A 125954-nucleotide genomic window follows, 5' to 3' on the forward strand; every position below is an offset into this window, starting at 1 on the left:
ATGTACTTTAGGAAGAGGTGATTCCAGGAAGAAGGTCAGGGTGGAAAGAAAATACAAAGAACAACAGGATTATGGTGGCTCACACCTGTAATGCCTGCATTTTGGGAGGCCGAGGTGGGTGGATCACTTGAGTTCAGGAGTTCAAGACCAGTCAGGCTAACATGGTGAAACCCCATCTCTACTGAACATACAGAAAAAAATTAGCTAGTCACGGTGGCAGGCACCTGATATTCTAGCTACCTGGGAGGCGGAGACAAGAGAATCTCGAACCCAGGAGGCAGAGGTTGCAGTGAGCCACTGCACTCCAGCCTGGGCAACAGAGTGAGACCCCATCTTAAAAAAAAGTAAATGGAATGGAAAATACATGGATAGATCTAAGCAAGCATTGGGAATAGAAAATTTAAATAATAATATATGATGAATAAAATTATTAAGTTATATATAATTTGTTTGGGTGCAGTAGATCATGCCTGTAATCCCAGCACTTTGGGAGGCTGAGGCAGGTGGATTGCATAATCTCAGGAGTTTGAGACCAGCCTGGGTAACATGGTGAAACCCTGTCTCTACAAAAAATACAAATATTAGCCAGGCATGGTGGCATGCATCTGTAGTACCAGCTACTCGGGAGGCTGAGGTGGAAGGATGACTTGAGCCTGGGAGAGGGACGTTGCAGTGACATGAGATCACGTCATTGCACTCCAGTCTGGGTGACAAAGTCAGACCCTGTCTCAAAATACACACACACACACACACACACACACACACACACACCCCTTTCACAATATAGTTCATAATAAAGTTTACACATTAGGTATTCCAATGGTACAATCACTTAGCTTCAATCTTTGTACCACAGACAAGCATTGAAGATGTTAGATGGCATATAGAGGCATTAACAAATTACACCCCAAAAGCCCTAAATGATAGCTGCATGATCTCTCTTTGCTAAATAATGAAGTCATGCTTATGAGGAAAGCTGTGCTGCCAAATCTTATGGCTTTAAGTATACTCAAGACAGCCCAAGGGGGAACCTGCACCACCATAAAAATTGAATGCTGTGTTTATATTCCAGATGAATCTAAGAACATAACCTGACTTACGACTAATATGAAAACCCAGATAACCAACCTGTCAGATCCAAAACCCTCACTAATCAATTGGTTAAATGGTTGGTTTAAATCCTTGGGAACTTGGTGGCAGAAGCTAAGTGATCATACCATCGGAATACTGAATGTGTCCAAAAAGATTGTAAATAAAGAAGATTTGCTGATTTTTGCAAGGTTTGAATTACTTATCCTGGTGCCCAAGCATAACTTGAAAAACATTGTCCTAACCACCCTGGAAGTAACCACAGCCATAAGTTAGTGCCACATAGCCAATATGTCCCATCTGGAGCTAGTCAATAAATACCTAGTCACTGCATACCATCAGTGGCAGGCTAGTCAGTGTCTTGTAATACGATAATGTGGTCACAGCATTCTCCAGGTATCCACCCCATATCTCTTGTACTTTTTGGCCATAGGTTCTTGGTGTGGTTTCTTTGCTCCCAGTATAAAGAAGCATTTTGACTGAGTTGGCCAAATGAAGGGGTGAGCCAGATAAATCCATCCCAAATTTGCATTATCCCATTTTGAAAATGGGCTGTTGTTTGGGGTGTGGTTACCACTTCCTGTTTTTGTTGGGGGGATGCTAAAGTGAGAGCTAATGAGCTGATCCTTTCCCTTGAAATACTTTTCCTATGTCCCTTGTTCTTAAACATGTTTTTAATGGGCCAATTCTATATATTGTCGTTTGTTATGCCATTACTAAGGATACCAGGCCATTTCTGTGATGTAATAAATTTTTGGTATTCTATCCAGTCCTGACCTCGGAAGGGGGATACCCACCATGGCAGACCAGAGCCACTGGAAAGAGGCATGAGTCCACATATCCAGTAGGTATCCTTTTATAATCTGTCTGCATAATCCTGAGCCCATTGTAGAAACAGGTTCATTTCATTGGCATCTGTGATTGGCAGTGGCAAGAAGGTGTATGGACCTAAGATCAATGAATCAATGATAGCAAGGTTGGGAAATTCACTTTAGTTACTAAAGGGTGTTAAATCAGACAGTTTAAATGCCCTGTTCTTTATAAGACAGGAGTTGCTGTTATATCTAGGACAAAAATTGTAATGGTTATTGTACAGTAAACATAGGCATTCCTTTGTATACATGCCTGGTCCTGTGTCTTGGGGTTAAACAGTCCACAACAGCTGTCATCTGCTTTTAATCCTGGGTCGAAGATTGATGTTTAGTAAACTAGAGGTAAAGGTCTTTGTTGGGAGTTACAGTCCACTCAGGAGGTTGTGCCTTTCTAAGATAAGAGATGTGAATCCATGAGTCTATACCCTCTAATTTTGCGGTGCGTGGATTTGTCAATGGTATCTGGTATGGGACCTTCCATCGTGGTTGAAGGGAATCCTTTATTAGATGTCTTTTCCAATAGACAAAATCTCTGGGTTACAGATCATGACCAGGCATCTCATCTTCAGGGAGCACACTGTAAAAGGAATTCTTTAATGAATCTTGGCTTTTTGAAGAGATGATAAAGGAGTCCCTCACAATATTGCAATATATCTTCCTTGGGAAAAGTTGGATTGGTTATCTTCATTTCCATATACATGGCCTTCCTGTTTTAATTTCATAAGGGGACAGTTAATGTTTACCAAAAGGGGTGGATTGGGGTGTAAGCAGCACTAGGAGGAGTGCTTTGGGCCGGGGAGGTGAAATGCCTTTGTGAACTTAGATAGATATGTTTTAATTATTCCACTGAGCCTCTCCACCAGGCCTGAGGACCAGGGATAGTAGACACATGGAAATGTTAAAATATGGGCCGAATTTTACAGATATTTTGAATAATCTGGCCAGTAAAGGGAGTTCCCCTGTCATTGTGAAGTACGCAGGGGACTCTCCACGGTGGCATAATTTTTTTTCTAGTAGATTTTTTCCAGCTGCCATAGCTGTTACTTGCCTGCAGGGAAAAGTTTCAACCCAAAGGGAAAATATGCAGACCATTACTAAAACATACTTGTAATTTTGAGATGATGGCAGCTGGATAAAATCAATCAATACCTCAAAAGGTCCAGCTGGAACAGGAAAATGACCCTTGGCCCCATGGAGAGACTTTCCTGGGTTATATTTGGACAAATATCACATGAAGAGTAAACCATTTGCTACCATGAAGGATGGTTTCCAGTAATATTTTTTTACATCAGGGTTTCATTTTATCTGGAATCCAATGGGTCAGATTATGAGTATATTCCATAAGGGCATCTGATATCCCATTGGAATAATGGATTTATTATTAGGTCCACACCATATTTTAGTTTCGAAAGTCAAGGATCCCCCTGCTTGTTTCCAAGTGGATTTCTCTTTTGTTGGAGCTATGCTCTCGGTTTCTTTCAACATGTTCTTTAAGTGTTTCAGATTTTATGGCCATTTCTTGGATTGGGGCTGGTGGCTCGAATGCTGCTTTTTCAGCTGTGGCATCAGCCAATTGATTGCCCTGACTTTCTGTGGAGTCTAGTTTTGAGTGACCTGGGATTTTTATAATTGTCAAACGTTTTGGTTTTAGTATAACTCCTAACAGCTCTGATATTTATTGTACATTTTATTATTATTATTATTTTGAGATGCAGTCTTGCTCTGTCGCCCAGGCTGGAGTGCAGTGGTGTGATCTCGGCTCACTGCAAGCTCTGCCTCCCGGGTTCATGCCATTATCCTGCCTCAGCCTCCCGAGTAGCTGGGACTACAGGCTCCCACCACCACACCTGGCTAAATTTTTTGTATTTTTAGTAGAGACAGGGTTTCACCGTGTTAGCCAGGGTGGTCTCGATCTCCTGACCTCGTGATCTGCCTGCCTTGGCCTCCCAGAGTGCCGGGATGACAGGTGTGAGCCACCGTGCCCGGCCTATTGTACATTTTTTATGGGTTGCTTTGAGGAGGTTAAATATTCTCTCTCTTTCCATAGCATCCCAAAGTCATGAGCAACCCCAAAAGCTGTCAGTGTAAATGTTTGCAGCCTTCTCTTTTGCCAATTGACAAGCTCAGGTCAGTTAGGGCAATCAATTTGGCAACTCCACTTGAGCTGATCTGGCTTAGGGAAGAGGACCGGCTTCAATTACCTCTCATAAGGAAACCACAGAATATCCTGCTCTAAAATTTCCATCCTCTCCTCTTAAATAAGATCCATCTGTATACTATTCTATCTTAGCATTATCCAGTGCCATCTATTGTAGGTCTGCCCTGGGGGTAACAAGTCGGTCAGTCATTACAACACAGTCATGAGGGGTTTTGTTGGAAGGGCCCAGCAAGACAGTGGCTGCATTAAGATCACTATAGTGGGAAATAGTTATATTGGGAGATAATAAAAGCAAAAATTTATAAGAGGCTAACCAGTTGACAGACAGATCTTGAGTGTGATGACAGTTTAGAAGGGTCTCCAGAGAATGTAGCACAAAAATGATAAGGGGGTAACCCATAATAATTTCTTCAGCAGACTTGTACAGAAGGGCCATAGCTGTGATTGCTCTCATACAAGGAGGCAGCCCTTGAGCCACAGGGTCCAGCTGTTGGCTACAATAGCCAATAGGTCTCTGATGATCACCATGTTTATGGGTCAGTACTCCAAATGCAGCATGTACAATTTTGTGTGCAAAAAGGGAGAAAGGAAATTTGTAGTTTGGGTTTTCTAAGGCAGAGGCATTACTTAGAATTTCCTTTATTTGTTGTACTGCTGATTGTCCCTCTGGAGTCCACATGATGGGATCAGATTGTTCATTTTTTTAGGTATGCATACAGAGGTTAAGCCATAGGGAAAAAAGTTGGTATCCAGTTTCTATAATAGCCTGCTAGGCCCCAAAATCCTCTAAGTTGTTTCTTAGTGCCAGGCATGGGGATAGCTGAAATTCCTCTTACACTGTCAGGGTTCATACTCAGTCCTTTGACAGAGATAATATGCCCCTGATACTTAAGTCTCAGTAAACATAGCTGAAGTTTGTCTTTGGACACTTTGAGTTCTTTGGTGGCTGTTTGAGTAAATATAGTCTATCTTCTTAAGAGGAAGAGAGTGTGTCTGAACAAAGGAGAAGGTCATCCACATACTGGATGAGTGTTGAGCCCTGGGTAAAAATTAAATCCTCTGGTTTGGTGCTGTGGTTCGTGCCTGTAATCCAGCACTTTGGGAGGCCAAGGTCAGGAGTTTCAGACCAGTCTGGCCAACATGGTGAAACCGTGCCTCTACTAAAAATACAAAAGTTAGCCAGGCATGATGGTGGGCCCCTGTAATCCCAGCTACTCTGGAGGCTGAGGCAGGAGAATCACTTGAACCTGGGAGGCAGAGGTTGCAGTGAGCCGAGATCTGCCATTGCACTCCAGCTTGGGTGACAGAGTAAGATTCCATCTCAAAAAAAAAAAAAAAAATCAAATCCTCTAAATCAGCTTTTAATATTTGGGAAAAGTAAGTGAGACTTTCTGTATACTCTTGGGGCATTTCTGTCCATGGTATTGTTATTCTTTCCAAGTAAAGGCAAATATCCAAATATTGGCAGTCCAGACCTACAGGAATACTAAAGAAGGCCCTGCAGAGACCCCCAACTGAGAAATACTGGCTGTAGTGAGTATAGCTGATAGAAGCGTATGTGGGTTGGGGACTACTGGGTGTCTGGGTATTATGACATTGTTTATTGCCCTCAAGTCCCGCACATGTCTCCATCTTCTCCTGCTTGGTTTCTTTACAGGAAATATAGGGCCATTGCAGGGGATTGTGCAGGAAATAATGAGCCCCTTTTTCAGATAATCTTGTGTGATAGGGACAATTTCATCTATGGCTCCCTGTCATTGAGGATATTAAGATTGAGTAGGGATTTCTTTGGGTTTTTCTCTACCTTTATTGGAGTAGTTGAGAATATATTCCCTATATCTGTATTTGACTGAGACCATAAGTGGGATGGGACATCCTTTAGCAAGTGCTCTGCTTCTGTTGTTAACAGGAAGATTGGGAAAGTTAAAAGGAGTTTTGCTGCTTTCTGCTTTTTATTCCAATGTTCTTTCTTCTCCCCTAATATTTCTTTCTCTGTCTCCACTTCACTTTCCTGGTCACAAGATGATGTTTTAACATTACTGGTACTAAATTGTGGTACATTGTCCGGACCTTTTTTAATTTGGTATTTTTGGTCCCCTGACTCTAATTCTTAAAAAAGTTCAACTTTTGGTGAAAAAGAGATATGGGTATTATGGATGTTGAGGAGATCACAGACCAAAAGATTGACAGGAGCCCCTGTCTAACAGGGCATATTAGAAACACATGGGACCTACTAAGCGTGTCACACTTAGAGCCTGCGTCAAGGGGGCTGATTCCGATGAAATGGTAAGGTATAAGTTTTGACTTAAAACATGAGATTGTTTTATTAGACACACTCAACATGTTAATTATTTTATTACGCTGAAGAATGAGGTTTCTAAATAAGGTGGGATTTATCAGAGATATAGTCATGCCTGTGTCAGTTAAGGCAGTTGTAAGCTCATGGTTTATTATTATATGAATCTCTCCCAATTTGTCAGGGTACAATATTTGGAGAAGTGAAACCCCTGCACTTTCTCAGAGCATCCCTAGTCTTCCTGAGTTGCATTCTCCTGCCTTTTCTTTTGTTTCAGCCTAAGGCAGTCTCTCTTAAGGTGTCCTGGTCTTTTACAGTAGTAACAGACTGGGAGGTAAGAGTCTTCAGATGGAGGGAGCTTAAAATCTTTCTGGGGCTGAGAAATTTGAGAGGTTAATTGCTTTAGCTGTAAATGCATAACCCGGGCAATCTGCTGTTTCTCCTTTTTTTCATCATAGTGCAGGATATTTGATTAGCTAAGTTAACTAGTTCATTAGTCCAATCATGGCCCAATTTGTCATGTGGCATTTTATAAGGGTGGCTAAATCATCATCCAGTCTGTTTAAGAAATTTGCATTTTATAATGTATCATTTTTTATTGTTTTCAAAGCAATGAGCTGACATCCTGCAATACTGTCTTAACGTTTTATTGAAATGTGTTAAATAATTTAAAACTGATTCATTTGGGTTCTGGCAGGCAGCATTGTCGAATTTTATTCCAATTCACAACCCTTTGGAACACTGAAGGAAAAATATTTAACAGAGCGGTCACTCATTCCCATGCCTCTTTATGCCTGTCTTCTGGATTTTGGGGGGTTGGTTGGTTGTGGCTCTATTGGGCCCTCAGGGGTTAAATCTGCTATAGGGTCTGACCATTGGGCTTTTTCCAGCCATTCCTTAGCTTTAGCTTCTGAGACCAACATGTGGACTAGCTGATAAAGGTCTGAATGACTTGGGTCATAGCTTCTGATAATGATCTCATATTTTTGGGCAAACCCAATTGGATCTTCATGGAGGTCAGGAAATTCTTTAACTATGCCTCGTAATTCAGCCTTTGACCAGGGTTGGTAAACAATTGGCAGGGATCTCCTACCTGTTACAGGTTGTTCCTGAAATGGGGCAATCATGAGAGATGTCCCTGCCGGCTCCCTCTTTTTCACCCAGATGAGATGCTACCACTGGGGCTGTCAGGGAATCATCAGGGAGTGGGGTCTTTGAAGTCAGTTTGAGTGGTAGACATGGAGGACAAGGGAGGAACAGATCTGATCAGGGAAGTTCAGAGAGGTCAAGGTAGAGTGAAGGTGGAGATGGAGGTAGAAGAGGTGCCAATAGCTCTTTAAGAGAGAGAAAAGATTAGAGAGTTCTTGATGAGCATTTCTAAGTTTTTCGTTGGCCTCCTGTAGGGAGATGAAGCAGTCTTCCTCCCTTTTGTGACTCTCCAGATACCATTGAAAGTAGCTCCCCCATTCTGGTTACTTAGTTTTTGTGCCTGAGTTTTCCACCCTGGTTCACAGGTACACTAATTTGGGCATATCGAAAGATCCCCATTTAGGTCATGGTAACTTAGAATCTGCTTTAGTTATTGTGGTCCACTTGGTTAAATATTTGCATGACTAGTTGCCACAATACCCATCCGGAGTTTCTGAAGGGAGAACTTTATGTTCTTCTAGGGTCTTAGAGACCTCATTCTCCATAATTTAGAGTTCCTTTTTGGATTTCACCAAGTTGGGATGTATGTTGGACCCCAAATGTGCTGCTTGTAGACCTAGCTTTTCAGGGCCATCACACCCTGAACTGGTTTAGTCCACCCATATCACGGCTACCTGGCCTATGTGTCAGGGGCCCAAGGTGTGGGAGGGATCAACTCCTTATATGCACCTCTCAGTTGAGATTAGACCCTAAGTATGTTCTCCTGAGGGGGAAACCTATTCAGAGGCACTGAACATCTTAGAGGGTGTTTCTCTCCGTCACCCTCACATGATTCTCAGTCACCTGAGAATGCCCCAAAAGGCTGAGAGGAGCAAGGTGCTCTTATTTCTTTTTCAGAGTGGAAAATTCTACCCTCATGAGCTAGAGGGTTTGGAGTTGGTCAAATCTGATAGGGGAAAGAACCAACACACACACACACACACACACACACACACACACACACACACACACAACAAACAAAACTGGCAACAAACAACAAAATCATTAACCAAACTAACAATAATGACACAAATTATATGATTTCTGAGTGCTCTGTTAGCGGGAAATTAACACCAGCTGATTGTTGATGCTAATTTTAGTCATTTAAAAGAATTTGCAAGGCAGAATCCCAAACCTGTTCTTTACCTAGTGATGGAGATCCAAGCTGAAGTCTGCTTTCTGCTGATACAAAAGCAGACAGGCTCACCTTCCTTGATGGAAATGAGTGGAAACTCCCACAAAAAAAAAGGAGTTTTTTTTTTTTTTTAACAGCAAATAATTAATCTCAGACCCCTAGATCCCTGAAAGACTTTGGAAGATCAGGGATCCCTGGAGGAAAGAGGTCCTGAACTTCAGAAAATTGTCCTATTGGTTTGGGCTATGAGGTGCCCAAGCTGGTACCAAACACCGAGAGATGAGAGACTGCAGGCTGGGTCACTTTCACTGAGGATCCCTCCATGGTTACTAGATGTCAATAGAGAAGAATGATGAGACAATACTCAATCATTTTAGGAGATTTATTTGCCAAAGTTAAGGACGCACACCAGGAGATAGGTCTTTGCCTTTCTCCAAAGATGATTTTGAGGGTTCTAAATGTAAAAGGGAGATGGTAGGATATTGAGAAGTACACAATTTTCATGTAAGGGGTGGGTAGGGAAAAATAGTCATTCATACCTTTGTCTGGCTCAGTGAATCGGAGTCCCGCTCTATCACCAGGCTTGAGTGCAGTGGCGCGATCTTGGCTCACTGCAGCCTCTGCCTCCTGGGTTCCAGCAATTCTCCTGCCTCAGCCTCCGGAGTAGCTGGGGTTATAGGCACGTGCCACCATGCCCAGCTAATTTTGGTATTTTTAGTAGAGACGGGGTTTCACCATGTTGGCCAGGATGGTCTCAATCTCCTGACCTTGTGATCCACCCACCTCGGCCTCCCAAAGTGCTGGGATTACAGGCATGAGCCACTGTGCCAGCCAATCTGCATTTTTTTATATAAGATGACATAAAACAAATGGAGCAGAGAAAAACATGCAGGGAATCTGCATTTTTACATAAGATAACATAGACAAAATGGGGCAGCTATGCGTTTATGTCTGGTGGACTGGGGGTGACTGCACGTGTAAAAATAAGCTATCAGTTTGCATTGCCACCACAAAATTTTGAGCTCATTAGGAATTTCCTTGTGGGCAACATATGGGGGCGGTGTGTAGCTTTCCATCTTGTAGCCATCTCATTTAGGAACCAAAAGGGAGAGGCAGGTTTGTGCGACCCAGTTCCAAGCTTGACCTTTCCCTTTGGTCAAATGAGTTTGGGGTCCCCAAATTTAATTTCCTTTCATAATAACATAAAATTCTTCTCCAAAGCAACAGTAACTACTTAATATCATCAAGTATTGTGCTCATTTTTCTCTCATACTCCATTAATTTTTTAGAGTTGGTTTAAATCATACTATTTAATATGTTAACACTTCTAATACTTGACCTTTCATATCTCTTTCCTTGTTTGTTTTCTCTTGGTAGCATTTCCCAAGAATATATTATGTATTTCATTTCTTATTGTGTTTAGCATCTGTCTGACAAGCAAACAATAACTGGTATAATAATTAGCTGTCAAAATAATTGCTGAATAAATGAAGAGCTTGGAGCTTGATAGCAAGTCCTTTATTTTGCTAATGCATTATAAAAGGTATAAGAATAGATGGACTGGAGTCTTGTGATGACCGGTAAACCTTCCCTCGCCACACTTCTCTTTCCCCTTCTCCCTTTCCCTTCCCCTAGCCTGTGTGTGTGTGTAAGTGTGTGTGTGGGGGTGTGTATGTTTGTGCATGTGTCTGTCTGACTCTCTCTCTTTCTCATTTCCTCCCTCTCCACAATGGACATGTCTAGGTGAGGGATGCACAAATGTAATGCTTTAAATAAAATGTAATGCTTTAAATTCAGATTAAAAATATAATACTTGTAAACTGAAGGCAGGAATAGGACAAGCAGAATTCAAGGGCCCATTGCAGCCGGTAGATATAACCCATGGAAGGATTTCTCTGCCTATCTAGAATTGCTCTGAAAGCCTTTCCTAAGTAAGTCTTGGTTTGAGGATAGAGAGTACAAAGGTGACCATATCTGGTATAGTGATCCCTGTCCTTCCCAGGGTTGACCTTTCAAGGGTGTGGAATTACAAGCTATTCTCAGTTTGTGCTTTGGGGAGATTATCAAAATATCACCAGGTCTATTTCATGATACACATTCAGAATCATAGTCTCTGTGTTTGAATTTCAATCTCCAGGTACAGACTCAGAGTGACTTCCAGAATTAGAACACTAGTAGCTCCTCTTCATGAACGTTATCTTCTAAAGAGGCCCTCAGAAAGGGTAGATCAGTTTCCCTTAAGGATTTGCTCTCAGGGACATCTTGAGCTTGGGACACTAGCTAGAGATTTTCAGCAGGTTTCTGGGGAAAATGGGGGCATGGAGATGGCACTATGAGGTAATAGAGGCAGCTGGAAGGGAAGTAGAGTACCATAAGTTCAGACAGCTCCACTAAAGACAGGCAGTTTCCTTGGGGATAGAGCCTTCATTAACGTGGTTTACTGAGGCTCCTGTCATTCCTGGCTCTTAGTAAGGATTTTCCAGATAGGACAGCTGTGATTACACAGGCAGAGAAAGATTACAGATCAGGTTACCAACCCCCTCCTACTGACTTCAGGTAGTTTGATAGGGTGAGGGCAGATTAACGCATGGAGCATGCACCCAGGGAGGAGGGGCAGAGGGAAAGAGAACGAACAGAAGGGCAAGAGAATTGGCAGAATCCTGTCTCCTACGTCTTCCTAGGCCCACAGCCGGTGCCTTTGGCGCACTGAGGTGCACAGAGTCCCTTAGCCAGGCGCAGGGCGCGCAGCACAGGCTGAGATCCGCGGCTTCCGTAGAAGTGAGCATGGCTGGGCAGCGGGTGCTGCTTCTAGTGGGCTTCCTTCTCTCTGGGGTCCTGCTCTCAGAGACTGCCAAAATCCTGACAATATCTACACTGGGTGAGTGCTTGGCCGGAGAATTCCCAGACAGGCGCGTCCCGGATACCCGGACTGCCAGGGCTCCAGCGAACCGCGCTTGATCAGAGTCATCCAGGCGATTTTCCAGGCTCGGCTTGCGGACCCGGCTGGAGGAGGGGGAAGCCCATCCAGCTGTGGGGCAGAGAGGGGCCTCTATTGCTGAGGTGGGGAAGATAGTTTTGGAGAAAAGAGACTCTCCTTTCCTCTCTCTTCTTGTTCAGGACGCGCTCCCCATCCCGCAGGGTTGGGGCCAGAAATTTGAGACCAGGACCAGAGCTTGAGTTCCTGCGCTGCCTTCTCCAGAGCGCAGTGGGACTTTCAGAGGCTCACCCAAGCTCCATGGGGCGGGGGTGCGCAGTAGCTTCCAGTAGAAACGGTGGTGAGCGTTTTCAGGCTCTTGGAGAACAGGGAAAGGCGCTCCTGAGGGCAGCACCGCAAATGTTGTGAAGCTGCGTCCGGAGCCAGGGTGGCGCAGGCAGGTATTTCATGGCTGCAAGGCCAGTGGAGTGTTTTCCTCCACGGGAAACCTGGAGAACTGCCCAGGGCTGAGGAGAGGACCCAAGTCATTCGGATCTTTTGGAGCCTCATTCCTTTTACCTGTGCCGCTGACCGTTTTTGAGGGATTCATGGAACTGTTAATTCAGCATTTTGGGCGTCAGTTTTATTTCACTTTTATTTCAAAGGAAGTAGAAGATGAAAGAGAATTATATATGAGCTCGATCCGAGGATCGAGCCTCCCCAAGACTTTATTTCAATCCGTAGTGGGCTCTAATGGAGTCCTTTTAGATCACGGAGAATCAGGGCTTGTAGAGCTGGAAGGAACCACGGATCGTCTAATTTAGTGTCCACTTTGGTTTTCTGAGAGGGCAACTGAGGGACAGGAAGTGAGATGCCTTTCTTAAGAGCCCACGAGGCCTCCCTAATGTCCCATGAAGAATTGTTTAGGGTTTCTTACCCCAAGACCACGCTCACCACAACTTCTGCTCTGAAGCCCTTTTCACTAAGGATTTTCAAAAATCACTAAGAAACCGTGTTAGTCCATTGCAACAGAGCTTCTTGACTTCTTGAAAGTACACCGTCCTCCTTCCTCAGACTCCAAAAGGAAGCTGGTATCATTTCTGAATCCAGGGGCTGGAATCCTGGTCTTTGCCCCAGAAAGCCATTTGACCTCTTAAGACTCACTATGAATGGCTGTTTCTGTGAGGACCCCTTCTTCCCGATTCCCTGTTCTTACATGGATTAAAATTTGAGCAAGACCTGTTGCAGATTTGTACTTTATACATCCCTCGTTGCTTTAGACTATTCACGTCTGGGTATAAGTAAACCGAGTCATTCAGAGAGCTGCACAGTACTTCTCCACTCCCCTTCCACCTCCATCCTCAAACTCTTGGCATTTTTCCATTAATTTCTCTTCTGATCTTCCTTTTTTTTTGCTGCTGAGACCCTTAGATTCTAGTGAAGGATCTTCTAAGAGAAGATATTAACGTGATAAAAGTTTTACCTCTTTTGAGGACCAAGCTTCTCTTTCCTTAGCGTGGTAGGGTTTTCCTAGAATCAGTGATTCCTTAGTTTTTGATGCAACCAGGATCTTGTAGGTCCACCCCAAGGGCTCCACAGTTGTCCTCAGATATCTTAATTATAAGTTGAATACTGGCCAAATTGAGTAATTTCCTGCCAAATACATTTGAATCACAAAGATTTGGGCTCTAAGTAGTAGCTTCTGTCCAATGGCAGTTTCTTAGACTCACCTTGTAACTTCTATATTTCTGTCTGCTACAGTAGCATACTTTTCCAGAACAGAATGACAGATAGCTCTGACTGATTGCTCATTAGGAACTCTTCATACTAATGTTGACACTACTGTGCTGTATTTTCTATCATTGCAGTTATATTTTGGAGACACTGTCTCTCTAAGGCCCCAATTAACATGCAGTATGTACCTTAAGATGAGCAACTTTTACAGGCGTAATCACAGAGAAGCTCATTATACTGACACAGAGACTTTGAGCCACAAATGGAAATCTTTGATGGAGGATTGCCACAGATCCTGCACATAGGACAGGAAGGCTTTTGGTGCATGTGCCGGGCATTACCCAAAGTGAGATTGAGGAACAGGAAGCACTTGTGTCCATCTGCTCACTGTTCACCTTTCCTCTTCCCTAAACTTTTTCTGCTGAATTTCCATTCTCTCCTGCCAACTCCCATATTGTCATCGGAAACTCTATTTTCATCTGTACAGAATGACATTGTGCATTGTTTCTAGGTGGAAGCCATTACCTACTGTTGAACCGGGTGTCTCAGATTCTTCAAGAGCATGGTCATAATGTGACTATGCTTCCTCAGAGTGGAAACCTTTTAATCCCAGGTATCTTTTTTAAAAACTAATTTTTATATTCTTTTACTCTAAGAAAAAAGTGATAATATCTTTTTTATAGAGCTGCATAGTGAAATCTTTTTTGAATGTAGTCTTATTTTGGGATGAATAAATGTGTGTGTGGGTGCGTGTTCATGTTAAGTATTGGAATTCTTATTGGGGTCTGTAGACTAAGACTTCACATGCCATACTTCTGTGTTTTACCACTTACCTGAGTGTCATCCTATTCTAGACAACTTTCCACACATTATTATTAATAATTTTGAGGAACACTACACAATAGTATGGCTTAAATTTTTTTTGAGCAGAAATATTTTGCCATATTTCAAGCTTTTATTATATAAGTATAGAAGTTCTTCCTATCCCACAGGTTACTTTCTATTCTTGAGAGACTTGAAATTTATGAAAGATTTCCCAGGGAGCCTCTTAATTATGAACTGAGATGGGAATATATGATTAACGTGACCTCATATGCTTGAAAAATTTGTAGCTATACATAAATTGTGCATAATGATGTCAAAAGTTCTTAATTGATTCATTGCCTCCAAAGAATGGTAACTAAAATGAAACTCATCAAATTCTGTTGACAGACAAGGAGAAGGAGGACCAGAGAACTTAAATAATTTGTTTAATGTCAAATGAGAAATTAATAACAGAGTTGGGTGAATCTGGGTCTTCAGGTTCTGGGTTTCTCATTCTGAGGGTTTCTGAAACTTTGAACAACATCAAAAATTAACCATCTTGGGAGAAAAAGTCTGAGTCATTATAAAATTCTGAAGGTAAACTTCAGGCCTTGTTAATGTTCAGATAGTTTTAATGCACTCTTGATCACCCTCTAGATTGAGTTTCAGAATGTTCACCGAATATCCTTTTTATACATTTCCCTTTGTATCTGCCTTATAGTCAATCTGATTTCTCAGCAGTAATATATGGTCATCTTATTTTGGTGGTTCCAATAGCCTTTGAGAAACTGCTGAAAGCTATAGACCCACTACTTTAGCAGACCATGCACACCAAAATCTACAAATGATTCTGTGGATCCATGGATCTGTTCAGTTTTATCTTTGGGTTCAAGTGTTGGGGTTCAGTTGTTCTGGAGTTTCTTTCAGTATTCCTCAATCTTTGGACAGTTCTGAGGCTGAGATGAAATATTCTTTCTTCTATTTTGCAGTAGTATTTGGGTAGAGCTCTGAAAATAGGAAAAACACTTGATTGGGTTGTTTTTGATAGTCTGATAGCCAAATCAGTGTATTGAAATATTTCAACATTTGTTAACTACATGTTTCCATCACTTCCTTATTTAAAACTTTAATAACTAAATGACTTCAGGGACACTGAAGAAGTGTAGGTTTCTTGTGCTCACATGTAATATTTTTCCAATTCATAACTGAAATATCAAGTATAGGATAGCAGCCTAAAGGAGAACATAATTATTTGAGGTTCTGACTCTTTTTCCTTTTAAAAAAGATTTATACCTTTTTATTGCTGCATAATAGATGTACATATTTTCAGGGTACATGTGATAACTTAATACATTTATATAATTTGTAAGGATCAAATCAGTGTAATTGGGATATGCATGACCTTGAATATTTGTTCTTTCTTTATTGTAGAAACATTCAAATTATTCTCTTCTAGCTACTTTGAAATATACAATAAATTATTGTAAACTATAGTCACCCTACTTATCTTTCAAACACAAGATCTTATTTCTTCTGTAAAGCTATAGCTGTGTACTCATTAATCAACCTCTATCCATCTCCCCTCTACACTACCATTTCTGGTCTCTAGTAATCACCGGTCTACTCTTTACTTTCATAAGATCCACTTTTGTAAGCTGCTACATATGGATGAGAACTTGGGATATTTCTCTTTCTATGCTTGGCTTATTTCACTTAATATAATGGCCTCTAATTCAATCCATGTTGCTGTAAATTACAGGATTTCATTATTTTCTATAGCTGAATAATATTTCATTGTGGATTTAAATCACGTTTTCTTTATCCATTAGTCCACTGATGTGCACTTAGGTTGATTGCCTTATTTTGGTTATTGTAAACAGTGCTGCAATAAACCTGAGAATGCAGCTATCTCTTCGATATACTGACTTTTTTCTTTTGGATTGTATATCCAGTAGTGGAATTGCTGCATCATATGGTAGTTCTGTCTTTAGTTTTTTGAAGATTCTTAGTAGAGTTTTCCATAGCGGCTGTACTAATTTACAGTGTATGAGGGTTCCCTTTTCTTGACTTTCTTGTCAGCATTCATTATTCCCTGTCTTTCAGATAAAAGCCATTTAACTGTGATGAGATTATATCACATTGTGATTTTGATATGCATTTTTCTGATGATAAATAATGCCGAACATTTTCTTATATACCTGTTGGTTATTTTGAGAAATGTCTATTCAGATTTTTTCCTATGTTTAACTAAATTATTTGCTATTAAGTTGTTTGAGCTGCTTATATATTCTGGTTATTAATCCATTGTGAAATGAATAGTTTGCAAATATTTTCTCCATTCTTTGGTTTTTCTTTTCATTTTGTTGACTGTTTCCTTTGCTGTGCAGAAGCTTTTTGACTCAATGTAATCCCATTTGTCTATTTTTGCTTTGGTTGCCTGTACTTTTGACGTCTAACTAAAAACAGTCTTTGCTGAGACCAATATCTTGGAATAGTTTCTCAATGTCTTCTTCTAGTATTTTCATAGTTTTAAATCTTAGAATTAAGTTTTAAATCCACTTTGACCTTATTTTTTTGTATGGTGAGAGATAGTGGTTTGGTTTTGTTGTTTGTATCTATCCAGTTTTACAGTTTCTCCAGCATCATTTATTGTAAAGACTGTCCTTTCCTCATTGTATGTTCTTGGTATCTTTGTTGAAGATAAGGTCACTATACATGTGTGGGTCTTTATCTGGGCTCTTCTGTTCCGTTGGTCTATGTGTTTGTTTTCATGCCAGGACCATGCTGATTTGGTTACTATATATTTGCAGTATAGTTTGAAGTCATGTAGTTTGATGCCTCTGGCTTAAATCTTTTTGCTGAGGATTGCTTTGGTTACTTAGGATCTTTTATGGTTCCATATACATTTTATAATTTTTTTCTATTTCTGTAAATAATGTCATTGATATTTTGATAATAATTGCATTGAATTTGTAAGTTTGCTTTGAATAGTTTTGGCATTTTAACAACATTTATTCTTCTAGTCCATGAACAAAGAATAGCTTTCAATTTCTTGTGTCCTCTTCATTTTCTTTCACTGGAGTTTTACAGTTTTCCATATATATCTTTTACATCTTTTGTTAAATTGATTTCTAGGTATTTTATATTTTTTTGTAGCTATTATAAATGGAATTTCTTTATTGCTCTCTTTTTCAGGTTGTTTGCTGTTGGCACATGGAAATGCTACTGATTTTTGTATGTTGATTTTTTTTATCCTGCAACTTTACTGAATTTGCTTATGAATTCTAATAGTTTTTTGCTGGGGTCTCTAGGTTTTTTAAGTATAAAATCATGTTTTCTGTGAACAAGGCTAATTTGACTACTTCCTTTCCAATTTGGATGTCTTTATTTATTTCTCTTGCATAACTTCTCTGTCCAGAACTTCCACTATGATGTTGAATAAAAGTAATGGAAGTGGGCATCCTTGTCTTATTTCAGATCTTAGCTATTTTCAATTTTTTGCTATTTGATATGATGTTAGCTGTGGTGTCTCATATATAGCCTTTATGATTTTGAGGTATGTTCCTTCTATACCTAGTTTGTTGAGGGTTTTTTTTTAAATCATAAAAAGGTGTTGGATTTCGCTGAATACTTTTATGCATCTATTGAAATGATCATATGGTTTTTGTTCTTGGTTCTGTTAATGTGATGTATCATGTTTGTTGATTTGCATACATTGAACTACCCTTGCATCCCTGGGATGAATCTCACTTGTTCATGGTGAATGATCTTTTTAATGTGTTGTTGAATTTGATTTACTAGTATTTTGTTGAGGATTTTGCATCTATCTTCATCTGTTATATTGGCCTATAGTGTTTTTTTTTTTCTTATTATGCCCCGGTCTGATTTTGGTATCAGAGTATGGCTGCTCCTATAGAATGAGTTTGAAAATAGTCCCTGATCTTTAATTGTTTTGAAGTCTTTGAGTAGAATTGGAATTAGTTATTTGGATGTTTGATGAATTCATCAGTGAATTCATCAGGTCATGGGCTTTTCTTTAATGAGAGACTCTTTATTATGGCTTTGATCTCATTCTTCATCATAAGTTTGTTGAGGTTTTCTATTTCTTCATAGCTCAGTCTTGGTAGGTTTTGTGTGCCTTGGAATTTATCCTTTTCTTCTAGGTTTTCCAATTTGTTGGCATATTGTTGTTTGTAATAATATAGAGACTTTTAGTGATTCTTTGTATTTCTGTGGTCTCAGTTGTTATATCTTTTTTTCTGTTTCTGATTTTATTTTTTTGATCTTCTTTTTATTTTTTAGTCTGGTGTATTAGTCTGTTTTCACACTGCTGTAAAGAACTACTTGAGACTGGGTAATTTATGAAGAAAAGAGGTGCAATTCACTCACAGGCTGGGAGGCCTCAGGAAACTTACAATTGTGGCAGAAGGTGAAGGGAAAGCAAGCACATCTTACCATGGTGGAGCAGGAGAGAGAGAAAGCAAGGGAGGAAGTGCTACACACTTTCAAACATCCAAATCTCATGAGAACTCAGTCACTGTCACGAGAACAGCAAGGGGAAATCTGCACACATGATCCAATCACCTCCCACCAGGCTTCTTCTCCTACACTAAGGATCACAATGTGAGGCGAGGTTGGGTGGGGACACAAAGCCAAGCTGTGTCATTCCACCCCTGGCCCATTCCAAATCTCATGTCCTTCTTATAATTCAAAACAAAACCATGCCTTTTCAACAGTCCCTCAAAATCTTAACCCATTCCAGCCTTAAATCAAAAGTCCAAGTGCAAAGTTTCATCTGAAGCAAGACAAGTCCCTTCTGCCTGTGAGCCTTTTAAATCTAAAACAAGTCAGTTACTTCCAAGATACCATGAGAGTGTAGTCATTGGGTAAATACTCCCATTCCAAATGGGAGAAATTGTCCTCAACAAAGGGAGTATAGGCCCCATGCAAGTCTGAAACCCAGCAAGGAAGCCATTAAATCTTAAAGTGCCAAAATAATTTCCTTTGATTCCATATCTCACATCCAGGGCACGCTGATGCAAAGGATGGCCTTCTAAGACCTTGGGCAGCTCTGCCCCTGTGGCTCTGCAAGGTATAGCCCCTATGACTGCTTTAGTGATCTGGTGTTGAGTGCCTGAAGCTTTTCCAGGAGGATGGTGCAAGCTGTTGGTGGTTCTACCATTCTGGGGTCTGGAGGACAGCTCCACTAGGCAATGCCTCAGTGGGGACTTTGTTTGAGGGCTTCAGCCCCACATTTCCCCTCTGCATTGCCCTGGTAGACGTTCTCCATGAGTGCTCCACCTCTGCAGCAGACATGAAGGCATTTTCATATGTCCTCTGAAAACTAGATGGAGGCTTCCAAGTCTCAACTCTTGCCTTCTGCACACCTGCAGGCCTAACTCCACATGGAAACCACCAAGTCTTGGTGCTTGCACACTCTGAAGCAATGACCTTAGCTGTACCTGGGCCTCTTTTAGCCATGACTGGAGCTGGAGCAGCTGGAGGGCCATGTCTCAAGGCTGAACAGAGTAGTGGGGTCCTGGGCCTAGCCCACAAAACCATTTTCCCCTCCTAGGCCTCTGGGCCTGTGATTGTAGGGGCTGCCATGAAGGTCTCTGACATGCCTTAGAGATATTTTCCCCATTGTCTTGGTTATTAACATTTGGCTCCTCTTTACTTATACAAGCTTCTGCAGGTAGCTGCTTGAATTTCTCCCCAGAAAATGGGTTTTTCTTTTCTACCACATGGTCAGGCTGCAAATTTTTCAAAAGTTTATACTCTATTTCCCTTTGAAATATAAGTTCTCTTTGCTTATGCAAATGAACATGGGCTTTTAGAAGTAGCCAGACCATGTTTTGAATGCTTTGCTGCTTAGAAATTTCTTCAGCCAGATACCCTAATTATCTCTCTCAAGTTCAAAGTTTCACAAATCTCTAGAGCAAGGTCACAACGCCACCAGTTTCTTTGCTAAAGCATAGCAAGAGTGACCTTTGCTTCATTTCCCAGTAAGTTCCTCATTTCCATCTGAGATCACCTCAGCCTGGACTTCATTGTCCATATCACTGTCAGCATTTTGGTCAAAATCATTCAACAAGTCTCCAGAAAGTTCCAAACTTTTCCACATCTTCCTGTCTCCTTCTGAGCCCTCCAAACTGTTCCAACCTCTGCCTGTTACCCAGTTGCAAAGTCATTTCCACATTTTCAGGTATCTTTATAGCAATGCCTCACTTCTCTGGTACCAATTATCTGTATTAGTCTATTTCCACACTGCTATGAAGAACTACCTGAGATGGGTAATTTATGAAGAAAAGAGGTATAATTGACTCACAATTCCACAGACTTCACAGGAAGCATGGCTGGGAGGCCTCAGGGAACTTACTATTACACACAGCAGAAGGCAAAGGGGAAGCAAGAATGTCTTACCATGGTAGAGCAGGAGAGGAAAACGAGCAAAGGAGGAAGTGCTGTACACACTTTCAAACAACAAGATATTGTGAGAACTCACTCACTATCATGAGAACAACCAGAGGGAAATCTTCCCTCATGATCCAATCATCTCTCACCAGGTCCCTTTTCCAATACTAAGGATCACAACTTGAGATAAGATTTGGATGGGAACACAGCCACACCGTATCATCTGGCTAAAGATTTGTTGATTTTGTTTATTCTTTTAAAAAGTCAACTTTTTGCTTCATTGATCTTGTGTCTTTGTTTTAGTCTCTATTTCACTTATTTCTGCTCTGATGTTTTTACTTTTTTCTTTCTACTAATTTTGGGGTTTTTTTTGTTCTTGTTTTTAGAGTTCCTTGAAGTGTATCATTAGATTGTTTATATGAAGCCTTTCGAACTTTTTAGTATAGGCATTTATTACTATCAACTTAACTCCAGTGTTTCTTTGTTGACTTTCTGTCTAGATAATCTGTCCGTTACTGAAAGTGGGATGTTGAAGTTCCCTACTATTATAGTATTGCACCCTGTCTCTTTCTTTAGATCTATTTATGTTTGCTTTGTATACTTGGGAGCTCTGGTATGAAGTGCACAGATATGTAAAATTGTTATATCTTTTTGCTGAACTGACCCTTTAATCATTCTATAGAGACCTTCTTTGTCTCTTTTTACAGTCTTTTATTTGTATTCTTTTTTTTTTTTTTTTTTTTTTTTTTTGACAGAGTCTTGCTCTGTCAGCTAGGCTGGAGTGCAATGGCACAATCTTAGCTCACTGCAACCTCTGTCTCCTGGCCTGAAGCTATTCTTCTGCCTCAGCCTCCCAAGTAGCTGGGATTACAGACATGTGCCACCACACCCAGCTAATTTTTGTATTTTTGGTAGAAACGAGGTTTCTCCATGTTGGCCAGGCTGGTCTCGTACTCCTGACCTCAGGTAATCTGCCTGCCTCTGCCTCCCAAAGTGCTGGGATTACTGTCGTGAGCCACCACGCCCGGCCATATTCTATCTAATCTGATATGTAAGTATAGTATTCCTGCTCATTTTTGGTTTCCAGTTGCATGGCATATCTTTTCCCATCCCTTCACTTTTACTCTACTGTGTCTTTATGGGTATTGTGGGGTTTTTTTTTAATGTAGCATATAGTTGAGTCTTGTTTCTTTCTCCATTCAGCTATATGCCTTTTAATTGGATAATTGAGTCCATTTACATTCAGTGCTTTTTTTTTTTTATATGTAATTACTTTTTGTTGCTTGTTTTCTGGTTGTTTTGTAACTCCTTTCTTTCTTTCTTCCTTTCTGTCTTCATTTGTGGGTAAGTTGTTTCCTCTGGCAGCATGTTTAATTCATTGCTTTTTATTTTTAATGAATCCTATTATAAATTTTTGTATTGTGGTTGCCATGAGGCTTCTAAAATATCTTATAGACATAACAAATTATTTTAAATAAATGACAACTTAGGTCAAAAAGAACAGAATACAAACAACAATCAAAAAGAGAAAAATGACCTCTGCACTTTAACTTCATCCCTCCCTCATTTTGACTTTATGCTATCTCAATGTGTATACTTTTGTATTGCCTATGTATTAATAGGTTGCTGTGGCTATTATTTTGTTTTCAATAGATTTGTCTTTTGGGCTTCATACTAGAGTAATGAGTGGGTTTCACACCACAAGTACAGTATAGACTATTCTGGGTGCATCCATGCACTTAATTTTACCAGTAGATTTTATACCTTCATGTATTTTATTTTTGCATGTTAGTGTTTTTTTCCCCCAGATTGGAGAGCTCTCTTTAGCCTTTCTTATAAGACAGATCTGGTAATCTAGTAGTTGTGAATTCTCATAGCTTTTATTTGGGAGATACTCTGTCTCTCTTTCGTATTGGAAGGATAGCTTTACTGGATACAATATTCTTGGGTAACAGTTGTTCTTCTTTCAGCACTTTGAAAATGTCATTTTACTCTCCCTGGCATGTATGGTTTCCATTGTGAAGTCTATTTTCAGATGAATTATACCTCTTTTTTATGTTACTTGGCACTTTTCTCTTGGTGCTTTTAGGATCCACTCTTTGTCCGTGATCTTTGAGAATTTATTATATACCTTGGGGTAGTTTTATGTGGGTCTGTTTGGTGTTCCCTGACCTTCCTTTTCTTGGATATTTATCGCCTTTTCAAGTTTTGGAAAGTTTTCTGTTACTATTTATTCGAAGATTTCTATCCCTTGCTCTTGCCCAACTCCCTCTTGAACACCAATACTTTTTAGATTTGGTCTTTTGAGGTAATTTTATATACCTTGTAAGTAATCTTTGTTCCATTTCATCCTTTTTTTCTGTCTTTTCTCCTCTGGCTTTATATTTTCAAATAGGCTGTTTTTGAGCTTACTGATTCTTTCCTCTACTTGATCCATCTTGCTGTTGAACATCTCTAATGAATTATTCAGTTCAGCAAATGTGTTTCTTGGTGCCAAGATTTGTTTGATTTTTTCCTATTATTTCATTTAAAACATTTTTTAGAGATAAGTCTTGCTCTGTCACCCAGGCTAGAGTACAGTGGTGCTGCAATCATAGCTCATTGCAGCCCTGAACTTCTGAGTTCAAGAGATCCTCTGCCTTAGCTTCCTGAGTAGCTGGGACTATAGGCCTGTGCCAACTAATTTATTTTTTGATTTTTTTTTTTTTTTTTTGAGATGGAGTCTCGCTCTGTTGCCCAAGCTAGAGTGCAGTGGTGCAATCTTGGCTCACTGCAACCTCCACCTCCCAGGTTCAAGCAGTTCCCCTGTCTCAGCCCCCCAAGTAGCTGGGACTACAGGCACACGCCACCATGTCCGGCTAAATTTTTTTGTATTTTTAGTAGAGACGGGGTTTCACCATGTTGGCCAGACTGGTCTTGAACTCCTGACCTCAGGAGATCCACCCACCTTGGCCTCCCAAAGTGCTGGGATTACAGGCATGAGCCTCCATGCCCAGCTGATTTCATTTTTTTAAAGATGGTGTCTCTCTATGTTGCCCAGGCTGGTCTTGAACTCCTGACCTCAAGCAATCCTCCCACCTCAGCTTCTGAGTAGCTGACGTTATATGCGTGAGCCACTGTGACTGAACTAATTCAGGTTTTAAAATTATATTTCTCTGATAAATTTCTGGATTACTTTTCTGTGTTATCTTGGAGATTGATGAATTTCTTTTAAACTACTCTTTTGAATTCTTGGTCAGAGAGTTTACATATTGCCATCTTATTAGGGTCAGTCACTGATTTCTTGTGTCTGTCTGGGGAGGTCATGATTCTCCATTTCATGTTGTTTCTTGTGGATATAGGTCTGTGTCTTTGCATTGAAGGATTAGTTATTTTTTCCAGTTTTCTTTGTCTGTCTTGTCTTGGTTTCAATTGGATATGTTTGGTTAGAGATTCTTTGCACTTTGCCTGTTGATGTTTTTTTTTTTCTCTTGCTTTTTATTTTCCACTAGGCTGCTGCCTCCTCTTCAGCTCTAGATGACACCTTAATCCCAGGTTTGCCTTGATTCTAGCACAGTCAGAGTGCCACTCATCCTGAATCAAGAAAGTCCCAAAAGGGATATATTGGTAGTGTAGGAAGGCTGGTTAGGGATTTGTGTCGAGAAGACCTGTGGAATGGACCTTTTACAGCATGGTGTTACTGAACATCCATTCTGATTTGGCATCTCCTTTGACTGAGTTACAGAGCAGAGTATCCAGAGTTGGGAATGGTAGTCCTGCCTCCTCCCTTTGTTTCTGGGCTCCCTTTGTCTCTGTCCTCAAGGCTATTTCTCCTTTCAGACACTGTCATGCTTCTTGTGGGTTAAGGCAGGGACAGGTCTTCTATCAGAGGACCCAAGATGGTGGGGAAGTTGGTTGTCCACCTTAACTTCACTTTTTTCAGTGTAAAAGTGAGAGGGGAAAATTTTTGACATGCTTGGTGATGGGCATATATGGGGGAGGGGCATCATAGATATGGAATTTCAGTTCTCTTACTGCCTATTTGGAGTTTTTTCACTCTTCTGTGGCCCTTGGAACTGTCTCCTTCTCATATTTGAGTTCTGGGGTATTGCAGGTGATAATCTCAGCACTGTATATTTATTTTTGGTTTTCTGTAATTGGGGAGAGAAGCTAGCTTGATTCTCTGACACCATTTTGGAAGCAGAAGGCCTCTTTTTCTTTCTTTAAGACAGTTTTCTGTGCCTCACCGTCTACCTGGTATATTTTTCTCCAAGTGACAGGTCCTCATTGTTTTTGGGTGACTGCCCAAGTTATATCAGTGATCTTCATGGGCTGACTCCAAACACTCAGGGCAGTGATTTTCTTCTCCTGACCAGAAAATTCCCATCCTGACCGGCAGGTCAGTTTTGACTTTTTTAGTAACTAGGTAGGAGAGCAGATCAATAGCTAATATGAGGAAATCCATAATTGCAATTCAGGTTTCTAATTTGGCCACTGGGCTTTTCTCTTTCTCTATAAGTGTTGTTTACCGTAGCCCTGAGGAGTGAAATGTACAGCATCTTCATCTATCATAAAACATAAAGTAAATTTCATGTTGTTAAGATTTATGGAACTTAATAAAGTAAAATTGCCTTTTTTCTGAATATCAGAACCCATGGATAGATAATGACAGGAGTTAGATAATGATCAAAATGCCATACTTTTTCCAACTGCTTGGAAAACTTATCTTTAGATCTTTACTAAATATCAAGAGTTGAATCCAAGATGAGTAGGGGTTTGGAGAGAGGCCTTGTATGATGTCTGGGTATTATGCTACCTGATTATTTCTGGTAGTCATTCCTGACCTTGGTAGTGTCCGTGAAAATGGACTAATAAAGAGTGGTTCATGCTTGTAATCCCAGCACTTTGAGAGGCCGAGGTGGGTGGATCACTTGAGGTCAGGAGTTCAAGTCCAGCCTGGCCAATATAGTGAAAGCCCATCTGTACTAAAAATACAAAAATTAGCCAGGCCTGGAGGTGTGCACCTGTAATCCCAGCTACTCAAGAGGCAGAGGCAGGAGAACTTCTTGAATCCAGGAGGTGGAGGTTGCAGTGAGCCAAATCACACCACCGCACTGCAGCCTGGGTGACAAAGTGAGACTCTGTCCAAAATAGAAAAAAAGTAAAAATTAAAACATATATACAATTTGATGTTTGAACAAGTGTATATACTTGTGAATCCATCAACATAATTAGGATATGAATATTTCCATCATTCCAAGAAAATTTCTCTTGTCCCTTTACAATCCCCACTATGTGTCATCCCACCTTCCAGCTCCCATTGCTAGTTAGTCACTAACATATCACTATGTGTTAGTTTGTATCTTTTAAATTTTATGTAAATGGGATTATAAGATATGTATTCTTTTATTTTGCCTTGTTTTAATTAACATTATTGTATTAGTCCATTTCACATTGCTATAACATATCTATTGCCTGAGGCAGCATAATTTATGAAGAAAAGAGGTTTACTTGACTCACAGTTCTGCAGGCTGTACAAGCATGGCACCAGTATCTGCTCAGCTTATGGTGAGGCCTCAGGAAGTTTACAATCATAGCAGAAGACAAAGGGGGAGCCAGCTAGTCACATGATGAGAGAGGGAGCTAGAAAGAGTGGGTGGAGGTGCTAAACTCTTTTGAATAACCAGCTGTTGTGTGAATTCACTACCATGGTGACAGTACCAAGCCATCCATGAGGTATCTGATCCCAAGACTCAAACACCTCTCACTAGGCCCACCTCAATCTTTGGAGGTCACATTTCAATGAGATTTGGAGGGGGCAAACATCCCAAGAATATAAATTATTATTTATAGATTCATTCATATTGTGTTTATGAGTTATTTATTCATTTTTATTGTTCTATTGTATCAATAGTGTTCTATTGTATCCATTACTGAAATGTGTTTATTTAGTTTTCTGTTGATAGACACTTGGTTATTTTCAGTTTGGGAATATTACAAATAAACCTGCTATGACCATTTTGTGTACAAGTCTGTTATAACTTTCTTTCTTTCTTTCTTTCTTTCTTTCTTTCTTTCTTTCTTTCTTTCTTTCTTTCTTTCTTTCTTTCTTTCTCTTTCTCTCTTTCTTCCTTCCTTCCTTCCTTGCTTTTCTTTCTTTCTTTCTTTCTTTCTTTCTTTCTTTCTTTCTTTCTTTCTTTCTTTCTTTCTTTCTTTCTTTCTTTCTTTCTTTCTTTCTTTTTCTTTCTCTCTTTCTTCCTTCCTTCCTTCCTTGCTTTTCTTTCTTTCTTTCTTTCTTTCTTTCTTTCTTTCTTTCTTTCTTTCTTTCTTTCTTTCTTTCTTTCTTTTTCTTTCTTTCTTCCTTCCTTCCTTCCTTGCTTTTCTTTCTTTCTTTCTTTCTTTCTTTCTTTCTTTCTTTCTTTCTTTCTTTCTTTCTTTCTTTCTTTCTCTCTCTCTCTCTCTCTCTCTTTCTTTCTTTCTTTCTCTTTCTTTCTTTTCTTTTTCTTTTCCTTCCTTCCTTCCCTCCCTCCCTCCCTCCCTCCCTCCTTCCTTCCTTCCTTCCTTCCTTCCTTCCTTCCTTCCTCCTCTCTCCTTCCTTCCTTCCTTCCTTCCTTCCTGCCTGCCTGCCTGCCTGCCTTCCCTGCCTCCCTCCCTCCCTCCCTCCCTTCCTTCCTTCTTTTTTCTTTCATTATTTTTTTGAGGCAAGCTCTTGTTCTGTTGCCCAGGCTAGAGTGCACTGGCACAATCATGGCTCACTGCAGCCTCAGACTTGGGCTAAAGCAATCCTCCTACCTCAGCCTCTTGAGTAGCTGGAACTACAGATGTGCACCTCCAATCCCAGCTAATTTATTTTTTGTAGAGTCGGTATCTCACTATGTTGCCCAGGCTAATCTCAAACTTCTGGCCTCAGGTGATCCTCCCACCTTGGCCTTTCAAAGTGTTGGGATTACAGACATGAGCTACTATGCCTGACCTACATTCTTTTCTCTGGGTTAGCAACTAAAAGCGCAGTGGCTGAATCGTATTGTTTAACTTTTTAAAAAATGGACATACTTTTCCCAAAGTGGCTGTACCATTTTAAATTCTTACCAGAAGAAGAAAGTGGGGAATGAACCATTAGTTATCCTTCTTAAATTGGGTTGTTGCAGTTTTTCACTAATTTTAATCACAGGGCATATTAATACTTAGAGATGCCCTAAGAGATCTTCTATAATGCAAACTTACCCTTTTTTACCTCCAATGTGTAGGGGCAACACAATTTCAACTTGATAATCAGGATCACCAATTTCAAACAGTACAGTAACTTCTTTCTTTGCCATTTGATTCAGAAGCATGGGGAGCCAAAAATGGCTGGATTGCATTCTTACTTTTCTGTTTCATAGAATTATTTTTGTGTCTCTTGGTGGAAACATTCCTTCATTTGGAACTAAAATCCCTAGTCTGAAAGAGCATAAGGCTGCAGGAACAGGAAGCAAAAACACTGATAGTGGATCACTAGGGGAAACAGTGAGTGGTGATGCTGCCATTTCTACCCCTTGATACCTGAACCCATGAATCCTGGCTATAGGAGAAGCAACATCATATATTACATGTGATTAAGCACATATATAGTCTCCTGGAGAACACTACCCCAGGCTTGTAATGTATTTCCACCACCTGTAGCTGTAACTTTGTCTTTTAAAAATCCTTCACTGTTTCATTAAGTCAGCCACTTTAGGATGGTGGTGAACATGGTAAGACAATAAATTCCATAATTATGTACTCATGCTGCAGTTCATTTGCAGTGAAGTGAGTTTCTTTGTCAGAGTCAATGCTGTGTAGAATTCCACATCAGTAGATAAGGCATTTTGTAAGTGCATGGATGGTAGCTTTGGCGGAAGCACTGCATGAAGGGAAAGCAAGTCAAATCCATAGTAAGTGGCTTTTTGAGTAAGAATAAAGTTCTATCTCTTTCATAATGGAATTGGTCCAGTGTAATCAATCTGCTACCCAGATAGCTGACGGGGTTACCCTGAAGAATGATGACAATCAGGCAATCAGTGCTGTTCTCTGTTGCTGGCTGACTGGGTACTCTGCAGTGGCAGTATCCAGGTCAGCTTGGTGTGTGGAAGTCCAGTTTGATATGCCCATACATAAACTCCATCCCTGCCACCATAGCCACTATGTTTATGAAACCATTAGGCAAATAACAGGGTTGGCTGAGGAAGGAACCTAGATGTTATCCACAGAACAGGCCAAATTCTCCACTTGATTCTTAACGTTCTTGTCTGCTGAGGTCACCCTTAAGTGAGCATTTACATAGGATACAAATATATTTATGTTTTGCCCATTCAGTTAGGTCTTACAACACACCTCTTCCCCAGAACTTCTTGCCACCAATTTTTAAGTTATGTTCCTTGCAGGTCCATGATGATCTAGCCGAACCATTGGCCACAGACAATGCAATGGACAAGTGTGATTTGTTGTGGAAGAGAAATGTTAATAAGTTTCATGCAGACTAAATGATGTCACAGGGCTGGAACATTGATATATCCTTGAGGTTAGAGAGTGAGGGTGTATTGCTGGCTTTGTTAGATAAAAGCAAACTGCCTTTGATGGCCTTGACTAATGGGTGTCAAGACAAATTTACCAGATCAATAGTTGCATATCAGGTATCAGGGACTGTGCTAATTTGCTCAAGCAATGAAACTATTATCTGGAAGAGCAGCTGCAATTAGAGTTTCCTGTGTGGTTATGTTTATGACATCTATCATTCTCCAAGACCCATTTGTTTTCTGTACAAGTCAAAAATGCAAGTTGAATAAGGATGTGATGGGAATCACCAACCTTGTAATCTTTAAGTCCATAATGGTGCCATTAGTCTTTGAAATCTCTGTAGAGTGCAACATTTCTTTGGTTTTCTGTTTTTCCAGATACAGGTCATTCTAGTGACTTCCACCTGGACTTTCCAACCATGATAGTTACACTCCACACTTCAGGGGAGCAGCATGATTATTCTGCCACTGCTGAGTATATCTATTCCAATTACACATTTCAAATCTGGGGAAATAATCACAATCAGTTTGGGGAATTAGACCCTTGGAATTAGGGTCTGATTTCAAGATCTAATGTTCAGTAGTCTCTTGAAAAATATAATTATTGTATTTCCCCAATGCATAGCCACACTGGTAAAAAGCTGTAGGTTCCTTTGGAGAAGGCTGGAGAGAGAGTAACAGTATGTATTTCTGGTAGTGTAGTGGGATCTTTTCCCAAGGGACCTTGCCTCCTCTTTGTTCCAGGGCTTTTGTGTCTATACATTGTCTGAGGTCTGTGTGTTTGAACTGAAATTATACTTTTGTTTAATCTATTTAGGACTCCTTTGCTTGTACCAATCAAGTAACAATTTTGTAAACTTCTCATTTTCTTTTCTTTTTGGGATGCCATGATGAAGTAGCTAATGTTCTAGGTCTCCATGAATCAGATTATTCTAATTATTGCTTTGACTCTACTATTCCTCATGGTAACCATGCCTACCTTGATTTTAGTGCTTAAGTGCTACCACTTGACCCCAGCCACCCCAAGATGCAATTAACTCCGTTATATTTAGGGATCCCACTTCAATGGCATCATAATTTCCGACCATGAAGAAGAACAAACATAGAGCTCTCTAGCGGTGCTGGGGCACCCCTTGCAAACTCACACTCATGGTGAAAAAAAATATGTCCTCTTGTTCTGTTTCCTTTCTGCACTGGGTTAGCAGGCCTTACATCTTCATTTCCCTAAGCTGTTTGATACTTTTCAGGGTACCAAGGCAGATCTGGCATTTTATTTTTATTTAGTGTAGGCCACCCTTTCATCCATGTTTAATTTAATTAACCAAACAGATCCCCTTTTAACCTATTGAGCTACCATGATGAATCAAGAGTCTCTGTCTAGTGCCTCATATCAATAAATTCAATCTAATCAAACTTTACATGCCTTTCACCGTTACCTCACATACTCTCCTACACATGTACCCCAGATTTTTGTCATGCATATTGTTCTTTTGGTGTATGGTGAAACTTCTTATGGGTAACCTTTGACACTTTCTTGAGCTTGAGTCTATTTTTGAATCTAAAAGTAAAGAGGGATACTAAAACAGTATCTTTCAGCAAAATAACTGAAAGAGACTGTACAGTTTCTCATGCAAATGAGATTAACTTCTCCAGATGGGTGTAGGAAAGTTGCTTCTACTGATAAAGAAGATTCAACAGAAGTTAGGGGTTCAATAGCCCCAGATTCATAGGATCTGCCCATATGTCCCCATCTCAGTTTTTAGGATCTCATTTCCCAATCATTGCCTGGACTTCAACAGAAAATACCTTGCAAGGTGGGGAATGAAATTTCATTGTAATTCAGTCTCAGGAGGAGACTGGGTTTGATTTTCAGAAACATTCAACCCAGTGGCTGTAGATTTTTTTTTTTAGGGCAGACAAAGAAGCTTTCAGGTCATTAATGTCGAGATGGAGCTTGGAATTTAAAGCCTTGACTTCATTCTTTTCTTCCTGTGCTTTCTCTATCAAATTAGGAGAAACCAGCTATCCTCATTATACTTATGAGTTTGATTTAAATATCCCAGAACATTTCCTTTTAGAAACATTTGCTTAGGAGTATCCAGTGATGATATTTTGCCACATATCTATTGCCACCTAATGCCACAGGATGAGTGCCCTCTTTAACACTGAAAAGAGTTATTGACTTCAAACATAATCAATATTTGAATCACTTGGTTCTTATAATAGAGAACCAATCCTAGGATATCAGAATCTTAGGAAATCAGAAAAACAGTATCAATTGGAGACACACACACACACCCACACGCACACGTATTTCAAGGACTTGGTTTACATAATTTGAGGTGTTAGCAAGTCCAAAATCTATAGGTCAGGTAGGCAGGCTGGAAAGTCTCAAGCAAGATCTGATGTTGCAGTCTTGAAGCAGAATTTATTTTTCCTCTGGGAAACCTCAGGGTTTTTTGTTTGTTTGTTTTTAAAACCTCTCAACTGATTGGTTAAGACCCACTACATTATTGAGGATAATCTATCTTATGTAAAGTCAACTGATTGTAGATAATAAGCATGCTATAAAATATTTTCATATCAACACCTAGATTAGTGTTTGATTAAATAACCATGTACTCTATCCTAGCCAAGCTTACAAATAAAACTAACCATCAGAGAAGAAAATTTGGAGTGCTCTGATTTACGGCTTCCTTCTCTACTTGTGAAAAAATCTTTGAAGTACAGCTCTGGACTTGAGGGTGGTGCTCTTCTTTCTGAGTCACATCTCTACTTTGGTATCTGAGTGCTATGTGGAGGGGTGGGCAGCAGGCATAGGTCTCCTTGCTTTCCTCCCCCAGCAGGAAACCTCACACTTACAAGGTGGGTCATGGTTAAGTGGCACCCCAGTATTCGCAACACTGCTGTGCCTAAGGTAGAGCTCATGCTTCACAAGTGGGGGCGGGTTGGTAGAAGGGAGCCCCCACCTCCTGGACACATTTGGCCAGAACTTAGCTGCAGCAACAGGTAGAAGAGGGCAGGATGAGAAATGTTTACATCCTGCCCCTGCCAGAAAAATAACTCTCTGTCTGAGAGCTGGGGTAGGGGCAAGAGGGAGGGAGCCTGCATTGTTGGCTGCAGTTTGGGAGTTGGTGGGAGCAGTCAGAGGAAGTCGGCCTCTCAGAGTTGGTTGAGTAAAGGGAGACAGTGGGTGTTCATTCAAATACCACAGACCCTAGGCTCAGTTTTCAGTGAATTTTTGTAGATTTTCTTGAATAAATATTTCTTCTTTTTCTGTATGCCCTAGAACAATGTCCAGCATTTGTGTGTGTGTGAGTGTGTGTGTGTGTGGTTTTCACCAGTTTTGGTATGAACAGTGTCTGAAGAGTTACTCATGCTCTTATGCTGGGAATGGAATGCTGGTAATGATGGAGCATTGTTAAACTTACCAAGCAATTCTTTTCAGGAATGTAACTGAAGCACCATGCCTTCTACTTTGTGTGTGGCAATGGCACATCCCTTTTTGTGAGTTCTTTTGTATATATAGTATGTCTTGAATAAGTGCACCCTGTGTATGTCTTGAATGATTGTGCTTGATGAATCTCCTCCAAGGAGGACATCCTCATTGTAATGTCATAACTGCTCCTGGATATGGTTGGATATGGTGATGGTCTTCCTGGCAGTGATTGTGGGCCAGGATATTAAGGTTCCCCACAGTGAGCCAGTTACAGGTGATTTATGGCCTTTTAAAGATAAAGATAAAGGGAAACTGACTGAGATCCTGTTGAAATAGGCCTTGAATGGAGCATATTTGCAAATCTATGGTTGCAAAGTATTAGTTAGTTAGTATTCAAATGTAGTAAGCAATTTTTAATAACCATGGGTATGAGGTTCTAAATATGATGGATCCTGGCATTAAGGCTATAGTAAAATGTTGTGAGGCATCATTAATTCTTGCTAGGTTTAAAAATAGTCCAATGTGGGCTTTTAAAGGGAGAAAGAATGGAGACAATCAACCCTTTTCTAAATAGATCTTTCATAATGGAGTTTAATCCTTAAAGGCCCTGTTTTAATCTATTTTGGACAGTGTTAATAATTTTAATATGTTGAAGCAGATCCACAGCATCCCTTTTTGTTAAGCCAATTCTAAGTGCCAAAGAAATAATTTTATGTTAGTTTTTTAATTGTTAGATAGGAGTAGCCATGCCCAGAATGGAATGGAGTATTTTAGGAAATGAGTCTTAAGACTATGGAGTGCTGATATGGTTTGGCTGTGTCCCCACCCAAATCTTATCTTGAATTCCCACGTGTTGTGGGATGGACCTGGTGGGAGGTAACTGAATCATGGAGACAGTTCCTATGCTGTTCTTGTGCTAGGGAATAAGTCTCATGAGATTTGATGGCTTTTTTCTTTTTCTTTTTTTTTTTTTTTGAGATGGAGTCTCGCTCTCTCACCAGGCTGGAGTGCAGTGGCGCTATCTCAGATCACTGCAACCTCCGCCTCTCAGGTTCAAGTAATTCTCCTGCCTCAGCCTCCCGAGTAGCTGGGACTACAGGTGCGTGCCACCATGCCTGGCTAATTTTTTTGTATTTTTAGTAGAGGCAGGGTTTCACCATATTAGCCAGGATGGTCTTGATCTCCTGACCTCATTATCCACCTGCCTCAGCCTCCCAAAGTGCTGGGATTACAGGTATGAGCCTCCACGCCCAGCTGAGATATGATGGTTTTATAAGGGAGAGTTTCCCTGCGTAAGTTCTCTCTCTCTTTGCCTGCTGCTACCCATGTAAGACATGACTTGCTCCTCCTTGCCTTCTGCCATGATTGTGAGGTCTGCTCAGTTGTGTGGAACTGTAAGTCTATTAAATCCTTTTTCCTGTATAAATTACCCAGTTTCAAGTAGGTCTATTGGGAGAACCCACTTCCGATGTTTAACATGGGTTCTTTTCTATTTCCCAAGTGTCTCGGCTGGGTTGAGAAATAAAGGGAAAGAGCACAAGAGAGAGAAATTTAAAGCTGGGTGTCCGGGGGAGACATCATATGTCGGCAAGATCCGTGATGTTCCCCGAGCCATAAAACCAGGAAGTTTTTATTAGCGATTTTCAAAAGGGGAGGGAGTGCATGATTAGGGTGTGGGTCACAGAGATCACATACTTCACAAGGTAATAAAATGTCACAAAGCAAATGGAGGCAGGGCGAGATAACAGGACCACTGGATGAGGTAAAATTAAAATTGCTAATGAAGTTTTGAGCACACATTGTCTTTGATAACCTCTTATCAAGAAACAGGGTTTGAGAGCAGATAACCTGTCTGACTAAAATTTATTAGGTGCGAATTTTTGTCCACCTGATAAGCCTGGGAGCACTACAGGAGACTGGGGCTTACTTCATCCCATCGGCTTCGACCATAAAAGACGGGACGCCTTATATAGGCTTACCTATATAAGGCCGTCTATAGGCTTACCTTCAGGGTGTATTCTCTTTCTCAGGGATGTTCCTTGCTGAGAAAAAGAATTCAGCGATATTTCTCCTATTTGCTTATGAAAGAGGAGGAATATAGCTCTGTTTTCGTCCAGCTCACCAGCGGCCAGTTCAAAGTTACCTCTCTTGTTCCCTGAATATTGCTGTTATCCTGTTCTTTTTAAAAGATGCCCAAACTTCATATTGAAACACACATGCTCTACAAACAATTTGTGCAGCTGACACAGTCACAGGGTCCTGAGGCGACATTCATCCTCCTCAGCTTACAAAGAAGATGACGGGATTAAGAGATTAAAGTAAAGACAGGCATAGGAAATCACAAGGATATTCATTGGGGAAGTGATAAGTGTCCATGAAATCTTCACAATTTATGTTCAGAGATTACAGTAAAGACAGGGGTAAGAAATTATAAAAGTATTAATTTGGGGAACTAATAAATGTCCATGAAATCTTCACAATTTATGTTCTTCTGCTGCGGCTTCAGCTGGTCCCTCTGTTCGGGGTCCCTGACTTCCCGCAACATAGGTCTTTATCAGTAGCATGAAAACAGACTAATACAGGTATTTGGTACCAACGCTTAAGATGGGGCATATATATTTGCCCTCTATATTATATTGGATAACTCCTTAAGAGTACAGAAGTGATATTACTTAAATTTAGTGAAACATTCTGATACACCTGTAACTTTTGCCCCATTGTTGATTAAGGTTATTATGGTTTGCATGGGTGTATTCGATCTGATGTTAATCTAGAACTTATAATGTAGAGAGAAAACAGCCAATCAGTGTCCTTTAATTTTTCTGTAAAAATAAATGTTAGATTTCCAAAAGGTTAAGTTGTAGACCTTTGTTTTAGTTTTTGTTCTTGCATCCCACCTGTCCCCCTCCCCACCCCTTCTGGCTAACCTAATTCTCTCTTTCTCTTTTTGGTTGTTATCAGGTGTACTTTTGTGGTGGTGGATGGGTGTCGTTTCTAACATGCTCATCTTTGTAAGTTTCTTTCTGAGAGAGTTCCAGTGAGTATCAGCAAGGTTAGAGACCTTCTGTCTGGTAATTTTGAGAGACCGAAGGCTTAAATTGGGTTTGAAAGAACTCTTTGGCTGTACAGTGTTGTCATGGGTGCTTTTCCTGATAACTCTGTTCATCTGGAACATTTTTAGCTATAGAGAGATAATCAGCAATACAAGCAAATACATTTTCTGAGGTCCCAGTGGACCATCTACTTTTAGGATTGTGGATGTGAGCATGCCATGCAATGACTGCCATTCTTCACACCATTTGGTGGGCTCATATATTGCACTGATGTCAGTCTTAACCCTGAGTGCTCTTTACAATGATGTGTGTGTGGGAGGTAATATCTGATTGGGACACATAACCAGTGCTCATAGGGTAAGAGTTATTCAACTGATCTAGTGTCAGCCACAGCTCGTGCTCTAATTGAGAAACACAATTCCATCTGAGTCATACAGATAGCTTTGGTTTGAGACACATGACCCAGAGCTACTGAAAAGAGGGTCCCAATTTGTCATTCCTGTCTCACAATGCAAATTATTGAAACTTCTGATTGAAACTTGAATTGAGGTGAGGATTTTCCCACTTTGGCCTGGCTTGCTTGGTTTGAAGTTCTCATTAGTAACAAGGGAGAATGAGTTGAAGTTTTCTTCTTAATTTGCCCAGATGAGGCACGGAAAGTGAAGTAGGAGCTGGGGCTGGAAAGGAGTCAGCAGTCAAACTCCAAGAATGGAGTCAGACTTCTTATTACACATGGGTGATGGGGGAGGGGTGGGATTGGTAAGTAGAGTGAAGGGAACTACCATTTTTTAATTTTGCCCTTTAGAACTTTTTGACTTAATAAAAACCTATTTGTAGGTATTATTTTAAATAATGAAAATGAATTTTTCTGAAAGAGAAAAGAGTATGGGCTCTGAAATCAATCTGACCTATATTTAAAAACAAGTCCTACAGCTCATTATGTGTGCAAAGGAGACAAACTACTTCACACTGCTTTACTCTCTATTGTCTCATCTCTAAGTGTAATAGCTATTCCTTTAAATGAAAACTTTAAGTGGAAACTTTTATAACTTTAAATTGAATAAAAGTGCCTGGATAATGATAAAGTCTTAACATTATCAGGTTGTGCAATAGAATGAATGAAAAAGAAAAACAAAACCAAATCAACATAAAACTTTAAAAGTAAACATTTCTATAAATGTAAAATTAATAGAATAAAACTTTAATATCATCATGCTAATGTTAATCCATGTTGTATGGTATATTTACCTTTTTAACCAATTGGTGTTTTCTTAGATATTAAAGAGGTGGAAAAATCATACCAAGTTATCAAGTGGTTTTTACCTGAAGATTATCAAAAAAGAATTACGAAGCATTTCAATAGCTACATAGAAACAGCATTGGATGGCAGGTAACTTCTTTTTATTCTATGAAGCAAAGAGTCACTATTTTAGTAATACAAATGAATAGAGAGACACATGATATTTGGAGTGAGTTTTAGAGAAATGGATGGGTGGGTGATGGATAGATGGAGGAATAGATGATATGTGAGTGGATGAATGGATAGATGGATGAATGGTTGGATAAATGAGGGGATGGAGAAATAGAGGACAGGTGGGTGGTTGGGTGGATAGAGTAGACAAGGTTTGCATTCCCAACAATTGAGTCTATATTGTCCTTCTTCTACCATAAAGGTTCTATAGAAAGCAGGAGATTGCTCCTCTGAGCCTTCCTTACAACACTTCACGTATAATCTTTGTATGCATTCTCCCCAATAAAGAAGCTAGGATCTTCAACTCTTTTGTTTGTCAAGAAAAAAGAAACACCTATTCTCACTTATTTTCCCTCCTTTGTCCTTTCATAAATTCACCAGTGGAGAAAACTCTTATGAATATTGATTTTTCACACCTTGAACTTTCACCTTTTAAACTCCTTAAAGATAATCAAATACCTGGATCGTACACAATGAGAGATGAGCCTGAGACTTTTTGACCTCACCTGGAATACAAGGAATCTCCTTCATCTGCCACATAAAAGAGGAGAAACACAGATCCATGCCATTCTTAGTTAATTATAGTGGCTTCATCCTCTTTGCTTTCCTTGAAAATTCTACTCAGTAGTCAAGGTGGTGCTCAAATCTAATTATTCCATAAAGCTTGCTTCCTCACTCAACCTGGAAGACCACATGCTCTCCTCCATAGATCTGGTATATAGCACTCATTTGATATTTAGTCTATGGCATCTTGTGTTGTTATATATTTTTAAAGTATATGTCTTGTCTCTTTTCTTCCAGCTTGATTTCTTTGAAGACAGGTTCCAGATACATGTTAAATATTGTCTAAGTTACTGGGATCAGTGCCTACCTGTGATTTTTTTCAATTTATTTACTTGAAATATGATTAACATTATACTTTTGAGAAGTTTATACTGTATACATTGAATTTATCCACAATATTTAAAAATCATTCTTTATGTAAAATCTTTTAAAAAATGAAATAGTGGATAATTTCAGAGAATCATCATTGCTGTAATTTAAAGTTGATTCTTAAGAACAGGCAGAGATCTGCATATCACTCATGAGTTCTAAACCTGTAGGCCTTCTTTATGTGAAGTGACAGGCTTGCTGGGCTATTGCTGCTTCTTTTCTTTATGTGATTAGGAGGTCTGTGGTCTCCAGAGCACCTGTACCTATTACCACTGCTCAGGAACTTCTTCATCTATTCTTCTGGATTCTATACAAACAGGATCATTTTCTATGCAAGCAATGATGGGAAGACATTGAAGGGCAGTAGCTTCTGAAATAGTGACATAGGCAAGAGTCTTAACTAGGTGTCAGTAAAACTTTAGCATTATTTTATATGAATGTTCCAGCCAGCATGAAGGGAAAAGACTGATAATAAACTTCAAACCAGGCTTTCATTTTTATTTGTCTTTTACTACTTAACTCCTAGGCTAGGAAGACGAATCTCATTTCAGCTGAGATTTTGGATTCTAATATTGTGATAAAAAAGTTCACTGCACGAGACAATCTGTCAAATGCAAGATACACAGTATTTTATAAAAAGACTACATCATCAATAGTTAAGGAGTCTGTCAAATTACTTACATAGAATTCTGGAGAAAAGATAGTCACTCACAAAAAGTCAGTATATAAATGAGGATTAACAGAGCATCACAGGATTTATAAAGGAAACATAGAACTCTGAGACCTGCTATAGTCAGAGTTGGCTCCCAGAGTAGAAGGACGTTGAATTGGCATTGATGGTCGGTGGGAATTGGGTCAGGGGAGGAAATAGGATGGGAGCAAGTGGGGACATTTTAGAGAGCCAAATTATCTAGACCAGAGTGACCAGAGCTGAGAGTATTTGTTGAAACATTGTAGAATGGGTGGATGGATACGGGTTATATTCTTACATACCTGAAATATTTTTTTGAGTCCAACATTCTCCCAAATACTGTAAAATTATACTTTCCCAAATATTTACTATTTATTTTCTTTATTACAGAGACGAATTTGAAGGCCTTCTAAAGTTAATGGAAATATTTGGGAATCAATGTAGTTATTTGCTAAGCAGAAAGGATATAATGGATTCCTTAAAGAATGAGAACTTTGATCTGGTATTTGTTGAAGCATTTGATTTCTGTTCTTTCCTGATTGCTGAGAAGCTTGTGAAACCATTTGTGGCCATTCTTCCCACCAGATTCGGCTCTTTGGAATTTGGGCTACCAAGCCCCTTGTCTTATGTTCCAGTATTCCATTCCTTGTTGACTGATCACATGGACTTCTGGGGCCGAGTGAAGAATTTTCTGATGTTCCTTAGTTTCTCCAGAAGCCAATGGGACTTGCTGTCTACATTTGACAACACCATCAAGGAACATTTCCCAGAAGGCTCTAGGCCAGTTTTGTCTCATCTTCTACTGAAAGCAGAGTTGTGGTTTGTTAACTCTGATTTTGCCTTTGATTTTGCCCGGCCCCTGCTTCCCAACACTGTTTATGTTGGAGGCTTGATGGAAAAACCTATTAAACCAGTACCACAAGTAAGTAAACCCTCAGCATTCAGTTTGGGATTCACATAGAGTCCTTGGGTGCATAGTTGGTGGCTGCCACCTGCCAGTGCATTCCTGAAGTTGAAGTAGGGATTGGCAAGGGAGGCACCTAGCATATGTTCTTAAAGGAAGTGCTGACTTTCAGAGTTTGGCAAGTACAGTGTCAGGCCTTGCAGGATCCTGAGATAGAAGATTTCCTTAAATTGGCTCTTCTCTTGCCATGCCCTGGACTTAGAATCAGTGAGATGAACCCTTCAATTAAAGTTGCCATTTTAATTTTTATTTTGTGTGATTACGTGTAAAATAAATATGTAGTTAGTGCCCATTACATGCAATAATTGTTAAGGAGATGAGCTACTCACAGTGAAACAGACAACACTGTGGATTCAGAGTAAGCAGGGTGGGACTGCATGGGACTGACAGCAAGAACTGACAGTGGTATCTCCAGTGTTCCCTGCCTGTAGAGCCCTGGCTCCTGGCTCCACCTAGACTTTCTGACTTGATTTGTCTGGAGTGGGCCCCTGCTATTGTAATTTGTAAATGCTGCCGGGTGATTCAAATGCACAGTGCAGACTCAGAACCACTGCTATAGAAGGTTTTCAAAGGGAGGAGAACTCAAATGAGTTGGCTGCCTGTTGCCTCTGAGCACTGGGTTCCCATTTTACAGAAATCATCATATTTAGTATCTTGCCCTCTATAGGGAGGTGTGGTCATCTTCATTTTTATTAATGGAGGAGGACAGAAGCACAGGTGATGTAGGTAACCTTCCCACCACTGTGTAGTGCAGAGGCCCCCGAGACCCTGGATTGGGCCTGGACTGCCCCCGAGACCCTGGATTGGGCCTGGACTTTCCAGGTACCAAAGTGACTATTCTTCCTCTCCTGATCTTATATTGAGTAAGCAGGAAGAGTTGGGGAATGATCTATGGATGAGATAGACTTTGCATTAGTGGTAGGTGTATTTAGGAATGGAGCTGGGAGGGAAAGCACCCCAGGTCAGAGAGCAGGGGACCTAACGTGTGGAGGTGCAAGTGAGATGGCCATAACACTGGGTTCTCTGGGTGACACTGGCTAGATTAGTGTAGTAGAAGATTCGTTTGCATGAATAAAACCATGGGGATTTAGCCGAGGTCTTAGCTACCGGGAGGGTGGGTCAGGTCTTGGCATTGGGGCAGTTGTGGAAATTGTTAAGAAGAGAATAAAGGGAGTTGAGATTATGAGATAACAGATGCTTATTTTCAAATATTTTTTCTCTTTTTGATTATTTTAATTGCAGTCAAATATGTATAATATAAAATATACCACTTTAACCGTTTTTAAGGGTATGCTTCAGTGGCATTGAGTACACTTATATTGTTGTGTAACTATCATTACCATCTGTCTCCAGACCTTTTTTTTTATCTTCCCAAATTGAAACTTCCTGTGGATTAAACAATATGTTAAATAGAATGAGCATTTGACTCAGCCGTCAAAGATGCGATTCAGAATAAAGTGGTTTCCATTTTTTCTTAGAGGTGCCATACCCACCCCACATTCCGACAACTACAGGCATGAGCAGTGCACAGCACCTCCCCTCTTATCCCCTACCTTCCCACCTCGGTACCTGGCTGTGTCCACAGCATGAACAAGCTATTCCCAACAGCCACAAGGGGTGGGAAAAAAGTGGGACTGCCATTGTGGCCCCATGAACCAGCTGGGCAGCGCCTCCCAGTGGGACTTTTTCTCCCCTGGCCAAGGAGTTCAGCCTGGCCTGAACTGGGGGAAGGCTATAGTGATTAAAGGAACCTATTTGCACAGAGCAAGAGGTTCTTTTCCCAGGACCTCCCCCTTTTGCCCTTTCAGCTGTGTTTTTCTTTCTTTTATTTTTTTTTCGTTTTCTAAGTGAGAGGGTTCCTTTTCCCAGCATGCTGCTTCTGATAGAGAAAATAATGGAGGAGCGACCCCTGCTGGCTGATAACTGCAAATTCGGCAGGGCCCATTTGAGACAATCTGAACAGACACATGCAACCCCTGAAATCTGTTTTTGTCCCAAACTCAATTCTAGGTTTCAGGCTGAGGCCCTAAAAAGGAAAACTTGATTTGAGGGATCAAAAGTCAGGCAACAGGCACAATGTAAATGGGCAGGACCAATTCCTGCTGACTAAACCCCCACTTCATGGAGGGAGGCTATGCTCCATGGCATAAATGAGGCCCAGGGAACTCAAAGGTTTTCAACAGCAGGGGAAATAGAGGCATAGGTGAGGGGAGATAATTCGTATTCTCTAGTCCCACCTTGCTTCATGGGTGCAGACCACAATGGCACCTGTGGGTGGCATCCATGAGGTTGCCAGGACTCAGGGACAGCAGATGGAAGAGAAAGTCCCTTGCTTTCTCTCTCCCTCACACCCTGAGTTTTCGTTGAAAGAAGGAAGGGAAATGAGGGACACCTCTATTTCCCTGTCTTTCCGAATGGGCAACCAGCTCTCTTCACCACCCCCAGCTTATTCTCCTCTGGAGTGTATCTTGAACCACTGAGACTGCTTTGACCCTCAGAATCTGGAGGAAAAACACCTCATAGCCCTCAAAACAAAGGTTTGGCCAAATTATGAAGGACTGGCTTGGTCTCCGGAAGGAACCATTCATTTTGATACCATCTGGCAGCTGGACCTTTTCTGTAGATGTGAGAACAAATATTCTGAGGCCCCATATGTGCAGGTTTTCTATACCTTGCAGGGAAATGTAGACCCTTGCTGACAGTGTAGGATTGATCCAGCCCTCCTGCTTGTCATTTCAGGAGATGCTGCAAAGGGCAATTCCAGGGAACTAAAGAAACAAATCCCAGAGGCACTCCCAACAGGGGAGCCAGCTCCCTCCAGCTCTGCTCCTCTGGGTCCACCTCAGCCTCCCTGTCCAGCTTCAATCTCTCGCTTGCCTAATCCTAGAAATTCTCACCCTAGACAAGCCCCAGTCTCACTCCTGCCCTTCCAATGGATGCCTGGTGAATTTGGTCCCAGTAAGGTCCAGGTCCCCTTCCCCCTACAGGACTTAAAGTAAATTAAGGGGGATTTTGGGAAGTTTTCGCATGACCCTGACAGATATATAGAGGCTTTCCAGAATTTAACCCAAGTATTTGAACTCTCTTGGAGAGATGTTGTGTTACTTTTGAATCAGATCCTGAAGGAACACTGAGAAACGGTCTGTTCTGCAAGTAGCTGGGAGATTTGGGGATGAACTTTGTTTCACATATAGTATCAGAAAAGGGGGCAAACTTTATCCAACTGGAAGAGAAGCAGTACCAGTAAATGACCCTGGATGGGATCCCAGTGATGAGATGGGAGACTGGAAGAGAAGACACTTTCAGGTGTGCATCATGGAGGGATTAGGTGGGACTAGGACCAAGCCTCTTGATTATAGCAAGCTATCTATGATAGAACAAGGATTTAATGAAAATCCCACTGCCTTCTTGGAGAGGCTAAGAGGGGCCTTGGTAAAGCACACCTCTCTATCTTCTGGTTCAGTCAAGTGATGACTAATTCTGAAGAATAAATTTATTACTCAGGCAGCCCCTGATATGAGGAGGAAGTTTCAGAAATGGGCCTGGGACCAGATAGTACTTTAGAGGACTAACTGAAAGTGGCCACCTTGGCCTTTTACAATAGAGATAGGGGGACACAAGAAAGAGGCAAAAGCCTTAATGGCCACCGTGCAAGCCCAGAAACCCCAGAATTCCCAGGGTACACTTGTTAACTGCTACAGATGTGGCAAGAACAGTTGTTTCTCTTCTAAAGTTGGACTGCTTCTATACAAGGTTTAATTTCTTCCACCAGGGTGAAACAGCTCAAAGCACAATGTTATCAATATTTTGACTTGTTATTTCTGTGATCTTTGGCACTAGATTATTTTCTTGTATAATACACATGTTTAACTCATGCATACTTAACCTTATAAAACTTGGTTTTTCCTCTCACCTAGAGACCATCAAACTGCAAATGGTCAGGCAACCGGAGCCTCAGGGACAATGGCTCCCTTTTGCAAGGACCCTTAGATAAACCTCTGGGAGGAATCTGACTGCTGTTTTCTCCAAAACAATGCCCCCTGTCAGCAAAAATTAGCTAAGATTGGCCATCATTCATATTCTAACGGCAGTTAGATGTGCCTCTTCAGAGAGGGGAGTTGATACTGCTAGGAGACAGGGAAATACTGGGTAGAAGAGGGCAGTTCCTTGGCAAAGGTCCCACCTTCAAGCCTGGAAACCTCTGGCCCTAACTAAGAACATGCATTCCTGTTTTCACACAAAAAAGTTGCCTTTTGGCTCTCCACATGCCCCTGTCCTGTACCCATATAAACCTCAGACCTCAGGTTCCAGAAGCAGATGAAAAGTAGATGAACAGGAGAGCAGAAGAATGGCATAATGGTGTGGCAGAGAGAAGAGAAGGAGAATCTGAACACCAAGAGAAGTTCAGCTGGGGGCAATTGGAGAGGAAATTGGCCACTGGATGGCTGAATTCCAGGAAGACAATCTTCCCATTCCATCTCCTTTCCAGCTCCCCATCCATCCCACCTTCACCACTCAATAAAACCCCCACATTCACTACCCTCAAGTCCATGTGTGACCTGGTTCTTCCTGGATGCCTGAGAAGAACCTGGATACCAAGAGGGCATTGAGCTGGTTAACACTTAAGCTGTCTGAGGATAGCAAAGCTAAAAGAGTGCACTGTAACACACACCATGCTCACTTGGGCTTTAGGAGTTGCAGGCACCCACCCTTATGCACCACTGTGGGGCTGGAGCCCCAAAGCACTCACCCAGGCTCCTGCACCTGCCCATCTGCATGCTCCCCCTACCATAAGGAGTTTGAGCAGCAGCGGAGGCTGCGGCCAAACTGATAAGCTACACCCTTGTCACATATCCTGCGAGGGAACTTTCCCATTTCGCTGTCATCAAAATTTATTTGACCATAATGCAAAAGTCTATTTCTGGGCTCTCTCTTCTATTCCACCGGTCCATGTGTCTATCTTTATGGCAGTACTACACTACTCGGATTACTGTAACTTTGTAATATGTTTTGAAATCAACAAGTGTGAGAACTGCTTCTCTGCTCTTTTTCAATATTGTTTTGACTATTCAGGGTTCTTGATAGTTCTTATACATTTTAGAATGATTTTTCTGTTGCAAAAGAAGTTATTGGGATTTTGATAGGATTTGTATAGAATATGTACATCCCTTTGGATTGTACATATTTGACATCTTAATAAGTGTCCCAATTCATGAAGCCAGAATGCCTTTCCATTTTTTGTGTATGTCTTTAATTTCTTTCAGCAAAATTTTGATGTTTTCAATGTACAATCTTTCACCTCCTTGGTTAAGTTTATTTTATTCTTTCTGATGTTATTGTTGATGAAATTGCTTTCCTAATTTCTTTGTTGAATTGTTCATTGTTAATGTATAGAAATGCGGCTGACTTCAGAGACTTGATTTTTTTCCCTTCGATTTTGCTGAATTTGTTTATTAGTTCTAACAGATTTTTAATTTTTAGTATGTGTGTATATTATCTTTAAGGTTTTCAATATATGGAATCATGTTATCTGCCATTATTTCTTCAAATAGCCTTTCTTTCCCTTTCCATTTTCTCTCATAGTGCATATATTGATCCACGTGATGATGTCCTATTGTCCCTTACATTTTGTTCATTATTTTTTTCTTTTTCTTTCTCAGAGTTGACAATTTCAAATAATTTGTTTTCAAGTTCGCTGATTATTTCTTTTGCCCGTTTGAGTTACCTATTGAAAATCTCCAGAAAAAAAATCAATTTGATTATTTCATATTTCAGCTCCAAAAATTTCCCCTTTTTAAATTTCTCTTTGTTGATATTCTAAATGTGTTTAAGTATTGATTTTCTTCTTTACTTTAGTTTTTTCCATGTTTTCCATGAGCTCCTTGGGCATATTTAAGACAGTTTCTTTAAAAGTATTTGTGTAGTAAGTCCAATGCCTGTGTTTCTTCAGGGAGGGTTTCTGGAGATGTATTTTGTTTTTTAAAATTATGCGTTTTGACTATTTCTTTGCATGCCTTGTGATCTTTTGTTGAAAATTAGACATTTGAACAATTAGTTACTTCTGTCAGTCTTTGCAGTCTGACATGGAAGAGCATGTTTTGAGTGTTTTTATCAAGATTAAGGTCTTCTCAGGTGTTTTTTTGGTTATGTGTCTCATCTGGACCTTTGTGTGTGTTTTTCTTCCCCCAGTTCCCTCTGTATGCTCAACTGTTTTTGAATGCTTTAATTTCCCAATGAACCTCGCCCCGACTCTTCTTGGACTTTAGATGTTCTATTATATTCTTCTGCCCATAGCCTCTTGACCCAAACCTTCATAGGTCTGCAGTATCCCTGAAGCTTTCATACGTCTTGGTACCTACCACTGCTTTCTATGGCTTCTGTCAGCTTGAAATCTGAGCTATGTCACCATTCCCAATGTGAACTCTGAATCAGGTGAGACAAACCAGTCACTAAGTAGCCAACAGACAGGTTAGAATGTTGTAAATAGTTTCCATTCTGTTGCTTCCAGCTGAGGGAGGGAATGCACAATTGAGCTTTTGCTTCTAGACTGTGGTCTGCCACTCCAGAGCAAAGGTAAATAAAATGGATTAGAAATTTATACTGTTTGAAAGTGGCTTTTTCTTGATTGGGCATTCAGTTGCTTGCTATGTATGTTTGACTGGTTTTCAAAACTCTACGGAGTTATTTGTGTCAGTCTCCAGTTGATTTTCAAATGTTTCCCTGAAAGAACAAGGGCATGCGGCTTCTGATGAACATTATTGCTCTGCTTCTTTTGATTTTATATTATGATTTTATAATTACAAGAACAACAAAGCTGTTTCCAGTTTGTTAATTGGAATGGTAGTTCAGGCAGTGTTATGCTGGATGGAATCAAGTTATCCCACAGAATGACTCAGTAGAATGAGGGGCTCAGAACTAGAGACAGTCACAAAAATGCTGAGAGAGGAAGAGTCTGAAGAAATGTTTGGAAGTAATAAATGATGAAACAGTGCTAAAGCTAAGTTTTAGGGCATTAGATCGTAATCTTTCTTAAGAATTACCTGAGGACCAAAATAGGCTGGGTAGCTATGCAAATATCAGACAAAATAGAGTGTATGTCAAAAATATTTACAAGAGACAAAGACATTACATAATATAAAATTTTATGTTTGCAATAACATAATTATAAGTATCATTTAAAAATATATGAAATATCATCAACAATATATAAGAGCTATAAATATATATGCACCACACAACAGGGCACCAAAATATGTGAAACAATAATTGATGGAATTGAGGAAGAAATAGACATTACTACAGCAATAGCTTGGGACTTCAATACCCCATTTTTAGTAATGGAAAGATTATCTACACAAATGATCAATAAATAAATAGTTGTCTTGAACACCATCATAAACCAACTGGACCTAATAAAAATTTAGAGAATACTCCACCCAACAACAGCAGACTATACCTTCTTCTCAAATGCACACAGAATATTCCCAAGATAGTCCATATATTAGGCTACAATATAAATCTCAATACATTTCAGAAGATTGAACTCATCAAAGCATTTTCTGTGATCACAATAGGATGAGCTAGACATCAATAACAGGAAGAAAACTTTAAAAAATCACAAATTTATAATTTCTATGCAAAATGTGTCCTCAGGTATCAGAAAAATGACTTCTAGGTCATCCAGACAGAATATGAGCACAGTGCAGAGGACACTGAGCTCTGCCAGGAGCCATAATAATAGCTTCAGGAGAGTGAAGACAAGGCACTGATGGGAGGGTGTGTTTAGTAAATAGACTGGGTTTCATTTCATGGCCACTTAGGCTTTCTCAAACAATTTTGTCACCTCCTTTCTTTTGTCATCTCTCTCTAGGACTTGGAGAACTTCATTGCCAACTTTGGGGATGCTGGGTTTGTCCTTGTGGCCTTTGGCTCTACATTGAACACCCAGCAGTCCCAGGAAGTCCTCAAGAAGATGCACAGTGCCTTTTCCAACCTCCCTCAAGGGGTGATATGGAAATGTCAGAGTTCTCATTGGCCCAAAGATGTTCGTTTAGCCACAAATGTGAAAATCGTGGACTGGCTTCCTCAGAGTGACCTCCTGGGTAAGGACTGCTGAGATCTGCTCTTCTCTTTCCATTGACCTGTCTTTGGGGCTCATTGGTGTTCTGACCTCTAGCTGGGCATTTGTACCAGCCTAGGAAGTAGCTAGTCATAGGTAAAGGTAACACTCAGAGGGCAGGAAAAGAACAGCTAGCTGGAATTCTTTGGGAATCAGGCTGTACTTCAAAAGTGGTGAAAACCGTCATTTTCTCTTTTTCTTTCTAACCCAAGAGAGGCCTGAAGTTTCCAACCAGAGGTGATATGTGGTCAAGTTCCCTTGACCCTACTACATTTGACACTGAAGAGTCATCCCAACACAATCTAAGACAATATATAAACTCCAAGAGCACATATCTGGGGGTATGTTGCCCCTGTTCTGTGGCCTCCTGACCACCTGTTTAGCAATGAATGTGCCATTACACAAACACACATGTATCTGTATAAATACATCTTCTTTACCTACTAAGGAATTGAAGGACTCATACATTCACAACATTGATTCCAACATTGTTTGAAGGATGTACCACGATATTAGTGCCAAGGTGAGTAATCACGTAGTCAGGTATTGAGTCATTTGGTAACAGAGTTCCTTACACTTCAATAGGTTTTATTGTCCTTGTAATAGTTTTTGGAGATCTCTCACTGACATCCTCAGTGACTGGATCAGAGGTTCATAACTAAGTTTATGGCTCAAAGTCAGCTTGGTAATTTAAGGTACAGGTTTCTGTATATTTAATTTATAAGACATGGGGCAAGGAAAAATATTTTCATTTTCAAAGGAACACAAGTAGAATAGAATCCACGTTTCTGTTGAGAAACACAGATTTAACTCTACATTATCAAAAGTCACTAGCTTGCTCTAAATAAGGGTGGGGCAGGCAGACAGGAACTAGAAATACGGAAGTAGAAGTGTATGGTTTGTTATTCCTTACTTTCACAGCACTCTTCAAATGGAGAAAATAGCACATACAGTGTAGGTACTATGAAGGAACAGAGAGCAGGAAGTAAAGGGAGAGATGAGGTGAAGAGAGAAGGATGGCTGCGTGGATGGAGAAATATGCCTTGTTTATCATTCATCTCTGCAGCTTTCCCTGCATTCAGAGCCTTAAATGGGTTGGGGCTGAGGTGAGGAATCTCTACAGAAAGGCTGGAATTTTGTTTCCTGGAATGTGCACACTTAAGTGCACATTTCCCAAGCAAAATGAGTGAATTCATTTTCTCAGCAGACCTTGATTTCATTGGTGTTTCCTCTGACTTTTCTGCTTTACCTGGTATTCCAAAATTTTTCATCCTGAAGTGTTCCACTCTCTTTCTTATTTGCCACAGCTCACCCCAGCATCCGTCTTTTTGTCACTCATGGCGGGCAGAACAGCGTAATGGAGGCTATCCGGCATGGTGTGCCCATGGTGGGATTGCCAGTCAATGGAGACCAGCATGGAAACATGGTCCAAGTAGTAGCCAAAAATTATGGTGTCTCTATCCAGTTGAATCAGGTCACAGCTGACACACTGACACTTACGTTGAAACAAGTCATAGAAGACAAGAGGTATGTGGCTCTCTGAGCATGTGGTCCCTAAGGCTGAATGAAGATAGAAAACACAAAGGATACTCTGTATTTTTCACAATAATAGCTGAAACTTCTGTGACATGGAATAATATGTGTGTGATGCTAACACTCCACCTGTTTTCTCTGGTAAGTCTCTAGGAAGACTAATTTAGGTTAGATGCTGGGAGTTTATCTGGGAGTCCCTCTAGTGGAATTCCAGCTGAAGCAGGGTGTTTCTTTGTGTGTTTCCCCAGTGTGCCTGCTCTTCTCACCTCTGGCTTCTTTGTCTGTGCTGCTCCCTAGAACACCCTTCCCTTCTCTTCACAGGACTGGCTCCTTCATGACATTCGGGTCTCTTCTCCAATGTTTCCTCCACAGAGAGCGTTGTGTCTTTGACAATCCTAACTAGCCTCCTCTCTCACTCAGCCCAATCATAATATAGTATTTCCTTCATAACACTTTTCAAGATTTGTTATGACTCCATTTATTTATGTTTTTATTAATTGTCTGGCCCCCAACACAAGAGAGTAGAGAGTCAGCTTCATAAGTACAGCAGTGTGTCTCTCTTTTTTTTCAACTATGTTCCCAGTGCTTACGGCAGAGCCTGCCACAAAGTAAGTTTCCGTGAATTTCAGTTAAGTGAGGAAATAAAAGTGGCATAGTGACCTTCTTGGTTACTGCCCATCCAGCCAATGATCTTATAATCAAGAAGGACTGAATATCTTATTATGGCTTCAGGAACACAAACCCTGAATCAGGTATATATTCTCTCATATATGGTCATATATATGGTATTTTTTCCTTTAGTATACCATAAGCATCCTAGGGATATGGACTAGTTCTTTGAGATTTAATCACTTTCCTACAGCTTAACACTTTTAGAATTAATCATTGATCTTTGTATGTGGGTGTTTCTATTGAACTTTTCAAGAGGATTCAGCGAGACAGTGGCAAGGCCATGACAACAAATTTTCTTTGCAGCCCAGCCTTGGTGCATGTGTTAGAAAAGTGTTTGTATGCTTGTGTGTGTGCTCACGCAACACAAAGTCTCTAAGACTTGTGAGGCTATGTCAGTAACACACCCTCTCTGTCTCTACCAACAGGTACAAGTCAGCAGTGGTGGCAGCTAGTGTCATCCTGCGCTCTCAGCCCCTGAGCCCTGCACAGCGGCTGGTGGGCTGGATTGACCACATCCTCCAGACTCGGGGGGCAGCGCACCTCAAGCCCTATGCCTTCCAGCAGCCTTGGCATGAGCAGTACCTCATCGATGTCTTTGTGTTTTTGCTGGGGCTCACTCTGGGCACTGTGTGGCTTTGTGGGAAGCTGCTGGGTGTCGTGGTCAGGTGGCTGCGTGCGGCCAGGAAAGTGAAGAAGACATGAGGCTAGGTGTAGCCTTGGGTGAGGGGAGGGCATCCCTGCTTCTTTGAAGGTTCTCCCCACCCCAGCACAGGCCACCCTGTGTTCTCTCTTCAGCTCCACCTGCCAATGATCCTGCAACTTGCTTCTTTCAATTATCTGCCTCTGTTTAGAAATCTTCATGCACTACTAAGGTTTCTTGACTTGCCCCTTGTGACCTGGAGCCCCCAGCTCAGATACGAACTTTCACCTGCCAGCCCTGCCTCCTCCTTTCTCCCTTTTCCTAGACACAGGACTCTGACAACTTCACCTTTCTTGTTTAGATGACTTCCCAATCTCCAGTCCCCATTTCTCCTTCTATCACTTTTCATAAAAAAACACAGGAAATATTTGACATATCTTCCATTTCAAATTCTTCCATTTTATGCATATATCTTGCCCTTCCTATAAGCTCTCCTCAAAGCTCAGGAAACCTGGTCCGCTCTCCTGCATTTAGGAAAGGAGAACCTCGGCCAAGACCTTTGCTCACTGCCTGAGACCCCTTCCTTAGAGAGCATTTCCTTTGCTGGTCAGACATGGAGCCTGCACTTGGTCCCAGATGATACTGCTTTATTTCAGTTTTTACAGTTTCCTTCTTAAGATTCCCATCTTATAAATGGAGTACAGGAAACCTCAAGTAGTGAAGTGGAAGCCCATGTGTAAGGCTTTGTGGCTTCAGGTACCAGTGGCTAAGGCAGTTTTAAAGACTTCGTTGATTTTAGAAAAATTCCATCTTCCATCCCCTACATGGTAGTTAATACCGTTATATATGGTAAAAGCTTAGAGATGACATTAATCTGCTAGGAACAGAAGCAAGAAAAACCATGGCATAAACAACCCCAGAGTTTTTGTTCATTCGTTTAATCTTTCTTGATAAAGCCCGAAGGTAGCCCGTTCAGGGCTTGTGTGGTTGGTTGCTCCATCGTGTCATCAATAACCCATATGTTTTCTTTTTGATCTTCCTTAGTGTAACACCAGACTACCTTTCTGATAGCTGGTGTTCATGAAATATTTTACGTTCAAATGATTGTACCTACTTTTGGCTTTAGAGTTCTGAAATAAAATGAAATTCCACTGTAATAAAACTGTCAAATGTGTGGTATCTGATGACTTAAAAACATAGAGTAGAAAACAGGCATATGGAGTGGCCCTGGATGAACCATAGTTTTAGATTGTTTAATTCTAGAATTGTGAAACAGATCTTGAAACAATTCAGATCAAAAGATGAAACTGTTACAAATGCTCCTGCAGAAATAGAGAATGCCCCCCATCAAAACCTTTGCCGGTTCCATGAAAGGATTTGCTTGGAAGTCTGCAGAGCTGAGTGCTGGATGTCTATGCATTTTGCGAGGTCTCATGACACAAGAGCCAGAAGCATGAAGCATGCAGAAGTACATTAGAGTGTGTGTATCTGTGTGTGTATAATATAAGGTTTTATTGTTATATTGCTGTAATTTTTATGAAACCACATGAATTGATCAATGACAGTACTCCAATGAAGGGCAGACATGGAGCCTTCTCTATGTTTTCTTTTGAATCAACAGCCACAATTTCATTCCCCTCATGAACAACACAAGGTCTTAGGGATAAGCCTCCCTGGCCAGTAACTCCTCTCCCACCTCAGCACATAGCCTTTTTCTAACACTTGGTAATTCATCGAGGTCAACTTTGTGCCAGTTGTACAAACTTGCATCCCTAAAATCTGATCATAAGCAGCCAATCAGCCAGACTGATGCTTCTAATCTTGTTATTTCCAAGCACCCTCCACAGGACTGTGAGCATGACCCTGACAACCTAGAAATCTGGTGTTACCCTTCACTGTTTAAAATCTTTGTTCCCATTGTGTGGAATGTAATGGTCCTGGCTGCCAATCTAGGCACACCTGGAGCAGTTCTCCACCTACTCTTTTCCAAATGTTCACTACACCCCCTCAGAACACATTTTGCTGTTTTTAACCTCTGGGCTTTGTCTATGCCCTTCCCTCTCTCAGAAATATCATCCTACTCTTGCTGGACTAAGAAACTTCTGCTTATCTCTCAATATCCAGTGTAATCGTGTTCACATTGGTAAGCCTGTGCCTGACCACTACACCCGAAATGGAGCTCACTGCGTTCTCTTTTGAAGCATTTTTCTTACTACTATATGGCAATTATTTATTACAATATCTGTTTCCTATTTAGAAACCGTAAGGTCTTTGTCATAAAGACATGGACTGGTTCCTGTTTATCTTGTTATTACAGAACCTGACATAGTACCTGGAACAAATACTGCTGGGACAACTGGATAATATTTAGAAAAAAGGCAATATTTGATCCAGACTTCACACTATATCAAAAATTGAAATCCAATGCACCAGATATCTAAGTACAAAAAATGATACCATGCTGAGTCTAAGAGAAAAAGTGAATTTTTCCATAGCCTACTTATAGGGAAAGACTTTCTAAATAGGAATCAAAACTCCTGATACAACAAGAGAAATGTAAATTAATTTGACATAAAAACTTTGGTATGACAAAAATCATGGTAAGAAGATTAACAATCCAAATTAAAAAGTCAGAGAAACGTAGCTGCAACATATATCTCACATATAGACCTAATATTTATGATAAACTAAAAACTATTAACATTGAGGAAAGAATCTATGATACATATACATACTGAAATAATATTTAGCTTTAAACTACAATAAAGAAGAGCAGAATAAGCTATGGAGTAAATTCCAATACAGTTAAGTAAAAAGAGCAAAGAGTAAGAGTAACTATAAGATGTATCCTTTTTTTTTCATAAGAAAAGGGAAAGTATGTATATGGCGGATAATGAAAAATGTATATCTATGTGCATTGCTTTGCAAAAACAGTGCAGAGGGAACAAACCAGAGTGTGATAGATTATCTATGAGGGTGGTATTTGAATAGGGTGGAAGGATCCATGGGTTTATGTTTTTACATAGTTTGGATTTTGGAAACATTGATACTTTGCATACCAAATATATGTTTAAATTAAAAAGGAGAGAAAAACCAAGTACTGAAATACAGATGGAAACAAATGAAATCAATTTTTTTCCAAATGAAAATGTAACTATACTGTAGAAAAAAAATTAACATCATTACCTTTTAAACACAGTACTTTTACTATATACTGTATACAATCAATCAAAAGACAAAAAAGAACTCCAAATGAATCTTGTAGTCTATTGAGTAATTGTATTCTCAGTTGGCAAATTAGTATATCTGAACCTAATTTCTGTGCATATTAGGCTTGAATAAATGCATCAATGACAGTGAGAGTCAGGTTTCTTATTTTGGAAAAAAGAATTAGAAATGTGGGAATGGGGAAGATTAGAATAACCTGTAGTGTTGTATTGGAATTAGAGTTATCAGTATAAATTTATAATTTTCTGTAATATAAATATAGATATAGGGAGAGATATAGGTATGTGTTCTTTATACTCACATTTATATATGTATATTTCTTAGCTCTGTCCATGGAAGAGGAATTACAAACAATGGTGCTTCATTAACAATGAACACACCTAGCAACATACCTTGTTTCTGAATATCACCCCTCACTAAAAGGTTTCCTTGAGAAATTGTAGGTTCTAAAATTGGGACAGGGAAAGTGCAAGATAACCCTAGAGCATCATGTGCAAGAAAGAAATAAAAAGTTAAAAAATAATAGAGTTTTCACAGGAGCAAAACAATGAACAATGATAGTAATAGGTTATATCTTACTGAATAAATAAGAATTTAAGAGACAATACTGATAATAAATAAATAGATTACATAGATAGATAGGATCGAAGATAAATGTTAAACAAAATGTGATATAAAACATAGAAGGGATTTTAGAGATTAAAAAGCATGAATTTGCCACCATCATTATGATAATTGATTCAGACAAGAATCCTAAAGGATGATAAAATGTGAGTGGAAGTTTGATAAGAAGTAGGATGCTTATACAGTTTCAAAATAGCTCCACACAAATTAATTACTAATTATATGGGGAAATAGTAACTTTACAGTTGAGAATGTTGGTGGACATGACCTTAGCCAAATGATCAAAGTCAGTATCACGAATACTGGGACCAACTCAGGTCATGTGGCTCCTACTGTGATTCACTGAGATAGAGATGATGTACCTTTGTAGTATTTTAAGCAAAACTCCACAACACAAAGTATAATGAAAAATCATCAGATAAATCCAAACTGATAACCATTCTACAAAACAAATGGCCTGTATACTTCAAAATGTCAGTGACATGAAATATGAAGAAAGGCTCAGAAATCAGTCTTTATTGAAGCGGGTGAAATATTCAGGATAATCAAATGCCCTGCATAATCCTGGATTAAGTTTTGCACTATAAAAATAATATTACCACATGCCACATTTGATGTTAGTGGGACAATTGGCCAAATTTGACTAAGGTCTAAAGATTATGTTATTATATCCATGTTAAATGGTACCTTCGTAATGAAGATTGTTTACTGGGAGGCTACAATATCTGAAATATAGTAATTGTCAACATGTATGCATGTAATGCCATGGTTTCAAAGAGTATAGCACAAGAATGCATAGAACTACAAGAAAAAATTGAATAATGTGAAGAGACTTTTAAAAGCTTTCCAATGAAAATTTCTAACATTTATAAATGCAGTACTTAGTGTCTCCCATCCAGCCTCAATGATTACTAACTCCTGGCTGATACAGTTTGTCTCTGTGTCCCCACTCAAATCTCATGTTGCATTGTAATCCCCAGTTTTGGAGAAGGGACCTGGTGGGAGGGTGATTGAATCATGCGGGCTGATTTTCCCCTTGCTATTCTCATGACAGTGAATGACTTCTCACAAGATCTGGTTGTTTGAAAGTGTGTAGCACTTCCCACTTCTCTCTCTCTCTCTCTCTCTCTCTGTCTCTGTCTCTCTCTCTCGATGCTCTAGCCCTGTGAGACGTGCCAGCTTCCCCTTCCCCTTCCGCCTTGATTGTAAGTTTCCTGAGCACCCCCAGCCATGCTTCCTGTAATAGCCGTGGAACCTTGAGCCAATTAAACCTCTTTTCTTTCTAAATTACCCAGTTGCAAGTAGTTCTTTATAGCAGTGTGAGAATGGACTACTACGTTGGCCAACTTTCTTTATACTTTCGGTGCCCCCACTCATTTTCCGTTCCTTGTCACCCAAATAATTTTGAAGCAAATTCCAGATATCATAGCATTTCATCCGTAAATGTTTCAGAATGTATCTCTCAGAGTCTCCCTTTTTCCATACCACAATAACATTATAACACATCCCCAAATCAACAGTAACCTCTTAATATCAAATACTCATTGTTCAGAACTCTCTGATAGGGATATGAGATTTGTAAGAGTTCAGTTGGATCACCCTGATACCCCACCCTTCATGTGTCCTTCCCTGTTATTTATTACTAACACACCACATATTTGATTTATTTGTTTTGTTATCACTTGACTCCCCAACAAGGATGTAAGTTCTGGGAGGCAGGTGTTTTTGTTTCTGTTGTTCAATGCACTCTGTGCAGCAGCAGAACAGTGCCTCACAGATACTTACCTATTAGTATGATTGTTGAGTTAATAAATAAATTTAGGATGAAAAAACAAATTCTCTGTTTGCTAATGCATTATTGGAGGTCCAAAAATAATAAATGGGCTGGAGCCTTGTGATGCCTGGTAAAGACCTGTCCCTGCCCTTTGCACCAGCTCCTCAGTTACCAATGGACATGGCTATGTTGCAGAAATGTCTAAGGATGCAGTACTTTAAATTCAGATTTTTTTTTTTTAAAGGCGTATGGACAGAAAACATGTAATAGTGCAAAGCAGAATTCAAGGATCCACTTCATCTTGTAGGCATTGAAGGACTTTCTCTGTCAGTTTGTTGTTTGTTTGTTTGCTTTTTAGATAGAGGATCTCAATACATTGCTTAGGCTGGTCTCAAACTCCTGGGCTACAGCCATCCTTGTGCCTAAACTTCCTGAATAGCTGGGATGACAGTTGCATGCCACTGTGCCTGGCTCTGCCTGTTTGAGAATTGCACTGAAATCCTTTATTAAAGGCAGCATTATATTGAGGATAGGGAATGCAAAGATGATATTTGGGAGTAGTGTGCCCACCCCTTGCCAGGGCTGACATTTCAAGGGAGTAAAATTGTAAGCTGTCTTCAAATTGTCCCTGAGAAGACTGTGGAAAAAGCCCCGATTCTATTTTATGATACTTATTCAGGATTATAATCTAAACTTTAGAGATTCATGCTTTCAATGAAGAAGTGAAATTACAGGGGGGCTTAACCTGTGTGGACACTAGAATCATTTTATGGATATGGTATCTTCTAAGGAGACTGCCTGAATAATAATCACAGGCCATTCCCCCTTTATAGATCATTATCTCTTGGGGGATTGGCTTCCAGAGTTCTTGAGCTTGGGACACTAGCTAGAAATTTTATGCAGGTATCTGGGGAAATGAAGCACAGGGATGTCAGTATAAGATTATGAAAGTTGTCAGAATCAAAAGGTAGTCACCTGTGTTAAAACTGTGACCAATGGAGCCAGGGAAGGCAGTGAAGGGAGGTTCTCACACAGTATCCCTGATAACAAGAACTATCACAAAAAATTGCAAAAACCACAACCTTGGTTAGGCCACTGCATCCTTACACACAAAAAAATACTTCTGTGAGGATATCTGTCCAGCAACTGCCTATCCTACCTTGGACTGATGTTACTCTTGTTATTGACCCTTCTAGCCAAGGATAACTGTCTAAAAATGACCTGTGTAACTCTCCTCATTTTTCATTTAAAAAGCCTCATTGTCTTCCTTTATCTCCCTGAATATGCCCATGTGTATTCCCACTGGGATGCCCGTTTCTTTCTTTTCTTTCTTTTTTTTTTTTTGAGACAGAGTCTCGCTCTGTCGCCCAGGCTGGAGTGCAGTGGCCGGATCTCAGCTCACTGCAAACTCCGCCTCCCAGGTTTACACCATTCTCCTGCCTCAGCCTCCCGAGTAGCTGGGACCACAGGTGCCCGCCACCTCGCCCAGCTAGTTTTTTGTATTTTTTAGTAGAGACGGGTTTTCACCGTGTTAGCCAGGATGGTCTGGATCTCCTGACCTCGTGATCCGCCCGTCTTGGGCTCCCAAAGTGCTGGGATTACAGGCTTAAGCCACCGCGCCCGGCCGCCCATTTCTTTTAAAGAGGGTCTCCAAAAGGTTTCTTTTAGAGAGCCTCTCTCAATGTAAGTTATTTGGATTTGACAAGGTCATCAGAGTAAGAAAGGAAGTGTGACACCATAAGATCAGGGAAGGATCCTTAAAAGGGAGACAGGTTCTCATCACCTCAAGCTGCAGCTGTCATCCATGTGATTTCTTAGGGTCCCTAGTGTTCTTGGTTCATACTAATTTCCAGGAAGGGAGAATGGTGCTTACATGATCAGGGCAGGATTAAAGGTTCAGTTCACCAATCTGCCCTTTCCACTGTCCCTGGTTTGCCAGAGTGAGAATAGGGTAGCTAATGGATCATGAACTGAGTAAGAAGGGGCAGAGGGTGAGAGGGGACAGGCAGAAGAGAAGATAGACAGGTTCTCTTCTCCTACCCCTTCTCAAGCCTATAGCCAGTGTATTCCCACTGGAATGCCCATTTCTTTTAAAGAGGGTCTCCAAAAGGTTTCTTTTAGAGAGCCTCTCTCAATGTAAGTTATTTGGGTTTGACAAGGTCATCAGTGTAAGAAAGCAAGTGTGGCACCATAAGATCAGGGAAGTATCCACAAAACAGGGATGGGTTCCTTTGGTGCACAGGGTCCCTTAGGCAGGTGCAGGGCACACAGCCTAAGGGCTGGGTTCTGGGGCTTCTGCAAGAGTGTGCATGGATGGGCATCTGGGCTCTGCTTCTAGTGGGCTTCCTTCTCTTTGGGATCCTGCTTTCAGAGGCCTCCAAAATCCTGGCGACTACCACACTGGGTGAGTGCTTGGCGGGGAAATCCAGAGACAAGTATGTTCCAGGTACCAGGCATGGGCACTGGCAGTTCTGTCACAGGGTCATCCAGGTAGGTTTCCACGCTGGGCTGGGGTGTCTCGGGCTGGAAAAGGAAGAGACTAGTAGGGGCCGTGGAGCCAAGAAGAGTCTCTAACCTGGGGTGAAAAAGACAGTTCTGGAGAAAACGGAAGTTTCCTTTTCCCTCTCCAGCTCTGGACGTGCGCTGCATCGCACAAGGCTGGAGCCAGCATTTAATTTTCCCAGTCCAATACATTCGCCCTGGGCCGTCTTCCTCAGAGCTGGAGAGACGTTCCGTTGCTCATTCAGTTCTTCTAAAGGGGTGCTCGGTAGTTGCCAATAGAAATTGTAGCGAGCATTTTCAGGCTCTTAAAGACGGAGGAAAGTGCTACTGGACGTGCCACAGCAAATTGGGGTTGTTTTTGTCCCTAGGAATCCCGGAGAACTGGCTGGGGCTGGTGAGAGGACCCCTGGACAATCGGGTGTTTGGAAGCCCTTTTATCTTTCTTTCAAGCTACTGGAAAGGTTTTGAAGGATAAGTGGGGCAGTTAGTTTTGCATTTTGTGCCCCTATTTTTATTTCTTTTACTTTTATCCCCAAAGGAATAGAAGATAAAAGAGAAAATATATCATGGGAAAGGAGGGCGCTCCCCAAGACCCTTCCTAAGCCCACCCCTGAAAGGATGGTGGGCTCTCTCTTAGATCAATTTAAGATCGTGGAGAATCTGGGATTCCTGGAGCTGGATGAAACCAAGGAGTCCATTTAATTCGGCCTTTCCCTTTTATTTTCCTAAGGGGGATACCAAGGATTAAGGAAATCGAGGCACCGTTTTCAACAGTGCACCCAGCCTTCCTAATGGCCCTTGAGGTGTTGACTCCTGATGCCTTACTCAGAGTCGGGCGTGGTGGCTCACGCCTGTAATTCCAGCACTTTGGGAGGCTGAGGTGGCTGCATCGCCTATCAGAAGTTGGAGACCAGACTGACCAATATGGTGAAGCCCTGTCTCTACTAAAAATACGAAAATTAACCGGACGTGGTGGTGCATGACTGTAGTCCCAGCCATTCGGGAGGCTGAGGCAGGAGAATCGATAGAACTCGGGAGGTGGAGGATGCAGTGAGCCGAGATGGTGCCTCTGCACTCCAGCCTGGGTGACAGAGCGACCCTCCATCTCAAAACAACTACAACAAAAACAGTTGTAGAAAGCTGTGACTCCGTGTTAATCCTTTTTTGCCTGTTTGTTTTTCCTGATCTTTAGGAGAAATTAAAAGCGGATCTCTTCAATTACACTGTTTCCCTGCCTCAGACTTCAAGAGGGAGTTGATGTGGTTTGTGAGGTGCTAAAATCCCGGGCTTTGTTCTAGAAAACATTCTGGCTCATCAAGACCCACCATGAATGGATGCATATGTGGTCACCCCTTGTCTCTGCTTCTTACATGGATAAAATGTGAGTAAGAGCAGGCAGTCTGAGGGGTAGGAGATTTTCACTTTATGTATTCCTTATTACCTCAGACCATATAAGTGTGGATGTTAAAAATAGTCACTCCCACAGATACATACTGTGTATGTATATTTCTCTATTTCTCTAGCACCACAGCCTCCACTTCGAATCCAGTCGCTATGGGACTTCAGCTCCCAAATAATACTTGCTTCTAATTTTTAGCCATTGCTATACCTTCTTTCCTGATCTGGCTTTCTCTGCTGCCAAGACTCTTAGACTCAAGAAAACACCCATATTGAAGCATGGTTTAGGAGAAGACATATGTAGAATTAAATGATTCAGACTTAGAGCTGTTGGAATTTTAACTTACTCTGAGGCTTGAGAGGAATGTGAGTTACATAACATGCAGTCAAGTAGCATGCAGCTGCAATTTATGCTTCTCTGATTATAGATTAACCTCCTTCCTTATTCTTCTCTGGTAGATAATTAGGAAGACCAAGAGGTGCCAGAGACAGGACCCCCTCAGGTCCTAGCCCTTTTAAGGAGTAACAAAGTAATCTTCCTGGGGATGCAGCAATCTGTAACCAATCAAATCACTGTAATGTGTGCACTGATTTTGTATGGCAAATGTTGTAATACTGCTAAAACTTCTCTGTTTTTACCTTTTAAGTGAAGTTTTCACTTCTCCATTTCAGAATACTGACCCCATTTGTTTGGAGTCAGTGTTTTCTGGGTGGTCATCCTCAAGCTTTGCACTTGAATAAACTCTATACCTAATCATGTTTTCTAAATGTCATTATGTAAGGTCGACACATTAGTGTGATGGAACTTGTACCTCTCCTGAGAATCAAACTTTTCTTTCCTTAGTATCCCAAGATTGTTCTAGAATGGGCTGACATCCTAGTCTCTCTTGCAACTGGATTCCATGGGAATGTTGCATGGGCGACTAGGATGTCGCCCATTCTAGAACAATCCCACAGTTTTCCTGAATGTCTTAATTTGACTTTGCACAAAATTCAGGCCCCAAATAAGAAATATCCTGCCAAATATTGAAAGTAATGGCAAAACTGCAAGTACTTTTCCACCATCCTAATACATTTCAATCTCAAGAATTTTGGCTGTAAGTGTTGACTACATATTTCTCCCTCCAATGGAAGTTTCTTGGACTCACCCTTTAGCTCCTATATTTCTATCTCCTACAGTAACATAAAATTCCAAAGTGAAGGATCCCAGAAATAGCTCTGATTGGTTGTCCATCAATAATTCTTCAACTCACATTCACAACTCTGTGCCATATTTTCCACCAATGCAGTTATTTCTTTTGGACACAGTACTTCCACAAAATCTCTGGTTAGAATGCAACATGTATCTTGGAATAAGAAATGCCTAAGGTCTGAGCACAGAGAAGAAGCTCATCACACTGACATGGAGACCACGAGTCATAGAAGAAATCTTTGGTGGAAGATTGCCACAGATCAGGGATTTGGGCAGTTGGAATATAGGTGTCTGGGCTGGGGCTTACCCAAAGTGAAATGGAAGAACTGGTGAAGCTTGTCTTCACATGTTCACTATTCCACTTCTTGTTTCCTAGACTTTTTTCTCCTGGCTTTCCCCCATACCTCCACAAACCCCTATCATGTGAGCTGCACCCGGCAAAATCATAGAGGTGGAATTGCCTGAGGCCTTGAGGGCCCAATCCTAGCCCAGTGTGTCCAGGAGGTGGCACATGGAGTCAAAAGAGATTATTCTCCAGCTCTAAAATTTAATGTCTACCTGCCTTGCTGAGTTTTTATCTTACTTGAAGCCTGTTACTTTTGTTGGGAGAGGGAGCGTGGAAGGGTGCTCTTTCTCACTTTTAGAATGGGACTGTCTGTCTTACGCCTGTATCACCATTGTATCTTAGAAGGTGTCACCTTATTTTGATTTTACAGGTTCACAGATGAGACTCTGGATTTTGGACCACTGAGTTGATACTGAAACCAGTTAAGACTTTGGAATTAGAGAGTTGGAATGGATGTATTTGTATGTGATAAGGACATGAGTTTTTGGAGGGCAGTGACAGAATGTTCCTGATATTCCAGTCTTGAGGCACAATATCTTCAAATAAGCTGATTGCAGATATTAATCACATCTAAAAAATAACATCAGAGCAACACACAGATTAGAGTTTGATTTAATAACTAGGTACAATGGCATATGTCAAGTTGACATTTTAAAAACACAGTTTAATACAACTCTTCTATAGCATACTGGGAATATATTAACTCTTCCCCAGAGTGGAGATCCTTGGGTGATGTTCACTCTTAACCCTGATATTCTGTAACATAAATACTGTGAAGTAATATATTAGATTTTAAGGTGATAGAGTGAGAAGAACACAATAGTATTCTACACACTCATATATTCATAACAAAATAAAAGGTGAATACTCATAACATTTACAATCCTTTTGCAACTGGTTATACAGCGATAGCTAGCATTTGTATATCATATGGCCTTTGCCCTTGACAAGTACTGCAATTGATTTTTTCCTGACTGGGAAGGGGTTCCAAATATTCATTTTTGAAGAGTTGGAGTTATTAGTTTTCCTTCCTGAATTGGGTTATTGTAGATTTTTTCTTGACTTTAATAAAAAGGCATGGGCATACTTAGTGATGTGCTAACAGAGTTCCTATATCCCAGGCTTACTCTTCTTTTTAATGACCTATAACAGTAAACCAAAGAAATGATTGCAGTTGTGACAAGTGCTACAAAGAAAATGAAAACATAGTATTTGCTTCTTTTTTTTTTTTTTCCAACTTTTATTTTACGTTCGGGGGTATATGTGCAGGTTTGTTACACATGTAAATGTGTGCCATGGTGGTTTGCTGCACAGATCCTCCCATCACCTAGATATTGAGCCCAGCAACTATTAGTTATTCTTCCTGATCCCCTCCCTCCTCTCCCCACATCCTCTGACAGGCCCCAGTGTGTGTTGCTCCCCTCCGTGTGTTCATGTGGTCTCATTATTTAGCTCCTATTTATAAGAGAACATGCAGTATTTGGTTTTCAGTTCCTGCATTAGTTTGCTGAGGATGGCTTCCAGCTCCATCCATGTCCCTGCAAAGGACATGATTTTGTTCCTTTTCAGACTTACTCTTTACATCAGTGTATAGTAGCAACCCAATTTCCCTTGGTAATCAGGTCTTGCATGATAAAGCCAGTCCAACATTTTAATCTCTCTACACCTTTACATACCTTCCTCTTCAGTGTCCCAAGGCAATTCTGGTATTTCAGCTTCATTTAGTGCAGGCTACCCTTCGTTTCATTTTTAACTCAACCAGACAAACACAGAACTGTATATAACCCATTGAGCTGCAACTCTATATTGAGAATTTGTGCTTTGTGGGCCTGTATCAATGAATTCATCTCGAGTGAACTTTATGTTCCTTCAACCATTATTTCACACTATTAACTTACATTCTCACATGTATTCACCAGATTTCTGTCTGTATAAATTGAAAAAATATGCACTACTTTTGGTATGTAGTATGTCTCCCATTGGTTCACAATTTTAATTTCTCTTTCAAGCCTGTTGGGACTATGGGACTAGAGTCTAGATAGAGTTCTATAAGTCAAGAGGTTTGGTGGAAGTAGATTCTGAGGATAATCAGCAGTGTCTTCCAATTAAAATACCTCAGAGGTGCTAGTATACTTTCCTTTGAAAAATCAGGATGAACCTTCTCAGACATGAATAGCAGGGTTGCTCCTACTGGCAAAGAAGATGTAGGAGAATTTAGAGGTTAAGTATCCTCAGCTTCATCAGGATCTACCCTACATGTTTCATTCCAATTTTCAGAATCTCATTCCTTCCCATTCAATTCCCTCAGTTTAGCAGAAGATACTTTGCCTGATTGGGAATTCAATTTGCACTGTAATTCTGCCACTCTCAGGATGAAACTCTAGATTTGATTTTCTGAAACCTCAGGCTGATGACAATGGGAGATAAACACATTCCTCTGGGAAGACATAGAAGGTTTCAGATCATTTATGTGGAACTTGAACTTGGAATTTCAAGCCCTGAGTTCATCCTTTTTCTTTACTTCATCTACCATAGTTAGGAGCAGTCATCCTCATTAAATTTATTAGTTTGACTAAAATATTTTAAGGTATCACAGTTACCCAGAGATTTGCCTTTTATGAATATTTGATTAAGAATCCAGTAGTAATATTTTACAAATCTTTTTACCACATTGCACCATAGACTATCGTCATCTTCTTTACCACTGGAAAGAATACTTATGCCTTAAAATATAATCAATCATGTCAGAAACCCAATACCACAAACCCAGATCTAGTTTTTTGAACTGGATCTGGTAGATACTATCTCTACACATGGCAAAACCCTTGGAATTACACCAGTTGCTAGGAGTAGAAACAAGCAAAAGCGTTGCTTAAGTACTCCAGAGATTTTGTTCTTTTTATTTGACAGCCTGAAGGCAGACTATTGAGGGCTTGCACGATAGCTCCATCATACTGTCCGTTGTCCCCATTTTCCTGTTTCTTTTTTATCTTTTCTTAAACTATTGCACCAAACTTGCTCTCTGGTAGGTGGCTTTCAGAAAAACTTCATATTTAAATGTTTGTACCCTCATATTTGCTTTTGCATTCGCAGATGGAATTAAGTTTCTTCTTAAAAGTTTAAAACGCATGTTATCTTGTGGGTTAAACCACTGAAAAGAAAACATTAGATATCTGAGGTCGCCCTGGAAGAACCATAGTTCTAATTGCTTGATTCTGGGACAATTTTTCAGACAATTCAGATAAAAGGATGAAATAGCTACTACGCATACTCCCTGCAGATACAGGAAAGGACCCAGACCCTTGTCAAATCCGTGAAAGAACTTGCCTGGTAGTTTGTAGAGCTGGGTGCCTGGCATCTACTCAGTTCTGTGAGTTCTCATAGTGCAAGGATGCTGCACACAGCCAGGATTATGTTATATACAGAGATGTGTGTGTGTGTGTGTGTGTGTGTGTGTGTGACAGAGAGAGAGAAAGAGAGAGAGAAAGAGAGAAGTGTAAGGTCTGAATCACCAGTAATTATACCTCCCTGCTCCTGAGAGCAGGACGTGCAGGAGTGGGAATGGCAAGGGTAGGGTGGATGTCATAGACATACAATGAAAGAGAGCATAATGTAGATATTTTCCTCTAACTAAGCCACAAGATTTCTTCTTATCTGGCAAAGTAACTGCTAGGGAACATGTGAAAAACAGAAGTAAAAAGAGACAAAAAGAGAAAAGAAGAGAAGAAATCAAGGATGAAAACAGCAGAAATGACATCCTCTGCAAATGCAGAGAAGGAGGGAGAACCTTGAATCACCTATAATTACTCCTGCCTCTCCCAAGAGTTGTGGTTTTAAGTTTCACCTAGTAATGAGGCACCCTAGCAGTAAGGTTTCTGGGGACAACAGAAGGACAGGAAGGTGCTGCCTAGAAGAAAGAAGACCATGTGCTGAATACTACCTTACAAAACATGGGAGACAAGTTTTGATGCTGTTCTAGAAACCAAACCATTGCCAGTAAAACTTCCTGCTTGCTTCTCTCCCAGTGCAAATGGCTTGAGCTTTCACAGTCACTGAGATTTCCTAGGCAACAGGAGTGTAAACTTGAGAAAAGGCAGAACCAGAGTAGAGATTGACAGTGAGCTGAGCCAATCAGGCTGTGAGTCTGCAGCAGTGATCCCAGGCCGTCCAATTAATACTAAGAGAGTGGACCAGGGCCTCTGAGGAAGACAGGTAAGGGGGAGGAGGCTAAGGTGGCTTGGGAGGAACCAGTTTTCCTAGATGCAGGAGAGAGCGTCCATAGTTTCAGTTCCAAGCAACTGGTGGCAAAAGGTTAGCATTTAAGGTAAATCAATGTTTTTTTTAATCTATTCTATGATTTGATGTTTGTTTTTTTCTTCTTGGTGTGTCTTAGCCAAGAAAAGAAGACAGTAGATGTTACTCTCTAAAAAGAAAACCTAAAAGTCTTTGAGAGTTCTTGGACTAGCGAAGCCATCACTAGGCTGTCAGTGAAAAGAGGAAAGAGCTTGGTACTGGGAAAGATTTTTGTAATCTTTGCAAAAAAATGCTTAGATAAACATGTACAAAAATCAATTTCATTCAGTAAAGGGGAAGGAAGTAAACATTATTGAGCAGTCATTAAGTACTAGGTATTTGAGCTTGAAGGGTTTGGGTGAATTGCTCTTAACGATCCTGATGACCACTGATAAAACTGAGTTTCAGGGAGGTTCAGCAATTCCAAGACAGAGAGCAATAAAACATTTCATCTTTCATTCAGACCTTGCTTTGTCTGATACTTAAACTTATGCTATTTCTGCTATACACTGATAACTGAGAATCAGAATAAAAATTAGAATGCTTATTAAAGTGTACTTACATGGCTTGTTCAAAATTATATCAAATATTTGATTTGATTCATCAGAGACTTGAGTGGGTCCTTCTTTACGTTCTCAGTAAAGGACACCACCAATGACACAGGCAGCCATCTCTATTGCCTTCAGTCTGAGGAGTGTTTAAGCCATATTAAGTAGATGAAATTCTTTCCTTTTTTTTTTTTTTTAACTTATTTTTTTCTCAAACCCTACAACCACACAAATCTATTTTGTTATTGAAAGTTTTAAATATTGAGATTTGAATTTCAGGCATACATTTGTATTTATATTCTGATAGCAATTACCCAATAGTAATGGCGATGATAAATTCTGATAGCAATATAATAGCATCCTGCTAAGCCCTGATGATATGATGATAGGAAACACAAAGGATACAGCCCTTGCTTGTAAGGACCTTATAGTCTGTCTAGCAAGGCAAGTAATTCTGAAAACAAATTACATTGTCGTGCAATGTGAATGCTATTTGGACTTTACCACATGATTATGGAAGGATAGGTGGGACTTCTCTGGGCCAACAGGAAAAAGAAGGTGTACCTGAAAGTATGACTACATATACAAAGGCACAGAGATATGGAATGCTATGGTGTGTTTGGGGAAAGTGAGTGAGTAGAGATGCAGGATAGATTTTGAATGGATGGAGAATTACTAGAAATGGCTAGAGACATAGGAAGGGTCAATGCATGAATTCAATGCTAAGAACTTTCATTTTACCTGTATACAATGTGGAACCATCAAAAGGTCTTAAATTAGATCGTGAAGTTCATGTTTTCATTTTCTAAAGATTGCTCAGTCTTCTGAAAGACAAAGCAGAGAGGGCAAAGCTAGGGGCAGGAAACCAGCTAGGAGACAGCTGCAATGGTGGAAATGAGAGGTTACCATGTCCTGGGCTGAGTCAGTATCCGTGGCAATGGAGATGAGGGAATGGAAATGCAGGATGTGTCAAGGTAGTGAAACTCTATAGGACTTAGCTGCCAATTGGATGTAAAGGGAGAGGAAGAGTCTAGGATGATAGTCAGTTAGTGATCCGGGTAAATGGTATTGCTGTTTCCTGAAGCAAGGAGTAAGGAAGATAGGTAATGAATTTGGCTCTGGAACATTAAGCTGAAAGTGTCTGTAGGTCACCCAAGTGCACATGTTTTGTGAGAAATCTGGCTCCAGAGAGTGCCTACATTGGAATAAAAGATTGGTAGTCATCATTGTATCAGGGGATATGACTGAGATTGCCATAGGATAGTGAAATAGTGAGAAGAGAATAGATAACTGAAGCCTGAGAAACAGCACTTAAGAAGCAGGTGAAGACAAGGAAGAAACAAAAATAGGACAGATCCAAGAGGGAGGAGGAGAGACAGGAAATTAGAGTCATAGCCATTGAGAGAAAGGGTGTTAAAAAGGAAGAATGACCAATAGTCAACTCTTGGGAGACGTGAACTAAGGGTTAATGACTGTTGAAGTTGGCAAACAGTTTAGCAATGACTTATTGGAGAGTCTTGATTTATTGGACTGACTTATTGGAGCAATGACTTATTGGAGGGTTGGAATGACAGAGTGAATACCATACTGAAATGGACCGAAGAATGAATGAGACATGAGAAAGTGGAAAGTCTGGACATTCTTTCAAATAGTTTGACTTTGAGGGGTGATAGCTAGAGGGAGTCCAGGACTGAGGGACCACAGCGGATTCATGAACTAAAGGAAGGAGCTGGTGGAGAGGAGGAAAAGGGCATAACTGATGGCTGAGAGTCTTAGAGGGTTAGGCCTCTGTGTTGCAGGTAGAGAGGGCATCCTTAGATGGGAGGAAGTTCAGAACTCTCTTGGGGGAGGGAGGATGAAGTCAGGATGCCCTAATAGCTCTATATTTTTATAGATTTGGAGGAGGGTGATGTGAATTTGTTCATAACTTATGGCTCCATTTTTTTTCTGGGTCTTTCAAGGCAAGGTCTGGAGTGGCAAAGATTTGGATTAGCCTTTGAGGAGACTGGAATAAGAACCTGACCAACATCATATAAAAGTAGAGTTGTGTGTTGCAGAAGGCCTAGCTGTGGTTAAGGAATAAATGCAGTGACACCTGTCCCTGCTGGCATGTGGGTTTATTCAGCTGCAGTTCAGTCTGCCTTTAAGTACATGGAGCATGGGCAAATTGAACCAAGTTAGCTATTATTTTGAGAGGGTGGGAGATTGACAAATGAGAGTCAAGAAGGAAGGCACTGGTACCAGATGGTCAGAAAGATGCACAGAGTATGTAAAATGGATAAGAAAGGAAGTGAATCCATAAGGGAGAATGAGGTAGGTAATGTCTGGGGTGAAAATGTAGGGCCAAAAGACTGGAGGTCCCATAAGGTCAGAAGCAAGTTGGAATAATGGAACTGAACAGTGCAGAGAAAGTCAATCTTGAATTTTGAACTTTCAGTCTGGGCACAGTGGCTCACATCTGTAATCTCAGCATTTTGGAAGGCCAAGCGGGAGGATTGCTTGAGCTTAGGAATTCAAGACCAGCCTGGGCAACATAGCAAGATCCTGTCTCTACTAAAAAGAAGAAAAAATTAGTTGGGTGTTGTGGTGCGCCCCTGTAGTCCTAGCTACTTGGGAGGCTTCGGTGGGAGGATCACTTGTGCCCAGGAGATTGAGGCTGCAGTGAGCTACGATGGCACCACTGTGCTCCAGCCTGGGCTACAGAGTGAGATCCTGTCTCAAAAAAAAAAAAAAAAAAAAAAAAAAAAAAAGGATTTTGGACTTTCAGAGGAGACCAGATTTGATTGGGAGAGGATGCTGAGACAACAAATAGATAGAGTTGAGTTGGTAGAAAGCAAGGAGCTCCAGGAACTTCATAGCTGCCTGTTGGATGGATTGTCTAGATGAGCTCTGGGTTTTCCCAGATTGATGACACTATTTGAAATGGAGAGGACATCTCTGAGGCAACATTCAGAGTCTCAGTGATTTATAAACTGACAGAACCGAAGAGGAATATAGGAAGTCTGTCCAGCTAGGCTGTGCTTCAAAGAAGGATGTGGGTATAGGTCATGACGTGGAGGTGACAGGCTACATCTTAAAATCTGTGAGGTTCCTTAATACTTAGAATTTGGGGTAAGAGGTGCTTTCATCTGAGAAGACTGCAAGAGGGGTAGGGTTCCTTAGGCAAAATCAGATACCATCCAGGATAAAGACATTGTACCAATCAGTGTCTTGGCAGGAAATTGATGGCACATTCAAAAGTAGTAACAGAAAAGAGTTTAATGAAGGACAATTCACAGAAGTGTGGGTAGGGCTAAGCAATATAGAGAAAGCATAATGAGACACCAAGCAATGCCACAGTCAGAAGGGGCAAGAAAGGTGTTATCCATAGCCTTAAAGGAGCAAAAGGAGGAGTGATTTTCATATCTCAATCAAAGCATTTCTGTAGGGAGGGCTGCCTTTGGTGAAGGATATGGTCACTGAAAAACTGTGGCTTGGCAGAGTGGAAGCTGGGGAAATAAATACTCCAACCTCTATCTCCTCCTCTCCTCTGATCTTCTGCTGATGCCTCCAAATGGTGGAACCTAGCTGGAAGCCAGCGAGCAAGGAAGTGTGGTTAACACAGTTTATGGAGGTCAACCTCTTGTAGCACAGATGTGGGTGGAGAATGGATCAGGAGAAGCACACGGACAAACAATATTCATCTCGTCAGTAACGACTGCTGTTCAGAGGTTGATCAAGATGAGGAGGCTTATAATTGAATAAGGAATAGAGGAAAATCTGGGTGTCTCTGGATGGAAGGTGCGCTTGGTGCTAAGAGGGCCAACCTCTGCTTGTAACTTGTGGAGATGGTGGTGAGGTGCTCCAGAGCAAGGAGTGGGAGTGTTTAGCTCGTGGAATAACACTTTTGGCTTCAACTGTTGCTTTAATCTCTTGGTGAATGAAATAAGAATTTTCCTTGTGGCCGGGCGCGGTGGCTCAAGCCTGTAATCCCAGCACTTTGGGAGGCCGAGACGGGCGGATCACGAGGTCAGGAGATCGAGACCATCCTGGCTAATATGGTGAAACCCCGTCTCTACTAAAAAATACAAAAAACTAGCCAGGCGAGGTGGCGGGCGCCTGTAGTCCCAGCTACTCGGGAGGCTGAGGCAGGAGAATGGTGTAAACCCAGGAAGCAGAGCTTGCAGTGAGCTGAGATCTGGCCACTGCACTCCAGCCTGGGCGACAAAGCGAGACTCTGTCTCAAAAAAAAAAAAAAAAAAAAAAAGAAAAAAAGAAAAAAAAAAGAATTTTCTGTGTAAAATGTTGCTCTTTATTCTGATATCAGACAACTTTGTATAAAGAAAACATATCAAGGTTCAAAAGAGCAGTTTTCTGTATTTCAGAAGTCAACAGATTGGCATTTGGGAGAAGATGGCATTACAAGACACTGAAATGTAGAAATGGCCACGTGTTGGCTTCTCATAGGGTTCCAAATGCCCATGAACATTTGTTCAATTAATGATATTCTTTGGAGCAGATTGTCTCCCACATTTTTAGCCATAATTCCATTGCCACTCAACATCTTGCTTTTCCTGCAGTCTGAGAATAATTTTAAAGTTCTTGTATATTTTCTTGTAAACTGAAGTCAAATAGAATTAAAATTTCCCAAACTAAAAAGTATAGTTTGAGACAGCAGGACAGTCTTTGGTTGAGAGGTGGATGACAGCTCTTCTTACTTTCTTTGGAAACTCTGCTTAGTGTGTGTCCCCTCTGCAGTTACCCCTCTAGCCTAGACAGGAGTTCTTCACGCCTAGGGAGGAGCAGGCAAACACTCTTCAGTAACAAACAGCATCAGTCCTTCTTACTTAGTGTACTTTGGACTCGATATTGCTAATAAGCCTGACCCAGTTTTATAAATGAGTGCCCTGTGAGAAATGCAAATCAAAACCACAATGAAATACCATCTCACACCAGTTAGAATGGCGATCATGAAAAAGTCAGGAAACAACAGGTGTTGGAGAGGATGTGGAGAAATAGGAACACTTTTACACTGTTGGTGGGACTGTAAACTAGTTCAACCATTGTGGAGGACGGTGTGGCGATTCCTCAAGGATCTAAAACTAGAAATACCATTTGACCCACCCATCCCATTACTGGGTATATACGCAGAGGATTATAAATCATGCTGCCATAAAGACACATGCGCACGTATGTTTACTGTGGCACTATTCACAATAGCAAAGACTTGGAACCAACCCAAATGTCCATCAATTATGGGCTGGATTAAGAAAATGTGGCACATATACACCATGGAATACTATGCAGCCATAAAAAAGGATGAGCTCATGTCCTTTGTAGGGACATGGATGCAGCTGGAAACTATTGTTCTCAGCAAACTATCGCAAGGGCAGAAAACCAAACACTGCATGTTCTCACTCATAGGTGGGAATTGAACAATGAGATCACTTGGACACAGGGTGGGGAACATCACACACCAGAGCCTGTCATGGGGTGGGGGTAGGGATAGCATTAGGAGATATACCTAATGTAAATGACGAGTTAATGGGTGCAGCACACCAACATGGCACATGTATACATATGTAACAAACCTGCACATTGTGCACATGTACCCTAGAACTTAAAGTATCATTTAAAAAAATGAGTGTCCTGTGGTGACTATAGGGGTTTCCTGTTTTAAAAAATGAACATTTTCTGAGATAAACCAGGTCAGGGGCCAAATTTGGCCCATGGGGTGTGGTCTGATGTCCCGGGCCTAGATTATTTTAGATTATGTTTGCCTGCACTGACGATATCCTTCCTAACTGCCCATGGAAAAGTGAGTCTTATTTGCTTTGGGTGAATGGAGGTGAAAAGGGAGAAGTCATCAATGTGTTGACATCTGCCCTTAGGGCTTTCCTTAGTCTTCTGCATCAGAGTGACCCGGCTGCTCCATGTTTAGAAAGCTTCATGCTCCACATGGTTTTGTGACATAAATTATCCACAGATAATTTACAAAAGGCTGCTGGGGGACTGGCAGATGCAAAAGGCCCTGCTCAGAATCTTGGTTTTGCTACTGATGTATGAACTGAGACAACCTCCAAATCTCTCTGTAGCTCAGTTTCCTTATTTTGTGAAAAGTGGATATAGCTATGTCTGTAACCTATACGAATTGTTATCAAGACTTACTTTATACCAGACAAATTTTCTGTTCTAAACAAACTGTGAAAAACTTGGAAGACACAGGCCACCCTTTTAGCAGAGAACATGGGACAGAGTAAGTATGCAGAAAATGTTTCCTATTACTATTGTTCTTATCTTTTGCATAGTCCTGGAGGTCAGCAAAGTATTTCTATATAAGGCCAGAGAGTAGGAAATTTAGGCTTCATGGGCCAGAAGGTCTATGATGCAGCTATTCAACTTTTGAGTTGTAATGTGAAAGCTGCCACAAACCATATATAAATACAAGTATGTGGCTATTTTCCAAAAAAAATGTTATTTACAAAACCAGGTGGAGGGCCAAATTTGGCCCATGGGGTGTGGTCTGATGTCCCAGGTCTGGATTATTTTAGGTTATGTTTGCCTGCACTGAGGGCGTCCTTCCTAACTGCCCATGGAAAAGTGAGCCTTATTTGCTTTGGGTGAACGGAGGTGAAAGGGGAGAAGTCATCAATGTGTTGACGTCTGCCCTTAGGGCTTTCCTTAGTCTTCTGCATCAGAGTGACCTGGTTGCTCCACATGTTTAGAAAGCTTCGTGCTCCACACTGTTTTGTGAAATAAGCTGATTTAGACAGGCTCGGCTCTTACTTTTTGGAATAACAATATTTCTTCTGGCAACTGAGGCAGAAACTGTAAGTTGCCTACTCAATAGCCACTGTCTTCTTTTTTATAAACAGAACCTTGTGGGTGGCAAAGTATCCAGTCAAAAATCAGGTTTCCCAGACTCCTTTGGAGTGGCTGATGAGATTTACATAGAAGGAACTGGGCGAATCTTCTGGGAACCAGTTCAGAAAGGGCTGATTTCGCTGAGAAGAGCATCCTTCTTGCCTTTTTCCCTTTTTCTTTTCTTTTGCTTGGAGTGTGGAGGTAATAGCTGGAGCTGCTATGGCTATTATGTATGAATATTATATACCTTTAGGCAACTTTGAGTATAAAAACTATACTAGGGTAGAAAGATAGGAGAGTCTGGAAACATTGATGACGACTTGAAGCACTTCCAGACTTCTTTTACATGAAAGTAAAGTAAATCTCTATCATTTTCAGAGACAGGACCTACTTCTATTATGAGTTACTGGACACAATTCATAACTCATATGCTGGTCTACACTGATGTTGGCACTATGACATTGGATTTCTTTTTTTTTTTTTTTCTTTTTGGGACAGAGTTTCGCTCTTGTTTCCCAGGCTGGAGTGCAATGTTGCGATCTCAGCTCACAGCAACCTCTGCCTCCCGGTTCAAGCCATTCTCCTGCCTCAGCCTCTGGAGTAGATGGGATTACTGGCATGCGCCACCATGCCCTGCTAATTTTGTATTTTTAGTAGAGATGAGTTTCTCCATGTTGGTCAGGCTGGTCTCAAACTCCGGACCTCAGGTGATCCACCCGCCTCAGCCTCCCAAAGGGCTGGGATTACAGGTGTGAGCCACCGCGCCTGACCTGACATTGGATTTTTATCCCTTAACACTTTTTGGTTTTCTAGAAGTATCAGTTAAGAACAACTAGGATACAAATGATTGACTAGATTTCTAAGTGGTCATAAAATAAACATTGAAATAGACAAATGACTCCAAAAGAAGCATTCATTCTAACGGACTGCAAGATAGTTACTAAGTGATTTTGGTGACTAATGGCTGCAAAAGGGCAAATGTCCACCAGATCTGTGGCTTTACCTGCATCTAAAAGGGTGATAGAAGATGTACCAGTTGGGCTTTGTCCTTGCAGTGGGTTTGAAATAATTTTCTGAGGTCACGATTTCATAGCAAAAATGAAATATTTGAAAGTTACCTGGTTGATCTTAAGAGCATAACCATTGAAATCAACAGAAGTTTTATTTTTCTTTTGTCTTGGTTTTATTTATTTGTTTATTTATTTCTCTATTTTGCAATTCAGCTAAATCTTTGCTTACCTTCGCATAGTTTAGGTAGCTTCTTACTCTGTTTCTTTAAGATGTTGCATCGAGCAGGTTGACCTAACTCAGAATAGACTGTAAGCTATTTCTTGGTAAAAACCCTAGAGACTCAAGGCACAGCAAAGGGAAAAGCAAGATGGAGAAGACAGCAAGGAGAGAGCTATTAGGAGAGTGCATGCCCCTGACATTCCCAGTGGTTGCTTATTATGACAAGGACCCTCTAACCTTGGGGCCTCTGTATTTTATTAAACCTGGGTTTTGTTTTTTTTTTTTACCACATTGTATCAGTTACATGGGTTCTTGAATATTATGCTAAGCGGTTTATTTTGTTCTCTTTCATAGTCAAAAGTGCTGGAGAGGCTGCTACTTGACAAAATTCTGCTGAGAGAAGTGGTTATAATGGAGTGACTTTCTCTCTCGTCGTGATTCTCAGGGGTGAATCTCTTCTCACACTGGATTGCTAGTTATTTTACCCAGCTAAAGGTCACTATTTACGGTCAGTCCAAACATAGCAGGAATAAGCTTTTTGCCGTCTGTATCAGTTAGGAATAATTTGACTGCAAGTGACTGAAGACCTGACCAACAGCCTATTAAACAGATAATGCAAAGAGATTTCTGTTTCTTACAAGACAGGAGTGTGAAGTCAAGAAATTGCCAACATTGGTGCAGCAGCTCGATGATGTCAGGGCTCTAAATTGGTATGGATATGATTCCCTTGGCCCTTCCCTCATGATTGCGTAGAGGCTGCTACAGTTCCAGACATTACATCCTCACTCAAGGCATGAGGAAAGCAAAAGAGATGAGAGAGATAGTCCAGAGCTCTCAGCACTTTCCTTTGGGTCCCTTTGGCCAGAACTGGTTCCTATGCCTACCCAGTAGAAAGTGGAATACAGCAGAGAAAAAGGGGAATAGAATGACTTTGTCTCAGCCAGGTGGCAGTGTCTAAAAAACTAGCTGTAATTCAAATTTAATCAAGTTAAAACTACTTCTAGGAATGTACACTTCCAAGGGTTGGAACCTTGGCTGTCTCATCCATTCCTCTTGTATGGCACATGATAGGTGTTTAACAACATGTGTTAATGCAGAACCAAGACTACAGTGAGGCAAGGTAGGTGTTTAGGGTGCACTATTTAAGGAGACACTCATTCTCAGGCTTGGGCAAGTGTATGGTTGACATTTGCATGATTCTGAGACTGTGTGCCTCTTTAAACATTATGCCTTTTTCTTACTTAGCCCTACCCCCAACCCTGGTTCAGTGAATAAAATGAAATACGAATATGTATGAAGTAAACACTTTATCACAATGATATTTATAAAATATTATTTTTAAAATGTACCATATCACAAACATTAAAATAAGGACTGAATTCACATCTCGAAGATCAATAGAAAGAAGTAAAGACTGTGGTTTAGCATAAATGGGCTCTACACAAACCTGCCTATTGAGAGTGGCTGCAACATGCATTGTAAGCATTTTGAGAAAATGTATTTTGATGCACAGAAAAACTGGTAAGATGCCAGACCTCAGTGACATCTTATTTCCACAGTATGCTATTTCACTTAAGTGTGGATGAAATGCCGTCATACTTTATGTGGTATGTGGAAGTTGGCAATCCAAACAAAAACCAGATGTTTCATATATTCATACATTTTAGAAAAAATTTTAAAAATAAATTGTGGGAAAATAGTAAATGATATGGAGGTAATCAGTGTAGAAGTTTTGAGTTTGATTTAAAAATCCTCACGCATCTTTTTTTTTTTCTTTTTTATTGTACTTTAAGTTCTAGGGTACATGTGCACAACATGCAGGTTTGTTACATATGTATACATGCGCCATGTTGGTGTCCTGCACCCATTAACTCATGATTTACATTAGGTATATCTCCTAATGCTATCCCTCCCCCCTCCCCCCACCCCACAACAGGCCCCGGTGTGTGATGTTCCCCACCCTGTGTCCAGGTGTTCTCATTGTTCAATTCCCACCTATGAGTGAGAACATGTGGTGTTTGGTTTTCTGCCCTTGCGATAGTTTGCTGAGAATGATGGTTTCCAGCTGCATCCATGTCCCTACAAAGGGCATGAACTTATCTTTTTTATGGCTGCATAATATTCCATGGTGTATATATGCCGCATTTTCTTAATCCAGTCTGTCATTGATGAACATTTGGATTGGTTCCAAGTCTTTGCTATTGTGAATAGTGCTGCAATAAACATACGTGTGCATGTGTCTTTATAGCAGCATGATTTATAATCCTTTGCGTATACACCCAGTAATGGGATGGCTGGGTCAAATGGTATTCCTAGTTCTAGATCCTTGAGGAATTGCCACACTGTCTTCCACAATGGTTGAACTAGTTTACGGTTCCACCAATAGTGTAAAAGTGTTTCTATTTCTCCACATCCTCTCCAGCACCTGCTGTTTCCTGACTTTTTCATGATCGCCATTCTAACTGGTGTGAGAGGGTATTTCATTGTGGTTTTGATTTGCATTTCTCTGATGGCTAGTGATGATGAGCATTTTTTCATGTGTCTGTTGGCTGCATAAACGTCTTTTTTTGAGAAGTGCCTGTTCATATCCTTTGCTCACTTTTTGATGGGGTTGCTTGTTTTTTTCTTGTAAATTTTTTTGAGTCCTTTCTAGGTTCTGGATATTAGCCCTTTGTCAGAAGAGTAGATTGCAAAAATTTTCTCCCATTCTGTAGGTTGCCTGTTCACTCTGATGGTAGTTTCTTTTGCTGTGCAGAAGCTCTTTAGTTTAATTAGATCCCATTTGTCAATTTTGGCTTTTGTTGCCGTTGCTTTTGGTGTTTTAGACATGAAATCTTTGCCCATGCCTATGTCCTGGATGGTATTCCCTAGGTTTTCTTCTAGGGTTTTTATGGTTTTAGGTCTAACATTTAAGTATCTAATCCATCTTGAATTAATTTTTATGTAAAGTGTAAGGAAGGGATCCAGTTTCAACTTTCTACTTATGGCTAGCCAGTTTTCCCAGCACCATTTATTAAGTAGGGAATCCTTTCCCCATTTCTTGTTTTTGTCAGGTTTGTCAAAGATCAGATGGTTGTAGATGTGTGGTATTATTTCTGAGGGCTCTGTTCTGTTCCATTGGTCTATATTTCTGTTTTGGTACCAGTACCATGCTGTTTTGGTTAGCATAGCCTTGTAGTACAGTTTGAAGTCAGGTAGTGTGATGCCTCAAGCTTTGTTTGGCTTAGGACTGTCTTGGCAATGCAGGCCCTTTTTTGGTTCCATATGAACTTTAAATTCGTTTTTTCCAATTCTGTGAAGAAAGTCATTGGTAGCTTAATGGGGATGACATTGAATCTATAAATTACCTTGGGCAGTATGGCCATTTTCATGATATTGATTCTTCCTATCCATAAGCATGGAATGTTCTTCCATTTATTTGTGTCCTCTTTTATTTCACTGATCAGTGGTTTGTAGTTCTCCTTGAAGACGTCCTTCATATCCCTTGTAAGGGATTCATTGATTTTTTGGAGGGTTTTCTGTGTCTCTATCTCCTTCAGTTCTGCTCTGATCTTAGTTATTTCTCACCTTCTGTTAGCTTTTGAATGTGTTTGCTCTTGCTTCTCTAGTTCTTTTAATTGTGATGTTAGGGTGTGAATTTTAGATCTTTCCTGCTTTCTCTTGTGGGCATTTAGTGCTATAAATTTCTCTCTACACACTGCTTTAAATGTGTCCCAGAGATTCTGGTATGTTGTATCTTTGTTCTCATTGGTTTCAAAGAACATCTTTATTTCTGCCTTCATTTCGTTATGTACCCAGTAGTCAGGTTGTTCAGTTTCCATGTAGTTGAGCAGTTTTGATTGAGTTTCTTAATCCTGAGTTCTAGTTTGATTACACTGTGGTCTGAGAGACAGTTTGTTATAATTTCTGTTCTTTTGCATTTGCTGAGGAGTGCTTTACTTCCGACTATGTGGTCAATTTTGGAATAAGTGTGATGTGGTGCTGAGAAAAATGTATATTCTGTTGATTTGGGGTGGAAAGTTCTGTAGATGTCTATTAGATCTGCTTTGTGCAGAGTTGAGTTCAATTCTTGCATATCCTTGTTAACTTTCTGTCTTGTTGATCTGTCTAATGTTGACTGTGGGGTGTTAAAGTCTCCCATTATTATTGTGTGGGAGTCTAAGTCTCTTTGTCAGTCTCTAAGTACTTGCTTTATGAATCTAGGTGCTCCTGTATTGGGTGCATATATATTTAGGATAGTTAGCTCTTCTTGTTGAATTGATCCCTTTACCATTATATAATGGCCTTCTTTATCTCTTTTGATCTTTGTTCGTTTAAACTCTGTTTTATCAGAGACTAGGGATTGCAACACCTGCCTTTTTTTGTTTTCCATTTGTTTGGTAGATCTTCCTCCATCCCTTTATTTTGAGCCTATGTGTGTCTCTGCATGTGAGATGGGTCTCCTGGATACAGCAAATTGATGGGTCTTGACTCTTTATTCAATTTTGCCAGCCTGTGTCTTTTAATTGGGGCATTTAGTCCATTTACATTTAAGGTTAATATTGTTATGTGTGAACTTGATCCTGTCATTATGATGTTAGCTGGTTATTTTACTCGTTAGTTGATGCAGTTTCTTCTTAGCATTGATGGTCTTTACAATTTGGCATGTTTTTGCAGTGGCTGGTTCCTGTTATTCCTTTCCATGTGTACTTCCTTCAGGAGCTCTTGTAGGGCAGACCTGGTGGTGACAAAATCTCACAGCATTTGCTTGTCTGTAAAGGATTTTATTTGTCCTTCACTTATGAAACTTAGTTTGGCTGGATATGAAATTTTGGGTTGAAAATTCTTTTCTTTATGAATGTTGAATATTGGCCCCCACTCTCTTCTGGCTTGTAGAGTTTCTGCTGAGAGATCTGCTGTTAGTCTGATGGGCTTCCCTTTGTGGGTAACCCGACCTTTCTCTCTGGCTGCCCTTAAGACTTTTTCCTTCATTTCAACTTTGGTGAATCTGACAATTTTGTGTCTTAGAGCTGCTCTTCTCAAGGAATGTCTTTGTGGCGTTCTCTGTGTTTCCTGAATTTGAATGTTGGCCTGCCTTGCTAGGTTGGGGAAGTTCTCCTGGATGATATCCTGCAGAGTGTTTTCCAACTTGGTTCCATTTTCCCCATCACTTTCAGGTACACCAATCAGACGTAGATTTGTTTTTTTCACATAGTCCCTTATTTCTTGGAGGCTTTGTTCATTTCATTTTACTCTTTTTTCTCTAAACTTCTCTTCTCATTTCATTTCATTCATTTGATCTTCAATCACTGATACCCTTTCTTCCAGTTGATCGAGTCAGTTACTGAATCTTGTACATTTGTCATGTAGTTCTTGTGTCATGGTTTTCATCTCTATCAGTTCGTTTAAGGACTTCTCTACATTGGTTTTTCTAGTTAGCCATTCATTAAATTTTTTTCCAAGGTTTTTAGTTTCTTTGCGCTGGGTTCGTAATTCCTCCTTTAGCTTCGAGAAGTTTGATTGTCTGAAGTCTTCTCTCAACTCGTCAAAGTCATTCTCCATCCAGTTTTGTTCTGTTGCTGGCAAGGACCTGCATTCCTTTGGAGGGTGAGAGTCTCTCTGATTTTTAGAATTTCCGGCTTTTCCATACTATTTTTTCCCCATCTTTGTGGTTTTATCTACCTTTGGTCTTTGATGATGCTGACGTACAGATGGGGTTTTGATGTGGATGTCCTTTCTCTTTGTTATTTTTCCTTCTAACAGTCAGGACCTTCAGCTGCAGGTCTGTTGGAGTTTGCTTGAGGTCCACTCCAGACCCTGTTTGCCTGGGTATTCGCAGCAGAGGCTGCAGAAGAGAGAATATTGCTGAACAGAAAATGTTGCTGTCTGATCGTTCCTCTGGAAGCTTTGTCTCAGAGGTGTACCTGGCCGTGTGAGGTGTGAGGTGTCAGTCTGCCTCTAGTGGGGGATGTCTCCCAGTTAGGCTACTCGGGGGTCAGGGACCCACTTGAGCAGACAGTCTGTCCATTCTCAGATCTCCAACGGCATGCTGGGAAAACCACTACTCTCTTCAAAGCTACATCTGCAGAGGTTTCTGCTGTCTTTTGTTTGGCTATGCCCTGTCCCCAGAGGTCGAGTCTACAGAGGCAGGCAGGTCTCCTTGAGTTGCGGTGGGTTCTACCCAGTTTGAGCTCTACCCAGTTCGGCTACTTTGTTTACCTACTTAAACCTCAGCAATGGCGGGCGACCCTCCCCGAGCCTCGCTGCCACCTTGCAGTTAGATCTCAGACTGCTGTGCTAGCAATGAGGGAGGCTCCATGGGTGTGGGACCCTCCGAGCCAGGCACGGGATATAATCTCCTGGTGTTCCATTTGCTAAGACTCTTGGTAAAGCACAATATTAGGGTGGGAGTGACCCAATTTTCCAGGTGTTGTGTGTCATGGTTTCCGTTGGCTAGGAAAGGGAATTCCTTTCCCCCTTGCGCTTCCTGGGTGAGGTGATGCTTCGCCCTGCTTCGGCTCTTGCTTGTTGGGCTGCACCCACTGTCCTGCACCCACTGTCCGACATGCCCCAGTGAGATGAACCCGGTACCTCAGTTGGAAACGCAGAAATCACCTGTCTTCTGTGTCGCTCACGCTGTTAGCTGGAGGCTAGAGCTGTTCCTATTCGTCTATGTTGGAGCCTAATCCCATACATCATTTTAATTAAAACAAACAGAGAAAAAAAATAGCTGCTGCAACAGGAAGAGGCTAAGTAAAACTTTGCATCTTAACCAGAAGGTATTTACGCTGAGCCTTAAGGACTTGAAAACCCAAGCAAGGACTTGAGATGGGAGAAGGGGTCATGTTTAGGGACTGTGAGTGGCCCAGCTTTGCTCTGCACTGCCATCCTTACTCTCTGCTGGTATGAAATCCAGCAGCACTCCGAGGCATTCTTTTCCCTGAAGTTTTTCTTTTCCTGCATCTCTTATTTCAGGGACCTTCTCTGAGTCCCCAAAGCAATTAATCAGTTTTAAGCAACATCATGGTGTAGCTGTTGCATGAAGTGACTTAGAACTGTTTTCAAGGCCGGGCATGGTGGCTCACGCCCATAATCCCAGCACTGGGGAGCCAAGGTGGCTGGATCACAAGGTCAGGAGTTCGAGACCAGCCTGGCCAACATGGTGAAACCCTGTCTCTTCTAAAAATACAAAAATTAGCTGGGCGTGGTGGCAGGCGCCTATAATCCCAGCTACTTGGGGGGCTGAGGCAAGAGAATCACTTGAACCCAGGAGGTGGAGGTTGCAGTGAGCTGAGAACACACCACTGCACTCCAGCCTGGGGGACAGAGCAAGACTCTGTCTCAGGAAAAAAAAAAAAAAAAACACCAAAACCAAAACAACTGTTTTCAGCCCTGGCTCTGCTACTCCCTAGTGACACATTCTCAGACAAGTGACCTGGGTTCTTCAGGTCTCTGCTGACTTCCTGTAATAGGGCAGCAGTATTTGATAGAATCCACCACATGAGGCAATATGTGGATGTATGTAAAGTCCTTAGCCAAGGGCTTGGCCCCCAGCATAGTTACAACTGTATTACTACATGTTCTCTTCATGCCTTTATCTTGCCCTGTGTTGTGTTATAATAAGGCCTTACTCCTCTTACTAGAGGGTGACCTTGTAATTCCTATAGCTTATGTTCTCAAATTTAGGGATACATAAAAACCAACTAAAAACAATAAAATGCCCAGTCACAGCATCTACACCAAGAGAGTCTAATTTACTGCAGTTGGTGAGCGCTGTGGGCATCTTTGTTTTTCAACAGCACCCACAGTGGTCCCAGGTCTTTCCCTATTGCAGGACTTCTCAACATCAGTACTGCGGACATCTCTGACTGGTAATTCTTTGTTGCCAGGGGCCGTCTTGTATATCTTGTGTAGGATGTGTAGCAGCATCCCTGGCCTCCACCCATTAGATGCCAATACACTCTACCCTACTTCCATTGCAACAACCAAAAATGTCTTGCAGAAGGCATTATCAAATGTCTCCTGGGATTGGGGAGGGATCGTACCCAGTTGAGAAGCACTTCTCTATAATTATCGCCTGAAGAGTTAGCACAGGGTCTTGCAAAGCTAGTGGTGCTAAGGGTATGTTCAGTTGATTCAAACTCAAATGGGCTCCGTGAAGTAACTCTCACGATGTCAACAACACTGACAAACATTCTTGTCTGAGGCTTCTGTGTACTGCAAAAGCCACGTATTCAAACTATCAGAGTCTTCAATTTCAGTCTCTTTGGGAGGACATCACTATTTATTCATTTCCTAGCCACCTACTAGGCTATACTCAACATCTAGTGCTATGATTTGAATGTTTGAAATTCATGTTGAAACTGAATCCCCAATACAATAGTATTAAGTGGTGTGGTCTTTAGGAGTTGGTTAGGTCACAAGGACCCCTCCCTCATGAATGAGATTAAGGTGTTTATAAAAGTGACTTTGCAAATTGTTCAGCCCTTTTTTGCCCTTCCATCTCTTCTGCCATGTGAAGACACAGCATTTGTCCCCTCTGGAGGACCCTGAGTTCAAGGCACCATCTTAAAGGCAGAGAGAATAGTCCTTGCCAGGCACCAAATTTGCTGATACCTTGATCTTGAACTTTCCAGCCTCCAAAACTATGAGAAAGAAATTTCTCTTGTTTATAAATTACCCAGTCTACGGTATTTTGTTCTAGCAGCACAACTGTACTAAGACATCTGAAATGCAATATATATTTCAGAAGGGCATTTTCTAAGGGGAAACTTATTGAGGAACTATGGGTTTTTGCCATCTACCACGTAGTAATATCTAGTTTGTTGAATGGACTAAAGTCAGTGCAGATGGTTTAATTTTTTTCCGTTAATTGCCTTCAGACATGGTCTGTTGTATCTCTCTTCTCATACTGAGATGACGTTTCAAGTATTGAAAGGTCCACTGAGTCCTAATCAAAATTTCACCCTTATACTCAGTTTCCAAGTACAGAGAGAAAGAGCAAAAACCATATCAAGTTCCCCATCTCTGTGGGGGACTAGTCTCAGTGCTCAGGATCAAGCCTCAGCTAGCAGAAATAGGAAATGTTTTGTCTTGGATGAGAATTTAAAAGAAGGCAAATGTTTCCCACCTTCTCGGAACTAGCTTGATGCCCTACAAGCCTCATCAGTAGCTGCTTACTGTATACATTTCTCCTTTCTTCTCTTCTCATCGTAGAATGTTTTAAAAGCACATGGAACCATTGTAGCAACCCCAGGTTCCTTGCTATTGAAAATAGCTAATGTACTTGCACAGGTATCTAACCATTACAGAAATGCCTACAAATGTTCATAAGGCAAAAATAATGACATGGCCTGGCTGTGGGGAAAATGGGCTCAACAGCATCAAGAGGTGGGACAGGTGCTCGGAACAATTGGACTGCAGATGGCTGCTGTTGTCACAGGGTTGGACCTGCAGGACTTCCTCAACAGGACAGCTTCCTCGCAGTACCTGCTATTCCAAGCAGTGGGGTGCAAAAGAAGACTGTCCGGGAAACATATGGTCCAGCCATCACAACTGCACGTCCCTGTCAGCGGGGAAGCCTCCTTTTCCTCCTCAAACACATCTCGCCTCTGTCCCCTACACCACATTTACTGTCCCTTTCTATTTATCTAATTCTGTCCTCCCCTCTCCACTTTAACACAGGTTAACCCTGCTCTTCTCTAAAGTTCATCCGAGCTGACTAAACCTGCTTCAGTTCCCTTTCAAGGAACTATATTTCCCTGAAAAAGGAAAACCAGGAATGTACTGTCAGAGAAGTCAAAGGAGGGAGGGTTTCTTGAGGGTGAGGTGAGAATTTTCCATTGGATTTTGCAACAAAGAGGATGTAAAAGCCTTGGTGCCTTATGGTGTCTGGACCAATGATCTCTAGGGTTGCCTCTTTAGCAGTAAGATCCCCTTCTGTGTTTGCAGGTGGAGAGGAACAGAGAAAGAGGAAGAGAGAGAGATGTAATTCAGCTTACTGCCACCAGGGAGCACCAAAGACAAGTCAATAGATGCGGGCTAGGGCTAGAGCGGTTCCCTCTTCTAAGGGTCCACTTAAATCTGCCTCCGAACCTTAAAGAGGGAACCGTGAAGATATAGATCCAACGCATTTTCCGCTTTCCACATCCTTCCTACAATAATTCGCAAAATCCAGGCCGACAGAGAGTTTGGCGTGGCAGTCGGTTGTGCACCGGGACAGCGGAATGAGACAGCCTTAATGGGACCACTGCTACTGTGGCTCCACTCTGCCTCTGCCCCAAATCTCCAGGCTTCTGTGAATTTCCTCCCTTGCCGCCAGCCACTGGAGGGTGGGGGTGGAGAGTGCAAGCAACAGCTCTGGATGCCAGCCCCGAGTCCGCCCTCTCCCTCAAACTGCACGTTCTGCCACTGGCCATCTTGTATGTCTTCCTCTCTCTCCATCCACACCGTCCAGGCAGCATAACTGGGAACAACAGTCTCCCACTGGCTAGCCTGTCCCACCTTCCTATCCATTCTTTTCACTGTACAATGCAAACGGCCTTTCCCTTTTTAAGAAGACTTTGTGGTCTCCTGTTGCTCTCAGGACAAAATCCAAACCTCACCCTGGCACCCCAGGCTCTTTGGGATCTGATGGCTGCCAGCCTGCTCAGTGACATCTTTACCCCAAATTCCTCCGAATCTCCACGACTGTTCATCTCCCCCTGCCACCCATACATCTATTCTCCAACCATACTGAAATACTTGTACTTTCCTAATTATACTGGTTTCTCTCTTACCTTGGTCTAACAGTTGGTACACCTGCTATCTAAAATATCCTTCTATCCCCACGTCCCCAGCCTCGATAACTACACCTTCCATTAGGATGAAAGCTCAGACATCACCTCCTCTGAGAGGTCCTCAAAAAGCCCCACTCCCAGGCCAGGTAAGCAGCCCTCCCTCTTGTGATTGCATTCTCCACTCAACCCCCAGGCTGTAAGCGTTGTCTTGGTCCCGCTTTCATACTACCCCTGGCACATTGCGTGGAGCTTCCTGAGCTCTTAGCAGACCTGCGTGGAAGGCAGACTGAACCGCACGCCTGGCCGGGGGACTGCGCAGACGCCTGAGAACACGTGGTGGCGCTGCGGCCAAGTGGGTCGGGAGTGCAACCTCTTCACCTTGCACAGGGATGCGCTCCGTTGTCACCACGCCGGATCTTTAAGGTTCAGACAGAGTCTTCTGCAGGCAGGGACACTTTGTGTACTGCTGTGAAGTCGGTGACATATGTTTGGGTACTGACTCTTGGCCTGGTGCCTGGCGCCTTTATTGAAACTTCAACGCTGAGGAGCTCCCTTCTTCACTTGAGATCCTGTGCAATCCTGCCTTCCTTAAAAGCCCCGGTGCTTAATAAACTTTATGTTTTCCGTTCTGCTTAAATATAGGAGATCAGGATTCAAACTAATGAAGACTCTAGGCTATTCAAGGGCTTGGTTCTCTGAATAATTCCTCACACTCCCGCACTCTGTTCCTGCATAGTGCCTTGAAAAGAGTACACAATACAATTAGCTAGTGGTTGGTGAACTGGGTGATTCAATGATTGAAAGAGATGGTTACTATAGGCATTTCAAGCTTCATGGTAGGGTAGCAGGAGAGAATGGCCTTTTTTTCCCCCTTGAACTTATTAAAGACTCCAGATAAAAACTGCCCACATCATCGCTGGGTAGGGTCAGCCACAAGAGGTGGGACAGCCTGGAGTACTGGGCTGGCTGTTTCTTGCCTTCCTGGACTTGATCCCACTTTCCTATGAGAAAGCACCATCAAACTGTGCTTTGAGATTCTTATATTTTATTTCATAAACCACAAACATGATGAAGCAGGAAGAGCCCTGCTTGGGAATCAGAAGCCCTCTGTTTTGGTCTTGGCCAGGACTTTTGAGCAAGTCACTTTGCCAACCCAAGCCTTCGTTTCCAAGTTTGCAAAATGAGGTTGCATCAGAGGATCTTCAAGGGTCATACAATTCTAACAGCGTGTGGATTACTGTGAGCCGCGTTTCCGTGTGACTTGGGCAAGTTACCTGATTTCTCTACATCCTAATTTCTTTATCTGTGAAATACCAATAATAGTAGTAACTAGCTCATGGGCTTGTTTTACTTTTTTAACTTTTGCTAATTTACCAAGATGACTACATGCCCAGCACACTTTAAAATTTATTTTTTAAATTGACAGATAAAGTTGTATTTGCCTTGTATAACATGATGTTTTGAAGTATGTATAATTGTGAAATGACTAAATCAAACTAGTAACATCTGTGCATGGGTTTTATTTTATTGAGATGAATACACATAACATAAATTAGCAATTTTAAAGTGTATATTACGTTCACAATGTTGACAGACCACCATCTATATCAAGTTCCAAAACATTTTTATTACCCCTGAAGGAAACTTCCCACTCATTAAGCAGTCACTCCCCACTGGCCCTCTCACCCCAGCCCCTTGCAAACACTAATTTGCTTTCTGTCTCTATGAATTTGCCTATTCTGAATATTTCACATAAATTAAATCGTACAGTGTGTGACATTTTGGGTCTGGCTTCTTGCACTTAGCATAATGTGGCCAAGGTTTATCCACATTGTGGCATCTGTCGGTACTGTGTTCCTTTTTATGGCTGAGGAGTGTTTCATTGTATGGCTACACCACAATTTGTTTATCCACTTATCCATGGATGGACATTTGGTTTGTTTCTACCTTTTGGCTGTTGTGAATAATGCTGCTATAAACATGGGTATATGTGCATTGGTTTGAGTTCCTGTTTTCAGTTCAGCTCACGGGGTTGTTGTGGGAACCGGACACATGCTTACTACCTAGCTGGGGCATGGGGGCACCACTGATGCCTTTAATATTATTCTGAAGGTGTGCAAAGAGGGTCCTACTGGGGATCTGTCCCAGATCCAGGAGCCAGATCTCACTTTCTCTCCATGACTGGTTTTTAGTCTCTGTTTCTCTTCATTCTCACTTACTGTCATGGATGGCAGGGAAAAACCAGAGCAAAATGAATAAGGTGGACAAGGCAGGGAAGATGTCACGGGAAATGAGAATGGGAGGTGTATGGCTGGGGACAGCCATTGGGCAAGTATCATGAAGCAAGGTCGAGGGTCAGGAAAGATGGTGGTGGTCCTGGGCAGGATCAAGACTGTGAGGTGGGTTTGGAGAATGAGAAGTGCATGTTGTCGACACCTGTTCCTGCTTCCATAGGGGTTGGGGTGGGGATGGGGCACATGCCACTGGCAGAATATGGTCAGGGCAAGGGAATGGCTCAGGCAAGGATGAGTAAGGCAGCAGGAGATGGCTAGATGAGTGAATTGGTGGTTTTGTCCGTGACTCAGGATTCTGGCTGTTAATGAGGGGAGAGTTAGTGCTGAAGCTGGGAATGAGCTCTGGGAATTGTCAGCTTGAGGTCGGGTGACAAAATAGTAATAAGTAAACACCAGTTATTAGAAAGCTAAAGCTGCCAGGAAGGGCATGGTCTTGGCTGCAGGTGTCCCTGTTGGATGAGAATTGGAACATGCTCCTTGTGTGTGCCTGGCAAGAAGAGAAGTCTCTAAGAGCAGGGTGTGCCACCGTCTTGAGTTCCAGGGAACCTCTGTTTAGGTGCCAGAGGAAGCAGAGGAAGGCTGTGTAGCTTTAGACAAAGCAAGCTTTTCCTAACGTGGCATAAAGCAGCTGAGACCTAGACAGGTTTCCTTCTTGACCCGAGGTTCAAGAGAACTGAAAGGAATTGCTCCCTTCTTCACCCACATACTGGGAATCTGGATACAGGGCAAGAAGGTAGGATCCTGTACTTTGGCTCGGTTGAGGCTGCAAGAAAGTGGCCATGTCAAGTGTGTGCATCCCTGAATTGTCTATTCGGGCCTCAGTTATTGGCTTGATGAGATTCCCTTTCCCAAAAGTCAAATAAGGAGTACCCTGTGTGGGAGACCTTTCAGGGTGTATAGGAGAACAACAGTCCTGACATAGATGAGGTTGTGAATCTGCAGGTTGCTCTCCTTGATGAAAATAATTCCGTCCTAATGTAGCACTTAGGGAAAGTGCCAGAATTTGACTAGGGAGGGAGCCTTGAAGCCAGGGCAGAACCACATTCTAATACTATTTTTTTTTCTGCACATTGCATGCTGTCCTTTGCACATCCTTCAAGACTCTTGCCTCTCATTCTTTTTATTTCACAACTCACAAGTAACTTCTAGAGCCTCCTGAGAGCAGCCATGAGAATTAGTGTTTTTTGAAGCTGGAATGGCATTTAAAGACCATCTTATCCAATCCTCCCATTTAACAGAGGAGGAAACACAGGCTGTGAGATTCACTCATAGGGAGGTTACCAGGCAGATGGGGGTGAGGAGTGGGGGGAGCTGTGGGGTGGGGATTGAAGAGTCAGGACTATAGCTCAGGTCTCCAGGCTCCCAGCCCAGTGCTCTTCCCACTGTTGTGCAAGCTTTGAGAGCTCATGTGTGGTTACAGGAGTTTGTACATCCCTTGGGGACCATTCAGGAGACAGCACTTCACTGCACCCATCCTAAGATCCTTGTTAGGTGTTAGTGGACTCTAACCTGTGAATCAAGGAGACCATACCCATTACTAGTAAGAATCATTAAGGATCAAGTGCTGAAAATCTCATTCAAGACAGAAGCAACAAAATCAGAGGAGAACATTAAATGTGAGGGTCAAGGGAATATGGAAAATTCTACATAAAATAATATGGTATATAAGGTTGGTTCAAAAAAGAGAGTATAGAGAAACTGGACTTCTTTTATAGATGGACGAGGGCCTCAGAAAGATCACAGCATCTTTGGAAATGGTGATATATTTAAGATTATTGTCTGGGCTGGAGAAACCAGATGTCCTCAGGACTAGATAAGTAAGTTATAAATATGCCAGGCACACAGTTGGCATAGAGAAAAATGGGAAATTCTGAGAGGTTTCCTGACAGAGAAGGCTGTAGATTTCCTTCTCAGTGGGGCTGCTGTCACCCTGCCCAGCCAGAGGCAGTGGCAAGGCCTGGACTCTGCTAACATGCTATGGCTTCCCCTCAGATGGCAGGGACAGCGCGCCATGACCGAGAGATGGCAATCCAGGCCAAGAAAAAGCTCACCACGGCCACCGACCCCATTGAAAGACTCCGACTGCAGTGCCTGGCCAGGGGCTCTGCTGGGATCAAAGGACTTGGCAGGTAGGACTCAGCTACAGGTAGCAGGGAATGGAGTGGGAAGGAACGACTCGGCCAGGTGAAGCTAATGTTGGCCACGTGGTCTTGGGCAAGTCATTTCCTCCTAGGGCTCAGTTCCTTATTTGTAAAATGTGGAGTGTAGAAGAGTTGATCTACGAAGTCCCTCATAGTTTTTGGATCTTAGTCCCAGATTCAGCAAGACTCATATCTGCTACAAGACAGTGCAGCTCTGGGAAAATATGAGGTAAAGGGAGAAGCAGCATGTGCCCTGGCATGGAGATGCCTACCAGGACAATGAAAGGAACTCTCTCTGCAGCTGTGATAATAAAGTGCAGGGTGGAAGAGGGAGGAAGGAACAGCCATTTAGCCCTAATTGCAGAATTTGGAGTTTTGCTCTCAGGCAATCATTTCTCCGTCACTTCGAGGGACACTGGTATTGCTTGTCAGATAACTGACAGCTCACTGCCAGTGAGGTTCTATCAGCTGGGTAGCTCCTGTTCTCCTACCCTCTGTCTTCTGAGTGTGAATAGTTTTAAGGACTGAGAAACCCAAGGGGAAAGAAGATTGTGAGCCTCCTGAGGGCAGGTCCTGTGCATCATAACAAACTCCATCAAGAGCCTGCCATGGGCCAGGCATTGGACACATCTCAGGGACCCTTGGGTGAACAAGGCTTCTTAAGCCCCCATCGAGGACTAAGACTATGGAGTACATGAGTGATCTAAATGTATCTCAGTGGTGTGAGAAGTTGTATATTAGAGAGTACAGGATGCCAATGGGAGGGAAATCCAGCCTTGCACCCAGATGATGTGAAAGGCTTCACTTCCAGCAAGGTACTGAGTGCCTGGGAGACAACTCTGAACAATCCCAAGTCTCAGACTAAGCCCAGATCTGTCAGAAGGCCAGGCAGTGGGGATATGGACCCTGGTGGCCAGGCTGCCCCAGTCCAATGGGAAGACCAGTCCCCATGCCCTCAATATTGTGTCACTTCAACCTCTACCCTGTTCATAATGGGTCCACATCGTTGTTCTTAGTGCAAACCCTTGAGGAATCCTCTCTTCCACTCTCTGGTTCACTCAGTGGAATCCCTCCTGCTGCCTGTGCTGTCTTCATCCCATACCCACACTGCACACTGTGTCTCTACAAGCCTTTCTACTGGGAACCAGTCTACGGTGAACAGACACCATTCCATCCTAGGCCTTTTGCAGAATGTGCCGTCTGCCTGCCTTACTGACTTTGGCCTTCTCTAAGTACCTCCTAACTCAAGTGGAAGCTGCCCCTTCTCCTCCACTCCTACCTTAGGATCAGTTGAAGACTAAATACTCTCCTTCAGTCTAACTCCAAATCCCAGGTCAGATTCACCCCTTTGTTCATTTATTTCTTTCCCATAAATCCTGTCTTAGAAGGGCATCTCTTCAGGTTAGACTCTGCCATCTTCCCACCTGCACAACATTTAGCATTCTGTGAAGTGTTGGCTCCTGGCACCATCTTTCCACCCTGTCTGAGTCTTTACCCTGACCAAGATCAAGATGACTTTATCATTTATAACCTTGACACCTTCATTTTTTGACAAGAAATTCTCGTGGTTTTCAACAGTATATGTTCTTTCTTAGTAATTTCCGATTGCCTTGTAAATGTAGATACTTCTCTAGTATCTAAATTTTCAAGATTCTTTTGCCAGTATCCTTAATTTATCAGACACCTTGGCTACTCCTGAGTTAGCACATCTCTACTCTGGCCCCTTGCCACATTCTTGGAATGATATCCATTCCTGAGATACAAACTACTTTCACCATATATATATACACATATACGTGTGTGTGTGTATATATATATAAAATCAGGAAAGATATAGCAAATTAGCCAACTAACCAGTGAATATCTCTGTGTGGTTGCCTTACAGAGTATCTAATCCAAACAAAACAAAAGTCATTTTTTTTTTTTTTTTTTTTTTTTTGCAAATACAGCTTCTTCTGCAGCCCCTGCTGTCTTCGTGGTATTACTACTCTTCCAGGTACTTGGGTTGAAAACTTTAGAATTACCTTCATTAGCCCACCATATTGACTCCTTTATTTTTATAGTATCTTGAAAGCTTTCTTTTTTAATTTTCATTCCAATTGCTCAAGTATAGACACTCAACATTTTTTCACTGGACTCTTACGATAGTATTCTTACTGGTTCCTTTGCTTCTAAGTTTTCAGTCCTCCAATTCATTCAATCCACTGTTGCTAGAGTTCTCTTAGTTCTCCTATTGCTAAAGTTCTCATTATTTTGATAATGTCACTTCAAGTCAACCATTTAATGACTTTAAAAATGACTTGCTAATAAAGTTCAAACTTTTTAGCATGTAAGGACATTTAAAAGTCTTTAGATTCTGATTACTTCAACTTTCCATCTTTTAAAAAGATTATTCTTTAATTGCTGGGATACATGGGCAGAATGTGCAGGTTTGTTACATAGGTATACACGTGCCATGGTGGTTTGCCACACCCATCAACCTGTCATCTACATTAGGTATTTCTCCTAATGCTATCCCTCCCCTAGTCCCCACCCCTGACGTTCGTGTTCCCATGTGTGATGTTCCCCTCCCTGTGTCCATGTGATCTCATTGTTCAACTCCTACTTACAAGTGAGATCATGTGATGTTTGGTTTTCTGTTCCTGTATTACTTTGCTGAGAATGATGGTCTTTTAATTGGGGCATTTAGCCCATTTACATTTAAGGTTAATATGATTACGTGTGAATTTGATCCTGTCATTATTCTGCTAGCTGGTTATTTTGGCCGTTAGTTGATGCAGTTTCTTCACAGTTTTGATGGTCTTTACAATTTGGTATGTTTTTGCAGTGGCTGGTACCAGTTTTTCCTATCCACGTTTAGTGCTTCCTTCAGAAGTTCTTGTAAGGCAGGCCTGGTGGTGACAAAATCTCTCAGTGTTTGCTTGTCTGTAAAGGATTTTATTTCTCCTTCGCTTATGAAGCTTAGTTTGGCTGGATATGAAATTCCGGGTTGAAAATTCTTTTCTTTAAGAATATTGAATATTGGCCCTCATTCTCTTCTGCCTTGTAGGGTTTCTGCAGAGAGATCCACTGTTAATCTCATGGACTTCCCATGGTGGGTAACTCAAACTTTCCCTCTGGCTGCCCTTAACATTTTTTCCTTCATATGAACCTTGGTGAATCTGATGATTATGTGTCTTGGGGTTGCTTTTCTTGAGGAGTTTCATTGTGGTGTTCTCTGTATTTCCTGATTTTGAATGTTGGCCTGTCTTGCTACATTGGGGAAGTTCTCCTGGATAATATCCTGAAGAGTGTTTTCCAGCTTGGTTCCATTCTCCCTGTCATTTTCAGGTACACCTATCAAATGTAGGTTTGGTCTTTTCACATAGTTCTATATTTTTTGGAGGTTTTGTTCGTGATTTTCTATTCTTTTTTCTCTAATCTTATCTTCACGCTTTATTTCATTAAGTTGATCTTCAATCTCCTATATCCTTTCTTCCACTTGATCGAATCAGCTATTGATAGTTGTGTATGCTTCACGAAGTTCTGATGCTGTGTTTCTCAGCTCCATCAGGTCATTTATGTTCTTCTCTAAACTGGTTATTCTAGTTAGTAATTCCTCTAACCTTTTTCAAGGTTCTTAGCTTCCTTGCGTTAGGTTAGTACATACTCCGTTAGCTCAGAGGAGTTTGTTATTATCCACCTTCTGAAGCCTACTTCTGTCAATTTGTCAAACTCATTCTCCATCCAGTTTTGTTCCCTTGCTGGCAAGGATTTGTGATCCTTTGGAAGAGAAGAGACATTCTGGTTTTTGGAATTTTCAGCCTTTTTGTGCTGGTTTTTCCTTATCTTTGTGGATTTATCTACCTTTGGTCTTTGATGTTAGTGACCTTTGGATGGGGTTTTTGTGTAGATGTCATTTTTGTTGATGTTGGTGCTATTCCTTTCTGTTTGTTAGTTTTCCTTCTAACTCTCTGCTGCAGGTCTGCTGGAGTTTGCTGGAGGTCCACTCCAGACCCTGTTTGCCTGGGTATCCCCAGTGGAGGGTGCAGAACAGCAAATATTGCTCCCTGTTCCTTCCTCTGGAAGCTTCATCCCAGAAGGGCACCCACCAGATGCCAGCTAGAGCTCTCCTGTATGAGTTGTCTGTTTACCCCTGCTGGGAGGTGTCTCTCAGTCAGTATGCATGGGGGTCAGGGACCCACTTGAGGAGACAGTCTTTCCCTTAGCAGAGCTTGAGCACTGTGCTGGGAGATCTGCTGCTCTCTTCAGAGCCAGCAGGCAGGAACATTTAAGTCTACTGAAGCTGTGCCCACAGCCACCCCTTCCCCAGGTGCTCTGTCCCAGGGAGATGGGAGTTTTATCTATAAGCCCCTGACCGGGGCTGCTGCCTTTCTTTCAGAGATGCCCTGCCCAGAGAGGAGGAATCAAGAGGGGCAGTCTGGCTACAGTGGCTTTGCTGAGCTGTACTGGGCTCCACACAGTTCAAACTTCCTGGTGGCTTTGTTTACACTATGGGGGAAAACTGTCTGCTCAAACCTCAGTAATGGTGGCCCCCCTCCAAGCTCGAGCATCCCAGATCAATTTCAGACTGCTGTGCTGGCAGCAAGCATTTCAAGCCAGTGGATCTTAGATTGCTGGGCTCTGTGGGAGTGGGATCCACTGAGCTAGACCACTTGGCTCCCTGGCTTTAGCACCCTTTCCAGGGGAGTGAAGTGTTCTGTCTCGCTGGCCTTCCAGGTGCCACTGGGGTATGAAAAAAAACTCCTATAGCTTTTTTTTGGTGTCTCCCCAAGTGGCCGCCCAGTTTTGTGCTTGAAACCCAGGTCTCTGGGCATGTAGGCACCTGAGGGGATCTCTTGGTCTGTGGGTTGCAAAGACTATGGGAAAAGCATAGTATCTGGGCCAGAATGCACCATTCCTCATGGCACAGTCCCTCACAGCTTCCCTTGGCTAGGGCAGGGAGTTCCCCAATCCTCTGTGCTTCCCGGGTGAGGTGATGCCCCACCCTGCTTCTGGTCACCGTCCATGGGCTGCACCCACTGTCTAACCAGTTTCAGTGAGATGAGCCTTGTACCTCAGTTGCAGATGAAGAAATCACCCACCTTCTGCATTGATCTTGCTGGGAGCTGCAGACCGGAGCTGTTCCTATTGGCCATCTTGCTCAGATCACCCAACTTTCTATCTTAACTTCGTTATTTCTTCCTTCAGAGCTATCCTCTAGCTTTCTGAGATACCCCAAGAATACTCTAGAAACAGCCATTGCTCTGAAATGCATCCTTTCTCCCTTCACTTAAAACCACTAATTATCCTTTTTAGTGTTTCTCTTTCAATAACTTCTTAAGACCAGAGACTGCATCTCGTTCACCTTTTTATTCCTCTTTACAGGGCTTAGTGCAAAGTTTCATGCATTATAAATTCCTAAGCAGTGAATTTTATTGAATAACACATGGTGGCTTAATAATACATAATTAATTTCAGATTTATTTATGTTTTACAAAGAAACTGATAAGTTCACTTTCTGTAGCACTGCTGTCTGTTCATTAATTAGTTATATGTGCTTATTGTTACTGGAACATTATTATTTCTAGGTCTTCTTGGCTGACAAAACAAAGAAATATGTGTGTGTATAGTAATCTGCATCTAAACATTTTTTGTTTATTTGTTTATTTTTAAAAGACAGAGTCTTGCTCTGTCACCCAGGCTGGAGTGCAGTGGTGTGATCTTGGCTCACTGCAACCTCTGCCTCCCAGGTTCTAGCGATTCTCCTGCCTCAGCCTCCTGACTAGCTGGGATTATAGGAGCATGCCCATGCCTAGCTGATTTATTGTATTTTAGAAGAGATGGAGTTTCACTGTGTTGCCCAGGCTGGCCTTGAACTCCTAAGCTCAGGCATTCTATCTGCCTCAGCCTCCCAAAGTGCTAGGATTACAGGCATGAGCCACCACACTTGGCCTAAATATTTTCATATGTAATGATTTATGTCTATATTAAGCTAAACATGAGTTCACACTGATATCTCCAACTCTAATCCATGCCTCTTTTCCTATCTTATCTCTAAATTCTCACTTTCACTTTGAGAAACCTAGCTTCCATCTTTATTATCCATTTACTTGATGGTTCAACTTCAGTATACATGTACATCAGTGTCAGAATTGTTAACCTGTATCCCTGTGGGAAACAACTTTATCAACTAGAGTACAGTAAATTGTGTGCAGTTCCTGTGTTCTTACAGACTCTACTCATTTTCAAAATACTTAAATCAGCACCTTTCTCTCTTATCCCTTTACCCCTTTTGGGGATGTTTTGTTCTTTCATAATACAGTGAGATTTTCTTGTCACAGTTTGCATTCCTTCCTGTGATTTTCTGACTTCCTAAATCATTTTTTTAAAAATTCATATGCATTAAGGTTTATGCCTTGTTTTGTAAAGTTCTATGGGTTTTAACAAATGCATAATGTCATGTATCCACCATCATAGTATTATAAAGGATATTTTCATTGACCTAAAAATCCCATGTTTCACCAATTCAATTATTTCCTCTCCCTTTCATCTTTTTACTGTCTCCACAGTTTTGTCTTTTTCAGAATGTCATGTAATTAGAATTATACTTTGTGTATGTGCATGTGTGTGTGTCTGTGTGTGTGTGTGTGTGTGTGTGGTGGGAAGAGGCTCTTTAGTTTTGGAAGGGGGGTGCAGAGAAGAATTTAAGACTTTGGTATTTTTATTTGACGAAACCCTGAGTGTGGATTTTTTTTTTAAAAAATCTTTACACTTATACCTGTTCTTTGTAAAATTCTTCTTAATTTTTGTGTGTGTTTTCTTCAGAGTGTTTAGAATTATGGATGACGATAATAATCGAACCCTTGATTTTAAAGAATTTATGAAAGGGTTAAATGATTATGCTGTGGTAATGGAAAGGGAAGAGGTAGAAGAGCTTTTCCGGAGGTTTGATAAAGATGGAAATGGAACAATAGACTTCAATGAATTTCTTCTCACATTAAGAGTAAGTGGCCCCATTAATCAGTATATCTGGTGAGTTTGGCTTTCACGTGGTTTGGGTTGGCTACCTTGAGGTTTTGTTTTCACAAGTTGTTAGTACACTGTGGGGAGGGGGATGAGCAGAAGACTGTGAACAGACTTAAGAACTTTTTGGAGCAATCATAGTGCTGCTTATTATATAATAGCACACAAATACTATTTCACATCATTGAGGGGAATAAGATATTTTGTCACATAGGATACCAAAAAATCTCATTTGCTTATGTATGTCTCTGCATGTATTCTTCTATTTTTGTAGCCTCCAATGTCCAGAGCCAGAAAAGAGGTAATCATGCAAGCTTTTAGAAAGTTAGACAAGACTGGAGATGGCGTTATAACAATCGAAGACCTTCGTGAGGTGTATAATGCAAAACACCATCCAAAGTACCAGAATGGGGAATGGAGTGAGGAACAAGTATTTAGGAAATTTCTGGATAACTTTGATTCACCCTATGACAAAGATGGATTGGTAAGTAAAACAGTCTAATCCAGGGGAAATTTCTTCAATTTGAAATTGTAAGTGGGAAATAGGTTCAAACCCTTAAAAATTTTAACACGTGGATATATATTTGTAGTAAATAGAAGTAAACTATTTCCCTAGGAACCATCTAGAAACTTCCCCATTGCCAGGGGAAACTTTCATGTTACTTCAGTTGAAAACTAATATATGTATGTGCACGCACACACTCATAGACATATATTGACATATATTGGTAAGGGATCCACATAAGTGATGACCTGTCATCTGGGGAATGTGATGTTTTGATTAAACATGCCATTTTATGGTTATTATATTTACCATACTCAGCTAGTTGCATTCCAGTGAACTATAATAAAACATTTAACTTTGAAATGAGATCGTAATTTAATTTTGGGAAACAGATTTATAAGGCTTTTCAGGATGTTTTAGTGCCTTCACACTCATCCTTATGAGCCTCATTTGTCATCACACTTTGTTATGTGGAAATGCCATTTGAAGGTAGTTTTTGGTAAAGGGGATGCCAAATCACTCTTCAAGTTACAAATGCATAGCTTGGTAGGGTAAGGAGTTATATAGCTCCATGACTGTGTCTAGGCTGAAATGAAAATGTCATCTGTCCTTTATCAACAGCCATAAATAGACTTTTTAGAAAAAAAAAACAACAACAACCAGAGCCAGTTCTGTTCTTAGGTGACCTAAGGATTTTGGTGATAAGGAAAGGGGGTTATCCCCTGGATAACAGTCAGCAGCAGCACAACCCCAGGGTTCATTGTCTCTTAAGCCCTTTACAGCACAGGAAAAGATTAGTGGCCCAGTGGACAAGAAGACGGTGGTTAAGGGAAGAAGAAATAAACCTTCCTCTTCTGAAGGGAATGTCCTCCAACTTTTTAAATGAAACTTTATGATGAGTCTCATTAGCAAGGGGTGGGGGATAGGAAGGTGACCTTTCTGTCCTTCCTGCTGCCATTTCCCAGTCAGGGATGGAGATATACCCTCTATTTCAGGCTGAGGATTGTGGAGGCAGGTTTACAAAAGGGCCGAACTTCAATAGGGCTGCCAAAATCTTAGGGACAGAAATAAAAACTATATGTTTTCTTCCAGTATTGCTGGCCTTGATCAGTGAGATGTCAGTGGAAAAATAGCCAACTGCCATTTCCCCAAATTAGCCCACCCCTTTGTGGATCCCAGAGTGTGTCTGCTTCCTCTCTGCAGGTGGTTCCTTCTCATTGCCAGGGGAAACCTCAGCTACTCTTTTCTCAACAAAAGTCAAAATCGCCAGTTGTGATTCGGCTGATTCAAGTCTGCACACAACCCTTTTTGATATTTATCTTAAGAAGCCACATTAAGCTCTCAAAAGCTCATAAAGGTTATTGAGGTTTTTTAGCAGTTATAGCACTTGATGTCATCTGAATGCTACAGACCCTGTATTGATACCCAACTCTGGCTGTTCATAATCATCACCAGGAGGGTTTATTAATAATGTAGATTGCTAGCTGTACTGCAGAACCACAGAATCTGATTTTTTGGAGGGTGGAGTCCAAGGCTTCACATTTTAATGTGTATCAGATGACTCTTACACTCATGCGTATTTGTGATCCTTAGCTCTAAAAGGTTCAGAAATGACTGTTTTAAAATTACTAAATATAATATGCACATGATACCATTTAGCATAATAATGAATCTGGGCAACATTTTTGAGCACATATCAACTGGGCATTTGCTAACGGCTTACCAGGGATATCTCATTTAATAGACATAATAAAAGTTTTCTAAGAAGTGATGTGTAATTCAAACTTTTGCACGCTGAATTGTATTTTAAATGCACAAGAAATTGTTGATGTAGAGGAACTCCATGGTAAAGTCTTTTATGAGGAGAATAATTAGCTTCTAATTTACCTCTTGCAAGTTGAATTATTTTGCATATGAAGTTTTTTTGTGTTGAAGCATAGCTCTACTTGAAGCCAGTGTGCTCATTTATGGTTAAAAACATCCCATATAAGGCAAAATTTAAAATAATGCAAAAAATTCAGCATAGCTCCTAGTTAAGGATATTGTTTAAACTTGATAATCTAGGCTAAACTCTCAAATACCCAAAAAGATTGCTGGAGTTTGCAGCAGTCATGGAATTTGATGTCATAAATCTTGCACTAATACCCTACTGGACTCCCATAGCAGCTGGAAGCCATTTGGATGGAGGTGTGAAGCAATCAGATAACCTGTGAAACAAACTTTCCTTACCCCTTTTCTATCACTAAACTCCACCCCAATTTGGTGAGACATTTACTTCTTATTTTTTAATATCTAAGTTTTGAATTCTTCTTGTGTATATATGACTTTATAATCACCATATTTTTAAAAAGCCTCTTAGGACTTTAGCCCTTCAGGGAATATCAGTCTATTACCTCATCCATCTCATAAAAAATTTTTAAATAATTAAAAAGTTGTTAGGTCTATTACTGAGTGTATGTATTAATAGTAACCTAGATTTGTTTTAGGAGTTTTCTGATGAATTTAGAGCTGAGGAAAAGGGATTGTATTGTGACTTCCATTATCCCCATCTGGGACCTTCCCCTGTATATATGATATATACCTTGCCACATAAATGTAGCCTAGTCAAGAGGCCTGCTAAAAGTAGGAGTGCCCAGTCTCTCATTTTTTCTAATATCAAATAAAATGAATAAGGATAGTAATTATTGCTAACCAGCAATTTACTATGATGAGGGCAAATTTACGGGAGATTAGAGAATTTGCGATTCAGGCCATTCCCAATATAAGTTGAGTCTCAGAAAACAAGCAAACACCTAGCTAAGAGTAACTGATGGCTTCTTCTGAAATGATCAAATACATTAGCTCTGACCTCTGGCTTGACGTCATCTGACTTCCAAGTGAGATTTAATGCTTCCTTTATCTTTTGCTCATCTTGGATTCCTTCTCCATTCTCCATCAGAGCCAGCTCAACTCAGGTCACCCCATCCCATTGGGGGAGTTTGGGATGGAAGCATGGGGTTTCGATACCAGTCTCAATCATGTATTGGTGTTTCAGTTAGGGTTTGCTTTCAATCCAAGAAATAGGAAATCTTATTAAACATTGGAATACACAAAGTAGGTTTTTTTAAATTCTACTTGATGTTCTCGCTTAAGTGGCTTAAAGAGAACACAGCTGAGGTCTTTGTGATTTTCCTGGCCTTTCCTTCATGATCTCAAGATGGTTGCCTAACTTCATCCAGCACATCTGAGTTTCAGGCAGCAGGACAAAGGAGGAAGAAGGAGGGAATGAGAAAGGGCTAGAGCCTGCATGAGGAAAGCAAAAGCTTCCCTAGAAATTCATGTCAGATTTCTGTTGTATCTTATCGGTGAGAACTCTATCACTTGGCCATCCCAAACTGCAGCTGCAGGGGAGTCTGGGAAAGTGAGTTTTGAGTCCTTCAACTTTCATGGGAGAGAAAAGCTAGGGACAGGAGTATTACAGTGGATTTGGAGGGAGTCTCACTCAATGGCTGTCACCCCTGGTCGACCAATAGACAATAGAAACAACAAAGTAAAAATATTAGGAGTTTGGTAATTTTAATTAAAAAATAATTAGCTGTAAAAATGTTCCTCAAACTGTCACAGTAAAGTGCACAGTCAAAATGGCTCAGGGTCCCGTGTATAACGCTTATACTTTACTTGCTATTTGCTGTTAAAATGATCCACTTACTTTGTTGGAGTATTTCACCAGCCTGCGGCCTTTTTGAGGACTAAGACTTTGTCTTAATTATCTTTGATATTCCCTGTTAAATTATTGTAGTGTGCACAACAATTAACTGGCATGTTTAGATTTTTAAGTAGTAAATTCCGCAACCACTTGCTTCCGAGATTCTGATTTAGCAGGTCCATGTAGGGTAAAGCCTGGGGATCTAGGCTTATGACAGGCACCCCAGGTGGTCCTGATGTAGGTGGTATGGATCCACACTGATAAACATTTCCCTGGAACCTCACACAACATGAGAAAGATAGAGGGAGGGCAATAATGATGTGTGAAACTAAATGTAATCCCTTAATGAGGGAATTGAAAACAGAGGCTGAGGAATCCAAAGGAGGAGAGGAATAAAGAAGTTCAAGAAAGGGGGACGCAAATGGTATCCTAATTTTGACAGAGGCTGTATGCATGTACTGTAGATGTGTATTTACAGTTCAACTATGAGTTGAGTTCGAATGTCTTTCTTTCTACTGCCCTTCCTTATGTTTTTAGTGGGAAGGGGTGGTATGAGAGAGAATTATGGATCCTGTGACTTTTCTTTCTGTTCACTTATAATTTCAGCAAACAGGAGAAGGGGGTCAGTCATCTCTTATGATTCCTGGAAGGCATAAGTATGTCCCCAACTCATCATGTCAACCGACATGGTTAAATTAGAGTGTACATCTTATCTAGACCTGTCAAAAATAAGACTAATAACTGTTTTTTCTTCTTCTCCAAAGGAAAGTAATATAAAATCCCAGCATAGATAAACACATTAGTCGATATTTCAAAGAGATGGTCGTGGGTGTAGAGTGGAGAGAAGCCAGGATGGGTGGGAAGCATGAAGCAGGGGTAAGCTTTTTAGTCACCCTGGGCCTTGAATGAATTATTTATGTGTTAGAAAAGCTTGCAACCCAGGAGTGTTTAACTAGAAATCTGTTTCTTCACCCACAGGAGAAAACTCCATTTCTGGAAAGGAAAACATCACTTATCCTGACACAAGGACATGAGATGTTATTTCTGACGTGTCACAGAAAGACAGAAATAACTACAGTTGCAGAGCACTTCCTTCTTACTCTGAGTTTCAGTCTTCCTTATCTGAACTGAGGGCGCCCACCCTAAGAGAAAAGATGACAACCTGTGTCACTTTCCATTTAGGTTGGCTTAGAAACTTTCAAGACTTTCTTTCTCTCTTCCTAGGTGCTGTTCTCACACCATCCTCAACTTCACTTGTTCTTTTGTTTTAGATCAGTTCCTCAGCCATGATCACACACACAAAGAAATCCTCTATTTCCCTTCTATTTACAGGTGCACAAGGTGGGCCCCCATTGACAGAGTGAGAAGCAAAGTTTTGTTTTTGTTTCTAACTTTTCCACTGCAGGTGACCCCCGAAGAGTTCATGAACTACTATGCAGGCGTGAGCGCATCCATTGACACTGATGTGTACTTCATCGTCATGATGAGAACCGCCTGGAAGCTTTAAGCATGTGACCTGGGGACCAGGCCTTGGGACAGCCATGTGGCTCTGAATGACTAAACCTCAGTTCAAAAACCAGAATCATATTTGATTTCACACTCATCCTAATGTTTTTTTCTGTGTCAAAATACTGCATTTTCTAAAAGACATCGAGTAGCCAACTGTGAGCTTGCCTTCCCTGAGACTGTTTCCTTTGCTCTAAAATAGGACTTAAATAAAATGAGCTCTGTAAATCTCCTAGTGCTGTGCTGATACATGCAGGTGCCTAATCAACTTTAGGTTTTATCCCTTGGCTATTAATGAAAGCTTGAGTATTTTAATTAAAACCCTCACCCATGCACCCATAGTTTTTCTTTACCTCTTTTGAGATGATCCGTTTCTAGGTGAGATGACAATTTATCTCTTTTTATGACTGATTGAAAGTCTTTAAGTGTTTCAGTGTCATTTGGGGACCAGAAGACGACCACGTGTTAGCCTCAATTTCTACAAGAAAATCTTGAGTTTCACTGCCTAGGGTTTAGGGTTTAGGGAAGCCACAAATAGATTGACAAATAGATTTAAAATGATTTATTTAAATAGTCATTTTAAAGACTAGTGTGAGAGAGGAGGCCATTTCTTTGAGCAGTAGATCCATGACTGTTCACAGTACTCCTGTGGCTAAAGTTTTGAAACTGGACTGGGCGCCCAGATTTTATGTGGGACATCTTGCCCTGTGTGTGGGCAGGCTATCCCAGAAAGCCTTCACCTGGTGGAATGTTTACCTCTTCTCTCTCTGCTTTCTGCCAATTATATTGAAATTCCCACCAGCGAGGGCTGGGTGCAGTGGCTCATGCCTGCAATCCCAACACTTCGGGAGGCTGAGGCGAGTAGATCACCTGAAGTCAGGAATTTGAGGCCAGCCTGTGCAACATGGTGAAAACACTGTCTCTACTAAAAATAAAAAAAATTAGCTGGGCTTGGTGGCACATGCCTGTAACCCCAGCTACTCCAGAGGCTGAGACATGAGAATTGCTTGAACCCGGGAGGCAGGAGCTGCCGTGAGCTGAGATCATGCCAATGCACTCCAACCTAGAGCGAGACTCTGTCTCAAAAAAAAAAAAAAAAAATATTCCCACTAGCAAAAGGAGATTGGGTGTGACACAGACTAGGATCACAATAATATTCCAAAGCAGGTTTTCCATCTTGACGCTTCACGGCTTAATGCCTCCTCCTCCCAGCACTAAGGTTTGGCTTCATATCGTGAATGTGTAGGACTCTGCCCATGAAAGGCTACTAGAAGCAAAGACAGCCCAGAGGCTAGAAATAGATAAGGAAACTACAGCTCTCCTTCTGTGTATTCTGTATCTGGGGCCAGAGATAAAAGCACACTGACCAGTCTCTGGTTATGGTGCTAGAGACAATGTCCACCCACCTTGCTGCTAGGTGAAATATCTCCTTTTGCCTCTGTCCTTAGCTGTACTCATCCCCCAGTTTGGAGACATAGACTGGGTTAATAGTCCTCTTTAAGATCTTATATATTTAATTGGCTCTGGATTCAGGGTTTGAACACACTTGCCATATTTTGTATCAATTCACTGTTTAGGTTTTATTTCATAGGCTTGGAAGTTGAGATTCAGATATGTATTGATTTAAAACATGTGAAAACCAGTGCTGCTACATAAGCATTATAGCAGTTATTAAATAACTTGCTGAGATGCTCAACTTTTTCTTGAGGATGTGTGCATCCCTGTATTACCAGAAACTAGTTTTTTTTTTTTCTTGATTGCACAAGTCTGATTTTGTATTGGATTTATTATCTCTGCTCATAGAGAGATTGGTTGGGCCAAAGATATCAAGTGTTATGAAGAAATGTGTAGAATTATGGAGAAAAGCAGAAGAAATGGTGAAGAAATGTATAGAAAAAAAATCCATGTATTTTTGCAGCCTGCACCTTGCAGATTGTGGCTAAGGAGAGGTCCCCTGTTTCCTGGGGATGGTGGGTTTCAAGCCTTTTGCTCTAGAAAGATTCTTGTCTTTGATTCTGGGTATGACTCATGCCTCGGCTTAACTGGGGCTATAGAGTGAGCATGTGATTCTGAGCAAGGACTAGGTTGCAGCTATCAGCTTAGCCTTCTCCGGTGATACTTTGCTTCCTGTCTAATGGGGGCACAGGGCACAGCTATCCAATATCAGATAACCCCTACCTCATAGTGTATTTGGTCACATTTCGTTGCTTCTCTTCTAGCGCTTTGGGTTCTGGGCCCATGAGCAAGGTTCCACCAAGGCCCTTTCACCCTCTGGAAACAAAGTCTGCTAATAACCTAATGGTCAAGGGTCACTGCACTCCAATTCTCATTCTCTTCTGTGGCTTCTGGCACAGTCAGGAATTGTGCATTATTTAGCTCTACTCCTAGTAGAAGTGGGAGGAACAGAGAAGAGACATTTAAAGAAATCATTTGCTAACACTCTTCTGGATGTATTTTTGGTTATTTAACTTACAGATTTTAAAGCTTACTCTGTTTACAATTTTAAAAATAAGCCCTTAGTTCAGAAGATAAAACACAATAAAAAATCGTCAAAACATTCCCCAGGAAAACCTCACCTGTTGGATCTGGTCCTCAGATGGAAAATTAAACAAGCCAAAGAAAAGAGAATGAAATTAGCAACTTTTTATGAGACAAGAATGATGTATGCAAACATTCTGAGAATGAGAGTTTGTCAGAACAAGCCACCCATAACAATACTGAATTTGGATTTCTAACTCTAACAAAGGCAAACCCATGCAACAATGGCCAGAGACTGACTCTCTGCTGCTGTGCACATCGTACCTGGATTCCATTCACAGTGCAAATGAGAAACCCAGAATGTACAAGCTGTGCAAGCTAAAGTGTAGACTGAGGCAGAATTCTTTCTGCTGGTCTGTGGGACTGGTTTTCACAGTGATATAAACTGTGATAGGATCTTCTGAGGCACAGATGGCACTTTGGAGGACCATGTACTTGTTCTGTATGGTTTGGCAGCAGGCATGGAGTCACATTTCATACCCTAATCATGCTTTTCAAAGGCAGAGCTGCGTGTTCTCCAAGTAGGCTGCAGATTGACTTGGCATACATCATGGCTTGCAGGGGGAAATACATCCCATCAATAAATATTTTTTGAGATACATGCTTTTTTCTAGGCTGTGGGGACAGAGCAGTGAACTAGAATAATTGCAAGCAAAACCACTGGCTTTCAAACCAAACTAACAACCCACAGTTGTTAAGAGATCAAAGAGGGTAGAGAGGGAAGAGAAGAACAGGCCACCAAATTCCCCTCCCAGAATCTCATTCAGCCTCTGAAGCCAGTACAGTTGGAGCCCTTTCTATGGCACTGTGTTGGGGAGTGATGTAATCAATTTCATGAACATAGACAACCTATCAAGACAATGCAAGGAAAATCCCTCTCTATATTTGGAGGCAGATAATTGTCTTGGCTCTTTAATTCTCTTGGCCAAAGTAGATTGTCTCACTGAGCCATGAGAGTACAAGTAGGTAATAATTCCACTCTCACTAAACTACCTGCAGATGCAGTCTATGTTGAAGTTTAATCAAATGGAGAGAGAGAATTTATCAGATGTATTCATAGATGGTGTGTGGGGGCCCTTCTACCTCTGCTTCCTGCAATTCTATTAACCTTCTCTGAGTAGTATACCTTTTTTGGATTTACGCATATCTATTTTGTTATTGTTTTTATTTATTATTTTTTTGATATGGAGTCTCGCTCTGTCGCCCAGGCTGGAGTGCAGTGGTGCCATCTGGGCTCACTGCAACTTCCATCTCCCAGGTTCAAATGATTCTCCTGTCTCAGCCTCCAAGTAACTGGGATTGCAGGCACCTGCCACTACACCCAGATAATTTTTTTGTATTTTTAGGAGACAGGATTTCACCATGTTGGCCAGGCCAGTCTCAAATCCCTGACCTCAGGTGATCTGCCCACCTCAGCCTCCCAAAGTGTTGGATTACAGGTGCGAGTCACCACTCCCGACCATGCGTATCTATTTTGAATACAGAAATGAAGAACCTCATATTTTCCAATTTTCCAAATTGATCAACAAACTTGCTTTCCTGGATATTATTGATCTTTTAAATTAAGATCCTGTTGAATGAAGCAGCAAAGTTTTAAATCCTAGAAATGCTTATGACTCAAAGAAAAAACAAAGGCATCAGGGGTCTGACAGATCGCCATATAATGTTGTTGAGTTTCGTGTAACTGATCCTTTTGAAAGCCAATATTTCTCAGCATGATTTTACTCCTCCAAGTCACTTACATGAAAACTATGTAACTTTGATAGAGGTAACTGGTTCTTTTATTCTGAAAAAATTAAACCCACCTAGTTAACCCCTAAAATTATATATTCTAAAACAGATGATGGGTGAGATCTGTTGAAAGAAACATAAACAAATGATTGATGGGGTTCTGAGAACATTGCTGTGTGAGAATTCTTTTTGCCATTTCAGCTGGTGTGGTGAGAGGTTGTGGTGAAACAGCTCTTCCTCTCTGAGAATAGCATGACCTTCTTGTTTAATTCTCACACCTGCCTCGCCAAAGCCATATCTTTTCCCCTGAGCAAAGTATAATGGAAGAACCTCTTCAGGAGTGAAACTCACTGAAAATACGAGCAGTCGACCAGTAAACAAGGCTTTAATACGGACCTTGCAATGACCAGAAAGGTAGAGTTCATCAGGGGAAAAAAAAGTCTCAACACGTAATGGCCTTTTAAAAAAATTTTGTATTAGATTCTTCTTTTGATTCTTCCTAATGGAATTTATTTATTGTTTCTCTGGGGTATTTCAAAAATCCTAGCAGCCACTGAACATTGTTGATGCCATGTGAGTTTCACGAAAGTCCCTGTGAGCACCACGGGCTTCCAGCTCCATCTCCCGACACTAGAAGTGTGACACTCAGCTCAAAAACTCCAAGGATCACATCCAGCTTTACATTATGCCACCATATAACTGTTACTCATTTCCAATTTTGTTCTGCTCCAGACCCTGTAATAAATGTACCAGGGACCTTGTGACTCAGAGCTCAAGCACTTTAAATTTGAAGAAAGAACTGAATATATAGTAGTTTATTATCCTGTACTCAAAGACTTGAGTAACTTTTTCTTTTCTGACCTGAATACTTGGCATTCAGAGCCTGCTGTTGACTTGGGAACATCTTGATCTTAAGCTTGAAAGGTTTGAGTTGCTGAACTCCTGGAAACACTTAGGTGACATGTGGAACTAATGACAATCCGCAACCCTAGAGAGACGTAGAACAGGATGAGGACCTGGAATTGAGAGAAAACGACAAATGCAGGAGGGACTTGCTCCTTCCAGTTACAGTGAGTCTCAGAGTACTTCCTGTTGATGGGATAAAGTGCTACACAATCGGAGATTATTATCAAATGTTAGCCATTACCTTACTAAACGGCTCACTCCTTTTGTTTCCAAGGGAACTGGGAAATAATGTACCATTCCACAAATGTCATACTTAGTTATGCTTAAAATCTCATTTAGCAATATTACTCAAAATCCATTTATTTAAGTTTATTATTGAAGTGGCTAAGTGTGTTTAGCAAATCACTGTGAATTCAGCCTCTACTAATTGAGGTCATTTAGACAGGGTTTGAGTGGAAGTTTACTCCTATTTTATCTGTATCAGAAAAAAGAGAGAGTGGAGGTTGTTAAGCAAGTCAGCAATGCAAAGACTATAGGGGCTGTGCCTACATAGGCCAAGTACCTGTAAAACATATATACATTCATGTATATGTATTTCCATATATTCATATATGTTTTACAAGTACTTGGAGCTATCTATTTGCATATAAATATAATTAGTATGATAGTCATAAAATGTTTTCACATATCTTTTAAAATAGTCCTAGGTTAATTGTTAATTGGCAACAGTTTATTGGACAACTATAGCTCAAGCTGTTTTCCAGATAGTGAAATGTTTCTATTATGTAAATCCTATCTTGATAATATTTTTAAATAGAAATTGAATAGACATTGAAGCTGAAAACAACATTCTCCTTTATAAGGAAAAATTTTCATGATATTTATAGTGTAAATTTTTATATATTTTATTTGACAAGCTATAGGTGTTTCTAGTGGTAAGCTATACATGCATTGAAAGCAAGAACTTGGCTTAATAGCAAGAGCTGAGATATCATTTCTAGGGATGAAAAATCGAGCAGTTCTTGAGTTACAAAGTTAGATATGATTTAATTTATAATACCAGCTTTGTCATTTTTTTACATTATCAGACTGCACTTTGCCATTAACTTGGTTCTAATTTAATATCATCTCTTCAATTTAAGGTTTGAAGCATTAGCAACTATTGTAACAAAAGACTACATCTGGCTGCGTGCAGTGGCTCGTGCATACAATCCCCCCACTTTGGGAGGCCCAGGTGGGTGGATCACTTGAGGTCAGGAGTTCAAGACCAGCCTGATCAGTGAAACCCCATCTCTACTAAAAATACAAAATTAGCTGGACGTGTTGGTGCATCCCTGTAATACCAGCTACTTGGGAGGCTGAGAGGCAGGATTGAACCCAGGAGGCACAGATTGCAGTGAGCCAAGATCGCACCATTGCACTTCAGCCTAGGCAACAAGAGCGAAACTCCATCTCAAAACAGCAACAACAAAAACCCCCAAAACACATCTAGTTCTGTATTTCAGGTTTTTTTTTAAAATTTATTTTTTACTTCTGTTATTTCCATAGGTCTTTAGGGAACAGGTGGCGTTTGGTTGCATGAGTAGATTATTTAGTTGTGATTTGTGAGATTTGGGTGCACTCATCACCCGAGCAGTCTACACTGTACCCAATTTGTACTCTTTTATCCCTCACCTCCCTCCCACCTTTTTCCCTGAGTCCCCAAAGTCCACTGTATCATTGTTATGTCTTTGCATCCTCATAGCTTAGCTCCCACTTATGAGTGAGAACATATGATGTTTGGTTTTCCATTCCTGAGTTACTTCACTTGGAATAATGGTCTCCAATTCCATCCAGGTTGCCGTGAATGCCATTATTTCATTCCCTTTTATGGCTGAATAGTATTCTGTGGTGTGTGTGTGTGTGTGTGTGTGTGTGTGTGTGTGTGTATGTGTCCTTTATCCACTCATTAATCGATAGGCATTTGGGCTGGTTCCATATTTTTGCAGTTGTGAATTGTGCTGCTATAAACATGTGTGTGCATGTGTCATTTTTGTATAATGACTTCTTTCCTCTGGGTAGATACCCAGTAGTGGGATTGCTGGATCAAATGGTAATTCTACTTTCAGTTCTTTAAGGAATCTCCATAGTGTTTTCCATAGTGGTTGTACTAGTTTACATTCCCACTAGCAGTGTAAAAGTGTGCCCCTTTCACTGCATCCCCACCAAAAAATCTATATTTTTTTCATTTTTTGATTATGGCCATTCTTTTAGGAGTAAGGTGGTATGTCATTGTGGTTTTGATTTGTATTTCAGTTTTAAAGTGTTTCCAACAAAATATTTCTTCTTATTAGCAAACACGTAACATATCATGCTTCTTTGAAAGTATTATACTTCCTTGATAGTGCTTTTGGATCATTTAAAAACGTTATTTGTGTGATATTTCAGTTACAGGTGATGACATTTCTTCTTTGAAAATCATTCAGCCCTGTTCACATTCGCTCATGAGTTCACACTCGCTCATGTTCTTTAAAGAGCAAAACATAATTACTCATAAAACTATTATTTTGACAGCCAAGAATGAAAGTTTGAACACTTGATGTTAATATTACTTTCTTGCAGGGATGAACTACTTCCATCTAGCAGACCGAGCAAGTTTCCAGAATGCCCAGTCTTTGAGTGGTGCTTCTAGGACTGTGGGAATAGTATGACTGTATATGCTGGTATTAAGGAATTGGGGAGGTTAAGAGGGAGGAGAGAGAGATGGAATTTAGAGGCTGATTCCTACTCTTTGTGTCTTTGCTCTTACCTTCATTGCCCAGCATAGGAAGCACAAGTCCAACCATAAAGTGTTAATATGCATCCTGGCCAAATTGAGAAGTGGGTAGAGTTAACCTTCCAGTACCTCCTATAGGGCTAGTACCTCTGTGCTCTGCCACTGAATGTCAGGCATCATGTACTTCTGGGTGCACAAGGATTCTGGGAAGTACCCGTTCTCTAGTTCTATTCCTACCTGTGTGTTTTGTGTAGACTCCCTTTCACTAAAGCACTTTTTATCTGTTCATTTATGCTGTAAATTTCTACACCCTAAAATGCTATTAATAGTCATGAGAGTGGTTATACAATGTCCATTCTAGAGCACTGCTGTCCCACAGAACTTTCTAAAATTGTGGAATTGTTCTATATCTGTGCTCTCCAATATGACAGCCACTAGCCACATATGGCTAGCGCAACTGAGAAACTGAATTTTTCATTATATTTTATGAATACATTCGTATTCATTTTATGAATGTACTCATAAATATAAAATATGACTATATTCATAAAATATAAATATGTTCATAATATAGATTATAAAATATACTAATATTTAAATTTAATAATTATTAATTTGATAATCATTAAATAAATAATTTAATTAATATATTAATTAGTATGTTAATATTAATATAAAATATATTTTATAATCTATATTATGAATATATTCATAAAACATATATTATAAAATATATATTTGTAAATATGTATATTTTAATCAGTGTAAATTTAAATAGCCACATGCGGCTAGTGGCTACCATATTGGATAGTACAGTAGAGATCTAGAAATCTTATCTTAATGTACAAAGTGATGGCCATGAGGGAACTGTATGTGGCCAGTGAGCAGGTGAATCTTTGGCTACCCTTGCACATGTCCCAGCTCAGTGAGCCATCTCAGCAGGGACAGGCAAGCCAGGCTCTCCTTGCCTGACTCGAATCTGCTTGATTGACAGTGGCAAATGACACCCAATAGAAGATATCTTGGAGAATGTAAAATGCTCTGCTATGACTCACATATTTTGACACCATTTCCTTCTTTCTTTTCTTGCCTTTTTCTTTTCTTCAGGTTTCGAAAGAAGACTTTTTGAATTATTATGCAGGTGTCAGTGCTTCTGTTGACACCGATGCCTATTTCATTTTGATGATGACAAAATCTTGGAGATTATAACTTTTACCTATTAATTCTTTTGGAAATCAGGGTCTCCCAGAGCGGAATGAGTTTGAAAGAATTCCAAGCTATGGATTTGGATCAGGTGTAAACTAAATTTCCTAAAAGATCTGGAATTTTAAAAGCAATAAATAGATCTTTGATCATCTTAATTATCTGGAATGCGTTCATTTTTATAAATGCCTGAGATTATATTTTTAAGTCATGAAGGAAGGAAGAAGGGAGAAAGGAAGGAGAGAGAAAGGAAGAAAGAAAACCATGAAGTGATATTGAGAAGTGGCTCCTAGGTAAAACAATCTGCTTGTTGTTATAGATGTTCCTCTTATAGGTGTAAATGTAGCTGCTTCCTCACACCTTCACTTTATAGTCTTGGAACTCCATAGCAGAAGGTGATAATACAGGGATTAGAGGAACCTCTAACTGTGTAAAATGTCCTGAACTTATTTATTTTAATCTTGGTGAATACAAATAAAATAACATTTATTTTATTCTGAAATGTATGAGTCTTTTTCGACTTTCAGATTTTAATGCAAATTTCCACATGTGCTTAAACAGGGGACATAAGTGCCTCTGGTAGGAAAAGGAAGGTGAGCTCAGCTGGCCCACTTGGTTGAAGGCTGGGCTTTCATGGAGTGATCTCACTTACTGGGTCAACCTATGAGGAGGAAAGAGAGTGCAAGGGAAAAAGGAAGTGCCTATTGCAAACTTCAGAGGCATTTTGGAGCTTTAGGTTAGATTGGAGAGGAGGACTTTAAGCCTGTTTTGGGGAATTCATCTTTTTGAACCCACTTTTAGGCTCCTTCGCCAGACAGGTGATGTCAGGTTTTTTTGACTGATTTCTCTCCTCCATTAACGACTTCTTAGGTAACAAAAGCAGCTCTAAGTGGATTGCACACACTTATAAACCCTTCACCTTGGAAAAGGGGTAGAAGTGTAGGAAAAGGGTTGGGAGGGGAAACCTGTGCTTCTCAGGCTTTAATGAGCACATAGATCACCTGGGGGTCTTGTTACTTTGCCCATTGTTTTTTAGAAGTCTGGGCGGGGGACTGAACTTTTGCCTCTAAGAAACTTATTTATTTTTATTTTTATTTTTTTTGAGATGTAGTCTCACTCTGTCACCCAGGCTGGAGTGCAGTGATGCCATCTCCACTCACCGCAAGCTCTGCCTCCTGGGTTCACACCATTGTCCTGCCTCAGCCTCCCAAATAGCTGGGACTACAGGTGGCCACCACCATACCTGGCTAATTTGTTTTTGTATATTTAGTAGAAATGGGGTTTCACCGTGTTAGCCAGGATAGTCTCGATCTCCTGACCTTGTGATCCACCTGCCTCTGCCTCTCAAAGTGCTGGGATTACAGACGTGAGTCACCATGCCCGGCCAACCTCTAACAAACTTCTCTATGATGTTGATGCCTCTGGTCTTCAGAAAACACTTTTGAGTAGTGAGGGGTACACTGTATATTTACAGTGTGTTTTTCTTATTATTTGCCCACCTTTGGTTGGCCATAATAGTTTGTGCTTTTTGACTGCTGGGCCATCCCTTTGTCTTTAAAGTCAGGAACTTATGAAAGAAATAGAAAAAACAAGTACCTCCCAGGTATGTGTAGGAGGGAAATGAGAGGTAACATTTGCAGTTGAAGAATTTCTCATAGTCTAGGATGGAGTCCTGCAGTTTTCCAGCATCAGAGATTTGAATCTGTCAGTCATCCAAGAGTAGATCATCTCTTTAAGACCTACGTAGAGCAAGCTCATAGCAATTTATGCAAAAACTAGAATGCCAAGCCACTGATCAACTATAATGAGGATACACTTCTCATGTTTGCTGATAAGATCAAAGAATTTCATATGGATTTGAGGATGTGAGAGAATGACAGCATAGCTCTCAATTCAGGGATGCTTTTAGTAGTTTATTCTTAGATACTACAAAGCAGTACAGAGGATATATTCATGGTATGTTAGAGTAATGCTATGGCTATAACAAATAAATATTTCAATTTATAAAAGTTCAAACACAATATATATTTATTTTTCATTCATAAAACAGTACCTCTTTGCAGTGGTTTTCAGTTCCAGGCTTTCTCCATCTTGTGATTGTGTTGTTTTCCAGGACCTTATAGTCACTGAGTCCATGTGACTGAGGAAGAACAGGGAGTTGAGAATGCTGAAAAGCTTTCTGAAAAGCTTTGACCTGGAAGTGACACACGTCACTTATGCTTGAATTTCATTTGATGGTAGCTAGTCACATGATTACATCTAACTGTGGGGGTCAGGGAAGGGGTGGCTAAGAAATAGTCCTTGCAGGAAAACTTCTTGCCAGCGAAAATGTACTTCATGCAAAGAAAGTACTATTTTGGTCAACATCTAGCTATCTCTGCCACTTGAAGTAGTAGTCTTCACTGCCTATAGTTCATGTTTGGTGATCTCAGTAGCTCATGCAGAGTGAGATATTTGTCACTTTGGAGGAGTGAAAAACTGAAGTCTCTCCATCCTCAGCCATGTTAGCAACCAAGAAAACAACGTATATAACCATATAAAGTAACAACTCTCCAATCAGAAACCCTGTCACCTGGGCCTCAAGACTTTATTGAAGGCCTTGAAATTTATGCTACAACAGAAAGGCAACTCGCCCTTTATTGCCTCTATAATATGGGTCCTAGGAATTTTCTACCTATGTCCACACAAAGGCTTTCGGGGGGGAGTTGAAGCTATGTCTTATTGTACAAGTCAGGACGAAGTTATTTATTCACATGGTAAATGATAACATTTTTGTCCTACAGGCAGACCTCTTCTTGGAAGACAAATTATAGTTATGAAGTTCTTTGGTCATTGGAATCATAACAAGGGGTATGAAGACTAAATATTTAATGAAACTAGACAGACAGTTTAATGCATTCATCTTGCCAGTGAGACCGTAACACTCTTTTCACGAAATTCCTAGAGGGGACTAATAAACATGTCCTCCCTGACCTTTCTTTTTCAACATTTCAAAGCTGAGTAACTACCTGTGGGAGGGACACTTTACTTTAGATTCATCGATTATACATATTAATGAAATCAGTATGTTACCAGTGGAAGGTATCCGAGTCACCTGCGGCGAATCCTTAGGGGTCTGTAGCAACTTCAGTTCTTGCCTCCTTAGAAGGTGGAACTCAACTGAGGGGCGTAAGGCAGAAAAAGAGATGAAGACAAGTTTCAGAGCATGAGTGGAAGTTTATTTAGAAAGTCTTTAGAACAGGAAAGAAAGGAAAGTTCACTTGGAAGAGATCCAAGTGGGTACCTGAAGGTCAACTACTGTGTTTAACCTTGATCCTAGGACTTTGCAGGCTGGCCTCTTTCCCACGATTCTTCCCTTAGGATGAGCTGCCCACAAACACAGTGCCCTTCTTACCTGTGGGAGCTGAGCACGCACAGTGTGTTTAGGAAGTTGTACGCATGCCCATCTGAGGCTTTCTTCCCTTTTCTGGTGGTGTGCCCCTGGAATGTCATACTCCACCATTTTGTCTCTTACTGTGCATGCCCAGGAAGTTGCTTCTCCTTGGTGTCTGCATTCAATTAACATTTTAGAGCAACGGTGTAAACCATCAGGAAATGGCCTTTCCCTGATGCTGGCTCTCAATTTATCACTTTCAAAGAGGCAACGTGATAATTGCCAAACCATCACCTGATGTTTCTACTGGGTGAGGGACAGCCCTCTCCTGCCCTACTCATGCCTGTCAAACTACCTGTAACAACTCAGGATCTGGCCTGTCTTGCCTGCCTAAGGGTGATGTTTGTCTCCTTAGGTGGTTTTATATACCTCTTGCTATGGTTGAAATGTTTGTTTCCCCACAAAACTTAATATGATAAACTCCTAACCTCCAAGGTTATAGTATTAAGAGGTGGGGCCTTTGAGGATGTGATTAGGTGATGAGGGCAGAGCCCTCATTAATAGGATTAGTACCTTTATAAAATATGCCCAAAGGAACTTGTTCCATCATGTTGAGGACACAGCAAGAAAGTGTCAAGAAGGAAACAGGCCTTCGCTAGACACCAAATCTACCAATTCCTTGATCGTGGATTTTCCAGCCTCCAAATTGTGAAAAATAAATTTCTATTGTTTGTAAACCACTCATCTTGTGATATTTTATTATAGCAGCTGAACAGACTAAGACAGTTCTATTCTAATTTATCATATACAAATTATGACAGTAATTTTAATGTTTCTCTAGGGCCATGTTATTTCCATGTTATTAATATTTGGAGTAAACTTAATGTAGCACCACTCAACTGACTGCAGAAATCAGATGCTTTCACATTGCCATAGTAGTGGGAAAAAGTAACTAATCAATGGGATTTCATAAGGCACTAGAGACATAGGCTTCCACACATAGAAAACTGATCATTAAAGTTGAATATAATTAAAGGTGGAAACTGTAGAGAAAAATTTAGAATCAAGTTGAGTAAAAAATCAGATCATTAAGATATTAGATCTAACACTAAATATCGGTTACCAAAAATGTAGCATGGAAGAGCTTACTTTCTTTGGTTGTAGAAGCCCAGACAAGAGACATTTGTATATGTTGGTCAGTTTCACTTAAATTTAGCACAGCCAAAATAAAAGTCATCATTCTTTTCTCTCTACTAACCCTATCCTATTTTCCACTTATGCCCAGCATACTTCTAGGTCTGAGTATCTAAGAACTACTCTTTGAACTGCCCAGGCTTGTAACCAAAGGCCCTTTGTTCCCTAATGGTTAAGGGTAGAGATGCTGAAGCCAGTCTGCCTAGATTCTTGTGTGACCTTGGCAAATTACTTGCCCTCTTAAGTCTCAGTTTTTTATCTGTTAACTGGAGATAATAGTGACTACCTTATAGGATGAGGGTTGAAAAAGTTAATATATGAAAAGTTTTTAGAATTTTACCTGGAGCCAAATAAGCTCTGTGGAAGTGATTGTTCTTACTTACTGTCATTTTCTAGAGTCATTTTTTAATGTCATTTTATTGAGTAAGCTTTTTATCTCTTCCTATTGTACAGATTCAGTTTATCTTACCTCAAATACAGAAAGAGTCCCCGTATACTTTCCCTGACTAGAGTCATACCTTTATATCCATCTCTCACTCTAATTCCAGAATGACTTTTCCTAAGCCTCAAGTCTACGCATATTATTTCATTTCCTGAGAACATTCAATTGCCTCCTAACCCTCATTAAAATATTCAGACATCTTAGTATGGCATTCATGTCATCCATAATTTTCCCTGATCTTTCTTTCTATATAATTTTGCATGACATTCTTTACATTCCCTTGCTTCAGCTATATGAGGATGATGTGATAAACAATCTGACATGTCTTCATCCTCAGTTCCTGATGCAGACCTTCTAAAACTCTCTTATTTCTTTAGTAATAAGAGTGTCTTTTTTATACAAATGAGATGCCTCAAGGTAAGCACCTAGATAGGTTTTGAATGTGTGGCTGGTTACCAGAAAGACCAACCATGTTATTAGAAGGTTATAATAACCATGTTGTTAGAAGGTTAGGCCAGCCAACCTCTGGGGAGAGGAGTGGTGTGGAAGATTGAGTTCAGTCACATAGACAACCTTTTAATCATTTGTAACTATGCAATGAAACTGTAATAAAAACTATGAACATTGAGGCTAAGTGTCACTTCTTGGTTGGTGAACACATTGACATGCTGGGAGTGTGACATGCCTTGATTCCGTGAGAGGAGAGCACTATGTATTGCTTCTTAAACTTCACTTATGTGTCTCTTTATTGGTTTGATCTTCCTGTTTTATATCCTTCAAATAAAGCCATAATTTTAAGTATAGCATTTTCCTGAATTCTATGAGTTGTTCTAGCAAATTACTGAACATGAGGGGGTTGTATGAACCTGTACTTCTTACTAACTGGTTATAAATTCAAGACTGCAATATAGAAACCCCACCAGAGTTTCCAGCTTGCCTGGCATGCTCTGCAGAATTTGGACTCAAAACTGCAACGTTAGCTCTTACCTGAATTTCCAGCTGGCCGACTTGCTCTACAGATCTCAGACTTGCCAGCCCTCACAATCACATGAGCCAATTTGTTAAATAAATATCTCTTTCTCTCCCCTACTACACACATACTCTGGATTCTACTTCTCTGCAGAACACTGACTAATGCAGATGAAGTATAGATAGCCTGGGGAATCCCAACGTAAGAGGAAAGTTTCCAAAGTAATAATAGTCTTGTTGGGTATTATTTTCTTTAACTTGTGAGAGTGTTGCTAACTCTGGGTGGTGAGTGCCAGGACTGAATTGCAGTACACCTAGCTGGGGCTGAAATAGAATAACAAGCTAAGTCACTATTTGCTAAACTGGCTCATATTTCAAGGTCCTATTGAAAAGTTAAAGCCTTTACAAAGCTTACCTTGACGTTTCAGCAAAATTGACTTGCTCTTTCATTTATGTGCCTCTTTTGTTGAGTGTATATGCATCTTTATATCACAGTCCATCGTCAGATAAGAAATACTACTTTATTTTCTCTGACATTCAAATTTTGCAGTCTTCTCCCATTCAAGCTTGCTGGCAGAAACGTAGGCTGTCTTTCTTGGGATTCCAACTTAAGTCTGTGCTGTTGTTCTTGGACATGAAGCAAAGCCAATGCAGAAGGAGTGGGAAGTATGCAACCTCAGTTCACACAGGTTGTTCTTCTTTTCAGAGTCCCTTAAGTCCACTGAATTCTGGGAACTTCTCTACCACACCTGGAAAATGGCAACTTTGAAAAGCTGCCAGTGGGGTAGGTGAAGAGCTCAGTTTTGAGATATCTGTGGTCTAAGTCAGAAATCCAATAGGCAGTTGGATTCATTGAACATATATATATATATATCTCAAATGTTAGGTCCTACCAGTGAGTACTTCTTTAAGCACTGGGGATCTAGCCTTGAATACATAAATATAGCATACTTCTTCATGGAAGTTCAATCTAGCAGACATGATTCTGAAGTTTAGGTCTGGATGGAATGAAAAACCTTGAAGGTAAAAAGCCAATAAACAGAACAATAGAAGCAAAGAAACAAGAGAGATCAAATGACTGATGAAGCAAGGTTCTGGAGGAAGAGAGACAGATAGAGTTAAGGGTATGAAAGGTTGGTTTGGTCTTCTACAGATGGAGGGTTAGCTTATTCTTAGACTAGGGGAATAGCAGGCAGGAATTTACCCAGTTTTGGAGTTTGCAGATGGAGATAGGAAATAGAGTGGAAACATGAGTTATGGTCCACATTTTTTCAAGGTATAGACAAACTTATTTTCTGGGAACGAGAAAGGCCAAAGTTCATTGGAGGAATTAAAGTAAAAGATGGAGTGTATTTGACAATAGTCATCAAGGGCATTGGAAAAGAATGCTGTCAAGTACAAATAAAGGAAAACAAATTTATATGGATCGCATTTGGCAGCATTGTGTGATTTTTCACTAAGACAGTTTAGCAGATAAAGTGCAGAAGCAGAGATGTGACTTGTAGGAACATGTTGTATCATCTTGTTCCATAGCAGTTGTCACTGCAATTTGTATAATAAGAAGTGCTTGATAAACTGTGATGAAATTTATTAATTACTTAAAACATTGAAGGATAAGAAATCTTGAAATATACTGTTGTACTATCCATTTCACAAGGGACAAATCAGATTATGATTCTAGAATAGAAAATTTTGCAGTCAAGGTTATTATAGTCTAGATTTTACAGAAAAAAATGAGAATATTAATTATAAATAAGTTATATTAATAAATAATTTATACTTTTATTTTATATAATAATATATACATGCATATATGTATGTATACTCCATATATGTATCTATGTATGTACACATATGTATGTAGATATGTATACTCTCATATATGTATGTATATATGTATACATATGTATGTATGTATATATGTATACATATGTATGTATACATATATATACATCTATATACTCTCCCCCTCAAAAAAAAATGACAAAAGAAATAAGCGGAAGTTTCCAACTTTCATGCATCCACTACATCCCATACTTTTCCCCAATAACCACTGAAAACATTTTGGAGCACTGGCTTCCAAACTTTTTTCTAAGCATATTCTCATTCTAATATTCCCTCTTTTTCTCTCTAATTAAAAAAAAACCCTCCTTCTGATAGTAGACATTCTTGTTTTCTTCTCCAACGTTCTTAATTTCTTCCTTCTTTGTCACCCCTATTTTGACCAGGTACCCATCTCATTCTCAGTTCTGGAAAAGGTGAGCCATTCCCAAGCCAATAAGTTTATGGCATTTTCCTAGTGACTGTTATTGGCACAAAGACGTGCGTATGATTTCAACTGGATCAATCATATTAAAGGGAAAAGCTCCCATTTCACGCTTAAGAGAGGAGTATTTTTTTAACGTTAACAATTTCAATAAGAAATGATTATATTTTTTGCTATTAGATTAAGATATCCATGAATATTGAAGTCCTTGCATGACCCAAATACTTTTTCTTCCCTAAAGTTTCTCAATATGCATATAGACAAAACTTATTTCACAAAGTAATGGAAAGCATGTGGCTGTGGTTGAGATAAGAAGAGCTTCCTCAGCTGAATCCCTGAATAGACCAATAGCGGGCTCTGAAATTGAGGCAATAATTAATAACCTACCAACCAAAAAAAGTCCAGGACCAGATGGATTCACAGCTGAATTCTACCAGAGGTACAAGGAGGAGCTGGTACCATTCCTTCTGAAACTATTCCAATCAATAGAAAAAGAGGGAATCCTCCCTAACTCATTTTATGAGGCCAACATCATCCTGATACCAAAGCCTGGCAGAGACACAACAAAAAAAGAGAATTTTAGACCAATATCCCTGATGAACATCGATGCAAAAATCCTCAATAAAATACTGGCAAACCGGATCCAGCAGCACATCAAAAAGCTTATCCACCATGATCAAGTGGGCTTCATCCCTGGGATGCAAGGCTGGTTCAACATATGCAAATCAATAAACGTAATCCAGCACATAAACAGAACCAAAGACAAAAACCACATGATTATCTCAATAGATGCAGAAAAGGCCTTTGACAAAATTCAACAGCCCTTCATGCTAAAAATGCTCAATAAATTCGGTATTGATGGAACGTATCTCAAAATAATAAGAACTATTTATGACAAACCCACAGCCAATAACATACTGAATGGGCAAAAACTGGAAAAATTCCCTTTGAAAACTGGCACAAGACAGGGATGCCCTCTCTCACCACTCCTATTCAACATAGCGTTGGAAGGTCTGGCTAGGGCAATCAGGCAAGAGAAAGAAATCAAGGGGATTCAGTTAGGAAAAGAAGAAGTCAAATTGTCCCTGTTTGCAGATGACATGATTGTATATTTAGAAAACCCCATTGTCTCAGCCCAAAATCTCCTTAAGCTGATAAGCAACTTCAGCAAAGTCTCAGGATACAAAATCAATGTGCAAAAATCACAAGCATTCTTATACACCAGTAACAGACAGACAGAGAGTCAAATCATGAATGAACTTCCATTCACAATTGCTTCAAAGAGAATAAAATACCTAGGAATCCAACTTACAAGGGATGTAAAGGACCTCTTCAAGGAGAACTATAAACCACTGCTCAGTGAAATAAAAGAGGACACAAACAAATGGAAGAACATACCATGCTCATGTTTGGGAAGAATCAATATCGTGAAAATGGCCATACTGTCCAAGGTAATTTATAGATTCAATGCCATCCCCATCAAGCTACCAATGAGTTTCTTCACAGAATTGGAAAAAACTGCTTTAAAGTTCATATGGAACCAAAAAAGAGCCCTCATTGCCAAGATAATCCTAAGTCAAAAGAACAAAGCTGGAGGCATCACGCTACCTGACTTCAAACTATACTACAAGGCTACAGTAACCAAAACAGCATGGTACTGGTACCAAAACAGAGATATAGACCAATGGAACAGAACAGAGTCCTCAGAAATAGTACCACACATCTACAGCCATCTGATCTTTGACAAACCTGAGAGAAACAAGAAATAGGGAAAGGATTGCCTATTTAATAAATGGTGCTGGGAAAATTGGCTAGCCATAAGTAGAAAGCTGAAACCGGATCCTTTCCTTACTCTGTATACGAAAATTAATTCAAGATGGATTAGAGACTTAAATGCTAGACCTAATACCATAAAAACCCTAGAAGAAAACCTAGGGAATGCCATTCAGGACATAGGCATCGGCAAGGACTTCATGTCTAAAACACCAAAAGCAGCGACAGCAAAAGCCAAAATTGACAAATGGGATCTAATTAAACTAAAGAGCTTCTGCACAGCAAAAGAAACTACCATCAGAGTGAGCAGGCAACCTACAGAATGGGAGAAAATTTTTGCAATCTACTCATCTGACAAAGGGCTAATATCCAGAACCTACAAAGAACTCAAACAAATTTACAAGAAAAAAACAACCCCATCAAAAAGTGGGCAAAGGATATGAACAGACATTTCTCAAAAGAAGACATTCATACAGCCAACAGACACATGAAAAAATGCTCATCATCACTGGCCATCAGAGAAATGCAAATCAAAACCACAATGAGATACCATCTCACACCAGTTAGAATGGCAATCATTAAAAAGTCAGGAAGCAACAGGTGCTGGAGAGGATGTGGAGAAATAGGAACACTTTTACACTGTTGGTGGGATTGTAAACTGGTTCAACCATTATGGAAAACAGTATGGCGATTCCTCAAGGATCTATAATTAGATGTACCATATGACCCAACTATCCCATTACTGGGTATATACCCAAAGGATGATAAATCATGCTGCTATAAAGACACATGCACACATATGTTTATTGCGGCACTATTCACAATAGCAAAGACTTGGAATCAACCCAAATGTCCATCAGTGACAGACTGGATTAAGAAAATGGAGCACATATACACCATGGAATACTATGCAACCATAAAAAAGGATGAGTTTGTGTCCTTTGTTGGGACATGGATGCAGCTGAAACCATCATTCTCAGCAAACTATCGCAAGAACAGAAAACCAAACACCACATGTTCTCACTCATAGGTGGGAACTGAACAATGAGATCACTTGGACTCGGGAAGGGGAACATCACACACCGGGGTCTATCATGGGGAGGGGGGTGGGGGGAGGGATGGCATTGGGAGTTATACCTGATGTAAATGACGAGTTGATGGGTGCTGATGAGTTGATGGGTGCAGCACACCAACATGGCACAAGTATACATATGTGGCAAACCTGCACGTTATGCACATGTACCCTAGAACTTAAAGTATAATAATAATAATAATAATAATAAAAAGAAGAGCTTCCTCAGATAAGAGATGACATTTGTGTCTTTCTGTAAATGTAACCCGGGCTGTCCTCATGTACAACTGTAGGATATTGCATTAATGGCTTGACTCTTCACTCCTTCCCCAATCCACCTATTTTGCCATGTGATTGAAGTTTCTACCCAAGGGAAAATATATTTCTTCACTCCCTGATTCTGGGTTTGGTCATATGACCTTCTTTGCCAATAAAATGAAGTGGAATTGATGGGTAGGCCAGCCTTGCATTTTTCTGCTTGCTGTCTTATGACAACTGGGTTAGCCTGCTTGTCTCAGGAGAAAGACGGGAAACTTATGGAACAGAAGCATTCCCAACTGAACCTAGCCAACTTTCCTTAAGTTTCACATTCCTGAATCATCCTAGTGGATAATGGTACCATAGAACCACCCAGCAGAGCCCAGAGGTAGATCATTCAACCCTCACACAATTTGTGAAAATAAATATTGCTTAAAGCCTCTGAGTTTTGACGTGATTTGTTGTTGAGCATCAATGTAGCAACAGCTGATAGATACACTGCACATTTCGGAATTTTCATGGAAACGATAGGGGAAGGAGTAAGAGAAAGAGGGAGACTTTTGGAGAGTTTTCTCTTCCTAGAAGCTTTTGACAAAATAACATAGACAATTTTCTTTATCAGCATATGTAGCACTACCATGCTAGTTTTAGAATGCTGGTAATTTCTTTACTAAATTTTAAAAAGTCGCAAGAAAAAGAAAAGATAAAAATACACTGGAAAAAGATAGTAATATTATGACAAGCAAAGTTCTGTTATCCTTAAAACCTGGAGTCTTATAAGTCAGGAAGCAAAAGATGAAGAGTCTAAGAAGGAAATGTATTTTTTTACATTAAAATAATTTTTTAATGGTTTTGTTAGTATTCCACAGTATGAATATACTACAGTTTTTTTAGATTTACAATTCTTCTTAGTTATGAGAAGTAATATACATTTTATACATAGAATTTCTAGGTATATACATTACAATTTTTGTTATATATTTCCAAATTATCCTCTTAAATGTAGTAATTTACATTTCTATTAACAGTATATGAGACAGCCTATTTTCCTATGCCCTTCTCAGCACTGAAATTTAGTGATCTTTATAATTTTCACAATTTAATGGGCAAAGCATTTATCTCATTCATTTTATCAGCATTGTTTATTCTGAATGAGATTGAGCACATTTTCCTACTTTTAAAGTTTGTTTTATTTCTTCTGTGAGCCTTCTGTTAATGTGCTATGTTCATTTCCTTCTTGGACTCTTCATCTTTTGCTTGCTGTCTTGTAAGACTCTGGGGTCTTATAAGGATAACAGAAGTTTGCTTGTCATAGTGTTACTGTCTTTCTCCAGTTTATTTTTATCTTTCTTTTGGTCATGACTTTTTAAAATGAAGCGAAGAAATTACCAGCATTCTAAAGTTTATCTAGTCATACATATCACTCTTTTCCTTTTATGGCTTTTAGGTTTTATGTTTTATCTAGAAATGCTTTTTACATCCAAAAAATATGAAATGAGTCATCCATGTCTTCTAGCATTTGTTTTTATTTTAAAATTTATTTATATCTTTGAGTTACATGGAATTTATTTTGAGATAGTAAGTCAGTTACCTTTCTTCTTTGCTTGCAAATGGTTAGTGTGTTATTCCCATCTTATTTGCTAAATAATCTACTTTAAGCCTATTGATTAGAAATGGATGCATTTTTTGTAATTACATAGATCTGGACTGACAGATTCTCTATTTTAGGCCGTTGATTGTTCTGTGAATTCCTGCTGAAACAAATTTTAAAACCACGTGTATAGTTAGTCGATTCACAATTCTTTTCTTCTCTAGAATTGTGCGGGCTATTCTCCAACATTTATTTCTCTGCATGATATTTAGAATAATAGTGTATGCACAGAAGAGCATCTAGAAGCCTAAATGTCAATTATTAAATATGATTATTCCTGAAGAGTGTGATTAGAAAGTGACATCTTCAACTTGGTACATTACACATCTATCTTTTTCGAATTTGGGGCACAAGGAAATAATGGTTGTAAAGATTCAATAAGGATTTAAACAAATAAATAAACGTGAAAATATTGTAAGCAGAGACCTTAATAAAGTATCTGTGTCTTGTAGTGTCTTGATTCCCTTGTGTTTTTCGTGTGTACAATAATTTTATCTGCCAATAATGATGATTTAATTTTCTCCTATTCAATATTTATGCTTTTTACTTTGTTTTCTTGCTTAATTGTATTTCTTAGAATTTCTAGAACCATGTTAAATGAAGTGTCGATAACATTTCTTTACTTGAGGAAATAAAGCTTTACGCTTAAGCTGAGAAAATAAAGCTTAAAAAATTAAGCTTTAATTGAAAATAAAGCTTTCAATTCTACACTGGCAACTTCACACTTAAATTCATGAAAGTTTATAATCATGTAACAAACAGGTTTATCAGTCTGATACTATAGCATTTACTGAAGCTCTAATTAAATTAACGATTTATTAGGCTCTAAAGGTAATATTTCAGTCTATCAGTGGATAAGCTTAAGAGTAAAATATTTTCTGATTATTCTGCATTTTTGTTTCATGACTAGTGCAGTTCATACTTTGTAGGAACTAATTTGTCATAAAAAAGAGGGTCCTTTTCAGTCTCTATAAGTTCTCCACCTCTTCTTGATGAAAAATCTTCACTTAGGGTAAAGGGAAATTGGTTCTAATAATTCACCGTTGAGAGGCCCTCCAGATGAACTCAAGTGTTTCAGCACAATTCAGTATCTAAGCCTTATTTTTCAATCCTCAGGGGCTTTGTATGTTGTTTGCTTCACTGCTTTTACCCGAGTCTTGAGGAGCATGAATGTGTTCCTTGGACCCAATAGGTTTTATACATCACAATTTCTTTGTCTGAACAGCTGTTTCATTGCAAGCTATGCACAAATGCCCACACAAATGCCGCAAATCATTACAATTCAGAAATTAGGGTAGACTTTCATATGAATCTAAAATA

At 40.5% G+C, this 125954-nt stretch overlaps 2 protein-coding genes and 1 long non-coding RNA gene across 6 annotated transcripts; 2 read left to right on the forward strand and 1 right to left on the reverse strand.

The window, feature by feature from the left end:
- Nucleotides 1–11138: 11138 nt before the first annotated feature.
- LOC103215128 (UDP-glucuronosyltransferase 3A1) lies at nt 11139–53889 on the forward strand. Its single transcript, XM_007961370.3, has 7 exons — nt 11139–11616; nt 13898–13999; nt 36885–36999; nt 39095–39626; nt 47539–47770; nt 49095–49314; nt 50418–53889. The coding sequence occupies exons 1-7, from the start codon at nt 11523–11525 to the stop codon at nt 50692–50694; spliced, it is 1572 nt and encodes a 523-aa protein (XP_007959561.1). The 5' UTR covers nt 11139–11522; the 3' UTR covers nt 50695–53889.
- A 10705-nt stretch (nt 53890–64594) lies between these two features.
- On the reverse strand, nt 64595–65837 carry LOC119621464 (uncharacterized). The gene is made up of 2 exons (XR_005238026.2): nt 65637–65837; nt 64595–64847 (listed from the first exon to the last, which is right to left on the reverse strand). It is a non-coding gene; the product is annotated as an uncharacterized lncRNA (long non-coding RNA).
- Nucleotides 65838–65922: 85 nt separating this feature from the next.
- CAPSL (calcyphosine like) lies at nt 65923–112101 on the forward strand. 4 transcript variants are annotated; one of them, XM_007961369.3, is made up of 5 exons: nt 65923–66020; nt 89654–89790; nt 96610–96787; nt 97082–97291; nt 102403–102735. In XM_007961369.3, the coding sequence occupies exons 2-5, from the start codon at nt 89654–89656 to the stop codon at nt 102502–102504; spliced, it is 627 nt and encodes a 208-aa protein (XP_007959560.1). In that variant the 5' UTR covers nt 65923–66020; the 3' UTR covers nt 102505–102735. The 4 variants fall into 4 exon arrangements, with proteins under 4 accessions (XP_007959560.1, XP_007959559.1, XP_007959556.1 ...); XM_007961368.3 differs by lacking the exon at nt 102403–102735 and adding an exon at nt 111541–112101 and having other exon boundaries at nt 65944–66007; XM_007961365.3 differs by having other exon boundaries at nt 65944–66007.
- The last annotated feature ends 13853 nt before the right edge of the window (nt 112102–125954 follow it).

Source organism: Chlorocebus sabaeus, chromosome 4 (assembly GCF_047675955.1).
Source record: "Chlorocebus sabaeus isolate Y175 chromosome 4, mChlSab1.0.hap1, whole genome shotgun sequence".
NCBI lineage: Eukaryota > Metazoa > Chordata > Mammalia > Primates > Cercopithecidae > Chlorocebus > Chlorocebus sabaeus.

Bases quoted from the DNA above. Each gene is read 5' to 3' on its own strand.
- LOC103215128 (XM_007961370.3), top strand. From the start codon at position 11,523: ATGGCTGGGCAGCGGGTGCTGCTTCTAGTGGGCTTCCTTCTCTCTGGG. The intron at 14,000-36,884 runs GTATCTTTTTTA...GTGTTTTCTTAG, and splicing joins TGGAAACCTTTTAATCCCAG to ATATTAAAGAGGTGGAAAAA. The intron at 49,315-50,417 runs GTATGTGGCTCT...CTCTACCAACAG, and splicing joins CAAGTCATAGAAGACAAGAG to GTACAAGTCAGCAGTGGTGG.
- CAPSL (XM_007961368.3), top strand. From the start codon at position 65,957: ATGCAGGAGAGAGCGTCCATAGTTTCAGTTCCAAGCAACTGGTGGCAA. The intron at 66,008-89,653 runs GTTAGCATTTAA...GCTTCCCCTCAG, and splicing joins CAAGCAACTGGTGGCAAAAG to ATGGCAGGGACAGCGCGCCA. The intron at 89,791-96,609 runs GTAGGACTCAGC...TGTTTTCTTCAG, and splicing joins GGGATCAAAGGACTTGGCAG to AGTGTTTAGAATTATGGATG.